At 44.7% G+C, this 140,812-nt stretch overlaps 5 protein-coding genes and 1 long non-coding RNA gene across 7 annotated transcripts; 4 read left to right on the top strand and 2 right to left on the bottom strand.

Annotated features, from left to right (window-relative positions):
- The first annotated feature begins 37,612 nt into the window (after window positions 1-37,612).
- Window positions 37,613-43,763, top strand: LOC142900675 (fetuin-B). Its single transcript, XM_076045086.1, has 7 exons — window positions 37,613-37,981; window positions 38,960-39,070; window positions 39,493-39,580; window positions 40,749-40,915; window positions 41,225-41,332; window positions 41,849-41,935; window positions 42,683-43,763. The coding sequence occupies exons 1-7, from the start codon at window positions 37,745-37,747 to the stop codon at window positions 43,172-43,174; spliced, it is 1,290 nt and encodes a 429-aa protein (XP_075901201.1). The 5' UTR covers window positions 37,613-37,744; the 3' UTR covers window positions 43,175-43,763.
- Window positions 43,764-45,445: 1,682 nt separating this feature from the next.
- On the top strand, window positions 45,446-65,511 carry LOC142900672 (G-protein-signaling modulator 2-like). The gene is made up of 15 exons (XM_076045084.1): window positions 45,446-45,712; window positions 55,501-55,722; window positions 56,511-56,646; window positions 57,339-57,478; window positions 58,810-58,933; window positions 59,187-59,302; window positions 59,802-59,957; window positions 61,341-61,449; window positions 62,020-62,185; window positions 62,571-62,662; window positions 63,059-63,232; window positions 63,606-63,768; window positions 64,166-64,351; window positions 64,430-64,545; window positions 64,694-65,511. The coding sequence occupies exons 2-15, from the start codon at window positions 55,502-55,504 to the stop codon at window positions 64,859-64,861; spliced, it is 2,067 nt and encodes a 688-aa protein (XP_075901199.1). The 5' UTR covers window positions 45,446-45,712; window position 55,501; the 3' UTR covers window positions 64,862-65,511.
- A 94-nt stretch (window positions 65,512-65,605) lies between these two features.
- On the bottom strand, window positions 65,606-71,460 carry mcoln3b (mucolipin TRP cation channel 3b). Its single transcript, XM_076045085.1, has 14 exons — window positions 71,317-71,460; window positions 70,154-70,371; window positions 69,887-70,054; window positions 69,436-69,589; window positions 69,059-69,134; window positions 68,884-68,980; window positions 68,523-68,622; window positions 68,325-68,437; window positions 67,945-68,094; window positions 67,743-67,844; window positions 67,284-67,406; window positions 66,941-67,147; window positions 66,443-66,579; window positions 65,606-66,340 (listed from the first exon to the last, which is right to left on the bottom strand). Exons 1-14 carry the CDS (start codon window positions 71,396-71,398, stop codon window positions 66,301-66,303), a joined length of 1,767 nt encoding a protein of 588 aa, XP_075901200.1. The 5' UTR covers window positions 71,399-71,460; the 3' UTR covers window positions 65,606-66,300.
- Window positions 71,461-71,548: 88 nt separating this feature from the next.
- Window positions 71,549-87,016, top strand: dnai3 (dynein axonemal intermediate chain 3). The gene is made up of 23 exons (XM_076045083.1): window positions 71,549-71,870; window positions 72,567-72,610; window positions 72,712-72,747; window positions 75,123-75,307; window positions 75,621-75,725; window positions 76,449-76,577; window positions 76,665-76,864; window positions 77,109-77,225; window positions 77,323-77,519; window positions 77,710-77,825; window positions 78,007-78,096; window positions 78,197-78,271; window positions 79,407-79,523; window positions 80,315-80,388; window positions 81,136-81,271; window positions 81,703-81,790; window positions 83,430-83,554; window positions 83,984-84,044; window positions 84,698-84,828; window positions 84,919-85,126; window positions 85,325-85,416; window positions 85,542-85,655; window positions 86,541-87,016. Exons 2-23 carry the CDS (start codon window positions 72,574-72,576, stop codon window positions 86,652-86,654), a joined length of 2,547 nt encoding a protein of 848 aa, XP_075901198.1. The 5' UTR covers window positions 71,549-71,870; window positions 72,567-72,573; the 3' UTR covers window positions 86,655-87,016.
- Window positions 87,017-96,506: 9,490 nt separating this feature from the next.
- Window positions 96,507-97,209, top strand: LOC142900679 (uncharacterized). Its single transcript, XR_012928919.1, has 2 exons — window positions 96,507-96,905; window positions 96,950-97,209. It is a non-coding gene; the product is annotated as an uncharacterized LOC142900679 (long non-coding RNA).
- A 1,080-nt stretch (window positions 97,210-98,289) lies between these two features.
- On the bottom strand, window positions 98,290-140,548 carry syde2 (synapse defective 1, Rho GTPase, homolog 2 (C. elegans)). Of its 2 annotated transcripts, none has more exons than XM_076045091.1 (8): window positions 138,382-140,548; window positions 131,122-131,408; window positions 130,227-130,638; window positions 118,546-119,684; window positions 113,099-113,225; window positions 103,833-104,014; window positions 103,445-103,676; window positions 98,290-98,912 (listed from the first exon to the last, which is right to left on the bottom strand). In XM_076045091.1, exons 1-8 carry the CDS (start codon window positions 140,342-140,344, stop codon window positions 98,290-98,292), a joined length of 4,965 nt encoding a protein of 1,654 aa, XP_075901206.1. In that variant the 5' UTR covers window positions 140,345-140,548. The 2 variants fall into 2 exon arrangements, with proteins under 2 accessions (XP_075901206.1, XP_075901207.1); XM_076045092.1 differs by having other exon boundaries at window positions 140,218-140,546.
- Window positions 140,549-140,812: the final 264 nt, after the last annotated feature.

Here is a 140,812-nt window from a genome sequence, read left to right as displayed (position 1 = left end):
CAAGCCTTTAAGGAATGGAATCAATAAAACAATAACATCAAATGATGGTGATTTTAATCTAATCCTAGTTTTACAGTTCAGTTGCTGTTGTCTGTCGGTCACAACTAAAGGAAAAGTGAGGACATCCAATGGACAAAACCTTCATTTTTCAGTGCATGTTCATATTCAGCAGCAGTTTTACCATTTTTACTGAAGCAGACACATCTATCGCCTGGCCTCTGTACTTGGACTGCGTTGTTGCTGTTTAGCCCCAAACCGTTGTTTTCCCTCTTTGGTGCACGGCCGTTCTCGTCGCTTTACTTCTGATTGTGCTGCTTTAAGGTTGGAAGAGCTGCATACAATTATATTTTGAAGGGCACTGGCTCCTCATGAATATGCCGTTTCAAGGAGTTCATGACATAACCCCCCCCCATCCCCGCACCTCCCGCTCACAATGGGGACACCTGGGGCAAGGAGCCAGGCCCGCACTTGAAAAGCGAGGCGGGAACACCGCCTGGCCGAGTCGCCATCTGCGAGGGTTCAGAAGCAGGATCAGGCACACAGGCAGCCATTGTGGCTCTTGGCATCAGAACACTGGCCGCACTTGAGCAGTTCCTCGGGGCAACAGCAGGTGGAGGTGAAGTGTGAGAGGCAGCACTGATGACCTCATTGATGCGGCAGATTTAAACTGTTGTTAAACTGGGGCCGGTGCAGCCTTAAGATCCAATTCATGCAAAGTAGCTATTCTGAGCTCAATGCAGACGCAGTGCAACATGACATAGCCAATATGATTTACTGACCGACTGGAACGTTGTACAACGGTGGACAACGGTGGACATGAAGCGGCACTCTGTGGTGTTTGACCAAACAAACTCTTACCAACGCTTTGCTGGGGAAAAACCTCCAGTGGCAACCAGTTCTAATGAAACTAACAGCACAGAAGCAGCTATGCCAGCCTTATTAGCTGCAACCAGGAAGTTGCTGCTTCTTCATGGTCTTTTTCTGTGGACGGTGTAGAATTCTGCAGTTGCCTTCATACGTCACAACCTGGGGTTTGGCTGTTATTTTTGGGCCCCATAACTAATAATCCCTTTCATCACCTTAACATAGGCCTGTTGAGCCACACTTCAGAGCATTTAAAATCAATAGGCTTGCGTTCACACTTTAGAGTCGGGAACTAAGATCATGGATATTGTCAGGACTTACAAATGAAAGGCAATTTTAAGACATGAGTCAACAAAGTTTTAATAAGTCAGCCAAAGGTTTGCTGTGTGAGCTTAAACTAGATGTCCAATACTGTAAACTGCGTGCTGTTGCTGTTTCATGTGAGACACCAATGAGATGAAAACAAAACAAACTTTTCATTTGCTTTTGTTTTTGAGAAATGCAACAGCAAGACAACTGAGCATGTTGGTGCAGCTGCTGCGACAACGCGTCACTTTTCTTGTATTATAAATTTCAGATGAATCTGCAACTAAATCTTGACCAACTCCGTCAGCCAATCCTTTCGTACAATCCCTTCATTTTTTTTCCGTCGTCCTGGTAGTCTACCGCTTATCGGGGTCCAGGTTGTTGTTGGCACCCCAGGGCATTCCCAGAGCAGCCAGGAGACATCGGCCTTCCAGCGTGTCCTGGGTCTGGCCCAGGGACCTCCTGCCGCCTGGACATGGCTGGAACATCTCCCCAGGAAGGCGGCCAGGAGGCATCCTGACCAAATCCAAGTTCTTTGCGGATGACCAAACTTCACTCTGTCCCTGGGGGAAACAATTTTTTTCCACATGAAATATTTAATACTTGACGGAAGCAGCTTTGTATATGGTGTGTGTGTGTGTGTGTGTGTGTGTGTGTGTGTGTGTGTGTGTGTGTGTGTGTGTGTGTGTGTGTGTGTGTGTGTGTGTGTGTGTGTGTGTGTGTGTGTGTGTGTGTGTGTGCGTTTTGCATGTGTAATAATGTCAACCGAACTAACTTCATGAGGCTTTTTCTTTTTGACTTCATGCAACGTCCTCAAGATACAAATAATTCAAAGCAACAATAAGCATCTTTGAAGAGAAGCAGAAGAAGCAGGACACCTAAGGTGGTGGAGGAAATTCCTGGAAGGGCAGAAGCAGCATCCTATGAGGTGTGTGTGTGTGTGTGTGTGTGTGTGTGTGTGTGTGTGTGTGTGTGTGTGTGTGTGTGTACAGTCGTTAAGAGGAAACACCTTGTTCATAAAAATTTGAGTTGAAGGGCATTCCTGACATTCCTGAGTGGGGGACAGAGTTGCTTTGCTTCGGAATAGTTTTGGGTAAAACGCAGTTGGGAAATGCCGGCGAGAAGCAAAGAAGCCTTTCTATTAATGATGACGGGTGGAAACTTGGCAGGTTTATCTCGGCTGCCCTCACCGTCGGCCTCTGCAGGAGCTTCTCCATATGAGAGTTTCCAAGATCATTTTTGCCTCGACTTCCCTGATGTGAGCTTTTTTTTTTTTTTGCCACGTTTGCAATTTTTCGGGGGGAGCAATTTCATACTCACTGAAAACGCACCGTCCATGACGCAAGTTTAATCACCTCTCATGGCAACATAATGAAAGAGCTCAGGGTGCCTTGTGAAGCGCATGACAATTACTCAGCATGCTGATGCCACTCCCTTATTTGCACTTGTGTTGACATTCATCTTTACGCTGGAAAGTAGCTTTGTTCATGACGGTTTGTGAAAAACACCCAAACTCAAAGTGCTGGCGTGCAGCCGCTGCACTTTCAGACTTTCTTTTCTCTTCTTCTCCTCGCAGTGTCTTCCTTCATCCAGCCTCTCCCCATCTCTTGCCTTCCTCCTTCCCACCGTATCCTGTTTCCCATTGTTCCTTTCTGCCCCGGAGCCTGTGAAGTTTAAATTTAGCCCGCGATTCTTCTGGAGGGATGAGTTCTTGTGTTGCATTTTGAGGATGCCCTCAGTGTTTGCAGGAAGTAGTTCATTCTAATCTTATTTTTATGGTGTGAGCTTTCTGCTCGACTGAAAACAGGCGCAGAAGTTCCCGGCAAGTTCAAACCTCATCGACAATAAATATCGGGCCGCTTTACTTTCTGCCTTGCATAAGCTGCAAGGCCCTTCCCTCATTTATTTTATTTGCCTTGGTGTACCCTTAATCCTTATTTTATACTCCAAGTAATTATTAAGTCCTAGATCCAATTTACATTTGAGCACCGCATTGGTACAGACTTCACAATTAGATATTTGATGCCTCTTGATGAATCTTGTGCTTCTTTCAGCGAATTACGAAATGGAATCTGCAGGATAAAATGGGGGGGAGGCGGGGGGGAACAAAGCCAAAAGAGCCAAGATTTCTGTCAGGAAAATTGGCATCTAAAGATTTTGTATGGGAAATTTGTCAGGGGGTCTGAATACTCTCAGTCGTCCACACTGTGTAGTGCTGTGGAGGTTATGTGCTCACAGAAGAATAGCGCGGACACACACAAACACTCACAGACACACACACACACTATTTGACTGGCATTTTTTACCCTTTGGAAAGAGCTCTGCCAGCTGGTTCTCTCTGCACTTGGTCATTATGCTGAGCCTGGCTGACCACCTCAAGGCTGTGAATTGATATTTAAACCTGCAATTCAGATTTTTGTTGTTGTTTTCCTCTTCTGGCAATGAGATTGATGACACAAACACTTTTAACAGATTTATCACTTCTGGGCTCCATCACACGTCGTAGCCTGTGGCCCCTACTTAAGTCCACCCTATCAGTATAATGCCTTGCCTCTTCTCCCCTGGAAAACCAAGCCAGTGTGGGAAAAGTCACCTTGGACAGATGTTTGAAACCCCTGGTGAGATATATAAGAGTTTTATTTGGTGGCGAGGAACTCTGTTCGGCATTGTGTGAAGGCATTTGGCAGCAGAAAAATAATTTCAACTCTGGCTGAGCTGCAGAAATGCGACTTGTGCTCACTTATTTGACTGATGGGCTTCAAATCAGAAAATCAGTTTCATTACAAAAAGTAGAAATGGTGTACAACATGAAAACGGTAGCCTAATTTCCCAGGAAACACATTTTCTTTGCAGAATAGTTGGGTGACGTTTCCAGTGCTGTGTTTATTGTGATTATTTCATTCAAGTCTACATCCGCCACATCCACACTATAAAAGAATAAGAAATAAGCAGCAGAAAAACGGCTTCGAGCTCTTGAGTTCGGGGCTCAGGGTTTTTGGACAGAATAACAATTCAGTCCCAATGTATTTTATTCACCAGGCTACTTCTTGTCACTGTGATACAAGGCCTATGGCTGACCTCTGGACTGTAGAATTAGCCATTCTTAGGTAACACTTGGAAACTCAATAATGTTAATAACTCATTCAGTAACCACTTTCAGCAGTCAAATAAATACAAATGCATAAAATCTATATGATTAATAGTTTACAAATCATTGATCCTACATTATTACACACCAGTAATTCATAAAAGCATTCCCTCACAGTGTTTGTTACTTGGTTTGTAAGCACATCTATTTGTTTGCATATTGTGTATTCACACTTTAGAAGTGATGGATCAGCCTGGCATAACCCTAATCTATCATTTATGTCGTACGAATACACAATCAATGAACACATAAAAGACGTGCTTACAAATCATGTAACCAAAGGCATTTACAACTGCCGTAAAGCGTTGCCATTTCTTTCGACAGCACTGACGGCTTATTTTCAGGCCTTTCAAATAATATTTCAGCGGTTTATGACCAGTAAACAGCCCGGACCACCTGAACACCTTCACCTGAGTGTTCAGAAAGAGATTCAACCAGCCAGTGGACGTGCACTGTGAGAGATGAAATCATCCATCCCCTTGCAGATAAGAAGAAGAGTACAACAACAACAACAACCACAACAACAACGACCACAACAACAACCACAGCTTCATGATGCACAATCACAGGACAATCACACGTGTGTCGCCATCCTGCTGCAGTGCTGTGTGATCATGCTTGTGTCATGTGTTTATTTTCCATACGAAGGGGAAAATAAACGATGCAGCATGGAGGGAGGCTGCTCAGTTTTGTATCGCCATAGCAACCGGGGACTGTGGAGAAATCTGCAACTCGCTCTTTTAATCTTTTTAAATGATCTTCGAAAAGATGGGCTGGCTCACTGACTCGTGTGTGTGTGTGTGTGTGTGTGTGTGTGTGTGTGTGTGTGTGTGTGTGTGTGTGTGTGTGTGTGTGTGTGTGTGTGTGTGTGTGTGTGTGTGTGTGTGAAATTAATCTGAGAATGAGTCTCTACAGTAATTGTGTTCTTGTAGACTCGCTCTCTCTCTCTTTCACACACACACACACACACACACACACTTAATTCCTCTCTCTTCTGTCAGTGTACAGATTTTCTCTCAGCGCTGGCCTTGTCTCGCCGCTGCGCTTCAGAATAGCAATAAGGCGGCCTCATTTGGCTCCTGTCTCCTTGTGTACCAAAGAAACTCTTCTGCTTTTCAAGTCAAACCTTCGTCCCTGAAAAATTCCAGGCTTCCTAAACAGGATAATGATTTTTTTTCATCTATTTTTTACCGTTTAGCAACAAAATACTTTTTTTGCAACTCACCCGGTAAAGCAAAGGAGGAAAAACATTGTCAGCGTACCGAACAAAGTTAAACTTTCAAATTATTTGTTGCTTTTTCGTTATTTATGCCGTAACTCAGTTATTCCCTTTAAAACAAGGCTCCTTGCTTGTTGTCTATTGCGCTGCTGATGGGTGCACTCGCCTACAGAGCTCCACACACTGCATGGAACAAAAACGTAATGCAAACGTTTTGACTTCTTAAAGGAGATATGCAAAGAATGTATCTCAATAAACTTCATCCATCCATCCATTGGCGGTCTAGAGTCCATCCCTGCTGTCGTGGGCCGACAAGTCACTTGTTTTTTGCAGGACCTCATGGAGAAAAACAACCTACCGTACAGTTGCCAGTTAGTCTAAGGTGCATGTCTGGAGCAAGTGTCTGGAAAGACCCCACGCAGACACAGAATGGCCCCAGTAATTCAGACAACCACCAGCCACTGCAGCATTGTGTCGCTGTTGATTAACTTCAGCAAACCATGTCTTTCCACATGTGGCTCAGAACCACTGAAAGCAATGTGAATGTTAGTGCTTCCTCTGGAACTGCTGCTGAAATAGGCGAGTGTAATATTTTTTCCCAATTGGCAACTTCATCATTTCAGAGTTGATCAAATCGTTCAGCCGGCAAGGAAATGATTGGAAAACATAACTTGCTATTTGCTGTATTTTACTGTGAAACATCGACACGACGTGTTGGCTTCGAAACAATTCATATTTCAAATCATGAAGATTTTGTTCCTGGACTTGGCATATTTTTCTGGTACTTCTGTACTTGACTTGAGCATTTCTTTTTCTGAAAACTTTTTACTTTTGCTTGTCTGGACTTTCTACTTGCATTGCATTGGAAAAACGCGCTATCGTCGCGTGAACTAGTCCTTGTCACTTGCCGTGTTCGCCGCATGTTCTTGTTCATGCTCATCTTTGTTTCCTCCTGCCTGCAGAACTGTCCCTGTTCGTCAGATAGTGTCTCAGTGACCAGCCAATATCCAGAATGATAACAAGTATGCCGAAATTGAGGACTCAGTTATGAAAAAACAACGGGAAAAAAAACGATAAGACCAAAAAAAGCAAGGGAGACTTTCTCTCGCTAGCAGTGTTTTCATACATTTATGTGATGGTCCCTCATCATCTCGTAATGGGCTGGTTTATTGTTGTGTACAGTGCAACTCCAACTACTAGCAGGGACATTTTCTTGTGTATTGCTCCTTTCAGGTTTGACCATTTTGCTACATCGGGAATAAGTCAATGTCTCCAGTTTTATAAGAGCTCTAAAAGATGAAATATGACCAAATCATGGTTTAGGAAAGTTCATAAAAAAGAAAACATGCATAATGCAACCGGCTGTTTTGCATATATTTTTTTTCTGTGCTCCTCCGTTGCAGGTCCGTTGCATCATTTTGGAGTTGGGTTTTGGTGCTGAGCTCACTATGACTCATAAACAGCCTGGCGCACGGAGCATTAATTTGAGCTATAATCTGCCTTAATCACTGATTGATTAGCTGCCCAACACCTCATCAGACACGTCTGTATTGTGCCTGAGTCATCTCACAACACATTTTGTCCCAATTCCATTTTGAGGTTGTTTTTTTTTTTGGCCCCCAAAATCATTTCAGCATCTGCTCTCTCTTGTCGTCTGATGTTTTTTGTCACCTTCCTCGTTAAAGCGAGTCTTTTTATGCCCTCTTTGTGCGATGACTGCGAGCGGGGCCGGAGCCGTGCAGCCACAGCGCGCTCCCTGGAAGTATTAATATTTCACATGGTGGGGAGTAAGAGCAGATGCCTGCTCTCTCTCCCAATAGGATTGTAGTCTCCTCATTTAACCCCAGGCAATGAATCTCCATACTAACCAGCCCAGCAGACGAGGACCTGGCTGCAGACGCATCACTTGCGGAGAGGCTCCCCTGTCGTAAATCGTCAAAATTTGGCGATGGCGCTTAAAAGTTTCTCTCGGAAAGTTGCGAGCCGTCGCTTTATCAGTTTCTAACAATGCGGGCTACCTGAGACAGATAAACAGGTACGACATGAAGCGCTGGATATAAAAATGATGAACATCCGCGGATGAAGGCAGACAAGTGTAAAGAGTGCACACAGAACAGCAGCGAATATTTACAAGCTGAAATACAGCAGCAGGGGAAACAGGGCAATAGAAGCTGAGTTGCATTGAGAATAAGCATAAAGTGCAATTTAAATGATGGTAATCATGACATTATTTTAATTGTGACACTCAAAATGGGAAATATTCCTCTTCCGTTTTTCTATCTATCTATTTATCTATACTAAAAAGCAACTATTTGTACTCTGCTTGTTCTGTAAAATAAAGTGGTCTCGCTGCTTCCCTTTCTTTTCTTATCGCACAAACTCATTCGCCTTGGATTTGATTCTGGGCAGCTGTTAGAATTAAGAGGGATTTTCACACTGTGGACGAGCAAAATACACGCATTTCATTTCAACACTTACCCATATTCCTACGCTCAGCCGCCTATGAAACTTTATACGGTAAATCAAGACCACCGTGGTTCCTGGGCTTTATAAAAAAGAAAATCCGTGCCAGACTGGTCACAGTCTCCCTGGTCCTCCTCCAGGTGTTGACACCAGTCTGAGAGCTGCTAAATGGAGCTATTTCTCAGCCAGACTCAACACCCCAACATCCCGGCCAAATCTGGCGCCCATTTATGGGACAGTGCTGGCAAACACACGCCGTTCTGAGGCCAAGCAAAACAGATGAGTGCACCACAATTCAGCTGCGAGTCTAAATCTGGCCACCTCGAGTACCTCCCATAAATGACTCAGAACATGTCGGGGAAGATTGGCAGCTTTTATCGCACTTTTTTTTTTTTTTTTTTTTCTGTCACGGGGTCAAATTGGACCAGAGATGTTGCTTTATGACATAAACCAGTAAAAGATTAATGTTCTCTCAGCGCAAACAACGCTAATGACTCAGAGATTCACCAAGGCAGATGGCAGAAGAAGTGAAAGACAGATGGAAAACCACTTTCTTGCTGTTTATGCCTCTCCAGTAAGAGAGGAGTAGGAAGAGGAGGAGGGGGAAAAAAATTGTCAGAAGAAGCAACATCTTAACGGCGGGGAAGTGTCGCTTCCCGTTCAAAGCGTTCGCAGTTTATTGCTCTTTCGGCAATTTAGGGGGAATTAATGTGGGGGAACATTAGCAGGGGAGGCATCAGTAGCGCGAGGCTTCGCTCGTAAATCAGCAGATCATAGTGCCATGTGTTTACAGCAATTATACATTTTGATTTTATGTTTGCAGAATGACACGTGTGACCGTGCTTTTCCAACACCCAGACTGAGAGACATCTGAAGCAGTTGCTACCTTAAATGTCTCTGTTGTGTCATATTTTTTCTCTCTCTCTCTCATGGTGAATTAAGTCATAATGAGTTCTGCTTTAAAGCCGTGATGGTCTCCTAACTCATCCTCAAGAGGTTGGGGGGTCGGGGGAGGGGCGGGCATGCACTTTGAAGCACATCACATTTAATATAGACACCCGTTCTCCATTCTGCCTTCTCAGCATACTATAATAGAGACCCCAGGGAAACTTTGGCCTTAAGGGTAGAATGGGGTCAGAGCACATATATATCTATATATATTTATATATATAGATATCTGGCACATCAGCCTTATGGTTATTTCTCTTTGTTTTAGACTATTTCTGAAATTTATTTCACTCCCATATGTCTGTGTTTTGTTTTTGTTTTGTAAAATAAGGCCACAGTGCCGAATCCTGACGACTCCACTGAGTGTCAGACGCGCAATGTTGATTCAAATCGATTTGCTGTGCCACATTCTGGTCTGAGTACCAATTCTGAGCGTGCCAGGTTTAGGATTATGCATGCATTGAGTGTCACAGTTTTGAAGTGAAAAGGTCAATAGCAAGATTTAGTATTTCCCCATCTACTCTGGAAAGCGGTCACACAGGTTTCAGCTAAGTTCACAGGTTCAGCGCCATGAATAACCTAAGAAGCCACGTCAGCTGAAGGCCGACGCTTTTTGTGGAGCAACAGCTTCCGCCACCGCTAGTGTGGACATCTGATTTATCTGCATCAAGAAATACTAACGAGTTAATTACATTAATCACAAGCATTCATTATTACAGCACTAGTTTTCATAAATGTCTCTTTTCGAAAGCTCTGCAGCATCAGACTCATACACTCATAATCTAGTAGGCAAAACACTGAGGCTTTCAAGAGGTAAGTGGCTGTAAATTAGTCGACATAACGCAGGTTTTAATGAACAAGGTTTTGTTTGTTTTGTCTCCCAAATTGCACATTTTTTGATACCAACATCTTCTGTGGCTAATTTATTTACTACTGGAAAGTGCCTCACACAACAACTCTATTGATTGAAAATGTTTGGCATATGGATGGGTCGGATCTACCCAGCAGTGTGCACTGAGAGACTTTCACCCCCCTGGGAGTGTGTTTGATGCTCACTTTACCATATTAAGAGTTCTTCCTGCGCTCCGGCCCCAGTTGCAAGTGCAGCAGATGAAAAGGCATATTAGTGACTCATCGGTTAACGTGAACATCAGTCAAGTGTTATACAGCAAGTTCTCTGCAGTTGTCTTCACTTGTTTAAGTATAAATGAGTGAGATTAGAACATGATGGCAACAGTGAAACGTCGGAAAGCTCAGAAATTATTTCCCTGCTTATTAACAACATGTATAATGGAACTAATGAACGTTTATTCTATTCTACGTTTTAGATATTTTTAAATATCACCAATGTTTTAATATTAAGTCATAAGTAAGACAATGATAAATATATGTAAGTATGCATGTATGCATGTACGTATGTGTATGCTATTGTTGCCTTTGTGTTATTAACACACTACCTTAGATATTTGAATATATGCATCGTGAAGTGCTTTTAGGAACCTAATCAAATTTGGGTGCGATTTTTGTTTGTTTTCTTGTATATGATAGTTTTCCATAACAAAACCAAGAAACATGGGAAATATCCATCAAGTGAAGATAGAAGATAGAAATACAGATTTTCAGCTTTCAGCTACAAAACAAAAAAGTCACATTAAAGTGGCTAAAGTTTTCTAAACTCGCAAGTCAACAATTGTCAATTTAAAAACAAGGCCATGTTGTTTTATTATATCTATGGGGAAAACGCTCACCTTCACATACGTATAGTTACACTGCTACAATCAGCCAGCCGTGTCAGCCCATCGTTAATCACAATCTTTCACATTTTCCATTTTTTCATCACTCGCATGGGACTTTATGAGCCAATGATTAACTCGTCTGAGCTTTAGAAACTTAATGTGATTCAACAGGACTTCTTGTTTGTTGGTTTTTCTTTATTTATTTCCTTGATTATGCTGAATCAACACACACCCACAGAGCAATAATGGGCTCCATCCACTCAGTTATGTTACTTAGATTAATACGGCGCGGCGGTGAACACGCGCATTAACCTCCGAAGAAATAATCAGCTGTCAGCCGATATATGGCAGGAATGTATGTGTATTTGTGGAGGATTTATGGCCGTCATTTAGGCCGAGGTTCCCAGTCGCAGGAGCCGGGGAGGGAACACACGGCTGATGAAAAATCGACCGTCAATCTGTCGCGCCCTGGGTGGAATCTCAAACCTCGGAAATTTGACAGTAGGAATGAAATATTGTGCGAGATGTGAAATATTCGGCTGGTGTGATATTCCGCTCTGTCTGTCCTCATTATCCCCCTCTCTGCGCCTGCCTCTCTCCTTCCCTTTTGTCTCACTTCCACACCTTGCCTGCCCTCTCCTCCCTCTGCCCTGGCAGTGTCTCCCCCACCATCTCCTCCGTCTCCCTCAGTGCTGCTGGGAGTAACTCAGCAGCAATTTAGTTCGCTTCCACACAAAAGAGCAAGAGGGCCGAGTCAGAAATTGGCGTTAATAAAAGATCAAAAACGCGTTATCCGCCCGTAAACCGCGCTTCCTGTTGTCGCTCTTCGACGATTCAAGCGGAGAAACTCTGCGCGTGTCATAATTAGAAAAGGTGTGAGAAACTCGGCGCCGTCGTCAGTCTCCGGGAAGTGCTTTTAAAAGACGCTGTGGATCAATGAATGAAAAAATGAAAAGTGCGCCAGCCTTTCATAAACGTTAAGTAGGCCGAGCGCAGCGGGGAGCCTCATTCATTTGATTTGAATTAGGAGGAAATGAAAGTGAAAGTATCATTCAGTTGACGTGTTTGAAGTGATCCATCAATCAAATTGCCAACTCCCTGAAACATTGCTTTATTCGAAAGCGTCGTCCACAAGTAGCGGTCTGAGATGATGAGCGTAGCTTAAAGTTTGTTTTTTAACATTAGCATGAAAGTGCTTTTGTTCAAAAGGTAAAAATGTTGAAGAATCTCCCCCTTTGATGTGTTTTTCTGGCCAGAGGCAGTGGTTGAATTTATTACGTTGGTTGAGACTAAGAGACAAACAGATTTTTGTTTAACATAAGTCAAAAGCTAAAAGAATACATAAATAAATAGATAAATAAATAAATAAATAAATAACATGTTTTCATGGAGAAATTCCCCCGGTGCTGTCAGTTTGGCAGTTGCAGCTTGCAGCAGGTGCTTCTTGGTTTCCAGGGAACCATTTGCTAGTGGACTCATATTGACAATTGCCAAGACAGATGAGTAAGATTTGAGTTTTGTAACCTTGGTGATCCCACTTGGAGGAAAAGGTCAGAGAGCACCCGGAAAGTAAAAGTGTTACCTCAGCATCACCTTCCAGTTTCGCTTCATTGTTTTTAAGGCGATGCTCCAGAGGTTTTGCTCCCTTAATGCTGAGAAAACAGTGTACAAAGTTTTAGTAGTGGGCAGCTGCCTGAGATTGTACTGGCAGGTGGATGTGCTGGAACTAAATAGGATCTGGCTCTGCTTCTGAGAATGTGGCTCCAAATGATGTGGCCGAGGCAAGACGGCAACATTCAGGAATGCAATATTTTTGGAAGGGGTTTGATCAGCTGGATGAAGCCGCGATAGATCCTCCGTGTTTGGTCGGAACACTCGGCTATTTGCTGGATCTCTCTCACGCCGCTCGCCCAATTGGGGAAATCAACACCAAGATGTCAGGAAAACATATGAGTTTGTCAGCTGGTGAGACCACGATCTGCACGGCTGAGCTATAACAGCTATAACATCTGTATAGCTGTTTAATTTGATCTGCTTTCTTGCTGTTTGTCAGAAATATCAACATACAAAAACATCATAATGATATTCAAATCTTTAGTCCAAGTGCTGTTAAAGATGGTTTATGGGCTGTTTTCATAACTCAATTGTAAAATTAGATTGTTGTGTTTCCTGATGTTGACACTGTGTTTGTATATCTGTGTGAAGTTGAACTGACTCACACTTTGCATTTATCTTCAATAGACACTTGTCCTACTCTTGACACACAACAGAGCTACAGAAGGAGAAAATGTTGTCACTATAAAGCAACATTTTCAAGTCAAAAGAAGTTAAAAAGTAAAGTGCAATGTGCAAGACTATAAAGTTGTACGAAAGCAGTTGCAGAATTGTTGAAGGACAAAACTGTCGGTGGGAAAAAACTACGATTCGCAAGAGGAGGCTATGATGTCGATATTGCGCAGCATGTGGACATGACTGGCAAATTGCTCTAAAGTAATAGTATTGTCAGATGTAATAAATTGCACAGTGTGTAATAGTATCACGCAATGACTATTGAAGTAATTTGCACAGTGGTGTGCATGTCGGGCCGTATTATGGGGAAATCGATATTGGTGTCATTACTGAGCTCAAATTTAAATTCAGTAATAGGTTAAATAAAGCAATTTTTTTTATAAGTCTGCTCTGTTCCAACTTTTTTGTCACACTTTATTCTAAAACACGATCATGTATTGTCTATGCGATTAAAGTCCTGTGTCAAACAGTTAACAGGTGAATTTGGCAAGGCAGTGCTGTGCTGTGTCACTGCAATCTCACTTGTTTTTAGAAATTCCTGTTAGAGAGAAAATCCAAAACGAATATTAAGAGTTGGCCCCATAAAAACAAAACTTGGAAGGGAAAAAAGTATCTCTCCACCCCCCCCCCCCCCCCCCCACACACACACACCCCCACCCTCACTATCAGTCGCTAAGCTATTACACACTATTGTTCTATAAAAGGCTTTGGAGGCTCTGCTTTGCATCGAACAAAACTCTTGAAAAGCAAGTGAAAAATATCTTGATTACCATCGTGTTCCATTTAACAGCTTTAAATGAAAAAATGAACTTCAGTGATGATTACAATATTACGCAGTACCCAGCCTGACCTTTTGGGCGGCTGTTGCTGTAACTGATATGCCTTTGTTCTCATTGAATGATGTGAGCTTTTAAAGATGTATCTGCCAAATTAAGAATTGAAACTTTAGTAACATGCTAATTGGTTTTTAATTATCTTCATTCGGCAAAATACATATGTACTATGGACATTAAAATGAAAAAGAACAGAATTTTAAACATGCGAATGAAAAACATGTTTAATTGCGATGGAACTATGGAAATTCAAGGCTTATAGTGGTGGTGCAGAAAGCAGGGCGCTCTCCATGGTGCTGATCAGACTCTACCATCAGTGGTGCTGGTGGCCACTCGCTCTTGGTCCCGCTCCTTTCCAGCACCATTTAATACCTGGAAGCTCTTCTGCTGATGAAATTGATCATGTCATCTCATTCCACCTGCCGGCGAATCCCTTCGCGCTCTCCAGCACCTCACGCTGGCCGACCTGATACACAGCCCTGCCGCACGTGCAGTTAATTCCAATGGCTGCTCCTGGGCGAAGTGAAAGATTGTATTGGTACCAAGCGACTCAAAGCGTTTCCCTCGACGGCGTGGCGCCCGACGAGCCTTGGCCTTTTTCTTGCCCAATTTTTAGCAGGAAATGAGATTTCCTGCGTTGTTTTTCAGCCAACCAGAAAGCGTCTGGGAACTCTTTTTTTTTTTTTTTTTTTTTTCGTTTTTGGGAACCGTTTCGTGAAGCACCCACCCACCCACACACAGCGCGAACAAACACAAACCACCCTCCCTTCCTGCGTCACACACTCATCCCTGCGCGCACACACACACACACACACACACACTCGGAAAATAACACAGACGGAATAATAAAAAATACCTCAGCACTCACGCTGGGATGAGTGCTTGAAAGTGGAAAATAATGACATCTATTGGGAGTCAAACATCCCTTTGTGCAGTGTACACATAGACACAGGAATGCACAAGCACACAGAAGTTGATAAATTCAGTAATTCCCTGGTGCATGTTATGCATATTAGAGAGAATCAGCTCTCGGAGCTTATTCAATACAGCTCCATTCAGTGTGTGTGTGTGTGTGTGTGTGTGTGTGTGTGTGTGTGTGTGTGTGTGTGTGTGTGTGTGTGTGTGTGTCATAAAATTGTTGCTGCTGTGGAAATTAATGGAATGCGTGCGTGTCACCTGTGGTACCTGATGTGCTGCCATGGCAGACTCATTCCTTGGTTCCGGGATGCACCGTCGGCTGTGAGGTGCCAGTTTTTCCGAGCTATGCGCCGCGAATATCAATGAAATTAACCCTGAGTGCTATTGCGGCCAACTTGCACGCACTGGTATCTAGTTTGATGATTATTATAGAGGACCAGCAGGTGTTGGTGGAGCTGTTTTTTCCCTTAACTGATGGACTTTTGCTCTATCACCAAGTCTTGCCTTGCTGCCTCCTCCAGAGCCCAGGTGCAAAATAATCCCCGACTGCCGTGTAAAGATAAGGGTCCCCTTCGTCTGAGGATAATCTTCTGATACTCTGTTTTGCAGCAACGGGGCGGGCAGCACAGGTAGCATGTGGTAAGTCATTTAAAGGTCCCATTACCCGGCATGTAGACAGTCTTAGTGGGATTTACCAAATTATCGTACCTGAAAGAGGCAGGAGTTAGCAGCAACAGTGCAGCAGGGGAGAAGTTCTTTTCTCAACTGAGCCGCTGAGAGATTGGAAGGCAGGAGCAGATTGGAGTGCTGAACTGGAGTGCGTGTGTGTGTGTGTGTGTGTGTGTGTGTGTGTGTGTGTGTGTGTGTGTGTGTGTGTGTGTGTGTGTGTGTGTGTGTGTGTGTGTGTGTGTGTGTGTGCATATTTTTGCACCAGGTGGTCAACCACAAGAGGAACCGACTGAGATTTTAGGCTTGCGGAAAAGAGGAGTCTCAGTGATCTGGATACAACTGGCTCCAATGTTTGTTTTGACTTTATAATTTTGTACCTTTGCAAGGCAGATGTTCTCAGACAGACGTGATCATCAGTGAGGGTTTATTCATTCACTTCGGAGCAAATGTAAAAAACGTTGTATCCATATAAACCTCCAATTTCGCAAGCCTTTGGTGAAGGACTGTGTAATCCTTTATTTTGCCCTAAGTATATATACATCCTCTTGGCTGACACTGTTTATACTGGACATAAATGTGGAACGTGTGTCTTGTAAAGCAGATGCTACGCTACACTAATGTTATCCAAATATGCAGTGTTACATGGGGCAAGCAGGTATAAACTCCACTGCCACCACTTTACAAGCAGTCCTGCTCCTTAGGTGAAAATGAGGAAAACAAAATTGTTAATTTAGTCAATTCAGTTAATAAAAAATATACACATATGCTTTCTTTTAACTTTAGGTTTTGTACCAATAGATGTCTTTACATGTGACGCACTGGGCCATTAATGAGGGTTTTTATTTCATCTTCTCGTAATGTGCGATCAGAATTAATATGGTTTCTATAATTACAGGTTTTATGTTTTGGTACATGCAAATGAGCAGGAGACTGACACACTCTATTTAGCATCAGCCATCTCCAGACTGAGTTAACAGCCCTCTTGATGTGGGGAGACGCCACGGACCGGTTCCAATTCTTCGTTGCAACCCTTGACCCTTTGGACAAGAGGGTGTGGTTGCAATCTACTCCCACAGAATGGGACAGCACTTTAAACACACGATGGAGGTCATTTTAAACTATAGTGTAAACGTAAAGGCGACATAAGAAGTCTCAGACTTGCCCTCACATCATTGATATGAACTCGGAAGAGAGAAATTGATGGAGGAGGCTGCATGTGACCTCTCACTTTGCAGAAACTGGTGACAGAGAAGAGAAGACAAAGCTCAACACAATAGTACTGCTAATAGTAATAATAATACAATCATTAAAAACAATGCTAATAGTACATTATCGTGAATGCTGGATGCATTTGCTGCTTAATTTCCACGTTATACATTGCAAAAGTTATTTTTCTGGTTTGAATTATTTTTTCTCATTCCCAATAACGACTTTGGTGGTGAAGAACGATGGTCACTTTGCAAGGATTCTTCCATTATTTTCCCACAATCACATCTTATTGAGGCTGTTCCTTTTTTGGAGCAGGACGTGAAATAATTTTAAGAATAATGTGGCAATGGAATCCTGCATGATTCAAGCTTTTTATTTATTCATTTATTTATTTATTTTGGAAGTCATCAATGATAACAATAAGATAGGCTTCGCTAGTCTGAGAATGAATCTTAAAAGAAATAGTAAACCTTGAATAAAAGTACCTGAGTCGAAGAGGACGATGTGTTCTTTTTGGCCAAACCAAGAGGTGGAGGCATCTGACTGTATTTTCTTTTTTTTAATTAAGTATTGGTGGAAAGTCCAAATTTCAGTGTTGCCGTCAAGACAGCATAACCTGCACAGTTTACCATTTAAATCATTGTCTTCATGTCGCCCACGAATTTGTGAAAAACAGTGGGACAAAGATACTAGAGGGGCTTTATTATATAACAATATAATAATAACAACATTTCTAGACTGTTTTGAACACCTGACAGTGTCGTATGTGATTACATTTGTATTGGTGTCACAGGTTATGCTGCTGCATATTCAAAGTAGACAGACAGGTGCTTTTACGTGATCACTTCTTTGAAGAGATGAATCACATTGTTCCATTTACACGAACACTGAATAAAGCAATTGGATTCATTTTTGGGTTCCCATAATTGTCCTCTGTGACGTAGCCTGTTTGTGAAATGACTGCATGATCCCACACACAGTATTTAAGATAGATTTTGGGGGAGCATGTTGTCATTATATTATATGATTAATATAATCATAATATATGATTGTTACAATACCTGGGCAAAGTACCTTTTACATGGACTGTGATCGGATGAAAAACAAGGTTGTACCATCTCCTCCAATCCCATCGAAATTTCAGTTGGATCGGGGCAAATTGATTGGAATGTTTCCATGACGTGACTTTATTCAGCTCAACATTTATTCCGACTACCACTTCTGAGCAGCCAATTAAGTTGATCAAATTAATAGGTTACCCAGAAGATCCAGACATACACTAATCACTTCCATCACAGAATTCCACTGCTGTTGCTTGCACCTCCTTTGATTCAATTCACTTTTCCTCACCCACTTTAGCCAAGCAAATGTTATCGAGAGACCTCACGCCGCAGATGATTTGCAATCTGGGCGTAAAAGTAAAGTGCTCTTTCATTTTGAAGACGGTATTTTACACCAAAATCAAAGGAAGTAACCGTCTGTTAACTACAAAGACAGTGTGTTCAATCAAAATCACAGGAATTGCCTTGGCTGCAGACAATAATAATGCCGACTGCGGAAAATGAGCAGATATATCAGACGGCAATTCTGGGGGAGCAGACAGGAAAAGAGTACGATTTTCAATCAGCTGAGAGTCGTCCTTTCACATTGACCTCAAAGATTGATGCAACCCTTACCCGCTTTCAAATCAAAGAGGGAGACATGTGGGAGTCTTTGAATGGTCGCAATCAGCCTCTCATCCAAGTCGCACCCGCCATTGTTCATGAAACGAAATTGCAGCACAGAGAAGTGTGAGAACTTGAGTGAGTGTTAACAGTCGGCTGATTTTGAGTAGTTCCCTTGTGGCCAACTGTTTGGCTCTTGACAAGTTTATTTATCATCAGCGTAATGGCCAAGATTGGTTACTCAGCTTTTAAGAAACTTAATCGTGCTGGAGCGGTTGTCAGATCCGATCGGCTGTGGTCCACCGTGATGTTTGAGAGCTTTGATCAAGGCCTGATCTTGCACATCTCCATCAATGTGAGCGCTTTCTTTTTAGCTGGTTCGTCGCTGTGAATTTTGTGCTCACATTCCTCTGATGTTTGTGGGTATATCCGACTGTTTGGTCCATCATCTACGGCCTCTTTTTTTTCCTCCCTGTGTCAGTCGGGATTGCACAGCCTTGGAGACGCGTACCTTCCAGCATTGCTGCTGTGCAGCTTCAAAGCAGAAGTTTCAGGGGAATGTTTGAATGTTTAGACTTGCTGGGAAAGACAACAGCCCTCTTTTCTGCGTGCCTCTGTTTGGCTGGAAGCTCTCACTGACATTTTCTAATCTGATCTGGAGTTTCATCATTTCACAGAGAAAATTCTCCCCAGTCGAGGCCTGCCACATATTTCCAACCTGCTCATGGTGTGCCACCGCTGGGCTGCCGGGAGATGTTAGGATTCCAATTTGTAGCCAAAATGCACGTATATGAGGTTGACCTCTGCAAAAGCTCAGAATGTCAATAGAGCTGTTTACTACTAATTCACAAAGTGCGTGTGAGTGAGTAGGAAAGGGATGAAATTTGAATTCTGGTGGAGTTACGGCTTCACGTTCCAAGTTTCACACGTCTGCCAAAAAATTAATTAGAAAAGCCTAATGCCCTCGCGTAATGCTAATTTATTAAATGTGCAAAAAGGGGGGGAAAAAAATACTTTGAGTTTACACTCGTTTCCTAATCTGTGAGACCAGACTTCTGCAGCCATGGACATCTGCTAAAATGGTCGCTTGTCCTCCCCTTTCTGTGAACCGTATCAAAAAAATCTCAGTAAGGAAAGTTCTTGACATACTTATATTTTCAGAATGAATCCATATCAATTGACATCATTTACTGTAGGTGTCTATTGCATTGATTTGATTTGTATTGTCATTTCAATTCCCACCACAAATTCATTTGGGTTTTTTTTTCTAAACATGAGAAGCTGTAGCCACAGAGATGCACCCAAGACTGAACAAATGACACAAACATTGTCCGTTTCTGCCATCTTTATTGACGGCTTACTTCTCTTCCTCACTTTTAATCAGCTAGTTAGCCAGTTTGTATCCTTCCATTTCGGCCCTTTGAACTGTATGCCATGTTTGGGTTCATTTCTATTGTAGCCGGGTTCACTTAGCGCACTGAGTCAGCACACAGGAGTGGAACTGAATGTTAAAATGACTGGACGCTAAATGCCAGCTCAGTAATGAGAAACTGTCTGAGGCCGTTGAAGGAAGCCCGGACCAAATGTTCAGATTTGATTAAGACACCCAAAGCCTGAGCAACACAAACAGAAAACAGGGTTCGCAATAAAAAGGTCTAGTTTTCAGAAGGTGAGGAGGGAAAAATAAACAAATACGTTGTTCATTTACCCGGTGACAGACCTGCCTTTTACAAAGAGCGGCGTCATGCTTAACAAGCTGGAATTCAAGTCGGTCTTGGTGAGCAGTCCTCAGAAAATGTCCTCTGCCTTATCATGCACAGAACAACAAAAATGATCCCCAGCCAAGAAAAAAGTTTGGAGCTTTTTTATTATTGTCATTATTATTTCTTTCTTCCCCCAGAACAATGACAGCAATTAGAGAGACGTGTCATTGAAGCAATGAATTGGTTTCACATCACGGAGCCACAACATAGATGGCATTGGAAAAAATAATGAAAGAACTTTGGTGAACTCTGTCCCCAAGCCAGACCTCAAAAACTGCTCTGGAAAATTCTTCCTGATCAGTATCTGAATGAGCTCATTGCTTTAATATTTTATAACTGGCCCACCGGTGCAACAAACAGTCAAGGTTGTGCACTGCCATGATTAATGAAATGCTCCCCTGTTCAGGATTTTTAATATTGTGGCTGCCCCATAAGTCTAACAAAATCTGGTTTAGTGATGCAGTTCGTTCTTTATCACTTATGAAGCTGGTGACAATGTACTGACACCTTCACCGTGCAGAGCAGCTGGACGAGTGAAATTCGAGTTTGGAAAGGTTTCACATCCAAAATGCCAAGTTCCATTAGAGGGCACTTTGAGTCGGTGTATGGATTCTAAATTTCAATTCCAATTTCCTTCAACTGTTGGAACCAACGCAAGTAGAAATCTATTTCGATCCAATGGCAACATTCATTTTTTTTTCAATTGACTTCGCTCCTAGTTTAACGAACAGGCCTTGCAAAACAAGTGTTTCTCTCACTCAGTCTGATGCTGTGGCTGTTTTGCTCCACCTCCAAATACAGGCCGCCGTCCTGAGATGCCCTCACAGAGTCTCTGTACTGCGCCGGGCATTACCTTACCTCTCCAACTTACATCTCTCTCAGCCAAACAAACTTTTTCCTCAGCTGATTGAAACAAACTTGCCTGCATCAGTGGAATTGGAACTTGTAAATGATTCAGCATCAATGCGGAGGTTCTTCAGAAACTGCGTTTTTATTTGTTCTTGCAGTCAGCGCAGATGAGAGTCTCATTGAGACTCTTCAATAAATTCTAGAAAGTCTCAGTAGAGAGAAAACAAAAACTTTGGGCAGTATTTCTTTTTGCTTCCTCATGAAGAGTTGCAACAATAACGAAAGATTCAATTTGGTTTTTCATGAGATGATTTTGCAAGTGTTTGCTAATCTAACTAATGTTTTCTTTTTATCTGATTTATAACTGAAAGATTAACAATTTACTATGTTGAAAATGGTTGGCTGCACCCTCATTTCTATCACAGCAATGGCACACTGACTGGAATATAATGAACAAATTCCAGGGAGAAAACCGGGATTTGTGAAAACCTATGAGACTAATCAGATTTCATGCTGCCAGTTTAGCCAGGTAGCGCCAGCTCTTTTAATTACTGCAGAGGTGAGATCAACGTCCGCCGGTGAAATTGAATTTGTAATTAAACTCAAAAGCAAAACGTCAGTCAGGATTTGTGTATTTTCCAAATAGAAAAGCCTTCAGCGTCATTCTTTGATCTCTTCTTAATGTGACAACCACTAATGCAGCATTTATGCTGATGTCTTTAGCGATAGCGATGCTTGCAGTGATTTCCTGCATGTCTTGTTCGTCTCCTTCTATAGGGCAGCCAATAATAAAATCTTAGTCATCTGGTCGTGATGTAGTTGCTGTGGAAGATTCATTCAGATAATCTATTTTGTAAAACACTGAATCCAATCACAGTGGATTTTTAGATCTGTTGAATGAAGAGGTCAATATAATTCCAGCATGATACCCAGTTAGTTCCGCAGCCTTAAACGGGGCGTTCGGGATTTTTGTGTTGTGTCAAGTGCTGTGTGAAAACTACATTGCTGGTTTTGTGTTTCTTTTTTTAACCTTGTTGTACATAGTTCAGGCAAGGTAACGGTTCAGCCAAGTTGTCTAACTTTTCATCCTAAGCAATAAAAAAACTTTCAATATTCTTTTTTCAGAGGGAGGGGAGGAACTTCAGGGCCATCCAGTCTTTGCTCATGAGGAGCAAAGACTGGAGCAGCAAACTCCCATGCCAGGCGGTGGTGAACCCGCTTTCTGTTTTTTTCAAAGCCGGGGAAGATACTTTGATTTGGCAGACAACACTGCGGCTGTAATGATGTTCTCAGCGGAGAACCCCCTCTGGAGTGATTGCGAGGCCATGTTTGTTGGTGCTGCTCAGATGCAGCAATTTCAGCGGAGAACGGAGTGGACTCCCGCCGTCGCTGTTCAGCATTCAAATTATCTTCCCGTCAATTACTCACAAAGTTTGCACACACGCGCACGCGCGCACAAAAAAAAATGACTCAGGAAGTTTTTAATTTCTTCCAGAATAACCCTGATCTGTTATTTCACAGAAATTGCATGTGACCACGAGGCGGAGAGTCACCAGAGGCGAGAGGAACTCCCCCCTGCTGTTTCGCAAAGAATTATATTTTACTTTTCACTTCATGGGGTTATTCATTTCAAGTCAGCGCAAGTACGACACGTGCGCGCACACACACATGCACGGCATCTCACAATCTCCACACACACTGATAATTGTAGAAAAACCTCATTAAGATCAAAGTCTGTTTTTCCTTAATTACTGTGTCGCTGTAGCCCAATTCTACCCCTGCACATCCACACACACACACGTACACACACCCACACGCGTTCACAGTCCATGCACAAAGCAGAAAACTAATTAGACTGTGGTTATTTTTAAACAAGGGTTGCCGTTCTCGTGCGTTCACCCAGGAGCAGGGCTGTAGCACTGCGACACAAGCTCATTTCCATCAAGCCTGTCAAATAACCTGGAGGTGGGTTAGTACGCTGTGATCAAAAGGAAATGATTTGATTCATTAGCATTTTTAGGCGAGGTCAGCAATGTCACGGCCTGATTGTTTGTTGAGCTTGATGCGGGGAAAAAGAGGGTTGGAATTAATTCAGTCATTGTGAGAGGTTCAGCGATGTCAGCACTACTTTGTTTGACAAATGGAACACGCAATTAAAATTGTAAAAAGTGGACTAATATTGTCCTCTATGTCCATGCCATGCGCCATATTTTATTCAAGCAGTTAAAAACAACAGAAAAACACTCAACGAGAGAAGTTGGTCTCATGGGAGCTGCATGACATCCAACGTAAATTTAGATATAACGATTAAACGGTCCAAGAGACCATTTCAACACCTTCAGACTGCAGAGAAGCGGCTGCACAGGTGTGAAGAAGATAAAACAGAGAAGATCATGAACTAATTAAAGACAGGTGGGCAGGGAGGGCAGGTGAGGAGGCGGAGCCGACCGAGTGTGACCTGAGGTGGGCTCAAAATTAAAGACCAATCAGACGGAGATGAGACGAGATGCTGCTAATTCCAGTTAAAGGCAGCTTCCTGTGAGATGTGTGTTTAACTTTGGGAATCCGGCTTGAATCCGGAATGTGACTTAGCGATGAAGTCACACCTTTTGAGAGTCACATTTAAGCATTTTGATCTTGAACTCAGTCTCTTACTCACCTTGCAGATTAGGTTTTGTCCAAGTCCTCCAAGTGAAAACCTTTCTTGCTGTTTATGCAGCTCGATCCTGCATCATGCACGGGTAAATTGTTGTGGGGGTAACACACACACACACACACGAACATCCTGGAGAGAGAAAAACTTGTTCTTTACAGCTCATTGCTGCAGCTTTTTTTTTTTTTTATCTGCCAGCAACACCACGCGTCCCTGTGTAGAAAAAGTGATACCGAGCCTGTCTGACAGGCACATATTCTTTGACTCACCCGCTGCGGCTTCGGCTCAGCTGTGACGTTGCTCCCTATCACTTCTGCATGCGTGCACGTGGGCGTCTGCGGTGCGGTTCCCAGCGTTTTTGGTGTGAAACACAAACGTGGCGTGCCGTACGGAGGGGAACTCGGCTCAGATCAGGTCTTTGGCGCCCGAGTGAAACGGCCTGGATTCGACACTCGTCCCACATGACACGCCGCTGACAACCACGTGGGTTTAAACCTGTTTCTCTTTGTTCATTAAAGGCTCGGCAAGCCGAGTCGTGTGAATCTGACTGCGGCGCATCAAGAGAAAAAATGGTCCCCGAACACCGAAATGACAGTGTGTAGCTTCTCTGTGCTTGTCAACAAAGGTCTGCGCCTTTATGTCTCTATCTCCCTTACACTAACTTTGTGAATGTGTTTGTGTGTGTGTGACTCTGTGTTTGTGTGTGAGGGGGCTCTCTGTGTGTGTGTGTGTGTGTGTGTGTGTGTGTGTTTGTGTGTGTGTGTGTGTGTGTGTGTGTGTGTGACTCTGTTTGTGTGTGAGGGGGCTCTGTGTGTGTGTGTGTGTGTGCGGAATGTAGATGGCACACCTGCCACTTCAAAGAGGCAGCCAGATGTGAAAGCAGAGGGACTGGTGGCGCAGGGACCCACGGTGGGAGGGACCCTCGTGGTTCATTGGCAATGCTCACACATAATAATTATACATGCGGAAACATAATGGCTGAAGCCCATTAGGATGCTGTAAATCACACAGCCTCCCCACGTCCTCACCTGTGGTCACACTTTAATGGCCCGGAAGCATTTGTTTTGACTGGTGTCTTCCTTTTTTATTTATTTTTTTTAAGTGCAGCTGTGTGTGAGCTCTAAAAACCTGTCAAACACATGCTTGATTAAAGCCATAATCTTGTTTTGCCACTGAGTATTTTGCTGTATTATGGTTGTGTCTACATTGCAATCCCACTGGCAGACTCGGGATCTTCAAGTGAGGTAAAATATGGTTTTGCACATCTGCTAATCCTCGTGAATAGACTCGTCACGTTTTGGTTTATCAGCAGACATAGTTTGAATATTTAGTGCCCTTAATATATGACCAGATCAAACATTTCATTGCACGCTTTATCTACAAAGGTTGGATGAAGCCATTCATCTTTGTGCAGCTCTGTGATGCTTTCTCCAAACTTTTGAAATCCATTTTTTTTTCCATTAATAAAAACTTGGACGAGAGACGCATATCAGATAAAAAAAAATATATGTATACATGTACCCTGAAATGATAAGACTTTGTGCATAAACATGTCAGAGGAGGGATTCATCTTGACTTTCCAAAATGCGTCTTGGCGAGGCACAGAATTCTGATTCTGTCACACTCGCTGATAATGGTGCTGATTGGAAGGTGAAAGATGTGAAGGAAAACAGATAAATGCTTCTGATCAGGTTTATGTTCCAGAGCTGACATTTGAGTTCATCTGAACCAACTGAACTTTGATTTTCATTTGCCACCATTTATTGTTTGTCTGTCAGCAGGATGATAAAAAAAAAAAAAAAAAAAAACATTTTTGTGCCTTCATCCACTGGGCACAGTTGTATAGGCCAGCAATCTAAAGTAAGGCTTGTGCTTGTTATAATAGTGCTAACTTTATTTATGAAACAGTTGCAGTTACAATGGCCCTTATATGCATGTAAAATATACTGGGGCTAAAAGCAATGTTTGTTTTCACAAATGAACATTTATCTGTTTGACAAGGCCGAGTAAAATACCTTCCGCGACCCTTAAAAAGTGGTCTTGAGAACAAGACCAATCTCAACTCAATTATTGTAACTGGATCAACCAATCGGCAGTCAGATTTTCTTTTTTTTCAATGACAAAACATCAATCCACCGCAGCAGCATGTAGCCTGAACCTGCTGCACCTCTGACGACTCCCTCTGACAGGCGCCGCGTCCCAAAGCAGTCGGAATTTACCGCATTTTACTCTTACTGGCGTTCCGGAATCACTCTTCGTGTAATATACGACAACCATCCCCTTCGTTGTCATTTGAATTCAAAACAGAAGTGAAACGACTGCAGTCTATAAGTTTTAAATGTCAGTTCTCTGCTCGCTTGGCTGCAAACTAATCAGCATTGGCCGCAGCGCTGATGGAATAACAAACAGACGAGCGGTGCTTGCAGAAACATCGTTTTCCCCATGAAAAACTCAAACTGCTGGCATTATGATATATGTCACTGTTGTCATCATCTAAGCAGAAGGTCTTCAAGCAATTCTGTGGAGTTCCTCATTATAACTTTTTTTTTTTTTAAATGGTCCAAATCATTTTTGCGATTCAATGACTTGTGACGGGAACAATTGGTGCCTTTCCGAAATGTCTTTTAATGCTCATCAAAAAGAATTTGGCATCAGAAGTTTTATGGAAAAAAAAAAAGCATCATCTGAACCAACCTGTATTTCGCTCCAGGTGATTTTATTCTGTTTACAATCAGAGCCACTGCACTAAATGCATTGCAGAGGCGGGCTTGCAGAATTGACTCTGGGAACACTGCGAACATTGAGCTCACATGACTCGTGCTGTTTGAGTCTTCCCAGATGTTTCCGTAACGAGCGGGGGAACAGGGCTGTCAGCGGTGACAGGTCTGCCTGGACAGACGAGGAGACTGAAGACTTCTGAATCCTCATTCAGCAACTGTAACGGTGACAGTTTTTACTGAAACTTTCCTCTCTTTCTTCCTCTGCTTGTCTTTGTTTACTTCTGATAGACACATAGTAGCACCTGATGACGCCACTACACTGTGTGTCTAATCGCCCTTTTGTTTATTATATCTATCAAGCAAATGTTTTAAAAAGTTTTCTTAAACATTGCTTGACGCTTAATGGGAACACACAAAATAACACCACTGCTGTTCACACTTTTAGCAAAGGAGGGCAACTTTCCAGTCTAAACTGAAGAAATAGGACTGCAAGTTATACACAATACAAGTTGAATGGAAGACGATGGTTATTATTATATTTTCAGGTGATGAAGATAATTGTTTGTGTTCCGAGAAACATAGAAACCACACAAGTTCTGAACCATGTGATGGTATGTTTGATAATGTTTGAAATCCTCCCATGACATGGAACAATCATTCGAACAATAAGTCCGCCATTAACAGGCTTTATTTCGATGTATTCACTGTGTTGTTGTTTATTTGTTTGTTTTTACCAGAGACTTAACACACCGTCCTCATGTTGCTCCCCTGTCTTGCATGCCGTAGCTGTATATGGTGCTGGAAATCAACATACGAATGGGCAATAAAAATGCAACGTCTGTGTGAAAAATGACCATAATGTGTTGTAACAACAGTCGATGATGTTTGTCGCAGTACAAGAATCATAATTAATGGAGAGGTATTTGCATTTTGATTGCCGTAGCCATGCTTCACCCCACACCCAAACATGAACATGCGAAACAGAGATAGGAGGGCGAAGTGATGGAGGCTCAGAAATGAAATGTGGACGTAGCCCGGGCAGACTGTGTGAATTTTATTCACCGCTTGTGATGATTTGTTTCCTCTCTCGGCGTTACACACGTATACTGCTCCTTGCTCCAGGGGACCTTCTTGTCCAGACCATGCGCAGAGTTAATTGGGATTACAGAGACGGCGTTGGCCAGTTGGAACATCACCACCCGCTCCCTCCCCCGCCCCCTTTCCAACTCCTCCTTCGGACCAATACCCCCCCGACCAGCCTGGATGCCTGTGCAGCAGTCCTGTATTCCTTTTAATACCACAAACCACTTTCCATTTCAGGGCTGATAAAGCAGCAGAACCGTTCCTCTCTGGAGTCACTGAAGTGTGTGTGTGTGTGTGTGTGTGTCTGTGTGGCTGCTTGTGTGTGTGTGTGTATGTGTGTGTGTGTGTTATCTATTATTGCTTATCGTCCTCCATAGTGAGCCCATCTCTCTCTTCCGTCTTGTTTCCTTTCCAGCAGCATTTAAAGGTTGAAACATGTATGAATCAAACTGAGGCGTCGACAGTCATCATGTTTCCTGCTTGCTGCCGATGTGAAACCCTGGCTCGGGACAACCACCACTCCAGCCGTGTGGCGGCAGCTGCGTCTTTAAAAGGATTTCATGTCTTTGCATTTGCAGCCAGCCACTGAAAGGTAAAAATGTTTCTATATTTGAAGTGTGTGTGTGTGTGTGTGCGTGCGCACGTGCAATTTCACGGTGGTGGCAGTTCATTTGAAGAAAGTGACAAGGTTTGATATTCTGCTGTACATGTCCAGCACAAACATTTGGGGACAGGATTTTGAAACTGGACCCAAAGAGGATGAAAGAACGACACACACAGACTTGCACAGACACACACAAACTCGCACGCTTAGCTTTGCATATTCAACTGCGGGCACACGCAGAGACGCGCACGCACGCACGCACGCTGACACACTTTTCCCGGTCTCAGTCATTCTTTGGCTGACATTTCCCGGGGTTGCTCTTCTCTGCGTGAGCTTTTCACACCTCCTCTCTCCCCGACCGCGTGCAGCACTGATCTGATGGGCCGAGAGAGAGAGAGGGAGAGAGAGGGAGGGAGAGGGAGCGCAATCAGGCAGATAGTTGGTCAGAGGCGGCAGGCGCACAGAGTGGCACCGGCAGACAAAGAAGGAAGCGGACTGTCAGGGAGTTTGGTGCCAGGTCCTGAATTTTTATTTCAACCCCAGCAGGCGTCTTCATTTAAACATCAAACCAGGCGCAGCTCCAGTCGGAGAGAGGTTCCCGCGAAGGGGCCGCATGGTGCAACAGTGACACGCCAGTCGGTGCCTTTTTCAAAATCTTCAGAACCACACCAGATTCTCTAATATCTCCATCAATTTTTTTCCTAAAAATCATATAATTTTATTTTGGGAGCACTTCAATCCACTTCATTTTTGCAGTCTCTGTATATATATATTTTTTTTTAAAAAACTTTACATCTGAAATAAGCTGTAACATACTGGTGGAATGATGCCACAATATATACAGTATATATGTACATAGCACAAATCTGGACATTCCATTCATTCCAAGCAGAAGGGGAATGGGTTCAAGAGGAATGTGAGCATGAAAGCCTATTGAGGAGAATACCAAAGCTATATGAATCACAGCCCCAATGTTGACCTTTGATTAGTTATTAAAAAAGAATATGCAGCACTATTCTTGGATGAACCTATGATAAATTGGCCGCGCCACTTTTTGACTAGCACAAAAAGAAAAGTGAGAAAATTCCTCCTTGAAAGTGGAGAAAATATGATATGACCCTTAAATGGACCTTTCCAGAGGAGAATATAACAGTTCTGTATATGGTGTCAACCCAATGGAGAAAATATGCCTTTCTGATATATATACTCCCCTTTTACAGCACAGTCAAACTCTGCTCACAGCTCTCATTCCTCTCTACTGAACGCAGGGCAGGCTGATTTTTGCAGCGGGAGTAAAATACAGAATAAACAGCATCTGGACTGGGCAGGAGGTGTTTATTTACTGGGATTTTATGCTGCTTAAAAGAGAAGCTGTACGGGCTGAAGTCATGTAGACGGGTGTGTAAGACCGAGTGTGTATAAAATGTGTCATATTCCTCAACATGAGTGACAAAAATGACGTTGTTATTAAAATTCCAAACATCACTGTACGTTGCACTGCAACAGACTCGCTCAGCAACAAGCGGCTGTGTGTCACGCAAAGAAATAAATGAGGGTTTTACAGTTTGATAGACGTCAAAGGTACAGTGCGTACATTTCTGCCATCTAGTGGTCAGATTTTAGATTGCAGCACTAATTTGCTGACCCTACCTCTCCCAAGCTTGCCAGTGAACTACAGTGGCCTGCACACACAAGCCTGGATACCTCGTCCAATGTCCTTCTATTCGTCAACCAAAATCATGTATACACATATCAGAAATATCAAAAATCATAAAGCAGGTCAAATTTTACACATTGAACCTTTAAAAGTGGGGAAAGTGGTTCTCAAACACGAGGCTGAAGCTGAGGTGGATGGCGGTGAGATTAAAAGATTAGGCGGCAGAACGTGAACGCGAGATATAATTGAAATGGCGCGCAGCCAAAGACACGCAAACCACCGTGGTATATAAAACATAAAACAGAGAAATACAATGTGGTCTTTGTAGCCGAGTGGCTCGTTTGCAGGAGCGGCGCAGGTACAATTCACGCGGCTCGGGCCTGGAGCGGAGAGGAACATCGGAGTTGAAAAATGGCCGGCAGGATGAGAGGATGTAAAATGTGTGAAATCTTGTTAAAACAAAACCTGCCTCAGCCTCAGACGCCGAACCAGACGTACAAATAAAGAGAGAAGAAAAGGTGCAAAGTCTGGAAATACAGAAGTAAAAAATAGGAATTAAAAAGGGTAGCCGTCACAGGCGAAAGCAGGAGGCGGGCGCTCTCCCAACACATGCGTGTGCAAACACATTTTTCACAAACGTGGCCGTGCAACTACACACACACACACACACACACACACACACACACACACACACACAGGCACGCACGCACAGACAGAGAAACAGAGACTGAGACATCCAGAGCATCCTCAGTGTGCCAGGCTCTTCCTCCAGGGTGAGTTAGTGGTGCTTTTAAGTGCCGACTTCAAAGGGGCCCCGTATGAGCGCATAAATAGGCTTTAGGGCCGCAAAAGTTTTCACTTGTCACGAGTTTGATACGCAGCCAGTTAGACGAGGTCAGTCGTTGACTCAGTGACTCTTCTGTCACCCCTTCGTTCCAGTATAAACAAAAAAAACAAAACACACTTGCCCAAACAGAGGAGCACAGATCCAAAAAAAAAAGAGGAAAATCCACTGCTTTCAAAATTTGAAAGTAAACACAACAGCCCATCTGTCTTTTCAGCATGCTCAACATATCAGAGAATAGGAGAGATTTATCACAGCTTGTGATTGATGTGCATTGTTCAAAAGTTTGGGGTCACTGACTCATTTCTGCATTGAACTCCATAATAACAGCTAGTTTAAAAAAAATAAATAATGATCTTGAATGCTCTGTGATCATTATGAGTGCACGAAAATCAGTCAGGATGCGCTTAGCAAGTATGGGAAGATTTTAGTGTTTAACACAAACCATTTCCAATGTCTTATTAAAAGTGATTGAGAGAATTCCAAGTGTGGAAAATTCTGTGTGAACACACTAAAAGCCGGTCTAAAATATAAACCATGATGCTTGGTGTCCGCTTTTATGGTTTAGCGCACACAACTGAGGGTGATTAGAATACAGAGCTTTGTTTTAGAAATGTTAACATTTTTTCACAGTTTTAAAGCATTCAACTTCTGCGCAAGGCAACAACTGTCAATACCATCCCATAATGTCTTCAGCACATCCTGACCGATTTCCCTGCATCAGTGATGATCTTTAGGCATTCAGTGATTATTCCATGAAGCTGCTTGTCGTGGTGTTCAATGCAGAAATGAGTCACTGACCTCAAACCTTTGAACAGTTGTGTATTTTCCAAAATGCACCGATATTACTTCCTCAATGTAATTTCTTTTCCATTCTGCTCTCCTGGTAGCGGGGAGCAGGTGATCGGTTGTGGAGCGTCTCGGAGATGGACGAGCAGGTAAATTGAGGGAGTGGGCAAATGCGTCATGGAGGCCACAGTTTGAGGAAGCACACGCGACACTTCAATCACATTCAGTGATTGAGCCGGCAGTCTCTCACACTGTGCGTCTTCATCTCCGGCTCTGGGTTTCTGTATTGCACCGTTTCCACGTCCCTCTGCTAAATCACCGCACCGGCGTCCACAGTGTGGTCACATGATTCCGAGGGCATCATCTGCGGTCCTCATAATAATAATAATAAATAAATGTTGTGTTCTAATAATTCTGATCGTCTAATAATGCTTTTGTGGAAGACAGTTGCTCAAAAATAACTCATGGTCTTGTGAATTTGAGCGCAGGTTGACGCCTGCTGCTCCTGCAATTTCCTGTGCACATTTGTACACCTGTGCTTCCTTTATCACGCTTTCAGTATTTGGTCATTACTTGTTGCACGTTTGTGTTTGTGTTTGTCGGGCGGGGGGGGTACATTCAAGCCAAAGCCTGTTTTAATCAGGAGAGACTAATACGAAGGAGAAAGGAAAACAACAATTAGGCAATTAGTGGAAGTGATCAGCCAATTAGTAGACTCCAGTCTGCAGAAGATTTCCTCCGGGCCCTTTTGCCGCTGGTGGCGCTGATTGGGGAAGGAGTGCGTCTGTCGATTTGCATTATCGAAGGTAACTCCTGACCACGAGGTTGTGGCGTGAGATAACTCGGTGCCTGCGAATGAAGTCATGAAGTCAAGTCGGCAACTCACCGCATGCAGGCACGACGCCGTGGTAAAGATAACTTGACAACTAGTTGGAGGATTTCACTGACTTTGAATGTGAGATAGTTGTCGGTGCCAGACGGGCTGGTCTGAGTATTTCACAAGCTGCTGGTCTATTGGGATTTTCACAACATCACAGCCATCTCCAGGCTTTCCGGGGAATGGTCCCTGAATGAGAAAATATCCAGACAGCTGCAGTTGTGTGGAGAAAAATGCCTTGTTGATGTCAGGGGTCAGTGGAACGGACAGTCTGGTTGGAGACTATAAAAAGGCGATGGCAACTCGAATTGTTGACAGCATAAGCATGTTGTGGAGCAGTAGCATCTCCGAACACACAGCGCTGCCAACCTTTGAAACTTTGAAAGGGACGAGGTTCAGCCTCACAAAAGGCATCATCAGCCGTCACGGAGCATATAGATACATCTCCCACAGTGAACGCTTGAAGGCATCTGAATGACATGACCTCCGTTAAATGTTTGGAAGTAGCAGTCATGAATTCAGGGCCGGGTCTCCAAGATTTAAACAATATTTCTATTGCCAAATACTATATAAAACTAATATAAAACTGTGTATTTGCCAATAAATGCAATAATTTTGAGTTCTTGGTTAAGTCTTGTTTTTTTTTCTCCTGTGGCTGCAGTGAGTTGCGCTCCGGTCGGGGGAATTAGGAAATCCGAGGCTGAGTCCTTTAACTAAACAAAATGACTGTGACCACTGATGTGAACAATTCCAATCACCCGCGATAGCTTTGTTAACAGGCACTGATCGTTCGACCACTTAACTGTGACATTAAAGGCCTTTGCATTCGTTTGGCAACAAAGGTGTGTAATAAGTCTTGCAGCCAAGTCCCTTCTTTCGAAAAAAAGACAGAAAAAAACTATTTGAGTGAGGCAATTATCAATTTCCCTGCTTCCTCCTGTTCTAAATGCGTGCCCCACTGATGCAGACTGTGACCAATGAGATAAAAATAAAAATAAAAGCAGAACCCAGCAGCATATTTTAGAAAAAAAACAACAACAAAAAAACGCTGAGCAGTGAGTGAGAGTCAAATAGCAAAGATAATGGGTGAAAGTGTGCGAAATAGAGATAAAGTGGATGACATGCCATGGATGGAAAAAAAAGAAAGTTGGCTGGTGTCATTTCTGCCTGAACATTCATGTATGTCTGTAAGGGAGGAGCAGAGCAACGATTTAAGGCTTCATGCAAATACCCTGACTGAGTCATGTGCGTCCCAGATGGTTCTAAAGAGGAAGAGGAGACACGTCATTGGCCCTCCATTTTTTTTTTTTTTTTCCTTAAAATGCAGCATGGAGCGAAGGAACCGACTCCTCTCCTCTTCTCTCCTCCTCTCTCTTCTCCCACTGGCAGCCGATGTGACGCAGGAGCAGATTTCTGCCAGTTTTTTCCCCGAGAAATGTGTTCTTGGCAAGGTGGAGCCGTCTGTGAGGCAGCATTTCGACCATGTCACAGCAAAATTCTCCTCTGAAAAAAAACAAAAAAAAACAACGCTAATGAACTCCCCTGAAACGCCACTTGAAAAAAAAAAAAAAAAAAAAAAAAAAAAAAAAAACTTCCCAACGCAAGTGGCTCCAGTGAAACGGTTTCAAAGCGGCGCTCACAGCGCGTCCGACCAAAACGTTTTTTCCTTTCACCCACTCCTCTTCCTCCTCTTCCTCCTCCCTTCTTTCCTTCGCCTCACCCGTCGCCGTACAAAGTGCACAGCAGGAGCCCCGGTGGCAGCAGCCAGATCGTATCTGGGCCGGGGCATCGTCTCTGCTGCGGCGGGCGCGAGAGCAGATTAACTCTGACGCTCACATCAAAGGAGGGTTTGTCTAAACTTGGGGTCTGGCTGGTTGCGCTGGTGCACAGCGAGTCCTTGGAGTCGGCCTCGCTCGTTCTTATCTCTCCCCCACAGACTTTTTCTGCCTTTTTCTGCCGCCGACGGTGACACTGACGCGCGCGGCACAACGTCGGCCCGCGCACAGTCGAGTGTGCAACACACTGGAAGCACTTAGGCGTGTGTGCAGGGGGAAAACACTAAGTCACTGACACACACAAAATATTGAAGCGCATCCCCTCCCCCGCCCCCATCTCTCCTGATATTAGCAGTTTGTTCGACTGAGTGAGTCTCTCTACTCTGTGCCATTACAGGGAGCTGAACCTGGTTGAGTGAATATTTGAAATGGGTTAAATGATTATCCCCGGGCAGCTGCTCACCAAAGGAAGCCACTCGGAGTTGACATAAAATATCTGAGCCGCTCCAAATGTAGCTCTTTTACCACCGGAGTGGGAACTTATGTAAAAAAGTACAAACTGTACTGCTCCTCCAGGGACTTTTGTGGCTGCTCGAGCGCATTCGGGGATGAACGTGTTGGTCGTGTTGCAGTGTAGCCGGAAAACACTGAGATTTCTAGTCTGAAGTTGAGCACGGAGATCTGACCAAGTTTCGCCGTTTTCAGTCGTCGTCAGCAGCAGCAGTAGCAGCAGCAGCAGCATTACACGATCAATGAGCTTCCTCTTTAGTGTTGGCTGGAGAAGAAATGAAGGGCATAAAGTGACTGCGAGCCTCGCTGATGCTACTTTAGACTAGCATTGATGTTGCAGTAGCAGCTGCCTGGCATTTTGACGTTATAAGATAAGGACGTCACTGAATGCTTTTCTTGGTTGAAAAGATGTTTTGACTTTATTCCCTTCATTGGCTTTAGAAAGAGATTTTCAAAACTCAGCTCACCGTGGCGCAATATGCGCATCCGTTGTTGTGTTCTCACAAATAAGTAGCCGTGAACTGTAGCTTCCTGGTAAATACGTCAAACTGCCTCTACCGCCTGTGTCCCTAAGCATTCTCTTCGTGCTCTTTCCCAAGTGAATATGTAAAATCATATATGGATGAATAAACTCCTATGCACACCCAAGTACTCAAAGTGAAGTTTCCTAAGGCTTCAGGCCAAAAAAGGCTTCAGTTAAAACATCATTTCTCACAATCAAAGTGCCTGAAACCAAACTTACCTTAAGTTCAAAAGACAATATTCACAACCTTTTAAAAGCTGAGTGCTTCACTGTAGCTGCCAGGCTTGGAAGGCTGGAATTGTTGTGATCTATTATCTTGACACCATGAATAAGTGTTGGAACTGGCATGATTTTTAATACATCTGAAAACAGGCATCAAACAATAGTAAGACATCAGTATATTTGATGTGTGATTGGCCACTGGCCACTTTATTAGGTACCATGTTCAACTGCTTGTAAAGACAAGTAGGTCATCAGCCAATCACATGACAGCAACTTGAGCATGTAGAAGAGGTGAGGATGACTTGCTGAAGCTCTTACTGGCAATCAGAATGGGGAAGAAAAGGAGTTTAACTGACTTGAACACGATGAATATGGTTTTCGTTGGCAGACGGGCCGGTCTGACTATTCCCCAATCTACTGATCTACTGGGATTTTCTCACACAACCATCTGTGGGGTTTACAGACAGAGAATGGTCCCCAAAAGAGAAAATAGCCAGTGAGCAGCAGTTGTGTGGAGAAAGATGTCTTGTTGACTTCAGGGGTCAGAGGTCAGAATAATTGGAGACATGGTTGGAGACATAGAGAAGCAACAGTAGCTCAAAAGACCACTAGTGACAACCAAGGTCTGGAGACCACATGCACTCACCAGTTACTTCAAGGTGCACCTGATTAAGTGGCCGCTGAGGTTTTATCTGCAGGTATTTCAAGATATTTACCCGTCAGCCCGACAGGTCTGGCTTGACAAGATGAATAATAATTTCTTTCAAATATTCATTGACAAGATTCTTTTTTGAAATGGCTTCAGTGTTTTGCTTTCACACTGAAAGTCTGTGTGAGATCATGCCTGCCTGTTTCACTTTATTCTCAGCTGCCGACTTTCATCAGTCTTGCAAGAGAACAATGGAATCATTTTGAATGCCTAAAAGGAACCCCACCCACCCTGTCTCAGCGACAGTGAAGCTCTGCTACATTAATGCTTTTATAATAAATAAAATAATAATAATAAAAAAAAGCATTAAAAAAAAGCGGGGAAAAAATATGATGTAAATATATGTTGTGTATGCCATATCCATAGGATTTATTTTCCGTTTCATGTTTAATTGGATAACCAGTGGATTGTTTTCAGGCAAGAAATGTTGGAGCATATGGAGGGGATCAAATAATTCCCGTTGCCAGTTAATGAACAAGAAAAACTTGGTTAGATGAACATCGTGTTGTTTTGTGTCGTACAATTAATACAAATATCCCTGTTATGTGCCCGTAAATGTAAGCCCAAGAGACCGGATAGCAGAGAATCATTAACCCAGTTCTCCCAGAAGACCACGCATTAGAGGACATCAGTATAACAGTGCCCCCCTCTGGTGGTATACCGTAACTACAGCCTAACTGTATGGAATTAGGCTGTAGTGGATGAAGTGAGGTTCATCAGTTTGAGAGCGTGTGTGAGTGCAGTCAGTCCAGTAGTTTAGGAACGAGGAATTATTATGTAGTTTTTAACACATTGCATGTTTTCACAAAGAGGAGTTTATTATTTGCTACTGTGTAGGATTTTTTTTTTTGAAAAATCCTACAGGTGCCACTGCAGCTAAAAACAGCAGTTCTATGGAGTATCTTTTGCTCGGTGAGTTCAGGAAATACATTATCCACAATTCTAAGTTGCAGTAAGGGAATGTAGAAAGTGGAAAAATCACCTCTGGTCTAACACGTCCACATTTCAATTTAAAAGTTTTGGAAATCATTGATGTGTCTACCAAGCCTGAAACCAACTTAGACTTTAAAAGATCTATGATGATATGACCAGGCCATCTGGGAGCTTTCCAAAAATGATGTAAGAGCTAGACGACTGTTGGCACAAAATATTCTACCATTCCAAAATGGCAAAGGACTCTAAATATACATTCTGCACTGAGCTGTGGAGACTGTCTACCAGGTTCCTCACAGACAGAGCTAATGTTGAAAATAAGTTGATGATGCACCACTAATGTTTCTGTGCTTTGTCCAGACAAAATAGTCTTAACATTGTATCCTATTCTAACAGCTTTACAATGCAGCTGGCTCACGGATTCAAAATCTCCAAGTCCTCTCCGAGCTACGAGCCTCTTATTGAAACCATTTTAAACTATGAAGAAGAAATGCTGGAAGTTAATGCAGTTTTAATTACTATATATCCATTATTGGTCCACTTGTGTGACAGACAGAAGGCTTGACCAACTCTTAGTTTTTTTTTTTACCTGATGAATTCCAGCTCATTTTGTCACTGTTTGAGGTTAAGCAGAGTTCTTAGTGAAATCACTCTGCCACAGAGGATAAAAAAGCATTTCACAAATAAAATGAATTCCAGCATTGTCAACGCTCTGCGACCGTCTGACCCATTCATTCACAAATTGAGAGATTGTGGGGCACAAAGTAAACTTTGCCCTCGACACCATTTCACCATCTGTTTTGATTCCAAAAGTCACTGCGAGGACTGACTGTCAACACAGGAGAACAAACTTCACTTTGAACGCACTCTGTCCTGAAGCTGTTGGCTGGGATCTCTTCCCCTCTCTCTCTCTCTCTCTCTCTCTCTCTCCCTCTGTCGGTTTGTCTGTCTGTTCGTCTGTGCAGCCATGAGCCACTCTGCCTGCTGCATATTTTTGCTGCTAGCCGGCCTTCTTTTGTCTTGCGCTGATTTGGCGAGCGCCGACGGTTTTTCCTTGACGCCCATCGAACTCTCTCCCATACCCTGCAATGACAAAACGGTGGGGAAGCTCTCCCGTCTGGCCATCACCTACATCAACGAGGACCGGGCCGACGGATACAAGTTTGCCCTGAACCGTGTTGCAAATGTCCACCTGCACGCTCAGGTCAGTAGCGCCAGCCACGGGTTCCCAACACGGACAGGCCGCCTGGGGTTCTTGTAATCCCGTCGCAGCGGGTGTTTGTTGGATGTTTAACAGGGGAAGCGCTGTGCAAAGCTCGTTCTCTCCCTCTGCTGTCGTGCTGAAATATCAAAACAGCTCTGCGGTAAAAAAGGAGGTCCGATGGATAAGATGGATTTAGCCAGCAGCGACCAATTTTCATCCCAGTGGGATCCCGTTTAAAATTGGTGGTTTTTGTTTTGTGCTGTTACTTGTAATAACATGCGCACAGCTATCTCATCAAAAGCCCTCCGCTGTCATCGTCACGATGTGATGACTGGCTCTGAGCAAATTCTAATTAGATTAAAACTCTGGTCCACCCTGGTACCCCGACAAGCCCTCGAGGACCGTCCGTGTGGAGGCCGCACATCAGCATGAACAATGGCAGCAATCACATTAGCATGTAAAGACCGACGACTGAAGACTATCAATATTTGTTGCAGGCGCTTCCTTGTGACGGACCGACTAGTGGCTGCATGTTACTTGTAATGAATGTAACATTAAAAGGGCTGTGAAGTGCAAAGCCATTTGCTTTCACGCCCCACGGCCTTCGGGGCCGAAGTGGCTGTTAATAAAGTGCAGGTCGTGTAGCTCGGGGACTATCGGGGGGCATTACAGGCCTTTTGGACTGCATGCTGTCAGCTGCTGGAGGCTGGCGAACGCAGCTGCGGGATGGATTGAGTCTTAAGAGGCTCGGCTTAACTTCCCCGACAGGAACAAGGTTGCAGCTACAACTCCTTAATGTGTTTGTTTTCGGCGCTACCACACAAATCAATATTTCCCAAGGTGTTTTGGGGGGATTGTGCAGCGTACGGGAGATGGTGCACAAAAATGGTCTTGATTAGACCCTACAGGATGGTTTGTGTCTCTGTGTTTTCGCTGGTGTGGTTATTTGGGCCTCATGTTTGCTGTTGTGCTCGTCAGGGCCCTGCGGGTAATGTGTACTACCTGGACCTGGATGTCCTGGAGACCAAGTGTCACATCGGCAGCCCAAAACCATGGAAACGCTGTGACATCAGGCCATTCATGGAAACGGTAGGACTCACGTGCGCATCCACAAAAACATGTTTGTTCATTGCGCTTGCGGGGACTCGCGGTGTTGCACATGGCCACCAGAGTCACGTTCCGTTTGAAAGAGATCCTTCATTTATTTCTCTCGTTGGTGGGCGACATTATGATCATCTTGCTTTTTGCATTTCGAGAGTTTATCAACACTTTATCAAGAGGCAATTCCACTTTTACGTTATAATTTTCAACTTTAACCCTTATACCTGTGTAAAACTTGGTGCAGTTTAAAAATGCCAAAGTTTTAGAAGTAAATGAAACCTCCAATTTCCTCCTCAACCTCAGATCTTGAGATTGGGGTTGCAGATGTAAATATGCAGAAAGAGAGACTTCTGAAAAAAGCATTTCTGAATGCAGTTATGTATTGTGTTTTCTTCTTTGTCTCTTTGCAGCAAATCTCTGGCAACTGTAACACCACCATTCTCCTCACACCAGAGAAATACTCCTACCTGTACAGCTATGATTGCACTCTGGTTCCAGGTAAGACAAGCAATGGATTTTTGTTTTTTTTTTGCCACAATGTTCTATATTCTTCTGGTCCACATTAAGATTAAAACATAGACATGGATTGAAAGCTCATGACTGTGAAGGTTGACAGAGACCAGTGATCTCACTGCCATGTTCAGGAAACCAGTTTGACATGATCTGATCTTTGTAGCATGGCGTGTTGTCTTGCTTGAAGCAGCCATGAGTTAATAGGTCCACTGTGGTCATAGAGACGTGGATGTGGTCAGCAACAACACTCAGAGAGAGTAGCGGTGCTTAAACGCCACTCATTCGGCAGTAACAAGCCCAAAAGGGATCTACAAAAATACCAGTCTGACAAAATCGCACCTGTGGCAGCCTGAACACGTTGATACAAGGCAGACTGGATCCATGCTTTCACCTAATTCTGACCCCATCGTCAGGCCAAGCAACGGTTCCAATCTTCTGTCCAATTTTGGCGAGCACGTTGGAATTGAGGCTTTAATGTATCAGTGAAAGCCTCAATTCATGGCACCAGTCTGAGGTCCTGCTCCAGCCTCAGGGTTAGATGTGTTTTCTGATGTTTTCTCTGATGTGTCCATTCTGAGATTGTCTTGCTGCCAACAATACCTCCCAGACCTATAATAGCCACTTGCAAAAACTAGCATACGTTACGATGGCTAAATGTCTTTTTGTTTGTTTTTGGATGAAAATGTCTGGTTTCCAAGCTATTGAATTACAATCTGATTTTTCAGATACGGAAGAGACATCATTCCTTTCATATTTTCAATTTCAGAGATTTTACTCTTTTCATTAGATTTTTCTCTTTTATTTTCTTTTTGCAAACAAGAAATTTATTTTTAAAGAGATTATTCTGGGCATAATCCTCCACCTCTGAGAAGTCTATCTGAATTAGTGTCTTTGGTTATAGATAGTATTGATAGTATATACAGTAACTATCCACACAGAGGAGGCATATATTTCATTAATCTAAAAATGATCATGTGTCTTTGACGATTATATTTATCTTTGAGTATTATTGAAGTATCTCATTGCCAGTCCTGGTTTGAAATATGGTCAACCTGGCAGAGAGAGAGAGATCAGGGAGAAAGCGGTTATTCAAAACAAAGTGTTTCTGCACAAGCGAGATTGTGCATTTTTTTCCGTCTGCCTGGTCCTGCAGATCCTCCGGAGAAGCTCCAGCTGATCTGCCCCACCTGCCCCCTCCTGCTGCCTGTGGACAGCCAGCATGCCTTGAAGGCTGCCGCCATCACATTGGCCCACTTCAAGAGACAGTCCACGCTGAGCGCAGGTCTCGGAGTGAAGAGGATCATGAGAGCTGCAGCGCAGGCATGGCTGAAAAGACATTTCTTAACGTCAATTAAAATATGAGAGAAAACACCCTGAGGCAGCGCAATTTAATTCATTAAAAAAGGCGAGTGCACCTTCTGGGAAGTTTCTAAAATTAATTTCATTTCCTCACCTGACTCTCTGGACATACTTTTTTTCTGAGTAAAAACGGGCGACCAGGGACAAATGTTGTGTAGGTGTAAAAAAACAAAAACAAAAAAACAACAGCATCAAAGCTGTAACCTCCATTTTACCTTTGCTTCAGAAATGTGACGCTTTTATTATCATGTTGTTATTTTGTTTTTCGAGGTGCACCCAGTGAAAGCAAGCTTTGTGGAGTACACCATCCAAGAGTGTCCAGAGGGGGCGGTAGAACGGGGCAGCTGCCAGCGGCGGACGCTCGACTCAGACACTGAGGTAGCTGGAATACTCTGCACTGGATTTTGAATGAGCGTTAGACACTAAATGCACATTTGAAATAATTTGTTGACGAAAAGAAAGAAAAAATCCCTTCCAGTCCAATTCTGGTATGTCTAAAATAAGTGCTTTCCGAGATAGAGATGGGACAAATTGGAGCAAACATGCTGCAGGACTGGAGAATTGATTCCTGTGCTGACACTCTGACATGTTCATGACTCAAAGTAATGTTTGATAAAATAAAATAAACATCCATCACCGTTTTGTTTACTGTGCCTGGGACTTTTATTGGAAGTCCCCCATGAGGACATGACAGATTAATTTTTAGTTTTACCGCCACTGAAAGGCCGCAGTAATTGATTCTTCCATTAAAGGGCACTGACAGCTCCTCTCCGCTTTCAGTCATCATTTTATGACTAACTATGTGCATCTTTTGAGCCTTCCCACTCACTCCGTCACCTTGTCCTCTTGTTGCGACCTGAATGAGCAGAGCTCCTCCTTTTCTTCATCTTTCAGACCGCGGGCTTCTGCACAGGATCTCTGCGTGGAGACATGAACCTCAATCCCGAAGTGCAGGTGTCCTGCGAAATGTATAAAACACAGGTATATATATATATATATATATATATATAAAAAAAAAGTTTATTCCTCGTCCAGTTGAAAATGTATTTTCGTTTAAAGCAACCTTCACGAAATACATTTCCTTTATTCTATGTGGGATAATAGCCCACACATAAATTTACAGAGAGACGAAAAACATGCATTTGCCTGAAAGGACTTAAACCTTGAAGGGGTTAAAATATAGAAGTAAGTTCGGAGTGGGAAAAACTCAAACTCAGACAGAGAAATGTAATATGAAATGTCAGTCCTCCTCTACCCCATGGGACTGCACCAGGCAAAGTAATAACCCGCAGTCTGGTCGAGACGTGATGAATGTTTGATGCTGTATTTTGTTTCAAATATTGCTAAAGCAGCCTTGAAAATGCTAATTTAACTTCCTGAATCAATGCCACCGGCCGTGTAATTACACTGTCATGTCTTGTCTGCCATGTCTGTTTCAAACTGTGTGTGTGTGTGTGTGTGTGTGTGTGTGTGTGTGTGTGTGTGTGTGTGTGTGTGTGTGTGTGTGTGTGTGTGTGTGTGTGTGTGTGTGTGTGCGTGTGTGTGTGTGTGTGTGTGTGTGTGTTAAATTTGCATGTTCCTGTGCTATAATTATGCTGTCTTGTTAGCTCTTTAAAGAGTTGCGGTTGCGCAGCGCAACAGTGCATGATTGACTGCTGTAGGTTTGTGCAGCTGTTTTGGGGGAAAATTAAAAGTGCTTCGGTCCAATATTTGTCCCTCCATCTGCAGAACGTGGACGTCCTCAGACCGGTGGAGCCTCAGGTTCACGACCTCTTTCCAGGCCCCGTCGTCCCAACCTTCTCCACTCTGATCGCTGACACGGAAACCGACCCGCAGACTGCTCACTCTGACCCCACACCGACCCCCGATGTTCAACCACCCCCGTCTGACCCCGCGCCCAGTGACCGCGCGCCTTCTGACCCCCCTGTTGTGGTTAGTGCCCCTAACCTAATCAGTCCCTCGTCTTCCAGTGAGTCTGCTGAAGGGCTGCTAAGTCAGCAGCGGCGCCCCGATCCTTTTGATTCGTCCTCTGAAGAGGTTGGACTTCCCGTCGCGCTGCGGCCACCGTTTAACTTCCGATACCAGAAGCCTGACCGCAAGAAACGGCAAGCCCTGGTCAGGCCATCAGCCACTCACAACCCCGTTTTTCTGTCGGAATTCCCCGGTGGAGTTTCTCCTTTCCGCTCATGTCCCGGGCCGTCTCGGTACACTACGGTGTAACTGCTGCTGTTCAGGTATGACAGAGGAGCTGCTATTATGCTGCTTGTACAGAAGCAAGTGTGGCTACAAAAATTCATGAATTAGAGTTGACTTCAGAGTCAACTGTTTAGAGAACTTATATAGACAGGAAAAATACTATTACAATACAAAGAGTAATTGTTTTATTGGTGTAAAAATATTATTTTGATTGAAGCGCTGAAGATTTAAAAGAGCTATTTTCTAAACCTGGCGTATTACCGTATTGAAATCATCATATAATACCAAGATAAAATTTTGATATTTGTTATACGATTTTTGGATGAGTCGAGTTTGTTGCTTGATGCACTGCAGGCTAGCGAGCAGGAAGCCAGGCTGTTGTGGAAACTGGCACATCTAGCAGAATTTTTTTTGTCCACCCATCCTTCCTTTTCCTGTCACCACTTCTCCTGCAGTCAGGGACTCGGGGCTGCTGGAGCCTATTCAAGTTGTCTTGGGGGCAAAGTCAGGGAGATACACTGAATACATTGTAAGTTTATGACAGGTTCACCTTGCACACTCAAACCTTTAGACGGTGGGGGAAACTATAGTATTTGGAGAAAATCCACAGAGACCAGTGACTGGGGGGGGGGGGGGGGGGGGAACTGACATTCTATTGTTGGGCCTGCAGGGGCCGCCAAAGTTGGTTTCAAAAAAAGCTAAATTTTGTTTTTAAGTGACTTGAAATGGAAAATTCTGTGCAGTTAGTTAAACTATCACTGCCCCTCCTGTACGCAAATCTGATTGATAACCTACAACTACAGCTCATGTCATAAATGCCTTTGTAAAATAAGACTGTGTTAATAAATCTGATGGTGACTCTCTTTGAAGTTTTTCTCTTTAAAACTGAACCACTGCATAAACAGTCATTTAGATGAAACACAGAAGCAGAGCTGACATGGTGATGTGGTCACTGAAGAATTTAGACTCTTCACCGCAGGACAAACCGTTAAATTAGCACAGCAGCTTTGCGTGAGCAGATCAACAAAAAAGACATTCAAATCTTGAACATAACTGGGAATAAATTCTAGTCTAAACTAGATTTTTTTTTTTTTTTTTTTTTTTTTTGCTCTTACTCAGTGAGTGAAGAAAATCCTTCATGGATGAGATGGTCTTGTTCTTGCATTGTTATACAACAAATGTGGGACATATTGTGCTGACACATGGCTACATGCTCTACTAAGAAGTTAAGGAGTTCGGACCAGATTCCATTTCCTTTACTTTGTGAAGCTATCCTTGATTATAATTTATTTATTTATTTTAACATACTGTAGATGTATGTGATAGCCATATCAATGTTTGGTTCTCCCATTTTTGACCAACTGGTTTATAAAATGAGATTCAAAGTTTATTCACATCACATATTAAAATGAAAAAAGTTAATATAAAATATATATTTATAACCTTGGAAACATTGATTTAAATGTCACAAATTCTACATTGATTGTGCAAACAGTCCTTCAGAGTTTACTAAAAATGAAAATATTATGTCAACAAATCCTTGATTTACCACTACAACTGCTGTGATGTTGAATAATTCTGACATCAAGTGAGTCTAGCCTCTTGTGTCTATCCCAGGCAAGCAAACTACGGCCTAGGGGGCCATTTGCAGTCCGTTAAGATTTTTAATCCTGCCCACCAAACTTGAGGAAATGGTATTATTAGTAAGTAAATCATAAAATAGCTGTATTTCATTCCATGTGTTTTAAGAGTAATTTCCATAAAGAACTAAATACCGTGGGTCTTCAAAGACACATATTGTGGTGTAAAACGTTAGTTCATTATCAATAGACACTAAATAACATGTTTTCCACATATCCCATGATATTTTTGGTTTGTACTATGAGGTGGGTCCTCAAAGAACACTCCATTCATCTGCTCCTGCTCCGGCCCCAGTCACAAAGTTTGCCCACCTCTGGCCTAAGCCCATCCCGTCAGCATGGCTCACAGTAGAGTCATTCATGAACTACTTGAGTACATCAAACTCAAAAACACTTTCTCACTCTGTGCGGTAGGGGGCGGTAATATATCCACGAATCGGCGCAACTGTGCGACAAAGTACTAAACTTTGCAACAGTACGAGCGCAACGTTTGGGAATGAGACCTGGGAAAATTGCGGTTTTCAGTCCTAAAACTCCACACACGTGCCCATTCCCAGATATTACCTGCACCGATTCATTATCCACAGCCTAAATACACAAAGAGCTCGCTTTCCACAAGTCGGCGGTCAGTATTTCCGATGTCACGTGAAGGCGTCGAGCGTGGACTCCTAATTGGAGGCAGATTTTCAGCGCGAGGAGTGGCTTCTCCAACAACTTCTCCTTCCCGGGTCTGCTGCGACTGCCTGCAACTCTGATGGAACAGTCGCAACCCTCGTAAACAAGAGTGTGTTTAAAAAAAAAAAAGAAGAAGAAAAGAAAAAGGAAGTACATTTGGAATATTCCAGCCGGGAAGAGGAGGGAAGAACTATTTCTCTTCCATTGACGCCATGCCCGTGGTGTGTTTACGATCGTCATTGTGAAGGTAGGTGAACGTATCTTTCTGGTGACAGCGCTGCCCGTTGAGCTCCGGGCTCTTTCTAGTAAAAGGCGACCCCCCTTCCGTTTTTGCTCGGCCGCTAAGCGTGTTGCCGCCAACGTGAAAGCTTTCTCAGAGTTCTCCTCGTCGTTCCCTGTCTTCCGTCAACACAAGTGGAGCCGTCTGCATGTCTCGACGCTGTCGTTTCACCCAGACGGCGGACGTGTGGCGGCATGTTCGCCCCCAAACTGACTCATTTGCAGCGTCTGAGTTTCCCCCCCCCCCCCCAGACCATCACAAAAACGTTGTGATGGTCGGCGAGGCTAAAAATAAAAAGGAACACCGTGAACTTTCGGAAAAAGTCCACCGCTCCCCTACAAAAAACAACAGCAACAAAACAAGACGGAAACCCTGACATTGCAGTCTATAGCTCCAAAAAAAATACCTGTTTGTTTGTTTGTGTGCCGCCTTTGCCGACGCCTTTGTTAAAGTGCGTGACAAAGTTTGGAAAAGTGAATGATTTTTTTTTTTTTTTTGGGGGGGGGGGGGGGGGGCATCTGCTTGTGAGGTCTTCAACAAGCAAGCACTTTGGACGGAGTCCCATCGCTGCTTCTCGTCGTTCTTCAACTGAAGACGCGGCGATGACTTCAGAGAGCATCACTTAATTGGAGAGGGTTTGCTTGGGCGTTTGCATATTGGAATGGTTATGGTTTAGGCCGCCACATTAGGGTCTAAAAAAAAACAACACGACTTTAAAGCCAAGGCGTTTGCTACACGCAGCGTTCTTTTTTTCATCATTTGAAAGTTAAAAACAAAATAAAACGTGTTTTTTTTTTTCTCTCTCTCTCTCCCCATAATCATGCTGGCAGGATTGCATTCCAAAAGACAGAAAAAAAACAAGCTGACTTTCATGTTTTTTAGATTTTGAAGGGGAACTGGGACACAGTTTGATTGTGTCATGATTTCCCTGCAGAGCCTCTGTGTGAGGACTTTTCATTAGGAAATCATTTCTCTGACTTGATTTTCAAAGTGCCTCTGTGAATGTTGTTCTATCGAGTGAAAACTGTAGCCCAAACATAACCGTTCGGAAATTTGGTTTGGCATTTCTCAAATCAAATGTTTAATGACGGCAGTTTGTATTTGATGTTTTTACCTGATTACCCGTTACCTGCTGACTGAACAGATTCAGTCTTCAGTGAGGTTTATTTAGCCCACTGTGCATTCAGTAGACAGCCAGCCAGAGGTGAGGTACTCAAGCCATGTTTGATTAGTTTTTCCATAATTAAACAAAACTGAAAAAACTGAAATAATTACAATGCATTGATTTGATCTTCTTCATTAGTTTCCAAAAAAAAAAAAAGCACTGGTTAGAATCCATTCTATGGCTGGGCTAATAAATCATCTGACTGATCAATGAAAACCACCAGTGTGCTAACTGTTAACTGCGCTTCTGAATATTAAAACAAAGTGTGTTTGAGGAAACACTAAATACTGTTCTGAAATTCACAACAAGTATAATATCCATATCTATGTGATGAAGCTTCATGAGTTTGTTTCTAATGAAGCTTGACAAAATACAACAGGCTAACTGTTGCGTTTTATCAAATGCCAAAAAACGCCTCCGCCAACAAAGTGCTTGTGGTGTCTTACATAAGGGCATCAGCTGTTCTTTATAAGCATCAATCCGTTATTTAAAAAAAAAAAAAGAAAAAGAATCGCAGTAGACTGCCAATCCATGTTGCAGACACCACTGGAACACCAAAAACACCTCTCATCTGATAGTCGAAGTGCTGGATTTTTGGAAAAGAGTTGGCAGAGAGCAAAATGAAGAATGCGCACACTCGGATCTGCACAAAATCTTTCATTATTTGAGATTTTGGTCATAGACCATGATTCGGAACCAACCAAACAAAGTGGGATACAAAACAATGCTGACAAAAATAATCTGAAACATGCTGACATGTTAAAAAAAAGTGAAGTTACCATTATACTGATGATAAAAAGAAAAAAAAGAACCGCAACGACTTTGGACATGATGTGATCATTATTGACAGTTTTGGTCCCTGCATCATAAGCCACAGCAAATTTTAGAATTTTTCGCCCAGTATAGTCTTGAGGCTCAGAAGGGAAAAGAAAAGTCAGTTTTTTGGGGGGGTTCTTTTGGACAAAAAACACTCGAGCCAGAAAATGAAGTAATACAATCATCTTGTTTAAGCCAACAGGGAGGAAACTGTTCCTGGGCAGCTCAGTGCAGCTGCATTCGAGGGTCTAAACAAAGAGTGTTCATCAGTCACCATGAATGGAGCTGCTCAGTAAACAGTGAACAAAACATTGCCTGCTCTGTTAAATTTCAGATTTTTGTGTTGACACAATAGCCAACGTTGGCAAAAGGGCTACTGTAGTGTTAATGGACCGACTACCTTGGCTCGAAGAAATAGACGGACGTTGGGCATTTCTTGGCTCAGTGTGTTTAGTTCATGAATTAGTCAGGCTCCTAAGCTAAGTCATCTTCCAATTTCTTTTCTTTTTTTTTTTTTTTTTCTTTTTTTTACCCCAACAAAACAATCAGTTGCGTTTTGCTTCAAGCGTCACTGTAAAGATTTGCAAACAAAATGATAAGTACGCAGTTTGGACTTCTCATTCAGGAAGATCACTCATCCATTTTGTATTATCCTGATAACTAGATAGATCTAAAGAAAAACTGCATGTATGTGACTGTGAACATTTTCTGGTTTTAGCTTTTTGCCAAAACTGTTGCATCGTCCCAGATGATTAGAAATATACAAAAACAAGGCAGCTGTGAATACAGCTGGGCACCTGGGAATAGCATCTGTGTCCTTTGTGACTTCACAACAGGCTGATTTCTCAGAAGCACTAGTTTTAACCACTTCACGAAAAGTGGAACAGGCAGAGGAACTGAAAGGATGGACAATCTCACACTGCTGGCCAGTTCACTGGCGGGCACGAGTCACGTATTATTGTTGTAAAACATCGATAAAGTGAGTTTTGCAGAAATTTGGACGCTCAAACAAATAATTCTTACACCAAAGGTCAAAGCAAGTTTTCTTTTATGTTTTTTTTAAAGTAGCTAATAGCACATCATACAACCTTTAGATTGCTTTTCAACCTGAACAAATCCAAGTTCAAAGTTATTTTAGAATTTCATTACTTTGAAAGCTGAAATAAAAGTTTTTCCTTTTTTTCCAATCAATTTTTAAATGATTTTTTTCTCCGGGTAAGTGGCTGATTAATGTTTTCAAACGTTTTCTTCTTCTTTAATCGTGTTGTTAGAGTTGCGTATTTCACCTTAGCAAGGCATGAGAGAAAACAAATTCTTAAAAGTTCTCAGCATTCGCGTCATTCTGCCTAAAATAAACCTTCTAATAAACTGAAGCTAATCGAGTGAACAGTTGACAGCTCCTGTCACTGAGCGTTTCCTCGTGGCCCCCAGCTCCTGTTTCATGATAAGAGATAGTGTGACAAGTGAATTCTTACACTGTTCTGCGACAGCGGCCACGCACAGAAATAGATGGCGCTCCTTCCACACGTCACGTTATTGTTGAGACCAGTATTTCCCTGCAGTTTGGTCTATTATTGGGACTCGTGATGTGATTTCGGCCCTCTGTATTTATTTACCTTGTTACACCACTGAGACGCTGACTGTCATGGATGGCAGCATTTTGGTTGCAACATGTACGGGACAGAGAACTACTTCATCTCATCCGCCGCAGGTAGGCTGAACAGCATGTGAGGCTGTTTGGTAGTTTGTTTGTTTTTTAATTCCTGAATTTTTGCAAAATGATCCACCTTAGAAGGGAATTTGGGGACAACGGCGTCGTAAAAACATTTCAGTACTCTACTAAGAAATGTGAATGTCGAGGTTTAAATCAGGATTTCCATCTCATGAATAGTTTTGGATTAGCCTTCAAAGAATGAGTTTGACAGTTCAGCAACAAAAGTTGATTAATTCAGTTCTGTTTATTGGGGTGGGTGGGAGGGATGAACTCTTTACTTTTTATCTTGTTGCATGTCTCGGCATTTTATTTTTGTTTTATCTTGTGAAGCACTTTGGGTTGCATTGTCGTTTGCATGAAAAGTGCTATATATTCTTTTATTCTTTCTCGTGTTTCTTTCAGGGATGTCAGTTGATATTGTGGTAGTTTGACCAGTTTCGTGGCAAAATATCGCTCAATATCCAGTTAATATTTTAAGCGATAATTATTATTTCCATGTAATACAATCTGTTAATTGTTTTGCAATCATTAAATCACCGTGTGCACATTGATGTGGGGATTAATAGACACAGGCTATCAGCTTGAGTAACGTGATGCCTCATTGGCCAGCTGTTAAAAGATCCGGGGAGGACCACAGGAGGGCCCTGCGACCAGCAAAGTAAATATTTCATGACCGAACCAAAATGACTTGAAGAATGTGCCGCAGATTGCAGGCTATGGTGTCAAGCTGTTAAATTGCATCACCTCATTGTAATGCTGATCGTCTCATGCGAGCTCAGTCTTGTCTGTATGCCACAGGCTCAGTTTGCCCTCAATGAATTCCTCCCTCTGTGTTCACCAACAAACTGGCCTGCAGGTTCTTCCAACTGTCAGCTTATCTGATACTCGCTGCTGGTCTTCACCACTGCTGTGACTTGTGAAGATGGGAGATAACAGATTGAGAGATTGAGGAAAGTGGCGCTTTCTCTGGAGCAACTGCCGTGACACTGTTTGGAACTTTTCCCACAGCTGTATTATTTAGTTAACATACTCATGGAAATTTGCTATGTGAGGTCAATACCCTTGAGGAATAACTTAAATCATTACACAATAATATAATGGACTTGATTTTGTGGGCCCCACGGGTACGAATAAAGTTTTGTTGAATTGAATCTCTCATATTGAAAATGTGCCCCATTTTTGACTCTGAGGAACAGCTCTTGTTTTGCAGCGGGTGACACTTTACCGAGGTCACTTACGAGCCATTATGCGATGCATTGTTAAATGCCTTCCAAATACCAGTCGGTAGTTGAGGAAAAGCAGCCTCTTTGCCCAGAAAAGGCTTTGGTGGAGCGTCCTACTCTTTGGTGACGATGGACATTGTTTACAAGTCTACAGTTGCTTCAGTTTGCTGAAGCAGTGTTGTGGGAGCCGCCTCCTACTGAAAGGCCACTGATTGGGTCATTGATACCAAGAACAGCTGAAATCGATGGATGAGTTACAGCTTAGACTTGAAATCTCAGCAGGTTTCATTGGAAGCGTACGGCTAAGGCTAATTGCTAAAGATAACTCTGAACATGGATTGTTTTCCAGTATTAGCCATCCTCACCATTTACCAAACGGTTTGCTTATTTTTCATGACTTCAGGCCTGGTTGATCAGTCCAGCGTCATGGGCTGGCCTCATCTCACGTGGCTCATTCATGTCTTCGCCATGAACTCCAATGATGAGCCAAAACATTGTTTCTTCCCCTAGAGGGCACATTGTTCCAGACGTCTTAGTTAATTAAGACAAGTGGATTGCTGTGGATCAGCTACAGCTGAGTTCCCATAAGCTTTGGCCATTAGAGCGAGTGTGATGTATGCATTTTCTCCTGCCCTCTTCACCACTAATTCGTCAGAGTTTATCGTTTATCTGTATTTGTATCAGTCACCCTTAGAAGTTAATGAGAATTATTTTAAAACATCTTCAAATAATGCATCCAGTCCGCACACATTGGAACACAAACCTCAAGCATTTCTAGTCAATTGAAGGATTCCTACCCGTCCAGAAGGTGTGCCCCCGAGTGATTATTTCATGGACTGTTAAGCAGATAGCCTTGGGGTTCACTGGAGGCCATTAAGTGGCGATAATTACCACTGAGGCCTGTCCTAATTGAAAGTGACACACACCATCAGGTGGCTTAGAGAGGCACGTTACGTTTGGTTAAGTGGTGGAGGAATACTACAGTCCACGCATGGCGTCCTGGCTGAGATCTCTCTCTTTGTTCGTCTCTGCCTGGCAACGATCAGCTGTTGAACTGTATTCGCTTTAACCAGCTAACTGGAGGACTCCCTCTAAGAGTGACCTCGACGCAAAGGTCTACGTGCACACTGGGAGGATTAAGCAGATCTTTTTTTTTTTTCTTTTGCCGTTACCTGCCGTTAGCCGAGCGCTTTCAGAAGGAGCAGGGGACACTCTCTTTCTTCCCTGTTGCATGAAATTGGGGCATTTCTTGCGTGCGTTATGTGTATGCACGTGAAGGAAGGGAAGGTCAAGGGTGCTGTGCCAAAAGAGCTGCGTTTGCTCCGGAAAGCGATCGTGCTGACTGAAATGTCCGTCGTGTCAAACTGTCTCGACTGCATCAGAATGGGAAGAGACAGCAGGTATGTGAGCCTATAGCTACTTCACCCGGACTCTCCGAGATGATGTCAAGTGTAGGAATGAACTAGTATAAGATCTGTAAGTGCATGGTAAGCTTGCACAGTTTCCCTCCTGTCACAGTCCTAGAATGTATGGTTCTGAACCGTTTGAGTCTTTTCCCTTTGGCTTTTATTTATGTGTAACATAAAATACTACCAGTATTAATGAGACCAGAGTGTAGAGTTTTAGAATATATTAATAAATAAGATTAACCTTTTTCACCCACCTCTTGAATGATGTAACCAGCCATGGAGTTGTCCTAGTAGTCACCATCATTGAGGCGTGGAAACAATAATTATTGCTCAGCTGTTTTGATGTCAGATGTCAGACATGCTTGAGTAAACACTGCATTTTGAAAGACAATTTGTGATTCAAGCCTATGGGTTTACTGTCCGTACCATCGAGGCGCATTTAAATACCCGGAAGTGTGCATGAGTAAGCTCTGTAGCTTTGAAGGCAGTAAGCAAGCGCAGCATTCCTGGAGGGGGAGATCCGAGTTGTAACCCTGACCCATCACCGCTCTGGTTGTTGCCTCGGAGGACCAGCCGAGCAAACATGCTGATCATGCAGAGACCATCCAGGGTCTAAGGGGATCAGATGGCTCATCTTGTACCACCTAACAGAAGCTGAATTTCTGTATACTCCAGTAATAACACATCATTTTGATATTAGAAAGTCTATTTCTTTGTTAAATGCATTGCATTGAGATTGTCACAACCCTGGAGACAGTAAAACCTGTTGACTTGTGCATGACTGGATTTGCTTTACGGTCTTGCGATGTCATCCTGTTGATCCACTCCTGCTCGGTTTGTTTTATCTCTTATTCCTGTCGGTTCAGCGTTCCTTTAGAAAACTGGTCTCCTCTGACAGAAAGGGTGTGGAGGTTATAAACTTGAATCCCTGACCACAGACACATCTGAGTTTACTTAGAGTGTGTGGTTAATTTCGAGCCGCACACTTTCATTCCAGCGATTTTGCGAGTTTTTTTTTTGGGCCTCACGACAGACAGGAAATGCTCTCTCCTACTTTGGATTTTGCTGCGCTTTTCTTTGGATTAGCCTGAACTTCTGTGTCTTACACTGCATGTGTCTCGGCTCTGATTGTGTTAGTGAGCGCGTGTGTCTGTTCATTCGTCCCACTAGGTGTTTATATTTTTGTTAAAGATGGCGTTTCACAGCCTAGAACACAGAAGAGTTAATTGTTTGAAATCTGCAAAAATAATTGACTTGCTGTTGGAAAGCTCTTTGACTTCAATATAGTCATGACAAGTACAGTGATGGCTGGCAATCAGTTTTCAGTTCACAGTGCTTCTTATTAAAGGCGTCCTATTAGAAATACTGACTACTGACATTAGAAATACAAACCAACACCAAGTCCGAAAAAAAATTCCAACTTTCGAATCTGTCTTACTGCTTTGAAACCAGCAGTTTTGTGTTTCTTTCCACGTCACAAGCTGACCTGATTGTCGCAGTAACACCTCTGCTGACTGTTTAGATGTGGGCAAGGCGTCACTTCTGAGAGCTTGTGGGCATCTTCCCTGCTAGCTAGCGCTAGCTGGGAGAGACTGCCCAATCACAAGGGAGTAGGCTGTTCCAAGGCGGAGCCACAGATGTGCCGTTTAGGAGAAGGAAGGAGAATTGAGCCAAACAGCCTCTTCACGCTTGTTTTGTAAGGCCAGTAAGCTCAAACCAGTAAGTTTTTTTTTTTTGATCAAGCAACTTTGCTTAGCGTTGGAAGTAGGCCACCGAAATGAACTAATTAAATCTGGAAATGGCCATAACAGGGACCATTATTTTTCAGTTTTTGAAAATATTTTTAAAATCCCACTGGGAGGAGGCCCCTGGGGAAGACCTAGGACACACTGGAGGGACGAGGTCTCTCGGCTGGCCTGGGAACGTCTTGGGGTCCCGCCGGATGAGCTGGAGGAGGTGACTGGGGCCCGGGAAGCCAGGACATCACGTCCAAGCAGATGGCACCAATGACCAATAAAAAAAACAAAAACAAAACATGCATCCATCCATTTTCTATACCCCCTTCCTCCTGCACTTATAAGGTTTAAAACTGCAAAAACTAGTATGTCCAAGAAGTCCCTTAGTTCCCCTATGTTTATTGTTTATTATAACCTGTATTATAATAAAGTATCTGTCGTCATTAATATACTGAATGCGGAAGCAACAACTTAGCCCTGTCTTGTGTGTATTAGCTGTCAGCAAGCGGGGATATTAGGATGATATTTACTGTGTTCCCATTGAGTCGCGTATGACATGCATGCATGTTGTTTTCCATCCAGGTGGTTTGTTTTTTTCCAGTGTGCACACCTGCACGCTCTTCCAGCAGGTGTGACTCAGTCCTCTCTGCCCAGCAGAGCATATATCACGTTGCCCTGTGTCATGGCGTTCTGTACAAGTATCAACAAAGGGCACATTCCCATCCACATACCTTTTCTTTGTACTGTCATCTCTGCTGATGCAGTGACAAATACAGCAGCATCAGGCTGACAGTTCAGAGCGCATTATGATGATGACAATGATGATGACGATGAGTATCCAACGGTCTGTACTTTGAGGGCAGCGGCAGTGCCTTGGTCGGTCAAAACAGGATGTGATTATGAATACGCACTTGTGTCCTTTCACGCGAGACTTCTCTCGATGCTTAATTAAATTGATTGTGCTGTAGGATGCAACATTTTTCAACCCTTTGAGGTGCTTGCTAGACTTACCACAGACAAATTATGTTTCTGACTGGCCTTTTACAGTTGTGATGGTTAATTATCTGCACACTAAGGGCTTGCAGAAATAGCCAGCTGCTCGCAGTGAACACTGAGTTAAGTGTGATGCAGGCCAGCTGGAATAAATCATAGATATTTGATTTGATTGCTTGAGAATGTGAATGTTTTGAAAACAATTTAGTGTTGGAGCCCAAAAAAAAAGAAAATAAATCTCACTCTTTGAAATTATAATTTTTCTACTTGCTTGATTTCCGCTGTAGCTATTTAAACAGTGTCCAGCTCGAAGCCACAACTTTTTGTTGGCCATAACTTTTCTGAACTTTTCCTCTTTCAACACACTGCACTGAGCCAACAGGCTCACTGCCTATGATCACCATGTTCTTCTCTGGAATGTGGTCTCAGATAACAGTGTATTTCTATTAGTGTCCGTGCACAGGTAAAGAGTGCCGTATCTGATTTTTTTTTTAAAAGTCTTTTGAAATAGATGTTTCTTGCTTTTCCTATTTCTTTTTAATATGGGGACCTTTGTCATTTGTTCGTTTGTTTGTTTGTCTCGGCTTCATTCCGATTAGAAAAACTTTAGGCGAACTTGCAACCATTCCCATGGACAGGTCAGTGAAGTAGTTGAGAGCATGAATTCCCTCTCCTCACCTGGATCGTGTTGCTCTGCAGGATGGAGACGTCGTGTCTGGACCTCGCCCTGGAGGGCGAGCGCCTGTGCAAGGCGGGAGACTATCGGGCCGGCGTGTCCTTCTTTGAGGCGGCCATCCAGGTTGGAACGGAGGACCTCCAGATCCTGAGCGCCATCTACAGCCAGCTGGGAAACGCCTACTTTCACCTACAGGAGTACAACAAAGCTTTGGAGTACCACCGGCATGACCTGACGCTAACCAGGTAAACCTGCTCTCACCGGGGAATATTAATTAGTGCTGAAGCTGCAGTTTTTCCATCTGTGCTGCCAGCCGCTGGAATTCAAGATAATTCGGTTAGTGTTCCGCACCGTGATGGGTGAAAGTCTTGATGATGATAAATGCATGTGAATATTGAACAAGACAAGTGACGTGAATTTGAAAAAATACTAGTACAATAACCAAATAAATGCAAAGTCATTTTCCCTTCACTTGCAGGTCATCCAGAAATGAAAAGTTTCACTTTTTTGTGTAATGCTGTAATCAAGTGCAGAAGAAACAAAGAGTGTGCAAACTTTTATGGTTAATTCAAATTGAATTCAACATTTTCTGGAGAAGTGTAATGAACTGGATTGTGTTGCCCTCTCAATTTCATCCACATTACACCCAAATTACAAAGTTTCTTGTTTCATTTTATTTTTTTCATTTTATAGAATTATAATATTGAATAACCAATTTTTTCTACCTGCACTCCTCTCGCTCTTAATTTGATCCCTTTCATTCTCTTTACTTTTTTCAAAATTGTATTTGCTGTCTGTTATGCTGCAAATTATGATAACCTGCAACTTTATGACGTTAACAAATGCTCAAACTCTTAATCTCATTATCCTCGGCCTGCAAAGTGTAAATGTGGTGGGCACGACTCCACTGTTGTTGCCTGCAGCTGTCAATTACTTTCTTGCTCCTCGTGTTTTGGCACCAGTGCACTTCAGTAGTCTGCTTATATTGCGCTCTAATTGTTATTTTCTTTCTTTTCTTCTTCTGAAACCACAGGACAATCGCCGACGAGGTGGGAGAGGCAAAAGCCAGCGGCAACCTCGGGAACACGTTGAAGCTGTTGGGGCGCTACGATGAAGCTGTGGTGTGCTGCCAGAGACATTTGGATATAACCAGAGCCATTTATGACAAGGTAGGTGGTGCATTCCTCACATTTTAGGCCCACGACTGGAAAGCCACCGCCATCAAGTTGAAACTCCCTGTGACTGATTTTGCACAATTTTTGTGAATAATCATTTTAAGGTCCAGTGTGTAATATTTGGCTTGATTCATGATTTTTATTTTGGTAAAAGCCTAATAAACTGTCCATAAATGCAGGAATAAAAGTGTATAATCGCAGTACAATGAGGTCTTGCTCTCAGGCCGCTCCCATCTTGCGACACCACATTTTTAAGGAAGACTGGAATGTCCAATAACTAGGGTGACTGCTCACAGCTTCAAATAAACCAACGTGGGAGAAGGTATCCAAGTTTGGGTGCACAGGCCACCGTAGCTCACAGACACTCGTGCAGCGAGAGAGAGTGAAAGATGCTGCAATCTAAAATGTAACCACTTGATATTACTGCCAAGCTCTCCAAATATTACACACTTCACCTTTAAAGGCCCAGTTAATCAGAATCACATAATTGGGTTCATATTCATTGCTGAAGCGACCGGCCTGGTGACCGCTGCAGGACGTTGGTATGCGCCAAGGCTGCAGAACAAAACCCAGCTTTCCGGAATGGCTGGCCAGCGCGCACGCAAGCGAGCTGGTGTCTGGTGTATTTTAAGTATGTAATTACAGCGCCGGTCACTCTCCTTTCCATCTGTGAAAATCTGCTGTAGGTTGGGCAGGCTCGGGCGCTGTATAATTTTGGGAATGTTTACCACGCCAAAGGCAAGAGCATCTGCTGGAGCGGCGCGGAGCCAGGGGAGTTCTCGGAGGAGGCCCGGACGGCCCTGAGGAAAGCCGCGCAGTACTACGAGTAGGAGTTGATTCCACTGTGTTCTGTCAAACAATGGCCGCCTGTGATTTTTGCTGAGATGAGAGCCTTTCCTCAGCCCAGCGAGGAATGTAATTGTTGGAGTCGCAGCGAGTGAAAGAAAAACACAAAAACCTCATCAATTAGAAAGTAATGGACAGATGGAGGTTGACAACCCTGATTGCATTATGCTTATTACATGGTGCCACATTGTGCAAAATAGGCATCTTTCGAAAGCAAATGTATTTTTTCTCTGTGTAATTTCACAATTAGAAGCAAATTGTCAACGAAAGTGCGTTTTTTTTTTTATTATTATTTTACGGAATCGTGTCTCGGTTGCAAATTGATACTTCATCACCGTTAAATATAAACACTTTGGCCGCCTTCGGCTGCATGAGAGCAGCACCCGCGAGGTGCGTATTCAATTTGCTTCCGAGTACGAATTGTTTAATTCCGCGTCAGAAAGAATCTCTGCCGTCTCTCTGACAGTGACGGAGCATTTGCGGGGCTTTCGCAGAAGCCGGCGGACATTCACAGGAACCATTCACGCTAGGACCATTTCTTTGCTGCGGTGTTCCTTTTATCATGTTCAATCTTATTGACCATCTCAAAAAAAAAAAAGCTATTGCATTACATTGCGTTATCCCCGGAATGAGATATTTGAAGGTTAATGCACGTTGGCCTTTTGTGAATATCTAAGCCGTCATTGAATTGAGAGTTGAGGAGTTCCTCAAACCAAATTATGCTCTCAGGTGTTACGCTGCACACTCTCTCATGTCTCAACTCCCGGACAGTGGCTTAAAACTATAAAAATCTACATTAAAAAATCTGTTTTGTTCATCCTTAACATAAAGAAGCTGTGTTCTCTGTGAACGAACGGAATCGCTTTGAGTTTCTTCACTTCTTAATATTGGCCTGAACTCGGAGCATCAGGAGGTGTTTACAAAATGTTAAGGAGTGTTTTCTTTGCGTGAGACCTTCCCATAATATGAAACAGCCACTGTCCGCTTTTGCCTCTCATATACTCGTGACAGTTTTGGAGCAAATATTATAATATTGATTATAACAACACTTCACTGTATTCATCACCAGGAAACCAGAGGAAATGACTGTTTATGTCTTGAGGGCTCGTTGGGAAAATGTTGCGAAATGGAAATTTTCTGACGTCAAAGCAATTTCTTGGTGTCAGTGTGACTACTACATCCTCTGTGTGTGTGTGTGTGTGTGTGTGTGTGTGTGTGTGTGTGTGTGTGTGTGTGTGTGTGTGTGTGTGTGTGTGTGTGTGTGTGTGTGTGTGTGTGTGTGTGTGTGTGTGTGTTTCTTTATGAATGAAGAGCAAACCTGGCCATGGTGAAGGAGCTGAGCGATAAGGCAGCCCAGGGTCGCACCTACGGCAACCTGGGCAACACTTACTATCTCCTTGCTGAATTTGAAAATGCCGTGGCTGCACATGAAAAGGTAGGGAGTGGCAACCACACTGCCCACTGACGGCTTCAAATCTTTGCCTCGCGTGCCTCTGTCTCTCGTTTATCTCGTAAACCTTCAAATTAACGTCGGTATTTTCCCGAATGCTCGAGCTTTCGTCGTTGGGCCATTTGAATAATTTTTGATATCGTGGCAGAGCGTGCGCTGACAAGCTGGACGGGTTTTCAGCGCATCCTCAGCTGAAGTGCAGTAATTACTCTACTCTGCAATTTGTCTCGTTTGGCAGCGGCTCCTCATCGCCAAAGAGTTTGGAGATAAGTCGGCGGAGAGACGAGCTCACTGTAACCTTGGCAATGCTCACATATTCCTCAGCCAGTTTGAGGTGGCGGCCGGCCATTACAAGTGAGTGATCAAATGAAGTCTGTCTCAGGTCATAGTGCTTGCTGGCATTAATCTATTCCACATCATTAGTTCCATATTCAGGTTCTTTTTTTTATTATTATTATTACTGCTGCTTTCTAACTTTAATTTGTGTCTAAGAATTGTCAGAGAAGTCTCCAGAAATGAGCACACTCCTAATACACACTCAGTTCTAAGGAGAAGAAAAAAGAAATACCCCTTGTGTAATTTAAATTGTCCATATACTGTAGATTCTAAACAACAGTAGAAAGCAGTTGTTATGAAAGAGATAAACTAAATGTCCTTCTTGTTTTTTGTCACTGTTGCATTAAAACAATTATCTTCAAATCTACAATAACGTTGCTTTCACTCGCAAGATTTTACTCCTGCAAGGTTTTTCCAGAGGCCTGAGATAAAGGGAGCGAGACAACCAGCCGCCCGTGCGCTCCCACCCAAGACATTCTTTGAGCTTCCCTCCTACTCTTTGCCTTTTCGCCCTCAGGAGAACTCTGCAGCTGGCCAGGCTCCTGAAGGACAAGGCTGTGGAAGCGCAGGCCTGCTACAGCCTGGGAAACACCTACACACTGCTGCAGGACTATGAGAGGGCCATTGACTACCACCTCAAACATCTGGTCATCGCTCAGGATCTTAACGACAGGTACCGGCCACTGGGAGAGTTTTCCTTTGACTGCACTGAAGATCCGTTCACTGTGAAGTTGTTTGAAAGTTTTGCAGCTCCACTGTGCACTGCCTGGAACTGCGAAAACATTGTAAAAAAAAAAAAAAAGGGATGGGTGGGTTTGTCACAGAGTCACAACTCCTGCCGCATCTTTATTGCAAGGTGTTGCTGAAATGGACAGGGTGTCCCAATCCCATTTTTTTTAGGGACACCCTGTATTTGTGGGATTTTTGCAGCGTTACATCGTCTAACACAAAAGCCGTCGGTCAGTTTTAAAGAGCTTGAATCTCGACCCCGCAGCAAACAGTGCCTGGCTCTGAACCTTGCCATTTGTCCGGTCACACTCTCTGCTCCAGGATGCTGAGGGACAAAAATGTTTTTTCCAGATCCTGGACTGCTGCTGCTGTCCACAGTAGCCTGGTTTTTCGAGGGGGGGGGGCTGAGCTCTGGTCAGCCGGAACGGAAGTTTCCGACTGACCCGGCTCTGAAAATCAGAGCCCCTACTGCTCCGTGGGCAGGGATCAGGGCCAAACCCTCCGATTAAACATTAAAAGCCAGCTCACAACCTACCAACTCTGATTTACAACAGCCAAATATTGCTCTCGGGAACAGCTGGCAAAGAATTTAAGCCTGCTGTCCCAGCAAGTCTTGTCATTTTGCTGGAGGGCAAGTTAAAACACAGGAAAGCGCAATGCTATGCAGATGACTGTGCTTTTGTTTTTAGTTTGTTTTGTTTCAAAATTAACCATAATAATAATAATAAAAAAAAATAAAAAAAATACTGTATTGACTTCTGATGGGTCATTCCACAAAGATTGTAGACTTCAATTGTGTTTTGAAAACTTTGAAACAGGTCGCGATGCCGCCCACTGGCTATTGAAGAGAATGCAAAGTTCAGATACTTGTCTTGGACTCTCAGCCACCGTCCATAATGGACCGATTTAAAGTTTCAAACAAGCTCCACGGTAATGAGATGTAGATTCTGTATGAAGGCCTTCACCTTCATTGGAACGGACCTCCTTGGTTTACACTGTGCGTGTGTCACAGAGTTCACTGTTTTTTTGCAATCTTAAAATTTAAGCTGTTTCAAATCAACGAACAATAATGGGAATTATTGCTGTTATGAGAGATTATGTGCATGGATTTCTTTTGTTTAGTTTTTTTTTCCGCGCACAAGCATGGTGGATTTCATTGCTGTTACAAATTGGAAATTGTCTGCATCCATTGCAAATGAGGTTAATCTCGTCCTAAGATCTGGTTTTTAAGATTACGCTGCATGATACGAGACAAATGCCCATCCTTCTTTTTACGTAATAGCTGCCGGAGTTGCTCAGCCTGTTTTCTCTGTGCGTCCTTCCGCAGAGTCGGCGAGGGGAGGGCCTACTGGAGTCTAGGAAATGCCCACACAGCCCTGGGGAATCACCAGCGGGCCATGTACTTCGCTGAGAAACATCTGGAAATTGCCAAAGAGGTGCCTGTTTGTGCTTCAGCCACAAATCAGTGGCTAGTATCGGTCTACCACCCCCTCTGCTGGTCTCAAATTAAATTACATCGCAAATCTTTATTAATTTTTTTTCTTCTCGCCGTTTGAATGCGTATTTAAACATTTCCCCAACGTAGAGAAGAGAGATGCACTACCAGTCAAAAGTTTGGACACACTATTTAATGCAATGTTGTTTCTTTATCTTTAGTAGTTTCTACTAGTTGATTGCTGCTGAAGACATCAAATATATGAGCAAGATACGTGTAATTGTGCAGCAAAGAAAAACACTTAAATTATGCTTTTAATGAAAGGCGGCTATTTTGACAAATTTAAATATGAAACATGTTGCCGAGTTATTTTTCACTTTTATTGCTTCCTACATAATTCCATGTTCTACGAAGTGTTGATGCCTTCAGTGAGAAGCTGCAATGTCAATAGTCATGAGAATGAAAGAAAAGACACTCAATTCATAGGGTGTGTCTAAACGTTTGACTGGTAGTGCAGTTCCACCTGTTTTCTCTCATATATCTCATACATGCTCATCATTTGCTGCTGCAGACGGGAGACAAGAGCGGCGAGGTCACGGCCCGGATGAACCTGTCCGACCTCAGGCTTGTCGTCAACCTCAAGTCCAACTCTGGCATCCACCCGAACATTTTCCGCAACACCAACACAAACAGCTCAGTCCTGGCAGCAAGCTTCCGCGGCTCCCCCATCCTCTCAGGTACGTCTGTAGACCACAGATAAGCCAAAGTTATTTTCACAACAATTCCAAGGACGCACTATTATTTCTTGGTTCTTTTGCAAAAGTTTCACGTCTGCACCTCAAAGCAGACATTTTCCAGAAAGTTTGTTTTTTGGGGGGAGAACCTTTGCAAACAAAGTAGGATTTAAATGACGTGAAATTCAAAATGGGCAAATATATTAAACCAATTTCCTTGAAATGAGTAGCATGCCATGATAACAGTTCAACTTGGGTTCATCTTTAAAGAAACACTAAAAGGGCACTTAATTGGGTAACATTGGCCCTGTTGATTAGAAGCTGAAACTGAGTCTTTTTTCATTGTTCGAGATTGAAGATTTATATGGGTTTTTTTTTTTCACTCCAGGGTCCAAATTTCCAAGAAGAGGCTGTGCGGAAAAGCCAGAAGCGACTCAGCCGCCAGACAGAAGTCAAAGGGGAGATTCATCAGCGCACTCTGTATGTACTTGTGCTTGTAAAGACATGAAACTTAGTTTGGCAAAGTCTTGAGTGATCTTTGGAGGTGGATGTAATAATTGTGGCCCTGTTGCAGCCTCCCATGTTGCGTCGCTGCTGCCGAGTTTCAGGAGATTATCCTCCATTACTCACTGCTCAAATTAATTGCGTCTAGACAGGCAGATGCAATCTCTGATGTCTCCTTGTCTGATGTTGGTTTCATTTTAGTAGTGATGGATGAATCAAATCATGGGACCGAAACCTGAACAGTAGCTTCCCCAGTTTGTGACATTGTCATGCAGTGTGCGACTCGCAGCCTCTTCGTTTGCCTCCTTGAAGTTGTAAACGGCACTGAGCGATTGCAGCGAAAGTGACTCAATAATCACCTTCAATGTTCAGGACTGGGAGGAGGAAGCATTCCCCGGCTCCTCAAAGAACAACACCATCAAAGCCTCCACCAAGTTGTTCCTGTTCCAGCGGCTGAAGAGCAAGAAGCCCAAGAACAAGCTGTCCCCCAAGAACTCCCGCTCTGAGGACTCGGCCCCTGAGCCTGATTCACCAGTCTCCCCCAAGGTAAAACATCTGGGGCAGCGCCTCAGACTTAGGAAGGAAACCCAGAGTGGTTTGCTTTCAGGGATACGTGTGGAATATGTGGAGAAGAAACAGCGACATCAAATGGTGACACTTTAGATTGCAGCGTCTTTCACTCTCCCCTCCACCGGAGTTTGCCAGTGAGCTACAGTGGCCTGCGCACCCAAACCTGGATGCCTCGTCCACCCTCTTCTTCGTTGGTTTATTTGAGGATGCGAGCGTTGAGATGTCAGGCAGCTGGATTGTCCACACCAGGCTTCCTTAGAAATATGGTGGTGCAAGACGGCAGCTAACTGATTGCCTCTAAACTGCCTCTTTCCATTCATTCATCTTTCTACTTGTTTCAACGCCGTAGCTCGGGTCACATGACACTATCGGAGAGGACGGCTTCTTCGACCTGCTGTCCCGCTTCCAGGGCAACAGGCTGGACGACCAAAGGTGCTCCCTCCTGGATAGTCCGAGCCACCTCCCCACCCAGCCCTCTCCCTCCTCCACCCCACCTGTAGCTGAAAGGAAATGTGAGTGTTGACCCCTTGTGCTCCCCCTCTTGTGTTCTCACCATGTGCGACACCAAAGACGTCATTTAGTTACATGGTGTGACGACGGAGAAGCCACACATTGACCTTGATCGGGTTGTGTGAACAATGAGCAAATTATTACTTGATTCCCCGGAGTGTCTGTTGCTCGGGTCCTGGTTTGCTATCACATGTAAATTATACTCATTATAGGAATTTGCTCTTTCAAAAATACTGAAAAGTTCCTCATTCTCAATTTAGAGCGATTAAGAGTAAAGGTTCAATGTTCACGTCACCCTCCCATGAGCCCGTCTCGTGACGACCTCACAATTCTCAAAGTTTTATTGAATGGAAATAAATGTCTGTGTCCGTCAAATGCAATGACGGGCTTTCGTTCCAGCTATTTTGGAATGCGAAGCACCATTGCAGGATCCTGGTCATTTCCTGGAGCTGCTGGCCAGCTCCCAGGCCCGTCGTCTGGACGACCAACGAGTCAGCATGAGCCATTTTCCTGGCTTACGTCTCAGCACCTCCAGCCCGCCTTGTACACCGCCCACCTCCAGCACAGAGCAAGCCCGCCCGCAAGGTAATGATTCAGTCTGTTTTTTGGAGGGTAAAATCCCGGAACTGGCGGTGAAACTTAAGACTGTTTGCTTCCTTCCAGTCCCATCCCCTGGAACAGATACACCTCAAACACCCTCCCTCTACAGTCGTCTCGAGGCAAACGCTGAGCATCCTGAGGGCGATGAGGTCTTCTTTGACATGCTTGTAAAATGCCAGGTAGGATGGCGAAGTCAAATATGAGTTTTGCTATTCACTTTGCTCTCGAAAATCACTCAGTGACTGCTACCGTCATGGGAAACAACTGGCATAACGAAGTTGAAGCCACAACGGTTTCACATGCGTGTTTTTTCACTCCTTTTCCCAGGGCTCCAGGCTGGACGATCAGAGGTGTGCTGCTCCACCTTCCGTCAACTCGGGACCAACCGTTCCGGACGAGGACTTTTTCGGCCTCATCGTCCGTTCCCAGTCCAACAGGATGGAGGAGCAGCGCGTCCCTCCTCCGCCTGTCGCCACACAATCCAAGCCGGACTGATCCGTTCGAGACCTTTCATCTTGCCGCAGGATAACGGATGAAGTAACTTAGTTTTTGTCATTTTTAATGAAGTTTTTAAAACAAAACAAAAACTTTTTTTTTTTTTTTTTTAAATTAGCAAATTATTCCTGATTCCTGCTTTCTGGATTTACCTGACAATGTTCCTTTGAGACTGCCAAGAATGCGAGTGACACTATAAGGAATCATGGCCTCATCTATACATATATATATATATATATATATATGTATATATATATGTATATGTATTTAAAAAAAAAAAGAAAAAAAAGGGTTAACATTTAAAGGCTTGTCTTAGGAAGTCGCAGCCTTTTTTTTTCGGTGCCCCCACCTGCCTGTTCAGGTCAGAGATCCGGAACGTCCGTTTGTCCTGAGTAAACCACACAAACAATTGGGTGTGTGTGTGTGTGTGTGTCCCGACCAACGGCTGTGCTCTCCGAGGACGCCCGGCAAACGGAAGAGACTTCTTTAAGATGTTAAAAGAATGTCACACCACCCTGAGAGACCTTTTTTTCTGCCACACGCGTGCGTCTTTTGAGTTTCCAGAGTCTCTCAGAGACTTGCTGAGGAACTAAACTCCAAAGTTTGTGCTGACAAATTCTCTGCGGGGAAAATAAAGTCTGTATCTTGAACTGCTGTTTCCAAGTGATAAGTCAAGTCATTCTGAGAATGTGCTTTAGGCTTGAAGCCTTTGCACTGATTTTAACGTTCAAACTTCAAAGATAATGACGGTAGGTGAAAGCTTTAAAATTTGTATGCCCTCCTGACAACGGAGAAGTAAAATTCTACACATTGACCATCCTTCACAATTTCTTTTTCTGTACACATTTCATGCCCATACACACGGCCAGTCGAAAGTTTGGACGCACCTGTTTCTGCTCGGTCTTTCCTACTTTCTATACTGTAGATACATACTGAAGACATCAAACATATGGCCGAGGTATGTGGATTCATGTGGCAAAAGAAAAAAATGTTAACTACCCAGGTATGTTATGTAATATATATTTTATATGAAGGGTGGCTATACTAGATCACCTGAAATATAAAACTTGTTTGAGTTATTTCACACTTTAATAAATAAATAAATATGTGTTCATTCATAGTTTTGATGCCTTCAGTGACAATCTACAATGTACCGGTGAACAGTCATGAAAATGAAAGAAAAACCATGAAATCAGAAGTATGTGTCCAAACCTTTGACTGGTAGTGTACATAAATACCATAACATTGTTCCAGTGTAATAATGTAGCATTCCACTAATTCGTGTACATTAGGTCTTTTCACCATTACAAATCATCATAAAAGAAATAAAATCAAGACATTGAAAATTCCCACTGAAAATAATGCCATAAAGTGCAGGGTGATTATAGAATTACAATTCCAACAGTGCAGTTTGTCAGGTTCTACACAGTGAAGATCCACTACGCCTCTGAAGTCAGCCGCTCGGAGCCCCTCCACATCCTGGAAGGAAGTAAGTGTTCGATTTAACTCTGTACAACGTTGTCTTGTTTAAACACACACTGCAGTTGCCAGTTAGTTATCAGCACTGTGTATTGGACCAACCTTTTGATGTCGATGCAGTAGTCGATGCAGCAGGAATTGGTCCCGTCGAGCCTGAACACACCGGAGCTCGGCAGGTCTTTGCACTCGGACAGAAACTGCTGCAGCTCTGAAGTCGGGACTCCGCTCTGCTGCTGTTGCTAAATGAGTCATAGAAAAGGATGTTGGTTTACTGCATCAACCAACAGTCCCACAGCAGTAAACATGCATTTCCCATGAAGTGCACTTGAATACAATTTAGTCCAATTTTGTTGTAAAAAGAGAATTGCATCCTTTCAGGGGAAGTGGAAAATGTTATGAGTGAGGTTTCGTCGTAGAAGGTACTGCTCAGTTTAATTGTCACAATTACAGCAGTTTGGTTAGAAATGTACAAGTCACTCAAGTATGGGTTTGGGTAGCATTTACATGTTGCATTTTGCTTTATTTTTAGCCACCTGAATGAAGTGGAGCCACACACTGATGACGGGACTGCACAAAGTTAAAACGAGGTCGATGAGTCACCTTGATGGTGTCGTAGGTGTCGGTGATGATTGTGATGAAAAGGCTGAGGACCATGTAGATGAAGAGCGACACGAAGGTGTAGAGGTAAACCCTGCTGAAGACCCACACCATGCTGTTCTTGTTCTTCATGTCCTTGAAGGTGGGAAACATGTCGTCTCCGTTGATCAGGGAGAACAGACACTCCGACACCGTGTTCAAGGTGCGGAACTGCGTCAAAGAGAAGAAGGGATATTTCTCTTCTCAGCCAAAGGCTCAGTGGCACAGTTCACCCCACAAAACAATCTGAGAATGTATTCCAAGAAAGGTTAGATTTGTAGAAAAACATGTCCAAGGCGTTGCAAACCTTCTCGTGATATGGTCCTAGCACGATCCAGCCGCAGAAGCAGTAGCTTATGTAAATGATTCCAGCGCAGCAGATGAAACGGATAACATTTGGGAACGCTGCCCGAAGAGTCAGGATGAGAATCTGGTGATGGACGTAAATATCGTGGTGTTGAAAAGTCAGCCAAAAAACTTTGGCTTTGAGAAAATTGTAGGCATGCATTACCGCTGTTGTACCAGTGCAGGACTTTTCACATTTCAAATGATATTGCAGTCACAAGAAGCAATAAAGCAGTAAAGCATGCTGCGCGCTTTACTGCTTCCCACTTGTTTTTCTGTTACACTTTTGAGGTCAGGTTAACAAACTAAATCACTGCTTTCTGTCCTTGAAAATTTCTTGTACAGAATATGTAGTGCAAAAAAGGTGTCAGAGCAACTAACTGCAACCATAGGTCACGTGCTGCCAAAGATCTGCTCTCACATTGTATTTCCTGAAGTAGCCCATATAGCGGATGACCCCGATCCACACAAACATGGTGCCGGTCCCAAGGAAGATGCTGCAGATGTCATAACTTGTGAGCATCTTTAAGAAAAAAAAAAAGTTTTTTAAGTGAGACGGACAGCTGGAACTGTGTTCTATTATATTTAACATGCACTGATTTGTGTTTCAGGTTCTCTGTTACCTTAGTTTGGATCTCAATTTTGAGAATGGAGCCGATGATGGACAACATGTCGCTAATAATGATGAGGAGGTACCAGCCATTCACAAACTCAAACTTGTCTGACCACGGCACCTGTTTGTTGCAGTAGTTGTGGCAGACGTGTGTGTACTCCTGTTCACAACACGTGGGAGTTAAAGTAACTGGAGTAGCATGATGAATAGCACAGAAGCTCATGCACATGGCAGATATTGTATCTATTTGTGTGCGTGTGTACACACATACGTATAAAAGACCTGTCTATGGTCTGTTTAAGCAAAAGACACAGGGTGCAGGCAGGGAAGGTGAAGAATACAGAAAAAGCAACAATGAGAAATGGTCCATGTGCAGCTCGGTCTACTCACAAACTGCAGTCGGATTCCAGTAATCACTGAGCGCGTGCAGAGGGACAGTGAGATGATGCACGTTATAATGATGATGCAGTCAAACGTGACAGACAGGTATATGTTTTTCGCAGCTGAAAGAGAAGAGGAGTTCAAATCATTTCCACAGCCTGCAGACTCGACATCTGGCTTTGTGGCTGTTCAGCTTCGAGGACTCACTTGCACCCGTTACTTTCCAGTCTTTGCACTCGTTGATGTCGACGTCATCGTCCAGGTCAATCTTTATCCTGCCGCTGTGGGCATGGTTGCTGAAGGAGATCTTTGAACCAGACAGTTTGAGTTAGGAGAGAAAAGGTTTGCGTCTTAGCAGCAGGATATTCACCCAGCAACCTATGAAGGCGACGTCTTACTGTGTGAAATGTGAAGGTTTTGCATCCATATTCTATATTACTGAATGGGGATCGACTATATTAGATGAATGATTGTTTAATATCAGTTCCGATCACGTTACTGCATGATCAAACGAGCCCGACGGGTTCCATTTTTTTTAGCTGAGCTTCGGAGACGAGTCGCCACGTACTATTATTGTGAAGTCATAACAGTCAGGCAGCTCTCGATGTCTCACTGTTTCCAGATTGATGGCCTTGAGAGTAAACGTGATGGTGATGGAGACCATCCTGGGAGACAGCAAACATGCAATTTTAGATCACTTTTCCATGGAGGCAGAAATGAAATGAAGAAACCAGGGTGCAAACCTTTTAAATTGAAAATCAAACATTGCGAATGCATCTTTCACCGATGGCTTGGACAAGGGATAGATTTTGATGCAGGCTGTTGAGAATAAAAGCAACAAGAGGAAATGTTAATATTTCAATATAATGTTAAAGAATGGGCACGTGATGATTTATGAGGTGCTCTAAACAATGTTCTAAACAATGCCTCCTATAACAAGAAGTCAAAACTTAAAATATCCCCTGAAAATGTAAAAAAAAAAATGAAAAAAATTATAAGAGCATATTAGCAGAACAATTTTAAGGTCAACCAAAATAAGAAATTACATATTGATTGATTAGTATGCAAAAATGTAGTGATTTCTTTGTTTTGTGTATTTTGATGAATAACTTAAACCTACCAGTTTCCACCTGGGCATCGATCTCAAAACTCTCGTTGCCAGGGTAGATGGTTCCATTTCTGTAGAACGTCTGACACAGCAGCAGAGGTGTGTACGAGGTGCCGTTTTTCTCGTACTCGTGATTTCCCAGCGTGATGTTGTAAAGCTGTGAGTACTGGAAAACACACACACGTCAAATGTCGGGATTGTTGACATTTAGAAGCAGCACTTTATCGTCCACATATACAGCATGCCCAAAGTCCAAACTTGTGACTGTGTTTGAGTTATCAGAGCAGCTTTAAATGGATTTTTTTTGTGTGTCATAAATATCCAACAATAATTTCCTGTGACTGAAAGCAAAAGGAAAAAATGTAAAGAGAAAAAAAAAATCAAAACCATGTTGCTTCTTATCAAAACACCACAAGTTGTAGAAGAAACCAAAAACAAGAAGATTATTTTCAAACTCAGTCACCTGTTCAATGACGTAATGGACATGGTCGTAGAGGTCGTCTTGTGTGTAAACGGCATATCTGCTCATTTCTCCGTCAACATAATCTTTTAAGAAAAGGTGCTTGAAAGACATCAGATTTTCCTCCTTAAATTTGACCACCATCTGGTTGCTCAGACCGAAAGACACCAACTGTTATGTGTGGAGGGGATGATAGTGTCAACAGATGGGTACAAAAAAAAAAAGCAGTCAATACATACTACTACAATTACATCAAAAAAATGAGTTTACCTGGACAGTGATGATGGCAATTTTGATGAGCTGTAGAACGAGTTTCCATGGTTTTCGACCCCGAGCACAATACTTCTCACAAGGGTTCATGAAGAAATATTTGATCCTCCTCCTGAGAGTCTCCACATTTTCAAGATTTTCTAGACATTCGTGCTCCGAAGCTTCCGATGAAGGTGTTGTTCCGGACATGTCGTACAAGTCACCGTGCTCCTCCATTTCTGGGGTTTATTGGAAGGCAGTCATTTTTTAATTGGTAAAAAATGTAGATCAGAACTCTCCTACATACAAATATGACACCAACTTAAAAATAAAAAAGCACCTGACCGACACAGAAACGATTGAAATTATGTGATCAGGCTGCAACAACTGAATATTACAGCTGTAATATAATTGCAGGAAGGCAAAATGGCAGTTTAAGAAAGAGATAACGCCATTAAGTAAACTTTACAAATCGTCTTCCTTTTATCAATCACGGCAGCAAGAAGCGAAAAAGCACACGAACTCTAATCACTGATCTTTATTGCAGTGGCCCTGTCCTGCTTTTATAACACTAAGAACAGGTGTATACACCTGTTAAACTTTGAACTGCTGCCAAGAAATGCGAAAGGTTTTTCCTTCCTGGTTACCCTAATACTTTTTCAAAAAATAAAATGCTTTCACAGAAGACCTGATGGCGATCGTACTGATGAATTAGCAAATCACGGAGTTCAAACCCCCCTTAAGATCTCTCAAAGAAAGTATTATTAAATATAGATTACCTGAGCACCGATGAATAACGAAAAGCGACTCACGTGACTGATCGACTCGGTAAGAGTGAAATCTAAATTCTCTATTGATGTGTACAAGATTTCATTTAAAATAATAATCAACGGAATTAACAACAACAATAACAACAACAACAACAACAACAACAACAACAAAAGAAGAAGTCCTAAACATGCTTCTTACCAATGTCCCGCCGCGCGCACAGGTTTTCCGGCTTTTCTGTGTTCTTTTTGACCTTCGATTTCTAATATGGATAAGTCACTATCCGGGGCATTGTTTCGTCATTTGGTTAAAACTGCGTAAGTACGCTGCATTTCTTCCAAGACAAGAAGGCTTCTTGACGCACGGACAAGTTTGTCCAACTGACAGGTGAAATGACAGAAGCCATGTGACGTTACCCCTGTCCAGCGATTTCATTGGCTCTCGGTTCTGTCGATCATAAGTTCCGGTCTGTGGCGTCTGTAAAAGGTTCCCAGTCATCCTCAGGTCATCTGAAAGTAGAAGGGTTAAGTTAGGGCAACTGGACTTATTCTTCACTTTGAAGAAGCCTTTCGGATGAGAGATCACAAGAACAAGTCCAGTTGCCCTAACTTAACCCTTGCACTATAACTTCCGGTCATTCCTGTCACCCCTGGCAACCTAACAGATGGGTGCCGATTGCGGGAGCTAAACGCCCGGTTGAGCTGATGCTGATTGTTTTTACTTTTCCTAACACGTATCATTATTATTTTTTTGTTCATTTAGACCTTAATCGTAGAATTCCGACCTATTCCAGGAAACTAGATTAAAGTGAAAAGTACGGCCGCAGCTGAAGGCGCCAGTTTCGGTGACGTTTACGTATTTTTTTGTTTCCACGCAGATGTTTGCAGAACGTGATACTTTGGATACCCAGATGCCGTTAAGTCTTTAGAAAACAAGGGGAAGTTCTTCCAGAGTTAGCAACCCGCACAAGGTAAACTTGCTGAAACTCAACTTGTGCCTGTTTGTTTTTTATACATCCACGAACCGTCGTTGTGTGAAAATAATTTACAGAAAACCGCAACAACAACAACAACAGTCCCACATTACGTCACTGCCACGTAGCTAGCACGTATGCTGAATAAATGTTTAGAACTGGTACGTCAGTCTTTGATAACCTAATTTTTTAATTCAGACAGCAAATTGGAGGGCAAGTAATGCATTGCAGGTGCACATCATCATCCCATGGAGGTTTAACTCACTGAACCTGTATGTATTGGCAGTTATCTGTCAGCATGGGAAAAAACTAAGACTATTAGATTTCACCAAAACAATACACAATAAACAACAAATTCTCAAGCAGGAGCTATTAAAAAAATAATAATAATTAGTTGAATCGCAATCCATTATCTTTTCATGACAGTCATGAAAAGATAGAAGTGTTGTATTTCATTTCCGCCATGGTGGGACACTTCTCTTATTCTCCACTAGATGTCACTACTTGCATTGGCAATACCGTTTTCATTCGTCATAGTTTTCAAAACGTGTGCACTGTACTCGAAATTTTGATACATCTTTAAATGGCGGTCCAGCTGAAAATTGAAAGGATCTTGTCGTTGTTGTTTTGTTTGTTTTTTTCATTGAAATGTAAACATGAATGAGTTTTTGAGTTCATCTCTCTCTTTGACAGTGCAAGGATGGCCCCTAAGAAAAAATCTGGAGGCAAGAAGAAAGGTGAGCGGCTGAGTGCTGTGTTTTGGAAATGTCTGTGAAGGCTCGTGCGTTTCCCTTTACTTATAACTAAACTAACCTGTTTCCGTGGTCTCCCCATGCAGGCAAAAAAGACGCAGCGGACGCCGAGGACAAGCCAGGTGACATTATATCCACAGCCACACTTAACTATAAAGTTTAGGTCAGGGTGTAAATATATTTAATTGCTGTCCTATTTACGTGAAGGTCAGCACTGACTCCGTGTCTGCTTTGACGACTCACAATTTTGCCAAACCCGGGAACAGGCATTTTGTCTGTCTTTACCCCAAATGGAATCGAAGTGAACAACTAGTTTGTGTTGAATCACAGAAGTGAAATAATATGTATGGAATACACTCTGTCTTTTATATGAGACGTCTGAAATTCATTCTCCTTCTGAGATGCAGTTGCACAGCCTTTGACCGTAAGACCGCTGGAGGGGCCGTTTCCTGTTCTGAAGTTCACTGTCCGCCCTCAAACATGCTACAAATAATGATTCTTTTTAACAACACAAGTCATTCAGTGTATTTGTTGTGTGTCAAAAAAAAAGTCACATGTATTGTTATGTAAGAGTAGTGAGTAAATGCAGTGTTTTTTAAAACAATTTGTGGTGGGTGTCTAAGCCTTAGGCTGAACCAAAACCCTCATAGTCACCTTCGATTATGATGTCCTCATTGTTTGGACAGACGTCACTTCCCCCACCTTTAACCTTATGACAGTGTATGTTTGGCAACCATAATCAAATAATAAGAAATTATATTGTACCCCTGGACTATTACTCAGAGAAATGGGAGCTAAACCTTGTCATGTGACGTTGGACAGAAAATTTAATACAATTGTCAAACAAACTGTTCCAGATATTGTGTACATTGGTCACAGGGAAATGTCTTCATCCAGTCACACCTACTACCTTGTGGCAGTAGACTCAACAACAAACTGTGTCATGTTTTGTTCCTTCGTTCAATTTCCCTTTACTCTTTCTGTGGTTGCCAATTAATTAATTTTTCATTCAAAAGTTTAACTAACATTAAAAATGTCCCCAGAAGGCCTTAATAATGGTGCGGCATAAATATCTGCACAGTGTGCAGTCTTGAGCAGATTATACAAGAGGAATCAGAGGACGGCCAACAAAATAAAAAATAACTCACCCACATCGTCTACCAATGTGGCTTGTAGGCGGTTGCATTCTGTAGGGTTATGCGACATTGCACATCACGCCGTCTTTGTCTCCCAGGCGAACGTTTCCCACGAGCGCAAATGCCAAGAGTCCACGCGTAACTCTTTGAAACGAGGGAGCGCGGTTGCCACTACAATGATCTGGCGTGAGGCCCGAGTGGTGTGAGCCGAGGCAAAAAAAAAGGGACGACACACCCAGCTGGGAAGTGGTCGCTTAAGCTGTACTTTAGCGTTCCCCGCGTTCCGTCGGCAGCCCTGTGGAGAGGCTTTGAAGAGAGTGACCGCAAGCAGGATGAGAACTGTCATTATGCCATGCCCTGTTTACAGAAGCGTGCGCGGGGCTGAGCAGGGCTTTGGCGGGGAGAGGAGGAGCCGTGCCTGGATTGTTTATTAAGAGGGAACTTTGTAGTGGTAGACGGCGCACCTCTGTCCTCCTTGTACAGCACCGGGCCCCGGCGTGGCGATGATGCATGCCCCTGAGCTGTTTATGTCTGCGGCGCCCTCCTTCAGTTTTTCACGTCCGGCCTCCTCAATGCATTTGGATCCTGGTGCCTGAAGCCATTCATAAAGGCCGCCTTTCATCCTGCGATATTGCAGGGTTTGACCACCTCGCAAGGGAGGGGACGCGTGAAGCCTCAGATGCATTGTTGCCTCGCCGGTCCAAGGAAATGTTAAAAAAAAAGAAAATCTGTGTCAGTCCGTAGGCGGTGGGGAATCCAAAGCCCTCTCCATTGTGGGCTGATATCACGTGGCAAGTGAGCTTAAGCTCTTGGTTGTTGTATTTCTGTTTACGTATGCGTATATGTGTCACATCTTTGTCCCTTGTGTTGGTGTAGAAATGCAAAAATACCAAAAATATTTCCTTATGGTTTCAGACCAATAACGGCCCTTTAACTCGATTTTGTCACCTGACGCTGAAAGGAAAATATTGCGCAGCAAATTATGCATGCGTTTTCCACACATTTCACACTCGGTAGATGGCAGCGAGTTCTTGTGTTGTGGACAGAATACATCAAGTCAATATTGGAATTACACAGATACAGCACCATCTCTTTGGTTCTGGTTAAAAACCAGTCACCTTGTAATGGAAATTCTTTATGATTCAGGAGTGACTTCAGAAACATAAAATGGGAATAAAATCAGCCGTCACCTTCTTTCACAATGTTCCGACCAAGGCCACCCATCTGACGAGTGATCCTGTTACTCTGAACGCATTCAATATTCACGTTGTGCTCTCACATATTGAGTCCAGCTTTAGTATAGAATTTCCAATCTCTGCCTTATTCCTCATCTATATTGACTGCGACCTCTCCCCGCCCAGATCACCCCTATGACATCATGCCGCTGGTCCTGACATCGGCCACGCAGGAGATCTTTGGTTGCATCGTCGACATAGATGTCACGGCAGAGAAGCCCTACAAGCTGCTGGACAGGGAGAGCATCACGTACGACTTACGGACCAGAGCAGCAGTGTCTGATTTCAGCCCTGCGAAGCAGTATGTACTGGTGAGGCTAATATATTGAGATAAAAAAGATAAAAACTTCACATATGGCTGATTGGAAAAATCCGAACAGTCATACAGAATGCAAGCTTTTCCTTCACGTAACATTGCAACGTGTTCATAGTGCTCTTTCTTAACTTTCTAACAAACACAACTTCCAATTCCTCATCTGGAATCCACCTTTCATATTGCAAAACCGTAGCAGCGCCAGTGTTCCCTGTGGTTGCCAGGGTCAATTCAAAAACCCACAATTTTCTCCTGTCAACAACACAGAGTTGTATTTGTCATGATTTCCACATTGTTCCTCCCTCCAACAGAGCTACCCAGAGGAGGAGATGCTGCTGGTGTTTGACCGGGCCTTCACCTATGGTCAGTGCTTCTACCTGGTTCTCACACCAGAAGGCAAGAAGAGAATCCTCAGTGTAAGCTGACACTTGTTCTGCTCATTCTTTCAATAAATCTGCCTGTCAGTTTCGTGTTATGACTAAAGTTCTGTACAGCTCTGGCTCGGAATACTTTCAGATTCTTTCTGTTCAAAGGAAAAACACCCTTGTTCATCGACAATTACATGTGATCATGATGAATGCAAAGTACAGATTGTTAGTAATACAGCGTTTTGGAGTCGTCAATAAATGCAAAGGAAGGTCACTTAGTTTTGGTTGCATTTCCAGCTATTAGCCCTGATCCAATTTCTTCATGGAGTAACTCAACATTGCATTGATCGCATCTGAAAATTAGCTCAGTTTAAGTGTCTCTGTGGGCAAATTTTTGAGATCGAGTTTCGTCTGCAGCGAGAAAGATAAACCGGTCCATTGTGTCCTTGGTGCTGAGGCCGACGGAGCTGCTAAAACTGGACACCGACGAAGAGCTGGGCGGAACAGCAGCTCAAACAAACTACAGCCAGTTAGAGTGAAACATTTTCAAATTAGGTCAACAATAAAAATGATTGAGGTTAATGATGCTGATGATGAGTCACTGTGCTTCAGAATAGATCTGACCAGCGGATAAAAGCAAAGTCAGTGACAAGAAATCAGAGGTGGCATGTGTACGGTGTCTGTGAGAGGATGTTCATAGAACCAGTTCGGGTTAAATAAACAGAAGATGTGTGCTTTACAAGTTTCTGCTCTGATTCTAATTTTCTGCAGCCCCCAAAGTCAGAAGCTGATGAGGAGCTGGTGCACGAAGTTGTTAAAACTCCAGAAGTAAAACACTGGGAGTCTTTTGGCAGCTGCCTGGAAATAGAAGCAGAATCTGTAAAAGTGACGAGAGAAAAGGTACTTGCACAGTCAAATACAAAATCTTTTTTTTCACGTCATACCTGTGTCCCCTCATGCAACCATTGCATTTTCAATCATCTTCAGCTGAGGTTCAAGTTCTCGAGAGTGCGCAGGAAGTTTGAGGCCCCGGTCTGTTTCTCCGACCGCGCCTTAGCAGACATCAAGAAAGGCCACATCACATGCGCTTCCTACCAAGACAGAAGGTTCAGCATCAAGCACATTCAATGCGACCGAGGGATCCAGGCGGTTGCCAGCGTGCAGACGGGCAGCACTCAGACACTCAGGTAGGCCTGCAGATTTAGCACCAGGAACAGAATTTAGTCCACAGGAAGACAAGGGTGTTCATTTTCTGCTAAGACCTGCGAGCTCGCTAAAATGTCTGTTTTCATGCACTCAAACTATACCTCTAGATCCCATATCCTAAGCATAAAGTGAGGCTTTTTTTTTTCCAGATGATGCCTCTCTGCACTCTTGCATGGTGCAGATTATATGGTCCTGTAAAAATGGTCAGTTTGGTCTGTTTTACAGAACATCTCTGAGCAATACCTTCACCCAGTATGCACCAAGGGAGTTTAACACCAAAGAGAAAGAAAGCCTCCTGCAGCTGCAGAGTGTGAGGAAGTTCTGCCACGCGATGACGCCCAGGTAAAAAACGGTCGCCAGAAGCACATTTTCAAGCAAACCTTGAAAATTAAAAAAAAAAAAAGAGAGAAGAAAATAACATTTTAATTAACTTCTGCAGGGTGATCCAGGCCCTTCAGCAGAGAGAGATCATGAACGTGTTTGATGACGACTGGAGACTTCTGGGAATCCAGGTGGAAGGAGGCGACTGGACTGGTAAAGTCTCTGAGGGCTTGATGCTCTACCAGGCCTTCACAGACCAGCAGTACTCCAAGGACAAGAGGGTCAGCTGCGTCAACTGGCATCCCACCATCTTCGGTAGGAAACGCTCACACGCGTCTAGTGTCACGCGTATAGTCTAATTGAAAAAACCTTGAAAACTGCACCCCCCCACCCCCCCCATAATCCTGAGCTTTAGGATATTTCTTGGTGGCCTCTCAATAACATCAAGTAACCTATCATTTACAATAACATTGCTACTTTCTTTTTTTTTTCTCCTGTTCTCAAGGTGTGATCGCTGTGGCTTTGGCGCAAAAAAAAGATACCGGGGTAAAGGAAGCCACACCGTTCAACAAACCCTCCATCATTCTCTTCTTCAGCTTCTCTGACCCCTGTAATCCTCAGGCAAGTCGAGGTGCATGAGGGACCGACTTGGCAAAAAATAGAATGTGTTTTTTGTCAAGGCGCTTGATTATACTCAAGAAATATTAGAAATACTGCATTACATTTTTCATGCAAGCCTGTGTTTTGCCTTAGGAAGATCTTTGAAATCTAGTGTTTCTGTGTTTGGATGCTTTGTGAGCAGTTGGTGCTGGAGTGCCCTGACGACATTTTAGTCTTCGAGTTCTGCCCATCAGACCCAAACATTATTGTGGGAGGCTGCATAAACGGACAGGTGAATGAAACTTTAAATGAGCAAATTAAATGTTAACCTGTGATCATATTCATTCATTTTCAAAAACAAGTGAGTGATCTTTGGTTTTCCGCCACAACAGCTCGTCTTGTGGGACATCTCTGCCCAAGTGCCACATTTACAGTCTAGTGGTAAAAAGGTCTCTGCCAACAAATTTGTAAGTACTCTTAATCCTGGCTTTGATGTGAAAAGTGTCAGTCATAAACTGGTGCCCTCTTTGTTGTTGTTAGTTTTATTAGTTAATTATTTATTAGTTAAATAATTATATAAAAACATAACCGCTAATGGTGTGTTGGTAGAGTTGTGGTTTTCGGTCGTATTGTGTTGGGGTTTATTCAGTCAGCATTGCTGCAACATGAACAGATCCAATCATATTGTCACCCAGTCTGTTGGAAAGAGTCAGTTAAGCTGAAACACAAAGCCAAAACTGTTGCTTTTCCTCGGCAGCTACACAGCAATGGTGGATGAGTCAATGAATGAGTGAATCGAGACGAGTCACGACTCACCTGTCGCTGCAAAGTATTTCCATTTCCATTCCATTTTTTTTTATGAGATCATATATTTGCATTACATTACCATAAGACGGAAACCAATGCATATTTTTTGCACTCTGTACAACGACAAGGTTCTTGTGAGTGTGTAATGAGGTGTGACAAAAAAAAGCAGGCCTTCTATTTAAAGCAATAACACTGTGTGGGAACAGCCAAACACTAAATATGAGAGCTGCAGGCTGACTGACCCCCACTGTTGCCAAACAGACACATATGCTCCCATCATCCAGCGGTCATTCGCTTTGTGTGCTTGTTTTTTTTTTTTTTTTATGACCACTATAGTGGAACAGCTGTCTCTATCCCCGTCCTCAACACTTCCCTTTTTATACATCCCTCCCTCCCTCCCTCTCTCCTCCTCTCCCGCCCTCCGTACTCTCCGCCCCTGTTTGTTCTTCACCTCTGAGTCAACAGCGTCAGCTCGCCTACTGCAGCTGTTACACAAGGCCCCTCCATCCTGCACCGTCACGGCTCCCAATAAAACACAGCACACAGGCTAATCAGACCACCTCCACCTCCATCACCCTGTTTGCGCTGTAAACACTGAATTTGTATCTGCTGAAAGCCTTCCGTGTTCAGCGCTGTAAAGGACACCAGAGGGCTCGCTGCGAGGCTCGTTGGATACCACACTCATAAAAAAAAAAATCTTCCCGCTCAGATTAGCTCACCCAACATAAACCAGTGTTAAGTATGTTACTAGGCTGCGCTCTAGGCTGAGTCTCCCGTGTCTTGACTTCCTCCCAGGACCTGGCCGAGAGCACAGAGAAGACCCCCGTCGTGCACTACTGTGCCATGTCTGCCTTGGAGAGCAGACACAAAGCACCAATTACCGACATCCGGTGGCTCCCGTCCACTTTTGAGGTACACGGAGGCGGAGGGGCCGCGCGGCGGGAGGGGCTCCACGGCTGCGGGTGCAACGCCGAGTAGTTTGGGGGCGAGCTTAGTCGATCTACTGCATGGCGTGTTTAGGCTGGGAAAGCAAAGGGTTAGGAGAACTTTACAAGGTTATTAGATTTTGATTAAAAAGCACTCATTGCCGATAGGGAGAGAGCTCTGATACCTCTAACAGCAGTTCAGGCACAGTGACACATTGGTTTTGTTTTTTTTATTGTCTTTTATTGTTTGTTAACCTCTTGAAGGTTAAGACATGGACCAGGAGTTTGTTGGGAGCGATGAAGTGATCAGATATCCTGCTTTGCATGAGATTGCTCATTTTCTTTTAATCATAAATCCTGAAAATTGATCATTTTAAAGGTCCAGTGTGTAGCAGTTGCATATGAATACATGAATAGAAGTGTATACTCGCAGTGCATTCAAAGCAATTTGGTTTTTGTACTGCTCTGTCAACTACACGGTGAACTGAAAAATGATTACGAATTCCCTATGTAATGGTTTCTGACGTCGCGTCTCTTAAATCTTCCTCCTCAGACAAGAAACTAATTTGTTTGTGGTTTTTCTTGATGTATTCAACGGCGCTGCAACAAATCAACCGCAGTCAGCCGTCTGGATCATTAGAATAAGGCAATCATCCAAGTGCCCGAGGGGCCACTTCGAGGAGCCATACATCTCCCAGGAGCTTTTGTTTACATGCAGCGGCAGAGTGCAGCACTTAATCCTGACTGGCAATGTGTGGCTTCTCTCTGTTGCACCAGGTGACTAAGACGGGCACGCCCATCAAGAACAGGTACAACCTCAGCATTCAGATCATCACCTGCTCCCCTGACTGGTAGGTGTAACGTCTGAGTGATGATGTGCTGTCAGACTGCCGCGCATATGAAGGAGAAATATACACCCTTGAGAATTTCACTTGGATCCCAGTGTCACTTGTTAGTGGGTTGGGACTGTAGATATTACCATAAGGGTTAATATATCCTGACTATATGTGCATAAAATCTTCGTTCCAGGTTTTCAGTTTTTTTTTTGTTATTGCAAGGTGAACACATTCCTTATTCACCCAGATGTGTTCCTCAACATTGTTGCATTAACAAAAAAGTGCTCATTAATCGACTGACGTTGACAAATGAGCAGCTGCAGTCTCAGGCTTTTATTGCATTGAATTTTACAAGTGTAAACAGTATTTAGTTGATGATAGGAGCACTTAACATGATGCTGATTCCCTTCTTTATGAATTGATGACACACTGTCTGGCCAACCTAGATATTTCATCACAGATTGAAGAGTTTAGTGGTTTGCGACCCACTGTTTTGCACAAAACCCTTCAAGTTAATTCATCTAATTTATTAAATATGAACAGTTACAACATTATAGTTTGTGATAGAACAAGCGATCACGATTTCTGCTGACTGGAGGCATAGATGGTGTCATTATGAATGAATGTTGTCTTTGGAGATTAGTTTCAAGTGCAGACAACTTGTCTGTTTTCAAACATTCGTCATATGGGTGCGATGCAGGTTTGCTCCTTTTGCAGCAGCTCATGGCATAAGTTTTCCTTGTTCTGGATCTCTCACCAAAGCACCCTGATGTTCTGGGATTTGCGAGCTCAAAAGCAGCCGAGCCAGTCGTCAGAGCAGCCGAAAGTGGACCAGAAGAAATCAAGTGTCCCCGACACGTTCAAACACCTGGACCGCACGTGGAAACCTCTGTTCAGGGTGAGTGTCAGGATTCACTCTCTGTCAAAACTGATTTTTCTCGTAAAATGTCAGTGAATAGTAAGGTGTGTATTTCTTTAGTGCAGTGCACAAACCGTGTTGTTGTCACATTTCCCACTGCTGTTTTGCACTTTTTTTTTTCTTTGTCTTTGCCTTCTGGTACTTCTGTGACTTGCACGTAAAACAGTTGAGAGTACATTTGATCACACATTAGCCAATTGCACACCAAACGTTCCCATTCATGCTCAATCATTCATCACCGAAATACACTGCAGCAGTGAGCCGTAGCTTTGCTTCAAGTCATTTGTTTGTGTGTCCACCGTCGTCCACGCCTGATGTTTGGACTGGTCGCAGTGCACAAATGGTTCACTGCATTTCCCCCTGATGCTTCTTTAAAATACTCAGAGCTGTTTGGTTTTTCTGTGTGTCAGGTTACCTTGCCCAAGATCGAATCCAGTGGAGAGTATGCCCCTTTGAAGTTCAACCTGGAACAGTACACCCTGAATAGTAATCACACAGGTGAGACCACATGTGAGATTTTTTTGCCCCGAGGCTGCCTTGGTTTCTGTCTGTCTGTCTGTCTTGTCTGTCTGTCTGTCACACCGTTTCCATCCTTAAGTCAATCACACAAATGAGTGACACCAAACCCCATTATGTGTATGCTTGGACAATATTACGTTTTATTGTTTGATTCGATGAAAACGTGCTTGCGCCTCATCCAGGAAAAGGTAATTACAGTTTTCTGCGTCGACCTTGATTATTATTTGTCGGGAGGCAAAACAAAAATTAGCGGTTAAGCATTAAATATTGCACTAACCAGCCCGTGACTGATCGTTTTCAAATGTGGGTCTGCCACGGACGGCTGAGCACAGTGATCAGCGGGGACGGGGATCATTCCCCCCCCACCCACCCCGTCTCCTCTGGTTTCATAGCGCTTCATTAAGTGATACTCCCAAAACAAGGAGCTCATAGTAGCGCAACTTCAGCCTCGCTAACTGTCAGCTCTTTGCAATATGCTGCCCAAGCTCCTATAAGGAAAAGGGGGATGACCGTGTGTGTCCTGGCCAGTTGAGAAGAGACCCGTCTTTGTGCAGCGAAAAGGTCCAGCGCTCCAGTGCAAAGCGGTTACATAATTAATTAATATGGTCACTAGCCCAAGCATTTAATATACAGCTTCGTAGGCCACAAATACGGCCGGCCGTTATTGATGTGATAACGGTCAGCGTTTGATTTATGTGTGGCTTTTTTTAATCAAGGACATTGAGTCTTAAATCTTCCTCAATTCTTTTCACTCCCACTGCTAATCAATGTTTTTCTCAGCAGATCCTGTTTTTGTTTTTTTTTTTTTTTTTCTCCAATAGGCAGTTAGAGGGTTTTTAGTTTGATTTCACTCTGCAGTCCTGCAAGTCAATGCAAAAATCCTTCCAGTTCATATTAATATTCACTTTCTATTATCAAATTTTGGATTCTTCCTTGCTCCTTTTGCAACCGAGGACAGGTTGAAATTGACAGGAAATCTGTGATTTAGAATAAAAAAAAAACAACAACAACAACAACAGCACATTGTCCCCTTCACCCACATGCAAACTTTGTCTTAAGTGGATGAAGGAGATTTGAGATTTGGTAATCTGAGCCGATGTCCAGGAGCTAATCTAAGTGAGTGAGCGAGGCTGGGACTTGATGATGCTGAGGGGGGGGTGAGAGGGACGTCCTCGTCTGACAGACAGTCGGCCTTTTGTGATGGAAAAGTCCTGCCTGTCCCGACCGTCCCACCCTTCTCCCTTACTGGACCCCATTATCAACACAATCATCCCTCCCACCCAGCCCCCTCCTCTCCCCCACACCCCTCATATCCCCTCTTATTCCATCTCATTCTCCTCTCCCCACCTCCACTCCCCTCTCTTTTGTCCTTCTGTCATCTTGTTCATGGTCAGATTACAGAGCTGACTGCACCACTGCTGCTCTTCAATCTTGTGTTTCCTCACTTAGAGGTGCAAGCCTCTTTTTTAAGTTGATTTTTGTTGTTGTTGTTGTTGTTGTTTAATTGTGCTAAAAGCATGTGTGAGTCTCGCCCTTTGTTTTCGGTTTTCTTTTTTTCCAAATTGTGTGAGTTTTTATTGAATTATCTCCCCAACACTTCCTCTGCTTCCCCTGACAGAGGAGGAGAGTGAGCACGAGGAAGGCTTTGAAGCCACCAGAGACTATAGCCAGATGAAAATGTTCACTGGTAAATCACCTACACCTCTGGAGGACGTCAACACCAAGGTCTACATTGGTACAGAGGTAAATACGCCCAAGAAAGTCAAGTGAGCCATTTGTGTTAACACGCAATTGAACATTTTAGACATAAAGTGGCCAGGGAATTTATATTTTTATCTTTCCCACATAATGACAGATGGTGATAGCATTTACATATGCATATATATATATACATATGCATATATGTATGTGTATGTATATATATATATGTGTGTATATATATGTGTATATATGTTTATGTATATATATGTGTATATATATATATATATACATATATATATATATGTGTGTATACATATATATATATATATACGTGTATATATATGTGTATATGTATGTATGTATGTATATACATATATATATATATATATATATGTATTTAGATATATGTACAGTGAGTCTTCAGGATAGATACTTGAGGGGTTATTCAGTTTCTGCTTGTTTTCTTGCTAGGATGGGGAGGTTCTCTACACCGACTGGAGGCTGCAAAAAGACGAATCGGGACGAATGCAAGGTGAGCGTCGTGACTCGCCCTCGGTCGAGTAATTTGCCAGCCGTCGGGACGCAGCTGTGTCCCGCAGAGTTCAGCCCTAAAAGCCCCCCCCCCCGCATCCATCTTGCCACCCTCACGATCAATCCCAGCGCTCGCGTTGAGCGGGATTCAGTTTCATAATCAATCAGCTCGCCGCTCTGCGTGATGGATCCACCAGCTGCATTCTGCCATTAAAAGTCTGACGAAGATGAAAAACGGGGGACGGCTGCAAAGGTAACACTGCGGTCAAAGAGATTAGCGTGGATGCTGCAGGGGGGGGGGGAGGGGGGGGTCAGTTCAATCGCAGCTGCATGGACTGTCACATGAAAAACAGAAGAAAAACAAGGCCGAAGGGTTTTCCTGGAGGTCAGATCAGATCTTTATGTCTCCCAGCACATCAATATGGAGAGTTGAGCTAATGCTACCGGGTCCAGCTGCAAAGGCTTGTCACTGAACATAAATCCAATGCACCATTTGTTAACATGTTAACTCCGCAAGCTTTTTAAGGATATTTTTTGAAGGTTAACAATACAAATCTTCTCAATCCCACTAATAAAGAGTCATTTATATGAAGCAGGAACTCAGCAGGTTGTCTTTTGCCGTGCTGCTTGATTGACCCGTCTCATCTCTCGCAGCTTCCAAGCCCCTCTGGTGTTTCAGTGTCCATCACTGGTTGGTCAACACGGTGCAGCGCTCGCCCTTCTTGAAAAACACCATGTTGACAACCGGGGACTCCAACTTTGCCATCTGGAGGGAGAACGTCTTGGTAACAACTCCCACCCGGTCTTCTACTAAACTCTGAAGCTGCTGACCACCGAGCTGAAAATGTCACTTATTGAATGCACTCACATACCAGGAAGGTCCCATCATACTGTCACCAAACTCTGAGCAAATGTGCACGGCGGCATGCTGGTCCCCGTCCCGACCGGCCGTCTTCTACATTGGAAAAGAGGACGGCAGAATCGAGGTGTGGAACCTGCTGGAAAAGACCAGCGAGCCTGCGTTTGTCCAGGAGCACATCACCAACGCCAAGATTACCTGCATCGAACCCTGGGTCGCCTTCCGTGAGTTGTCTTCCATCTCCATGCTCAAATGCAAGTCGAGGTCGAGCTTGGATCCAGACAAGGGCTGCAAGTTGTATCGATTTGTCAGCGACTAAACCGACACACCCAAATCTAGATGGAATCAAAAAAAAAATCCTCCAAAATATGTTTCTTTCTTATGTGAACTGCACATTAACTACAGTTTCTATTTCTGCACAGCCAAGCAGCACTTCTTGGCTGTGACAGACGAACAAGGAACACTGCGCGTATTGGAGATCCCAAAGAATCTCAGAGTTGCCTCGAGGGGTGAGGTGAGTTTCGTTCAATTCAGTCTCGCGCAGCACTGCCTGAAACGAGATCGATACCTGTGTTTGTCTGTCAGAATCTCTAGCGAATCAGTCAGACCTGCCGACTTCCCTTTTTTTTCTGCTTGCAGAGCATTTACATGGAAAGATACTTTAGGCTGGAGGAGAATGTGCTGAAAGATTTCCTCTTGAAGCAAGACCTGTGGGAAAAAGAGAAGCCGGAAGCTCCGTCCCCAGAGGCAACGGTGAGACGCTTCGGAAATATCCGACTAGCGATTTGCTGACACTGACTAGATGGGGGGGGGGGAAGCACAGTGAATATAGGCAACAACAACAAAAAAAATCCTAACGATGTCTTACGCATTCTTATAATGTATTCAGTGATTTGCAGAAACTACACATCTGCTTTATGAAGAGCTTATCAACTACATTTCAAATTCAGTTTGAATTTGTTCTTACCTATAGATCTCACTGACGGGTTTAATTCGAACGTGGTTAGCGATTGGATCCAAGAGTCATTGGTGTTGACCAGACTTTGAGTTTGGATTGAAAGACGCTTGCAGATTTCACACAGAGGGCTAAAGTGCTAAATTAGCGCTGTGGATTTCAGTTGTAAGAGGTTTTAATAGTTGTGGCTGTTTTTTTCTGGGACAACCTTTTAACTTCTTGGGCCATTTGATCCAGTTAATCACAATAAAACCACCCGGCAGTAGACTGCGTAAACCCGGTGGAGGGACACGGCTCCTCCCTGCTGTCTCGCTTTCAGTCTGGCTTATTCTCCTGTTTCAGCCCTCATGTGTTATTTATTCATATCACTATTTGATGGCAGGCACCAGGGAGAGGAGGCTTATTGATTTTTTTTGTCTGCTATCTATAGAAGCTAAATGTTGTACTGGCTAAGTGCCTTAATTTTAGACTATACCAAGTTTTCATTGCTGTTTTTTCCTCTGATAATATTGATAGGCTATCCTGTTGTGCCATTAGTGATACAAGTGTGTAGTATTGGCTTCAAAAATCTCCAATACTAGGGGGGGAAAAAAACAAAAAAACAAAGATTGCTGTGTGGAAGTTTTTTTTTTCTTCTTTAATGTGTAATCACATTGATTATTCTCTTATTATTTTGAGCACAGGAGCCGGCCAAGAAAGGGTCACCAGTGGAGAGCGATGAGGCGGGCCTGAAGGAGTACACTGAGCACCAGTCCTTGGAGAAAGGCATCCTGAAAGAAACCGGCTTGTTTCTCTGATGTGTCAGAGACTCAGAACTGCACAATCACATTCCTTTATTTTGTCATTTAATACAGCCTAGATGTACCTCAAACATCACAACCATAACGCGCGCGTGTGTGTGTGTGTGTGTGTGTGTGTGTGCGTAATTACAGTATACGTCTGTGATAGTTTCCTGTTAGCTGTGTTTTTTAAATCTGAATAATTAATCTGAGATCTAATTTTTTTTTAATGATCATGTTTTAATGTAGGTCAGTGATAATCCACTGGTAAAATGGTATTCTGTTTTGACCTGGCCAGTTTTGCACAAATAATAGAGGGGGGAATTGTCAGCGTTCTCAGTTTTATATTTAAAACTGCTATTAAACTGTTTTGATTTGAAGGATGTTTGCAAATGCGGAGGTCTCTTTAGTTTGTCGCCTTGTCATTTTCCGTGTCCACGCGGTGGATAGCTTGTGCTTGCCTGGGCAACCTCCCCACGACTCTGTCGTCATATTCATCATTTTGACACTTCGTCACCGCATCGTGCAGTCGGAGTCTGACTCAGACAGGAAGGTATGTGTGACTCAGATAGGTGTGTTCTCTTATTTTGATTAATTAATAACCAGAATGTCGTGCGGGAATTACCAAACCCATTTCCGCGCAGGTCGTCTGTGTGCGGAGTTTGCACGTTCTCATTGTGTATGCATTGGTTTAGTCGATGATTGGATGCTTTGTTTTGTTTTGACATTCAGATTTGCTTTGAAGGCAAATCAGCACAGAAATATGAGAGCAAATCCACGTTGCACCAATTTAGCTAAAAACAAACAAGCAAGAAAGCCAAGATGACCAAATATTTTGACATGAATTCATATAAGCAAGTCCATGATTGAGATCTAAATTATAGACCATGCTTTCATGTTATTTGATGTTTAAAAAAAAACACAGTAAATTATTTTATAGGTTTCTCTTCAAAGATTCAGCCTAAAAATCTTAATCCTGCTGTGGTTTGAATTAAAGTATTTTTTACTTTCTGCTGCAAAATTGGCCATTCCATCTTTTCCAAAAAAAGACTCAACACAAACTTGAACTGCATCTCTCAGAGCACCTATCAAGAATGCCGCTTGCGTCGCCGGGTGTTGGAACGACGACCTCCTCGGCTCTCTGGACATCCATTAGTTTCGCTCCTTCACGGAGACAAAATGAGGACGCCCTCAGAGCCCTGGGTCCACCTCAGGGTCAAGAGCAGCTCCGCAGACCTATAGTCACAGCTGACAGCCAGTATCCTGCCAGAAAACGGGGGGGGGGGGGGGGGGGTGTGAGGACAGAAGGAGGCTGTGGAGGAGGGGGTCAGGCAACCAAGAGCACTGAGTCCAAGAAGATGCCTCAGAAAAGAGGGACCAAGAAAGGACTGAGAGAGTCCATAAACAGGTTGTGTTCCTGACGGAGGGGACAAGAGGAGGAGCTAAAGATGCTTCAATAACGATAAAGAAGCAGCTGATTCCCCTTGGCCAACGTGTTGCGGGGGTCCGTGTCAGTCTGGCCATGACTCATTCACGTGGACGGTCCTGTCACGGCGAGGTGAAGGGGCAGAGGGGGGGTGAAGAATGGGGCTGAGGCAGGGCGCCCATATGGCCCCCGAGGCACCAACGAGGCCCGAGTGACAAAAGGTAGGGGCCTCCGCTCTGCCTGCACAAACCTCTCAGGGAATTCTGTTTTGCAGAGCCCCCCCCCCCCCCCTGTCCTCTGCGGAGCCTCTCACTTTCTCCCAGCTCAGGAATGTGCCTCCTGCACACCCGCATGCACGCACGGGGAGTGCCGTCCCCTACCCTGGTTAGTTATTATAGTAATGGCTGATGCAGAAGAGCCATTGCGCAACTTGCTGGGCTTACTTGTGTGTAAACACTGGTGCCCCAGCACCCTCCACTGCTGTTAGGTTTGTGTTCTGGACCCAGTGACCCCCTTTCCCACTTCTGCACGGTAGGTTGTCTTGTGTCCCAAGTTGAGTTTTCTTGGCTGAAGTCCCAAGAAGATTTTCCCAAACATCAAAAGAACTCCCTCTCAAAACGCCGATGCCGATTTTCCTGCAGACCTGTTTTTGTCACCTCTCCTTCAACATTTTCAAGCCAAGTGTTAGGGAAACAATGCCAGCAGGTGCTGCACAAGGAGGGGCCGTGACTCTGGCCCGGCGAATTAAGCCATTCCCTCGGCATTGTTCAACTGGCCCTCTTAGCTTCCCCTGCTGGGGTGGGTGTTTCGGCAGGATGCTGCGTCCCTAAATCTCCCGACATGGGGCAAACTGAGCTTTTTGGACCGTAACATCCAAGTTTGCCCCCTCCTCTACCAACGAGGAGGTACATTTCCCCTGAACAAGTATTGGGACTTACCCCAAATCAGCTGAATGGCTGGGGGGAAAAATGCACAGAGACGTTGTATCTCCTTTAAATAAATTGCTAGCTGTTGGAAGTAGTGCTACGTTAGGCTTATTTTTTAAATATTTACTTTTTTCTAAGAATCCTCTCAGCTTTGTTTGCAACAATTGGGATGCGGACCGATGCGCCCAGTGGCTCGATTTCCTGGAGTTGTTTCCCAGAGTTATTCAACAAATCTGTTCTGGATAATCAGTATTGATAATGGGATCAGAATAATCACAAAATTTTGAGGAATTTCTTATCCCTGGCAACAGGATATTTGGCCTTCGGTCCGTTGCCCTGTGCAAAATCGGCAAAAATCAGACCCTTGGCTATTGAGTTGACCCTTGACCTCTGAGAAGATCAGATGACCAGGGCATCACTGTGGAATGCTCCCTCTTGACTTCTATTAGTTTCCTGATTTCAAAGCTCTTCTATGTCTTTTTTTTTTTTTTTAACCTTTCCCTCCCGTGTGTGTTCGATATTATATAGTCTGCTCAATGTCCAGTTTCTTGTTCGTGGTAGAAACAGGATACACATAAGCTGGCAAAGTCGGTCTTTATTTGAACTTCAAAGGGAATGTTAATTAAAATGTCAGCTTTTCTGGCATCTTGGCATCACTTTTCCTTGCGCTGTAATCAGACACCCTGCCTTATCTTAGGCAAGGGTATCTAGATTGAGGCTAAACTAACAACTGTGGTGGGTTTTTAATCAGGGGCACATTCAGGCCTTGTCCACACACACACACACGCGGGTATTTTTTGTAAACAACAGTTTCTCCGTTGTGGTTTTGACATGTGCCCGAATGCAGACAGTTCACATTACTGATTAATGTAATTACCAGGTAGAGAGTAGCTCGATAAAAAAATAAAGTAACTAATGGCTTGAAGGGGGATTTGTCAAATTTACATAGACCACAGATCCACCCTTCAGGCTCACCTTGGATTACTCAGACTAAACTGACTACACCGTGTGATATCACATCACGCTATGCAGATGATGTCTTAGAATTTTTACTTCACTGATAAAAGATGGGAGATATGTAGTACAAAGAGAGCGAAAGAAAATCATCCATCCAGCCACTTCCTATATAAACTCATTCTATGTGATGGCCGAGTTACTCTCTGAACAAGTCACCAGAGCCACACTCACAATCACACGTGCAGCGATTTCAGAACCGCTAAATAGCCTCTAGGCGTATCTTTGGAATGTGAAAGTAAGAGAGAGGGAGAGACAGAACAAAACAAAACAAACTCTGTGAGCCCTGGGATCAGCTGCCATGGCCAAGAGAGGTTTCACATGTAGCATCTTTCCACAAACCCTGATGAAGAGCTTGTATCTTCAGGGGAGGTTGTACCTGTTTGGTCCATTCAGAAAAGGAACCATGAAACTGAATCATAATTAGTTGTCTTGCAGACAGGGCTGACATTTCAGCGTATTTCCACTCGCGCTGAAATATGCGGACCAGCAGCAACTTTATACATCCTCTAAAAAAATAGCAGTTTAAAGCAAAAGGTTCCACCATCGACAGATAGGGAGCGCTATGCTGACAGCAGGCCCCGGCGATAACGCTCGCAGTGTCACTGGGCCTCCTCCGCCGAGGAACAAAGTTATCACATCAGCACAATGCTACAGGAGGATGAAGCGCTACACAAAGGACGCGCCACCTGCAAGTCTATCAAAACCACCGAGGCCCAAATCTCCTGGTTGAGCCCCCCCGAACAGCTGCTGTCAAGGCCTCCTTTCAGTCTCACCTTTCACATTTTTCCCTCCTTATCAAGCGGAGCGGGACCCTCATCCTGCCCTCGACGCTGAAAGGAGATTGCTCTTGTCTGGAGGAGCGGCTGCTGGGGTTGGAGGGGCGGCGCGGGGGAGAGGTGATGAGCAGCTTACCTCCGTAGGAGGGATTAGCCTTATTAAAATGAAATAGTCTAGTCCTGAGTGACAGAGCAATGGAGGCGGGGAAGACGGAGGAGATGCAGCCCCCTCGGGATCTGAGGCCGCCGCCGCCGCCGCTCGCCTCTGTTCTCCTCGCCTCCATTCTTCACTTTCACCTCTCCCCCTCTCTTTACATCTTCCTCCCCCCCCACCGCCGCCACCGCCTCTCCCCTGCTCTCCCCGTCATCGCCGCAGACCGAGAACAGGCCGGTCCATCAACGGCGCGTCAAGAGATCCTTGCCCGGAGGCCTTCAGATGAGTTGCCAAGTACAGGGTCCGGATCATAAGGGGAACAAAAGGAGCCCTCCCCACCGCCGAAGAAAAAAAAAAAAGAAAAGCACATCATGAAAGGGCCCGGACATCAGCAAAATGTGTTTAATAGCCCTCCCTACTGACGGGTGCTGCACGTACGGAATGTAGGGTCAGTGCGTAAAGGTTCCCAGCAGCAATTACCCAGGCTTAGCTCACCCGTGGTTGAAATGGAGGGGTTGGACGTGCGTGTGATGGAGAACATTAACCAACCTGCACCTCTCAGAAGGCGTCCAATGAGAGAGACACACACACACAAGGATCGCCGAGCCCGGCCCGCACAATGATTTGCACATTGCAGTAATCCCTAAAATACACCAGTCGGACTCCAAATAGAGCACCAGCCTGCCGGTAGTGAACATTGTCATACTCTCGGTCATGCTCGCAACCATGCATGAGTCTTTTGACATTTTGATTTCAACCTCGAGAAACCTGTTTAGTTAAGCCTGTACTGCTCGAACTTGGAGAGTTTTGACCAATCAAGCCTTGTTTATTGTTGCAAGTGTGGCGAGGGTAGGGGTAAACTAAACAGAACTAATGGTAAAATAAATTAACAAAAGAAAAATAGGGACCGACAACGCCACCCTGGGAATTTCACCCAGGGATTAACTAAACTAAAAGGACACCCAGGTTCGCTACCCGGTAACAGAGGCAAGACGTGGTTCTCAGATATTTGAAAAACAACAACTTTTATTAAATACAAAACAGTGAATAAAATCTTTTCTTTTTAGTAAAAAAAAAAAACAAAAGCTGGAGCTGGTCGAATGGTCATGAACCAGTGTGAGGGGTGAACATGAAAATAACAAACCAAAAAAAACAAAGTCTAAAGTTAAATACTCATGCACAAAACAAAAAGGAAACCACTCCCAAGACACGACACACCAAACGTGGAGGGTCTCCACCACCACCACACTGGTCCTGCCACCACCAGTCTCCAACAACTAGAGAGAAAAACAACAATTAATACAATAAAAACGAACAATAGTAACTTGACAATTGCTCACACGCTCACTCTTTTACCCACACACGCACACAACCACACGCACATACTACACTGGGCGGGGCGGCGGCGGCCAAGCAGTAGCAGCGGCGGCGAGGCGGCGGCGAAGCAGCAGCGGCGGCAAGGCGAGGGCGAAGCAGCAGCAACGGCAAGGCGGCGGCGGCGAAGCAGCAGCAACGAGGCGGCGGCGGCGAAGCAGCACAAGGCTCGACGGAGCAGTAGACAAAAACAGTTGCCAAGACGGTGAACAGAGCAGCAGCAACAGCCAGTCCTCTGTAAAGGGAGTGACTGTTATGGTTTAAAACACAAACAAAACAAAGTAGCATTAAAACTAGTGCACATACCTCAGTAAGGTTCTACAGGTACACGCAGAAGGAGGCAGGAGGGAGACAATCTCCAACACTGGCGTTTACCTGCGACCACCACCAGGGTTAGCCATGAGCCGGCACCAGCCCCGACACTGAGAGGGAGAGTACTTACCGCCGGGAGCTGCAGAAGTTTACACAGCCCGGGCAGCATGCACAGGGCACAATTTCAACGTCACCACTAAAACCCCAACCGGAAATGACGTCCGATTGACAGGAGGCGCAGAACGAAGAGCTGCCAAAGATGGGCGTTTTTGTATGGTTTGGCTCGTCACTGCCACCAATGGCAGGATGAACCCAATCACCACACTGATTGGGTTCATCCTGCTACACAAGGAAACTTTATTAAATCTCAGAAAGGCCATAACAGGGGCCCTGAACACTGAAGAGCAGCAACAAAAAAAGACGTGTCTAATAAGTTTAAAATAATAAATCATTTTGCTAAAATTGGAACTCGGAGACTTGTTTTGCTGCATGCAAGGCAGGCTTACGACAAAGAATTTCCAATGACCTTCATGAAAAACGATATGTGGAAAACGTACTAATTGCTTCCAGCTGTATGTTTCATTCGTGCTGAATGGTAGTATTGACGGAAACTTGTCAAAGATCTTTTCAGAATTTCACCTATTTTTTTGATTTTTTAAAGCCATTGTTTAAATGTTTCTTTGTAGTAATTAGTTGCTAAAAGTTCTCTCGTCAAAAAAAAAATTCACAATGTTTTCCTCCTCTCATGTTTCCAATTGTCCTTTTGGTATCACTCCAAAAGTTGCTGTTCTCCACAAAGGAGAGAGTGAAACACAAAAATGTTTTTTTTTTTTTTGTGGTTGGCTGCTTGACTAGCAGCCGTGACTTGGACTCAAAGGTCAACAGGGATTAAGAAAACAGAGGGGAGATGAAGGAGGGGAGTTGGTCTCTGGTTTCACATGCAGGTGGCTGTCAAGGATGTTTACCCACCGAGTCCCGTATCGCCTCTCTCCCAAATTAGAACTGAACCAAAGTTCAGCTCAGTCAGACAGTCTGATATCAAGTAGCGACCGTGACTGTCCAAACAGTCGCCATCGTATTATGTCTGCCCCGGCCGTCATATTGGTTTTCACTCTTAGCTTTTACTGGCGCTGAGCTGACTCCTCCTCCACAAGTCAAGTGGGGACTTCTTCGATGGCGCTGGGCACGTTCCAAAGATTTGTCTAGTTGTAACCGGGAATACAGATGTACAGATGCACTGATAGCGATACCAGTATCCGGTATCGGTACCGATACCCGGGCTGATTACTTTACTGGTACTCGTAAAATACCACGACACCGATACCAGTTGTATTTGTATGTGTATGACAATTTTGTTAAATTTGTGTTTGTACTGCAGTGAAACAGTCGCCCCATGTTCCAGAAAGATATACTGAGGAATATTGTTCAAATAACTGAATGTCTGTGGAAAAATAAAGAATCAAAGTAATTCTTTAATGTAATGTGACGTAATGGCCTTAGTTAGTACTCACTAGCAGTATCGGTGAGTACTAAAATGCACGTACATGTACTCTCCTCACTCTGTAATAAAGTGGTATTGGTGCATCCCTACCTGCAAGTGTTACACATTTCAAAACGTCAGTCCCAAAAAAGAACCAGAGACCGAATCTGAACAAGAGGAAAATATAAATCTTCGGGAAATATTTCACTGTACTGCGGCAAAATGAGTCGGGCGATAGCAGGAGTTAGTTGGCTGTGCGTGCCAGCGTGTATTATTTTCCCTCCACACTTCAGTATAGGGACTTAAATGCGCCGCACCCCTGAAGCTGTCTTATAATTGTCCCAGCAAGCCATTAAAACATTACTCCACTATACAGAGCTGACATCAAATGAAGCTGAAATTCATTTAGTGTGGAAAGGCTGCAGGCTTTTCTTGGCTTCTCACGTCAGCTGCCAGGGGTGCGTGCCGCTTGCACCGGAGGTACGTGGGATCGTTTTCGCCGGCGCCGGCTCCGACTTCAGACTCCTCTTTTGTGAACGACGTACTTCACTGGTGTCTTCCCGCTGTGCACTCTGTGCCACTGTGTTCGCATCTGCTGCTGCTGCTGCTGCTGCTGCTGCTGCTGCTGCTGTTTTTCTGCAGCAAATACTGAAGATGCAGCTGCGTTCTGGGAATGTCCCTGAAGCTGAAAGTCGTCTCAGGGAGATTCCCACAACCCGGCGAGGGCAATTCCCTGACTTCTCTCTGTTCCAGCAGCATAGTGATAAAACTGCAGAAGAAAATTTGCCCAGTTGCCTTAAGCCAATATATTTATGTTCTGCACAAGTGTGATATAAGGCCTAAAGCTAAAACTTTATTAACTGCACACGCCCATATTTTCATACTTTTTTTTGTCTTTGTTTAGTCATGTGTTGAATGGAATCAGTGACTTGCTTGTACTTTAGGCTGGATATTCTAAAAGGAAAAGAACAACCCAAACCGAAACTGAAGTTCCACAACGCAACTTCATGCATAAATACCTTCAGTAGGAAGCTGAGCGATCCACTTTTGACTGTAAAATAATATACTTTATTATGACCATATATTTCTCAGGATCAATACAAAGCACTTTTCTGTCGCGTCACGTCTTTTCCATGTGACTTTTTCTCTCCAAAGAACAAAAGAGACGGAAAGATATTTCTTATTGATGTAAAATTTGATGACAATCCCCAAACAACAACAACCAGAAAAAAAAAAAAAAAAAAAATCTGTCTTACAGATGTTCAGGGCAGACGGGGGAGAAATGACCTTATAACTTAGAAGGGGGGAACAAAGAGAAAGTTCCTCGTAGAAAAAAAAAAACTCACTTGGATTTCTGAGAAGCATTCTTCACGTCATTATTAAAAACTCTACATGACGCTCCATGTTTGATGAGGCCCGGGTGTATTTGGGTGCAGGCCAGGTAGACAAGATGGCTGAGAGAAAGCCCACTGACTGGAATCCAATTCCACCAGACCCACCCAGGCTTGACAACAGCAGCGCGAGCGTCACCGTAGAGCAGCACGGCGACAAACATTTCACGTTCCAGGGAGGAAGGACGCATGCATCATTTCACTCACAAGCCGCATCTAAAATGTCTTGATAGGGTTTTTTTACGCAATGTGTGCATTTACTTTTTTTTATCACTTCCCTAAAATCGTCAAAATCCCCTAAAACACTAATTTGATAATATGTGTTCAGATGGTTTGTTTTTCTTCTAGTATTGTACCGAGAAGCTATTTTAAGAGCAACAAAAACATCAAAGTCTGAGGTGTTTCTTTCCGACGCGACACTAATGCAGTCACTGGAGGTACGAGGGTGACAAACAGATGGACAAACGACATAGCAAAATAAGTATTTTTCCAAACATAAATATCGAATACAAGGGCAGAAGCAAGAGAGCCTTGTTTATGTCAGTAAAGCTTTCGACCATGCAACGTTCAGTATCGTTAGAAAAAACAAAAATACAACAAATCTCAAAATCTTCAACGCAGCTCAGTCCACCAAAGACACGAAACAATGTCCAACATATACACAATACATTGAAAAATAACAATATCACCTTTTTTTTTCTTCTGCATGAGCACATTATTGTGACGTATATTTTACAGCTAAAGGTTGTCTCATTAGTCCAGCACATTAAGATGTGTACAGGTAGCTTTTAAAAGGAGGAAAACATAAAAAAAAAAAAATAAAGCGAATATCGCTACAAGTAAACACTACGAGGTCATCGGAAATAATTAAATACGCCATTGAGATAGAAGCTGTCAAAATAATATACTCCAAATACATTTATATAATTATGTACATATACATATAGGTTAAATACTGATGGTTATGAATCCCTGGATTGCTAAAGATGTGTGGATTTAGGCAGCGAGCTAAAGTTGTACATTGAGGCTGACGGGCTTCAGTTGCCGCTGTGTGGATTGTGCTTTGTAATTCAGCTGTTCAATGTTTGTTTAGCAACAAGTTTATAACCACAAAGGTGACAGGTTAACGGAATTATTCAATAGCTCGATTCCATTTGCGAGAGAGGACATGGCTGTCGACCTATTCATGCAGCAGCTAGTAGCGTAGCATTATGACTTTCCATGTGTCTCAATTCATTTACTTATCTCCGTGAAACACAATGTGTCACGCACTGCAGACAACAAGCGCGAGTGCGGTTCACTATTTGGCAAAATGTTTTGCGTCTTGTCATAAACGCTAAAACTGGTGGACTTGAATTCATGGCAGTGAATTCAAGCTAACCATCAGCTGCTTAGCTAGCTTCAGCATTTGAAGTTGTAAATTAGTCCATACTGCTAATTCAGGCCAAAAATCCAAGTTTTTTTTTCCTTATCCAACATTGACTATTTGGACTGTCTCCTTATTTTTTTTCAAAGTGTATTTGTTAGCCTCATCAATTGAAAATGAAAATGAAATGAAGTGCCCAAATGTCAAAGTATGTCAAAGAATTCCATTTCCAGTCATTTTGCTACGCTAAACTGACTGCGTTTTAACTTTGTCAATGCGAAGTGTGCAGACATCGAAGGTATGTGAATACTTGCCAACGGCTGTCACAATATATATATATATATATATATATATACCACACAATGCAAAAAAGTCAATACATTTCAAGCATATTATTTTGTTTATAAATATTTGAAGAGGTTTCTGTGGCAGCTGCTTTCCCACTCAGTCAAGTCCAGTCAGTTTATAGTATGGTGACGGTCCATCACACCGCTGCCTGCCTCATAAGTGCATTACTGTTACAACAATTAGTGTTTCATACCTCAATAGAAAAAAAAAAAGCTTTCTGCTGCCTTATAAAGGAAACACACCCTTAAACAAAAAGTTGACGTGTCCCTCTTATGGCCTTAAAACTCGGAGTCTTAGTCTGTCACAACCATGCGTCCTTATTTTCATTCAACTGATTTTTGTTTTGTATCCACTTTTATTTTGTTGGGAGCGCCCGAATACAAGTTTCTCATTTTAAAGTTCTGCTTGGCAGGCCTGCTGGGTTTTGGCGCCGTGATGAAAAACACATTTGCGAGACTCTTGTATGATTCGTATCAAATTCTCTGGAAATAAAATTCCTCCTCACTGGAAAAAAACATTGAGCCTTTCTGGCATCGCGCCAAATCGCTCGTCGGGCTCAAACAAAAAAAAAGAAAAAGAAACGGTCAAGAACATAAGAGGGGGGGGCGTTGTCCTTTTTGTTCCAGGGTGGAGTTCTGTCCTTGACGTACCACCTTCACACAATTAAGGCACCTTTGAAACCCCTAAAGGGTCGATGGGTTCTTCTAATAAGAAGAGAAGCGACACAGAACTGGACTGAGACCAAAATCGAAACGAAAAAAGGAGCACGCAAAAGGTAACAACGCGGGTTTATCCAAGTTACAACATCGACGGGGGAGTAAGGGGGGAGGGCGGGGGGGGGGATTGCGGAATGTCTCTCGGTCAGGTGTGAACGCTGCGAGTGCAGGTTGTCCAGGTTGGGTTTTTTTTTTAATTATTCATTTTTAACAGCAGCACCACAAACGCCGTGGCTCAATCCTGAAGCACCTCTTGTCGTTGAAGGAACAACCTTCCCCAAACCTCGCCAGTCTGTGCGTGTGTGTGTGTGTGTGTGTGTGTGTGTGCGTGTGTGTGTGTGTGTGCGTGTGTGTGTGTGTGGAGGTGTCAGTAGCCCACGTTGAGCTTGTTCTTGTTCAGCTCCCTCTCCAGGTTCCCTATGAGGGCGTCGATGCTCTCCTGCAGGTCCCTCAGGTTGACCCTGCTGCTCAGCACGGGGCTGATGTCCTGGATCTTCACGTACGCCTGGTAGCTCCGCTCCTTGGGCAGCCGAGGGGGCAGAATGTGTTCGCACGCCCTCTCCTTCTCCTCCCTGTCCCCCTCACATTCCTCCTCCTCCTCCTCCTCCTCCTCTACTTCCTCCACCCCCTCCTCCTCCTCTGTCACCACATCCTCCTCCTCCTCCTCCTCCTCCTCCTCCCCCTCCTGCTCCTTCTCCTCCTCCTCCGCCTCCTCTGAGGGCACGTCGTCGTAGTCGGCCTCCTCTTTGCTGGGGAGCGGCGGGGCCTCCGGGGGGAAGTAGCTGTCGCCGCACTGGCTCCAGTCGCCGGCGTAGCGGTTGCTGGGGCTGTCAAGGCGGCCCGGCCGAGGCCGCAGGACGCCCGCCGCCTCCTCGTCCGTCAGGTTCAGCACCTGGGGGCGCTCTTTCCTGCGCCGCAGGGGCGGGGCCGATGGCGCCTCGGTGGAGGGCGGGGCCGGAGAGGCCGACTGGCTGCCGTTGGGGTCCACGACTGCAGGGGCACAGAGAGAGAGGAAAGGTCACCGGGGGTCATCAGAAAATTGGAGTGAAGGCAAGAAGAGGAGACAAAAATGCAAATAACGAAGAGCAAATACAAGTAAGAAAAAAAAATGTTCTAAAAATTTTGAAGCTGTTTGGAAGCCGTGGGTACATTTGTCATTTAAAAGAGTATCCGTGTTCTTTGTGACATCACAAAGGGGTGCTATTCCAGAACTTTGTGTTTTCAATGAGCTGAGCCTTTAATTTCTCACCGACCGACCGACCGGAAAATGCATGCTTTTCATATTCCGTCATAAAGTCACACAGCCAAGTTTAAATTGACACAAGCGGTTACAACCAGATGAGTCGGTGACACTACGCTACATTTCATTGCAACATACAGACTTTGCCTCGAAATCACAAACATGCGAGCGCTGCGCTCAGACTCAAACAACATGCTCAAAGTCACACCACTGCACTCTGATGCCACTGCAGCCCGGCTGCTCTCCGAGGGCTCCACTGAGCTCCCGTTTCCAGAGTGACTAGACTCCCCCCTCTCAACCCCCACCCACTGCTCGGTAGAAGTTAAAAGGGGACCATTCGGCTGCTCTGTCCAGGAAAGGAAACGGTGACGAGCACAACCGGCAACAGTGCAGTTACCTGTCTGACTTTCTTTATGGGCACATAAAACTGCGGACAGTGCGAGCGCTCTCACTCGCTGGATTAGGAGGGAATGAAAAACACAGGGGGAAAAAAAAGACATTTAGAGTTTGTTTGTGCTGGGACACGAGTACAGTACAAGTAGTTAGTTAAAAAAAAAAAAAAAAGAGTTTTCAGAGTTTTATTCTATCATCATGGTCATGAAAGTAAACTTGTTAAATTTTTGTCCATCCTTCCATTTTCCTATCGCCACTTCTTCTCCAGTCAATGTCGCAGGGTCCTAAAGTCCAGTGGGTTTTCAAGTCAGGACCCACATTTTTTTTCCTGATCACAAAGTCTTCACCCAAATTTATTCCACAAAACAAAAATCGCTAGCCCACTTTCTATCATGTCTAGTAAATAAATGATCAAAATAATTGAACTGAATTGCGTGTCCTCAAAAAACTCCAACATTTTTTTCTATGAACATGTATATTTTAAAATATCTCTTGAAAGAAAAAAGGGAAACCGCGACCCAATCGAAACAGCTCCACCGGTTGAGAGACGCTGCTGAAGTCCACGCCAGCTGTTCTACACAGTCGCCTGTTATTATCACAGAGCTTAGAGACAAGCGACGGTTACCACTCACATCCACACCACCTTCTCATCCAGCTCCACGTCCACATCCTCGGACTGTGAGAGGAAGGCGGAGAGAAACCCACGCAGACACAGGCCCAGCGTGCAGACACCACACAGAAAGCCCCGGGGGAATCGAACCCGCAAACCCTCCTGGCGCGAGGTGAGGTTGCCCGCGCTGAAATGTTACCCTGCGCGTTTCGCTTCCGTCTCACTCATCAGAAGCGGCTGCGTACTTGTCAGCGTCTCCCGAGGCCAAATGAAGCAATCATCACGGAGGAAAAACAAACAGGCATTATCCTGGGCTCTCCAGAGAAGACGTGCCATTTCATCTCAGACATGACTCATGCGTGACGCGATTAAAACAATTGGCTCGCAAAGGCGGGAGAGAATGAGTGCAGGAAAACGAAAATTAGCGGGTTTTTTTTTTTTTTTTTTGCGTATATTCGCAATTTTGGGGGAAGATGTTGGTTTTGCAGTTTTTGCCCTGCAAGTCCTGACTGAGGGAGAAATCCTCTCTCCTGACCATCTGCAACACCTCCTGCAGACACCACCTGTGCCGCTCACTGCAGCCCCTGGATGGGTTATAAGAACCACTCAAGGTACTGCAGTCACGAGCACCAGAAAACATTTTTCCAATAGACCACAATAGAAAAAGAAACGCCTGCAAAACAGCTGACAGGACGACTGCGACGTCTGCGAGAAACGCAGTTCATAATAAATCTTTCTATTATGGAGATTGAAGTCAAAAACTTTTGTTTCAAAAAAAAAAAAAAATTCCAGAAAAATCACCAGAGAAGAGTTTATTCCCAACGTGACGTCATGTATGTGGCGCTGTGTATCGGCTTGTTCTGATTGGCTGATGCCTCCTGATCTCCGTCCCGAACCCGCCAACCCCCCATCACTGATCCTGTAATGGCTGCTAGCTGCTGGGCTGCTGTCTGAGGGGCCCGTGGGCTGAGGTTAAGCCTGGAATGTTCTTTAATTACAGTCCAGGAATCCTCCGGGCCAAGTGACACTGCAAGGTGTAAACACAGACTTGAACCTGGAATCCCCAAAAGCTTTTTGTCGAGGCTTATGGCAAGTCGTCAGCGCCCTTAGCTGGGTGACGTCGGCTGCAGGCGGTACCCCCCCACCCCACCCCCACGCTGTCATAGCACTTGACCTCCGCGACCTCCCCGCATTGTCTCAACTCCTCCAAAAATACCCTCTCCCGTTGGATTTGCCCCGTGTTGTGAAAACTCCACTTCACTTGTAAGAGCTGCAATTATGGGATTTTTTTTTTTTGGAGCGCGCCGGCGACTCCCCCCCCCCCCGCTCGGGTTCCCGTTTCCTGCTCGGCCGGCGCTCAGGACGGGCGCAGGGGCCGCTTGGCTCCGCAGACGGTTTACACAATCTGGGTTCGCCGTGGGAGTCGGAGGAGGAAGTGGTTAAATTTCGGAGTGATCGCCGACCGGAGCGGTGGACGGTGTTATTTTAATTCGCGGGTCAAACGGCTGATCTGGCTTTACGCTGCGTGTTCCAGGAAGTGCCCGGAGAAGTTTGTCCGGTTACGTGTTTTCCTTTTTCAGCAATAACTATTTTCCAAGCGACTTTCTTTCACTCCCAAAAACTGTAAACCCGCTGAGCTGCGGCCTGATGACTGTGCATGTTTCCCAACTTCAAAACAGGCCGTCCAAAAGGCATTTCAGAGAGGCAAGCTGCCAACGGCCACACTCATTTTTCGCCCAAAACAATAACACTGGATTTTTCCACACAGTTTTATCCACTTGACCCGTGTTTGACCCTCAACATGCTTTTGTAATGATTTAATTGGAGCTCCCTTATTGTGCAGAAATCAGATCAGAGCACATTTTCCGTCCCAGACAGTAACGCAGCTATGCTATGCTATTTATAAGTTCCTAATAATTTTCTTTTTATTATTAATGATATTGTCCCACAAAATACACAATTTTAGTTTCCAAAAGTATATGTAAAATCTTTGTTAAAGAAAACAAAGCATCCCGCCTTCTGAGAAAGTCTGGCTGAAGGCACTGAAATAATCCAACCGTCAATATAATGTAAATATCTTGTTTCACATCTTGCTCTTTGTGACATCACAAAGGGCTGATTTCCAGAAGTACGTATTTCAGCGCACTCTTGTGTCCGTAGAATGAAGCCAGCAAAGGGAGGACTTTTTCCTCATTATTGTATCGTTAAAAAAATGGCGTAAAAAGAGAATTTTTCACAACTCTGACTTTGAACTTGCAACTTGCACTTTCATTGCGCTAGAGCGGGTTAGTACATCAGCCATACACTGAGTAGAAGCGATTCAAAGACTTTTTTTTTTTTTTTTAAGTGAAGGGTTTGAAGATTTAAAATGAGTTTGAGCGACTGTTCAAAGTCCCCCCCCCCCCTACCCCCCGAACCTGCTGCTCTCTTTCATGACTCGATCCTGAGTAATCCAGGGGTCTCCTCACATCTCGCACTGATCAGGCAGACGCAGCTGCGCAGACAGATGCCCCGCCCCAAAGCCAAAGGAGAGGGGAGGGGGATCAGCGTCTGGCCTCGGCCCGGCGGGGAGCACGAACCAATCAGAGCGGCGCTCGCTAACCGAAGGCTTCAAAGCAACGCAGTCCAAAAACAGCACGGCCTCGACCGCAGCCCTGGCGCTGACCTGCTGCAGGCGGAGTCGCTCGTGGTGTTTGGGCTGCAAACTAACGGGAGTTCAGAGCAGCGAGAGGAGCCAGAGAGACAGTCGCTGCGTTTCCAAGGCCTTACAATCGCACAAAACCTAAATATCGCTATGAAAAACTGGTCATGAAAGCAGCTGAACTTACAAAAACCTTCTGGGCAATAACATATTTTTCAAATTCGATACGATAATTGATATTTTTTTTGGGTTGATATTGTGATATCAATATCAATATCAATGCGCTTTTTGGTTTGTAATTTTTTTTCAATAAATAAAAAGTTAAAAATCACAAGACGTGATGTGGCATAAATCACACCTGTGCACTTCTGTTCTGATCAACTGGTGAAAGTACACAGCACTTGCACAGCAGTCGAAAGTAAGTCGCCGCAGCTGTGGTCAATAATCAATATGTATATATATCAATATTCATTGAAAATTATCGATATAAATTTTACTCTGATTAGCGATCTATATATCCATAAAAATATCGATATGCACATCACTACCGGGCGGGACCTACAGGGTCACGTGACCAGTTCACTTCAAGTAGCTGCTCCAAAACGCAAAGAGAGGAGAGAGAGTGAGAAAACACTTACTGGGCCACAGCTGCAGCAGGTAGTGCAGCACCTCGATGTGCTTCTTGAAGTGCAGCGCGCTGGCCAGCTCCTCCGAGTCGATGAAGACCCTGTTGCTGTGGCACGAGGCGTCCTGCCGCTGGCTCAGCAGCACGGGGCCAAAACACACGGCCAGGTTCTGGCACGTCATCTTGTTCACTTCCTGGTGGGACGCCACCAGCTTGAGGTGGTCCAGGAGCCTCCGCAGCGTCGTCTGAGAGGACCAAAGGAAAAGAGAGGCTCGTGATTATCGAGTGGCGGTGCCGCCGGAAGGCGATCTGCTCCCTTGGTGGAGCGTTGAAGAACCGATTAGGTCTTCAGAGCTCAGGGCATCACAGTGATGGCCAACATGTCCGCCCCCCGTCCTCACCTTCTCCACCTCCGGCAGGCTGTCCAGCAGGCTGACCGTGTGCTCCGAGTCGGCCTGCTCGTTCTCGCAGCCCGAGGCTCCCATCCGCAGCGGCCTGGTGGCCATGGACTCCAGCACGGCCTCGTACAGGTGCTTGGTGATGAGCGGGTAGGGCAGCTCTCGCAGGTAGTCCTTCAGCACCCCTGGTGAGCAAACAAGGAATTGCATAAAAAAAAATGAATAAACCGAAAGCGTGAATAAATGTTTAGCAGTGTTAGTTTTGTTTCCATCATTGGAATCGGTTGATACCGCTTTGAAATCTAAAAATCACGTTACACAAATTGAATTTTGTTTTGATGCCACAATTTGCCCAATTATTGACACACTTACAAACTGTATCAAAAAAAAAAAAAAAAAAAAAAAAATCAATTTTGAATCGAATCGTGACCCCGAAGGATCAAATCCAAACGTGAGACACCCAAAGATTCGCGTAAACAGCCGGGTGGAGTTTTGACACACTCGAGTCGACGGCTCTGCTTCACCTCAGCGCCCACAGGCTGAGCCGTTGACAAATCACCGGCAGGCGCCGCGTCTCCGTGCGGCCGTGTCAGACTTAATGAGGGCTTGTGCAGCAACTTATCGCGGTGCACATTTAAATTTTCCGAGATCCATCGCTTCCACGGTGCGACCCCCGCGGTTCCCGCGAGGCATTCTCAATTATGTGTGAGGGAGGGAGGGAAGTGCTGTTCACACCTGTGGCTTCAGCATCGCCCACTTCAGACGAAGAGTTCCGGGAAAAAACAAAAAAACAAAACGCAAAAACCTGCCTGTCTGCTCTCAGCCCTTCAAATACTGCTGAAGTGCACTTTCATCAAAGGTGAGAGAGGGGGTGGGGGGTGGGGGGGGGTGTAGTTCTGGTCTGAGAAATGCAGTTGGCGCTGTGACAGCTCTTTGCGGTGAACCTGGTTTTGCCTCGGCGTGATGCTGCTTTCCAGAGGCAGCCTGAAGGCTGTGCACTCAGCGGGAGCTGCTCGGGCTCCAGACAGACAGGCAGGCAGGCAGACAGACAGACAGGCAGGCAGGCAGACAGACAGACAGGCAGACAGACAGACAGACAGATGCACTTCATCATCGGCTGCGAGAAGCTTTTAGCGTGCAATAATAAGAACTTGGCGATGGAATGTTCATGTTAACAGAATCATTTGAGACGATTCCATTAAAGTTCCTAAGCTCACTTGATGTGGGTTTGGTCTTTTTCCAGTCCTAATCGGAAACATATTTCCAGAATTGTTGATTAATTATTCATAGATTGATTTGAGTGTTTTTGTAACTACTGATTTTTGTACTGTTTTTAAGTGATGTCTGTCTGTCTGTCTTGTCTGTCTGTCTGTCTGTCTGTCTGTCCGTCCACAGCAAAAACATTCAGCTTGCGTCTGATCCACTGCCGTTCTTGACAGCATATCAAATCAAATTGTCCGATGTGAATGAATCACCTGTGCTGTTTATCCAACCCGGCTAGCGTCACCCTCCCGCTGACACTGACAGACAGTCGACTCACTATTCCCATTTGTTCTGCTCGACGGCCCCAACAGTCCAACTGCGGTGACACTCGCGCGGTTTTGCCACTTCCTACTTCACTGCCCGTCTGGGCGGTTAAAACAGAAACTTGTGCCTCGACTGCTTCCCTGAGAAGCAGCAGCCACCGGACGGAGGCAAGTGCCGAGGAAATGCAAGCGGTCTTGGACTTTGGGTGATAAAACATTTCACGGCTGTGCAAATGACATTTCAAAGGAAAATGAAAATACATCACTGTAATGTTTCAGATCCATCAGAGGTCCGTTTGGCTGAATGTGAGCTCGAAAGAAATTCCAAAACTGCACTCCTGATGTCCACCATCACCCATCACGTCTGCACACTAAAAATAGCTCCCTAGCGTTTAATGTATGTCACAACATGCAATTTTTTTCGCCTCTGAGTGAAGGGGCGGAACTGAGGAGTTATTTCTGGCATGTGGGCTGATTCTATATATTTTTTCCACTAACAGACACCTTTCAAAAAGCTGGCGTTCTTTCCTTTTTTGGCACATGCGCTTGTCTGCACCCGACGTTTTGTCTTTCATGCGTAGTGAGAGGAAGGCCGAACGAGCCAAAGTGGGACGAACACAAGTTTGTCTGCACAGCAAGGAATCAAATCATCGGGAAATTGGAGACGCGGTTTAATTTGCACTTGTCTTGATCAAAACAGAACAATTTTGACTTGGCGGCATCCTGCCGTTCAAAAAGTCGTCTCTCCTATGCTTAACCAGCGATCTCGTGCAAGAAGCCAGAATACGAAATTTCACCATCGTTGCAGCTTCAGAGTGCTTATTCGCTTCCCCCCCCCCCCCGACTCTTCCTGGAAGGGCTCGGCCTCCGTGCCGGAGATCACGACGCCTGCACTAACACGTTGCAAATGTCATGCGTGTCTGCTGCCATTCCAGCCGCATTTCCCAAGTCTGGATTGAAAACTAAGCCTGTTTGCCTTGTGTGCTTCCTTTCAGTTTGGACTCGGCACGAGCAGTTACGATGCTTTTCCTTGCAGATTTGGAAAGGGAATCTTGTGTTTACATTTGTAATTACAAGATTCTGTTTCGGTCGTTTGCTTGTTCGTAGTTGAACCAGTGTCGCGAAGCGGCGAAGGATGGGAATCGGTTTCTTGAACCAATAATATCGGATTTGGCTGCAATTTGTGGCGTTACACTCCCTCTAATCGGTTGCCTTTGTTCATCACAACGCATGGTAATATGATGGCAGACTGCATCCACGGTGCTTCTTTATCTGTTGTTGTTGTTTTGAGAGCAATTTCTTCTTCCTCCTTTCTGAATCTATGCAGTTCATCTGGATCGACGACTGTAACAGGGAACAGCGGAGCATCTCCAAGCAGTGAAGTCCAGGTCCAGGTCCAGTTGAGGTAAATACATGCAGAGAAGCCAATTCCTTCCAGTTGTTCTCTTAAGGGGGCGACACGTTGAAATGAGTCGCACGTTTAGTGCAGCGTTGGTTTTTTTTACCATTGACTGGAAGCATTCGGTTTAAAAAAGGAGGCCAACGAGGAAGTGCCAAAAACCTGCATTCTATTGTTGGGCCAGCAGGGGCAGAAATGTTTGCAAAAATGCTAAAAAATGACTGAATGTCAATCCAGAAAAGAGCACTGATTTCATACCTTCACAGACTCCTTCAAGTGTTTTTGTGTGTGTTAACGCAAATTGAAGAAACCTGGCTTACGAATTTGAACATGTTCAAAGCCAACATATTTAGTGCTAATGAATAAAAAATAAATAAATAAATAAAAACACTTAACCTTCGGCATATTGCATTCTTGTCAATGGTTTGCCATTGGATGAAGACAGATTACGTGGATTGGTCCGCCAGTGGTGGACCAGTGCCAGAAAACTCATAAGATGTCTAAAAGTAAACTGGCTTCTCAACATTGACCTTAACCCCCTTTCTAAGAATTCCCAAAGTCGCGACACAATCCCTCCTTGAGTGAGAGACTCTGCTGAGGCTGCTGTGAATTAAAGCGACTTAATTCCATCTCTGGATTATCTCCCGTGTATCTGCGCAGGTTTCTTTCTTTGTCCTTCTATTTACGGCCAGACTGCGACACTGTTCACCGTAAATCCACTTATATCCCTCCTGGCGCAGAGAGGAGAACATGAAGCACAACTTAACATGCTCACTTTCTGATCCGGCAAATTCCTGCTCTGCTCTTTTAAAGGGAGCTTGAGGCTCAGTGCTTCTCAGACTGCTCCTTGCTGGCACGGCATGCCCGTCACTCATTCCTCTTGAAGGGAAAAAGTGCCTCGATGAATGGCTGGGGAGATTTTGATGATCAATATCTCATTTTTAAATCTATTAATTGACTTTGATGATACACTTTGCAAAGGCTTCCAGCACAACAAACCCTCCCCCCCCCCCCAAATGGATGACGCGGCGCAATTTGCGCAATTACATCCTCTCACCAGAGGGGCTGCCATTTCCCAAACAAACACACTTAGTCCCGCTTTGACGACATGAAGCCAACAGCGTGGTTCTCCGCAGTCACAAACAAGGTGTCGGGGCCCATTGTGACATCACAAAGGGCTGCGTTTCAAAATGCGCTTCAGAGGAGAAGATGACGAGACGAATCACATTCTTCCAAGTGAATTTTGCATCATGTGTAAGCTTTAATGCTGTCGGAAATGAATTTGTGGCCTTAGAAAACGATTCACACTGGCGTCTTGTGGTAATGCAGCACCATTGCTGATATCAAAGTGCAGATAACGTCCCCCCCCCCCCCCCCCCCCCCGGTGCCCCGCCAACCGTGTTTGCTTTTCATTTTTACTCACATTCCTCCGTAATCGCCAGATAGAGAGAAAACATTCACTCCTTGAACGCGTCTCCCGGCCTGCGATGCAGAGAAGCGATAAGAGAGACGCGTTCCGTGGGAATATCCTCCGGCTTCCTGTCGTCAGACTTTATTGAGACTTCATCACGACCTTGTCGCGTTTGGTTATTATGATCTCAGCGGTGGCGGAGGTGACCCCCACCCCCTCCTAATGTTTCCCCCCCCACCCCCGCCGTCGCCACCACCGCCGCTCGACTCTGATTGTGTGTGCAAACAAGCCGTGGGGAGGCACCACTTCGCTCCGCTCGGCCGCGTCAGACTCTCTGACCTTCTCTGCAACACCAGCACGGCTGCCCCACTGTTCTCCCTTCCCCGCACCGCACCGCACCGCACCACCGCCGAGTCGATTTCACAACAAAACCAGCCGCTTGCAGCCCCGGACGTGCAGGCGCGCACGTGTTTTCTTCTAATGGAATACGAGCGAGCCGGGGTAAATCATCAACCTGCTGTGAGTCAGTGCCCGTGTTGACTCTGGAGCCTTTTGTGCCCCAGTTGTGCTCCGGATCCACGCGCACAGACGCACGTGCTCAGCGAGGAGACTTGCTGGAAAAGTGCGCACGAGGTCGGCCAACAGGTGTGTTTCATCCCCTGGCTCGGCAACCTGATTTGCACCAAATCTGATCTGAGCTCTGTGATTTTTTTTTTTTTTTTTTTTTTTTTAGGTCAATTTTGTGGCTGAGAGGCTGAATAACAGCAAACTGAACTAAAACAAACACCCTCAACATGCACTTATAATAACAAAAATTATATTAATACATTTAATGGTCACACTTAAGTACACACTAGTAAGCATTAATTAATCATCCATAAATTCTGAATGCGCCATTTGTGAATCATGTTTCTGACATGAGTACTCATTGGTATGTAGTTTATCAACACGGTTATAAATGTTTTTCTCTTCATTATTGAGCTCATCAAAAGCATGCTGACTGGTTAGTGATTGTATTAGTACTGTAGATGTTTTATAAAAACTTATTTTCCAAATGCAAGAAGGCAACAGTTAAAAAGCTACACGCAGGAAAGAGGAAGTGATAAAAAAAATTAAGTCAAATAAAAACTAAAATAAAACGAAACAACACAGTTAGACCGAGTAGCATCATTTAAACAGATGGGCTTTGAGTGTGGATTTCAATATATTCAGAGAGTCTACGTCACAGATGTCTGTTGACGCTGTGGGGAGACGTTGGCCGACTCCGATCAGAGCGAACGCCGTGGCGTTTTTTTCCTTCCCCGTCCGCGTCCACTAATACGCCACCAAACACTACAAGGCACACAATGCACTGGGGCACGGCTCTACCTTTGACCTGTTGTTCAAACAAAGCGGCCGGGTCACTCCTCCTGTCAGTGGCGCAGTCAACGCCTCGCCCCCCACCCCCCCCGGAGAACAAATGTGGGTTTGTTCTCCGCCCGGCCGCCCCTCCCACCCCACCCCACCCCACCCCCCCGCGGTCCCGCACACCCCCGCAGCACCAGGAGAGGGAGGGCTGGGTGAGAGGAGGAAATGCGCTTGTGCTGCTTGCTTTGCCTTGACCAGTAGTGCTGCTATATCGATGGTTTTTTTGTCACTTTTTCCGCAGCTCCCCCTTCCAAAAAAAAAGAAAAAAAAAAAGAACCAAAAGCCACTTCGGAAACGGTGGCTTTTCTCGTACCTCATCAGAGATATTTCCGCATGCGTTTTTTTTTTCCCCCTCTCCTTCCCAGAGCTGCACTTTGAAAAATGTTCTGACACCCACACAGGCCCGCAGCTCTTTGTCAAGCGGTTGCCTGCTTCCCCAGGGCCGGCCCAGGGCTCAGCTAATCCCCCATGCGTGAGCCAAATACCATCTGTGTTTGTTCGGCAACAAAGGGGGCACTTGTTAATGACTTTCCATGTCTTCACTAGAGTACTGCTGAAGGTTGGGGTGGAGGTGGGGGGCAGGAGTGGAGTCACGGAAAGGGAGTGAGCGGGAAGGTGTGTGTGTGTGTGTGTGGGGAGGGGGGCGGGGGGTAGTTAAAGAGTGCACGCTCGGGATCAATAGCTGTGGCCGGCCAAAACGAGCATCGCTGCAGAAAATAACTGCTCGGGTTGACGGCTTCATTTATTACTGCAGGCTGTTTTTCTCCTTCAGACCCCAAAAACATTTCCACACTGGACCCCTGCCCGTACCCGCCGCTTGTTTTGTTTGCCGTCAAGTATAATAGTTGCAATATTTTTCTTTTTGATGACTTGTAAAAAAAAAATATTCCGTCTCCTCCTCCGTCCGAACGTAACGCGCCATTTTCACTTGAAGTGAACTGGTCACATGACCCCGTCTGTCACATCCCCCCAAAAAAAGTGTTTCCATGACACTTTTGTGATCTACCTCTATATGGATACGTCTGAAAAACCACCTCATGAGAGTGTCAAAACCTTTCAGCCATATTTGAGAGGTTTTCTCAAAGTTCAGGTGTTTCCATGAGCAGCTTTTTATTGCGATATTTAGGTTCTGCACAATTGCAGGGGTAATGGAATCGCAGCTAGTGATGACCCCCCCACCCCATCCACCCCCCCCTGCCCCTCGCTCCCCAGGGCTCAACTTGCAGCCCCGAGTCGGAAGATTGCAATTTGAAACAACGTTGCGCTGCTGCACGCTGTGCGTGTTTTGCAAGCTCGGGATTGAACTCTGATCCCTGGATAATCCCTTTCACTACCTCCCTCTTTTTTTTTTTCCTTTTTCTTTTTTTTTTTAAATTAGCCGTGTGACACACCAGCCCTCGTGGCTCATCCGACTCATTAGCCTCCACGATCACTCCAGAATAGGTTAATTAAATTTTTTTTTTTTTTAAGGTCACATAACTCTTGGGAATCACGGCGAACTTTTCTTCTTTAACATGGAAATCCGGGAAGGAGAAAGAAACGCGAATCACCTGGAAGACGTTGTCAGAGCAGCATTTTTCAAACCCTGTCATCACATCCCAGATGGGGCTTTTTTTTTTTTTTTTAGTTTTTGCAGCGCACTGAACCCCCTCATCTGCCGACCCACCCTCCCCCCCACACCCTCTGACCCTTCACCCTCTCTTCCCCGGACCCATCTGCAACAGCGGATTCGGGCGTCGGGCAAAAACCAACAATCCTCGCTCGGTGCCGACCCCCTTTTTTGCGAAGCCGCTCAACTGTTAACTGTGTTCTTTGCCCTGCCATGCAAATGTGGCGGGATCAAAGCAGGCGTGATGGGACGACGCCTATGCGGGGGCCTCTTCCCAAAACCAACAGTGGCTCCCTACAATGGCCAGGGGTTTCCGTGGTCTTCCTCTTTTTTTTGTGGGAGACGCCAAAAAATCATGACCGAGTCAATTTTCTGCCACTTGGCCGCCCCCTCGGCCTCCCGGCTTCTCTCTGTCGCCACGCTGCGACTCGCTACTCCAGCCCTTCCACACGTTGGATTCAGTCATCGATTGGTTTGGGTTTTCGTTCTCTTTTTTTGGTACTTTTCAATGCCAAACCATCATCATAGAGCTGGCAATGTTCTACGTATTTATTTACCTAGTTATTTATACTCTCTTCTTTCTTTGGGTTTGCTTTGTCTTGGTGTTTGCAGAAGTTCGCAGAACTTTCTGTTTTCATCAGGTCTTTGTACAGTCTGGGTTTTTTTTTTGGGTTGCTTATTTGCTGTGGTTTTTCTTAGAGGGGTGAATGATTAATTTATAACATCACAGTATGCGTTGGCTATGTTGTTTTGGCAGCATCTGAAAAGGCAGGCAAATATAAGGTTCACAGCTTCCGCCTACTGTTTCTCCATCAAACATTGTGCGATCCCATGTGTATCTGAAAGTACATGCGCACATATGATCGAGTGAACTTCACTGAACTAAAAAAAGAAATTTAAAGTATCAGATCGCCGACGCCTCGGTGGCCAGCCATCAAATTTGGGAGCTTTGTGCAACCAAGATTAAAATTGAACAACACAAAAAGTACAAAAAAAAAATCCTCTCTATAAACAAAGTGCAATAGATTGGATTAAAACACACAAAAGTCCTCCAGACGGGACTGAAATGACTGGAGGCAAGTCTCAACCACAAACCTGGAGGAGAAAGAATGACCTGAATGTTAGGCATGGCCCTCCCTGGGGCACCACTGGTCTTTTACTGTTAGCTGACTGCTGGAATGCTTCCCACCACAAACAGCAGCAGGTCCCACACATGTGCCGCTGACCCACCAGTGCGGGCACGTTCTACGGAGGGGGGATCGATAAATCCAGACTGCACATGAGCAACGTCCTGCTTGTGTCTTTTTGTTTTGACGTTGGCGAGCCAATAAGAGCTGCGTTCGCAAGCCTCTGTCCAGACCTGCAGCTCATCAGCCTTTTGTCTTGATTTTAATTGCTCTATCTCGTACAGCCATCCGCAGTTTTGATGTTGCCTCATGAAGTCGAGCGACATAAATGACTGATGGGAATTTTTGTACTGGAGTACTTTGACTGTACTTTTACTATAGGCTTGAGTCTCAGAACAGGCCTGAGGCAGAAAAAAATAAGACTGATTAAGGTTGGTTCAAGTTTTTGAAATCTAGGTCAATATAATTTAAAGTTCAGATACTTTGAAAATGATGTTATTTTCACTTTTCTTCAAATTAGTTTGGAGATTTTTTTTTTTTTGAAGTTGCACGTTCCCACTCATAGTCATCACTTCTGTCTTCTCAGATCTCTTGTTCTTGTCCTTCTTTCCCGAGGAACCTAATCGGAGCGATTGCTTTACACTCTCTGAGTGTGGTGCCGGCGAGAGGGCGTTTTATGGTCAACCTGAGAGTGCAGAGTGACGCCGGCGCTCGGCAGAAACTCCATCTCAAGCAAAACAGTAATGAACCAACAGCCGTATCGCGTTCCGGCGGCGGGCGATCGGCTTACCTGTGATGACGTTGACGTCGGGGTACGTGTTCTCGCACAGCTCCACGCCGTAGCTGTCCCTCTCAAACGCCTCACGCAGCTCCTTCTTCACGGCCGCCGAGCCACACAGGCGATAGAGGCCCACCACCTGGAGGACCACACACACACACACACACACACACGCACAGGTGGGCAGGTCAGGTAAACAGAATGTTTGAGTTGTGACACTTCACTCAAAGAGGTCACTTCTTCAACAGAAAACCCAACAGTCTGCTTTGGTAAAACCAAAGTCTGCTTTACAATCTGACAAGAGATTGAATTTTACACTGATATCATGATTATTTCACAGTACAGTGGAGGGTCTTTGTGATTTTCAAATGCTGAAGACGTCACAATGTCACTGGATGTACAGTAAATTGGCGATCCACTCTAATTGACTCTTATTTGGCTGACTTGCCTTTTTTAAGAGACAGATTCCATTTCTGTGGCTCCTCTGGACAGTTTTTCTTTTCTTTCTTTTTTTTTTAGATTGTGTTATCGCTTTAGTTGCTTCTTTCACTTCATGAGCAAAGATAAATGTGAAGATGGAGATGGAGTGAAGTGTTGGGGGTTGCGTTCAGAGTGATTCCCTCTTCAGCTTCTTCGCAGTGGGACTTCCCCCTGTCTACTTTGTGAAGCGACATGCTTAACTTCATGGACATCTTTGGTTGAGCAGCAGCACCACGTCAAAATTGTCGTATAATATAAATACAACGCTAACATGGACACGTGGTCGCTGACCATCTGCGTTTTATTACATTTAGCAGGTCGTCCTTTCATTGCCTTACTTATCTTCAGATGAGATAACCCCCCCCCCCCCCCCCCCCAAAAAAAAAGCTTCCATGACTCTGCACTACTGCATGCAAGTTTAAGCAGTGCACTTTGGTCAACATTCACTTCTCTAACTGGGTTGGATCCAGGAGCGGAGCGCGGCGCTCAGTCCACCTTCAAACTACATCAGTTGCGGCAGTTCTGTGCTTTCATTCAAAAGATGGCACCACTGAAACCCCTTTCGAAGGAACGCACGCATCTCGGTGAAGCCCAAATAAGGAAAACGTGCGCCGCACTTCGCCACACGACAGCCACAGGAGTGATAAAAATGTCACATCCTAACGAGCGGCTGTTTGAACGCTGAGGTCTGGAAACTCTGAAACGCCGTTAAACACGTCTCCACCCGGACGCCTGAGGAACGACTTCCTCGAGACGCTGACGACGGCGGCGGGTTGTTGAAACTTGGCACTGCGGACCCCTTGTTATGTTAGGATTAGGGCTCCGGCTGTAGACATACCATAATTTCTCCTACATGTGTCTGTCTGGTATGTGGCATTGCAGACCAACGGGTGCGGTTGCCCCAGTAACATGTTAAGTCGGTGGGCTGTGAATGGCGGGGTCGGACCCGGTTCCACACACACACACACACACACACACACACACACACACACACACACACACACACACACACACACACACACACACACACACACACTCGGGGTGCGTGTTCTATCAGAGCAGCTCTTCTGGAGTGCAGCAGTGTTTTCTAAACCTCACACGAGATGGAGAGAGGAGAACAGCTTAGGTCGGGATTTGGCTTTGTGTGGGAGTAAACACAAGTCACTGGGCACAATGAACAACAAGTCCATTCAGAAAAGGAGGGGAGGGGTGGGGTGGGGGGGGTCTGTGTTTTTTTTGGGTGGGGTGGAGGGCAGGAACAGCTGTTAGCAGAGAGAGGACTCGCCCCTCTCGCCCGGCAACGCGGCTGCTGGCAGACCTGGATGTGTAGAATGAAGCAGACACAGTGACGGCTAAAACCAACAGGAATGTGGATTCCCAGTGACTGTAGCACCAGTGATGGGATCAGCAGGGTTTTCTTTTTTCTCCAGCTCGGGATTAGCTTAAAGAGTTTATAGAAACATCAAAGAAGATGAAAGCAGAGGAGGAAAAGTGCATCTGAGCGCATTAATAATCTGGAGCGGTCTCTTTGCAAAGGTGTTTGCCTTCATGGCGGAGACGACTCGTCTCTCTGACCGAACAGAAGAAGCTCCTTTTCCTGTTGATGGCGCGATTCAAAGTGTCCAAATTCCGTCTGTTCGTCACAAGAAAGACACACACATCTAGAAACCATCTAAGAATCAGTGGTTTTCAAAACGCAAGAACCAACTTCAATCTGAATTTGGACAAAGGGAGGACAAGGAAGTGAGTTCCTGAATCCTGTTACCACAGTTGGTCTCACTGTATGTTTACGCCGCCAATGCAAAGTCACCAGCCAACAATGTAAATATCTGCAAAGCTTTTTGAAACACAAACACTGTGAATTGGAGCCGTTTTGACCATTTGAAGCTGACTGTCAGAATATTGAGGGGGGGGGGAAAGTAGACAAGCATCTCATAGCCCTCCTGCAGCTTGTTGAGTCTTTAACTGCAAGACGACCACAGAGTTAATCATTGACTGTTTACTGCTGTCTTCAAGCGGCGCAGTGCAGTCATGGCCTGGAGTGCGTCGTCTCCCATCTGGCATGTAAAAAGGCTTTAACATGGAGCTCATCATTTCTTTCTTTTAAAGAAGCCCTGTGGTGTTTTCAAGCACAACGCCAGCACAAACACCTTTACCCAACAACGATCAAAACAAATCTCTGCGTTATGCTGGAGATTTAGCGGATGGCTAGAAAACTGACAGTGTTGCAAGGAAGTTGAATACTTCAGATATCAGCTCTTAGGGCAGCTGTGAGTTGCAAAGAAGACAGTAAGCTACCACTAGGCAGTGCTGCCCTGTATCAACTAGCTCTGCTCATAAAGTAAAAAAAAAAAAAATGCGATTGGTCCATAGTGAAGTGGAAGACAAAAATTTTGAGGCCAATGGCCAATAAGTACGGAAACCCCTGAGCATTAACAAAGATACATTAAGTGTTTGGCTTCAGAAAAGCCATATGTGACCTTCAATAAAAGACCCCCCTCTCAAACCCCCCCATCTGAATACATTATTGGCAAACAGCCGGAATATGAAAGTACATTCTCTGTTGTGAAGAAGCTGTAAGGTCTGCATCTGTATAGTCTTTCATAACATGCCACAACATCTGTGTGCATCCCATGCCATCAAGGATGCTAAAAAAATTAATAAAAAAAATAAAAAAATAAAAAAAAGGTTTTCTGGGACGGATGCTTTTAAAGATTGTGCACTCGCACATAACTCCAGTCTCTGTCACAGACATTGTCTGGAGCCTTTTCAAAACACCCACAATCATCCAGCATCTTAAAAGCTTGGAGGAGCCCCGAGGACACTCATTTCTAAGAGTCTCCAGAAAAAGGGGAGGAGGTGGAGGAGAGTCTCCATCAAGCATCCAGATAATCATTTGTAAAGGCACACCGCTGCACGTCTGGCCTTGTGTGCTTTAAGTGCTTTCACCCGCAAATACCTCTGGGATCTGGTGTCAACCTCATCCCCAACCCTTGTCTGCCTGCAACCTGGGGGAGACCTCACACTTGATCTCAGGCCGATAGACGCTGCAGAGTCTCGGGGTGGTTGCTTGAAGTGTTGTGACAAAACGGCACTAAACACATGGGAAGACGCTCAACCGCACGGGGGCTCATAAATCGTCGGCGGATATGTGTTTTCAATGGCCCAATCCAATGACCCAACAGTGGGCTCACTGTATAATGCCAAACTTCAAAGAACAATCACTAAAAATGTAGACATAAAAAAAACAAGCCAATAAATGCACTGATTTCAAATCAAAGCCTACAACAACATCCTAAAGAGTGACTTTATTCATTATCTGTCTATGTCTGAGATTAATTCACTGATTAACTGAGAGCAAGGGTGACTCCCACAAGAAGGAAACCAGACAAATCTGACAGTTCAGTCTCACACTGCATTGCAGCACATTTCAATTTTTGTCCACTTCATATGTGTCAACGTCAACTACCGACCGAATATCAGGGTCCATCCCGACAACACAAATCAATTATCCTCTTCATTGAAAGTGGTCCAATAATTGACAGACGAAGAAACACTGCAACTACTACACTGCACTTCGGGAGGCGATAACCAGGGACATTATCCACCAAAAATAAAACCTTCTTTACTTTCTCAGTCTGACATCAGCAAGGAAAACAAGTCCCCCTTTTCTCTCTTTGGAAAGCAAACAAGCCTCTCTGTGACACCCTTGTTAAAAGCCTGATGTGGTGCACAAGTGGCTGGAGGCAGGTCTGATTTGACAGACGGCCTACTTGGAGAGGCCCAGTGTTTGCCAGTTGGCCCCAGGCACCCGCTGCCCGTGGCATGCCCCCCTACAGTGATCAGTCAGGAGCAGTGGCCAGACACTTTTACTGCCGCTGCTTCCACTCTAATTAGGAGAAACCTCTTTTTTTTTCTCTCTCTCTCTGTCTCTGTCTCTGAGCTTCACAAAGCACATGAAGATGTAGTGACAGGGAGAGCTAGTGGGACCGGGGGGGGGGGGGGGGGCATGGAGGGCAGCGGGAAAGGATGGGGTTGCAGGGGCCGATCACATGATCCCAGAAAACACTCCACTCCAACATCGCGTCACCGTGGCCGTCGGCGTGTTGACTCTGAGCTTTCTCCTCTCTGAATAGACGAGCCGGTCGCCCCGGGACAGCGCGGTGACATCAGGGAGAGTGGTGCGTCTCTTTCTCTTCATTCTGCTCAGTCCTGTGTGAGAGCAGGCCGCGGGGCAGGCAGGCACTCATCATCCTTCTCATGAGCCAAATGGATGGCGGGATGGCGGGATTATTTTATTCCTTCGCTCGCAACGCAAATATAGAATTACGTAATGCGTTCGATTCACCCCGCAGGCCGGCTTTCAAATGCGTTTCCATCTGTTTTCAATTGGCCGAATAAGATCGGAGTGGTCTTTCACCCACGAGCCGCGTGTGTTTACACGCCCCCAATGTGTTTATGCATCGCCAATATCTATAAAGATTATTCAGTCCAAAAGCATTACATATAAAATGATGTAAATTTTATCTGTCTACATTTTGGGCACCTGGTTCAATAAATTACTTTAAGATCAAGAAAGAACTGAATTTAATTATAAATTGTTTGAATACATTCATTCATTTTAATAGGCACTGTTACCGTTTGCAATGTACTGTCAAAAAGAAAGTCATTCAAGAAAGAGCCATGTTGTCAGTGGGGTTTCCCACCGTGTCACTGCAGCTGAAGTCGGGGACGTCGAGCCATGCGTGTGCTGTATTTCAATGAGGTAGAGTGTCTGAACTGAGGCTGGGCGGTTGTGGGTTCAATCCCCGGCCAGGACAGACCAAGGACTATAAAAAAGGCTCCCCATTGCCTTCCTGCTTGGCACGAAGTACCATACTTGGGGTTGGACCTGGGCATTATTGTTAGTATTACTCAAAAGACTTGAGTTGATGTTTCTCGGCCAGACCGCCGGTCTCTCCTACGGTAACGACACTCACCTGGCAGCCTCTCTTCTCGATCTCGTTGATGCATTTGCTGATGAGCAGCGGCACCAGGTGTCCCGTGCTCTCCCTCTCCACCACCCGCCACGCCTCCACTCCGAACACCTGGGGCTCCCGGTCTCCGTCCAGCCTGCCGTCCAGCGAGTTCTGCCACTGCTCCATCAGGCTCAGCTTGACGTAGATCAACCCCCGCGGCTCCAGCTTCACCGCCAGCTGGTGGCAGCGCGTCACCCGGAAGAGCGCCGGCAGCACCACCGTGCCGTGGCAGCAGACGCGGTTGCGCTTCGGCGTGGGCTCCCAGCTGAACACCACCAGCTTCAGGTGCTGGGCGTTCTCCAGCTCGATGTTGAAGGTGTGGTCCATGTCCAGGAAGGTGGTCCGACACGTGAGGAGCGCCGTGCGGGCTTTGTTGACCGAGTCCACTTGGATGGCGCAGTAAACGTCCCGCGAGTCAATCCGCGGAGGCTTGAGGTCCTCGGCCCCGTAGAAGTGCAGGCTCATCAGCCCGGAGATGTACTGGCTGCACTTGGGCTGCTCCGTGAAGCTGTAGTGACGGAAAGCGTCGATGTCCAGCTCGGCGCCGTTGACTTTGGAGCTCGCCACGCCGCCGTCCGCCTCCTTGCCCTTCCCGCCCTTCCCCTCCGCGGAGCCGTGCTTCCCGGACTTGGCCACCAGCTCGGGCGAGTCCCCGTCGCTGAGGTAGCCGCCTTTGCTGGCCGACTTCGAGCTGCCGTTTGCCTTCTTCTTGCTGAAGCTGTGCTGCGTGGACACACTGCTGTCCAGGTGGTAGCGCGAGATCACGTTGCGGCTCGCCTGGCCCGTCCCTGACGCAGCAAGTCCGTTGGGGCCGGATGACTGGGCGACCGCCTCTGGACCACTTCCGTTGTTTCTGGGAGAGTGGGCCCGAGGTTCTAAATGAGTGCCTCCGTTGTGGTTGGTGTTGCTGCTGCTCGGGGTTCCCTTGACGCTGAGTTTTCGGCTGAGCTCCGGAAGTTTCTTCATCTTCATTGAGATCTTCCTCACCGTGCGCGGGGACTTGATCTTGTCCGGGAAGGACCAGTTGATGGAGCTGCTCTTCTTGGCTGGGTTCGGGCTGGAGGGAGGGGAGCTGATGGCATTGGGAAGGTCGGGGACGTCTAGGAGAGAGAAAAGAAACAACTGATTAAACGGGGGCTGTTCAGTTCAACAAAGGTTAATTTACGTTCCAGCAACTGTTTCGAAGGCAATTTATGAGTTGCTCCACGAAGCCAGTGGAATACCGCAAGTCGAATTCCGTAAAGTCACTGTAATCACTGGTTTGGCGAGACAACTGCCTCACTTTCACGCTCGTGCCCAGTGAAGACAGAGAGAAAAAGAGAAGACAGTAACCAAAGGCAACGTCTGCATGAGCCATAATTTATGGCCTCTCTGAAAGGTGTTACACCTTTACGGCGCATAATCGAGTGATTACAATTGCATGGAACCCAGTAATTCCCTGACAGAGATAAATTCAGCAGTCAACTCAAACACTGTAGCACAATACAAGTTCAGTCTGTAAATATAATTTAGACAATTTTGAAAATGAACAGTTGTGAGGAAAAAATTGCCGCAACGTCGTCTATCTTGTGTTTCTTTTCGTTGAGGTTCATGTCATCATGCAGCACTAAAATAAAAATTTCAAATGGAACGTTAAGTGTTAACTGCAAGAAAATGTCTCCCTGGAGACGCCAAAACTGCCAAAGAAACAAAGCTACACTTCCATTTGTCAAAGCCAAAAACTGTTCATTTGGATTTGACTTTTTGTGATCCCTCAGGGTTCAGAGCTTTACACTGGACTTGCTACCATTGTTCAGCCTTCACAACTGTATTTGCTTAGCCCACAAAAAAAGCGTCTATAAATGCAGCGATCAGTGTTGTACTACTTGCCGCTTTTATGATTTTTGTTTTCTCTTCACAATCTATCAAATGGCAACGTAGAGCACAAAACTTCTGTGTCATAAAGGTTCAGGGTCTTTTATGGTCCCGAGAAAAACAGTATTGCATAACACGTATCATTCGACAGGTACACAGTGGACCTGTCCAAAGGAGCCACGAATGGGCTACGCAATCACAGTAACGGGTACATTATGTTCAGTTAAAACAAACAACAATCACACACTTCGCACTTTAATTCCTTTCCATCTTGCAGGTCTCTGGGCCTCAGTTTCTTGGACCTCCATCAAGGAAGGAGCTGAATCTTTTCAGCAAAATACCACAAGAGAGGGGACAACTTGCTGCATGGGTCCAAGAGAGATTAAGGTCAGTCCACAAGACTCAGCATGTCAAATGGACTTTCTGCAGGCCCTCTCAATAGGGCTAAGCAGTAAAACGGGACGCTTTTTCTGGATGCGAATGAACAGCTTTATTGATTTGGATGTCTCACTTCAAATTGGAAAAAAAGAGGCTTTCATCAGCTAATTACTTTCCACGACAAAAGAGCGATTCTGTAAGGGAGAGAAAAACAAAGAGAGACAAGTAGATGTGAGAGAAGAGAGGGAGCTTGACCCTGCCAACATCACCAGCTCTATTTTCAGAGAGGACCTGCTGTGCTATTCTGGGTCGAGGGCCCGCGAGTGAAAAGAGCGAGGCAGAGGAGGCGCAACAGGATGGAGAGAAGGGTAAGACGGGGGGCAGGAGCAGGGCAGGGTGTAGCCGGCAGATGGGGGGACAAAGGCGCCCCTTGTCCAGGCTCTCAGAGGTCTGGATGGCCCACTGGAAGGCTGGCAAGCTGGCTGGTGAATGTACAAATGAACGCGGCTGTTCTCCCACATTCCTCACCAGAACCGTGTTTAGCCTCCTCTTCCTGCTGGACGAGTAGCACTCGCCGTCAAGGCTTCCTGCCAGTAACAGACACACAAGGCGCTCTTGAGAAGGGACAGCTTGTGGGTGGAGGGCGCCTGGACGTAAACTCGCCAACTCAGAAAAACATCTGGGGAGGGGTCGACACAAACACAGCCCCGACGAGGTTTTGGTGCATGACACGTTTTACTCCCTGTTTACTCCTGTTGCCGCCCGAAATCCTACAAAGACTCCAGTTAAGGTACGAAACTGTTCCACACTTTGCTCTCGACTGAATACACACCTGATACACAAATAGGAAAATGTAAATCATGTAAATGCGTGAACTTCACCGGCCCCAACCCGAACCCTAACCCAGCACCAGATGGAACATTTCCCAAATCTTTTGAATTTCTCTCACGTATCCATCTGGTAAAAAGCCGAATGAAAGCATTTGTAAAGGGAGGACAAGAGCATACAAAAAAATGTATGTCTATCACAAGCACGCCGACCAATCCGCTCCACCAATCCACTGCAATGTTGCAGAACTTTAGCCATAGTCAGCACCAAGCGAAGAAAAGCCTTCTCTGACATTTTGATCTTCTTTTAACAGAAATTAAAATGGCATCTAGTAACAATGAAACTGCTGCAGTATCCAGTAGGCTTCCACGCAAGCTTCTGTTGCGGCAGCCATTGTTTACATCTTCCCCTGAATCTTCTTCAGCGGTTTTCCAGAGCAGCTTCTCGCCCACACACATCCCGTTTCTTTATTCATAAAGGAAGCATGACTGGCTGGAGAAACCAATGAAATTTTAAGAGCGAATGAAAACAATGCCTTTCGGAGTTGGGTTGGATGGATGAGAGCTGCAATCTCAATCTACATTCCAATGTTGCTTAAGGCCAAACAAGATATGGAGATTGTGCCATTAAGAGTTACTGACTACAGAACACTTTCTGAACCCCTTTAAAGTAATAGAAGCAAATAAACAAAAAAAGCTACTACTTTAAAGCTACTGAACACACAACAGTAAATCACATTTAATGCATTTAATGCAGAGTTGTCTCAAACCCGAAAACATTTCCACATTTAGGCGTATTACAAACCAACAAATCATGACCCCAAACTGACAAAAACACCTTGAAGACGTCTGCTTCTGCTTGGCGCCAAGCCAAGGCGGTACAGCCCAAGAATCACACCTTGGTTTTTTTTTTGTTGGTTTTTTTAACACCACACTTGACGCTTGTTAAGCCACCATATTTACTGTGCTTACACCCATCGGTGCTCCCACAGAGGTGCCAGTCTTAAATCTGGGTGTAGTCAGGCGCCCTTTTAGCACGTTGCTATCTTAGGATGGGAGAAAATATGAGAGAAAAAAATGTGCGCCACTGACCAATAAAAATCTAGTGTCCAGTTGATGGTGCCATCTTTGCTTTCTCTGGAAAAACACAGGACAACCCTTTTCTCATTTAGACAGAGGCAAACACACACACACACACACACACACACACACACACACACACACACACACACACACACACACACACACACACACACACTGTGCTTTCTTCCCAGTTCCAAGGCTGCAGACAGTACAAACATTTCATAATGCAACAACCTTTACATGTTATCATTACTTTCCCTTTGACGCTACATTGACTTTTACGACTCTGACTTTGATCCTTCAAAAGCGCAAACGTTCAATTTGGCAAAAACTGAATTTTCATGTTTAGGATACACAATGCATCAGTCTGACAATACATAATGCAGAAAGGCTACGGGATTTAAAACATTTGGATTTTGCAATGCAACAATAAATTTACACAGTTTGCTAAAACTTAGCACAGTTTCATGCTGTAGCTCAAGAGGTGAGGCAAACAGCAACATGCAGTCAATGTCTGCATGCAACACTCTCTTTATTGCTGTGCATGTTTTACATTTTGTTGTGGCTTTGCCTCAGCCGTGTTGCTGCAACTTCGAGCCTGTGTTGTGTAAATGTGCCGTGCACACTGTCAAATCCACACGAGTATCTGTGCGACGGTGTGCACCTGCCGGACACTTTGTCAGCAACACCTTGTGCTATTGTCAATAACTCTGATGTAACTGGCGGTTATTTGAGTTTGTTTCGCTTTCTCCAACCAGTCTGCCCATTCTGACCTCTGACCCCTGACATAAAAAAAGGCATTTGCCTCGACGCATTACGACGATGCTTAAAACCTCAACAGGTTCTCTTCACCACGGCTTCGTGCCTGAACGCACCGAGTTGCTCGCGTTTGATTGGCCGATAAGCTACTTGCGTACCTAAAATAGCCCCTTGCAACATTTCTTTCCCTTCTGCCACATAATTCCACAGCTCGGACAGGACGACCACCCGCCTCACCCCCCCACCCCCGTGTAGTCCCTTCGTGTAATTGCTGCCACACACGCAGCCACGTCCTCCGCGGCCTTTGGGCATCGCGACCACGAGCGGGGCAGGTAACCCGACACCCCCGACAGCGGCTGAGGTTCAGGGGCGATGGCTCGACACCCAACCCTCCAGGGCCGTGTCCCTGGGGTCAGAGGGCAAAAGGTCTGCATATCTCTGGCAGACACCTGAGCTGTGTAACTGTGTCCACCCCTCCCCGTCCCCACCCCCTCCGACCCTTTATCACGCACATGCACTTACCGTATTACTGCGGCACAAAGAGGGAGTCCATGTAAATATGTGCGCTCACACACACACGCACACACACACACACACACACACACACACACACACACACACACACACACACACACAAACACACACACACACACACACACACGTAGACGCGCGCACGGCCTCGGTGACCCTGACACCCTCCTCAGGCACCCGGCCACTGACACCTCTGAACAAAGCTCGGGAATTTATGACGGGTGGGGGATTGGGGGGGTGGTTTCGAAGTTCTGGCAACACACAGGTGCAGGGGGGAGGAGGCTGTGAGCGAGGGGCCACTTCATCAATAACAAATATGTCCCGTGCACACTTACAGCGTCTTCTATCGCCAAACGAGGTGCAAAACGAGCTCAAAGGTCCAGTGCGTAAAGAAGGCCTGGTATTTAAGGAAGCCGGCTTGACACAGCCTTTGCTCTGTGTATATCCTCAACTGTTCCTAATTGTTCTAAGGGGAGGAAAAGTTAAAGCAAATTCCTTTTTTTTTATTTTATTTATTTTTTTTTTAATTATTGTTTTATTTTGAATATGCAATTTTGACAATGCTTCTTAACTGCTATTAAACAATGCCATCAAGTGACCTACTTGCAAAGGAGTGAGAAGAAGCATAGGACTGCAAGTACACGCTTTTATCAATGTATTTATGGCCAGTATGTGAAGCTTTCACCAATACAAAAATCATAAATCAATCAAGCCAAATTTGACACACTGGACCTTTTAAATATAGTCGTTAAATTCAATGACTAATAAATACAAAGTCTCTCATATCAAATAAAGTGTGCACGTGCTTGTGCGCGTGTGTGCGAGAGAGACACAGACCAGGAGAGAGCCAGACGCTGGGCAAACTCTGATAAGCCTTGAAGCAGGACAATTATCTCCTGTCCCCGATTACCCCTGTAAGACCACTCGCTTTGACTCCGGTGCCTGTTTATCCCTCCAAGCATGTCGGCCAAACGCCGACGTTGAACACGAAAAAGGGAAAACAAAAAACAAAACAAAAAGAAGGAACAACGGGGTGCGCTGACAAACAAGAGTGGAGTGCAAACAAACCAGCCAATGGCGCGCCCGTCACCGCCGCTCCTTCGCCGGGTGACCACCGCCGGGCTCTGCGCCGCTTCCTCCCTTTTCAGCCCCTAAATCATTCAGCGCTGGAAGGCCTTTCAGGGGCCACGGGAGCCCGGCCGTTTCATCACAATGGCCACAAAACCCCTGCTAATATATCCAAGCATGCGGGCCCTTCTCACTAGCACAACATGGCCCCCTGCCAAAGCGGCCCTCGTGGAGCCTCGCTCGCCCACCACCGCACCGCATTCCTGCTCTGCAGTAACTCAGCCGACGGACGGAGCGGCGGCTAATTCCGGAGAGGCCTGCCGGCACGGCCAGTGTCCAAACAACAGCCCCATGAGGAGAGCAGAGCGGTTCGTTATTATACCTGGAAACTGAGGGGGGGGGGGGGGGGGGGAGGGGGGAGTGTTAGCTCGTGAAATTAAGTTCCAAGGAAGTCTGGGGTGCCTTCAAACCTTCCAAGGTTTGTTCTGAAATGGTTTAGTTCTTTCCAATCTTCTGATTCCAGCTGCTCCTTTCAGGTTTTGTCCTCATTTCTGGTCACTCCCAATCCTAAATGAAGCTCAGCATTTGAATCTCTGCAACCCCCAACTCTGCCTCCACCTGCTCTTTCTTGATTTCAATGCACAAATGTTGTTTGCATTTTGTATCGACAGAAAAAGTCGTGGTTTAACTTGAAGCAAGGAGAAAAGCTGTCTGGTTGAAGGTAGCTAAATTAGTCAACTGAAGAAAATGCCAGCAGGCAGCCAGAAAGAGTCTGTTGGTGCCTCTGCGCCAAAGGTGGACACACTTTGGTCCATAAATCAGTTCCCTTTCAACTACCATACCTGTATAATAGGATACAGATAGTCTCCATAAATATCCTCTTGAAGGTAACCCTTGCCTATCTGTGCATGTCAATATATTACCTGTTAAAGACTGGAAAATCCAAGGTGCACAAAGATATTGTGCTAACTTTGTGATTTTTTTTTTTTTTAGAATCCTCATTGTTAAATGTAACTGTTTAAAGAATTCTACCAAAGGAGTCTCGAGTCCAACTTCATCAAAAACATGCAACAAGGGTGAAAAGAAGTGTCCACCAAGTTTTGGTTGGGCCAGTTAATGTGCATGCTACTGCCAATTCCAAATCCCTCACATCTTATTTGCAATTGGAATTCTGTTTAAAATACAGGTTCGAACTGAACTCCTGCAGACTGAACACTCTTTGAATTCAAACTGCCAGCAGAGACAAAACAAGTATAGAACCGAGGAACTGATAATGTCAGTCATTGTTTGCAGTCGTGGAACTTAGCTGTTCAATTTACATTTTCAATGATAAGGAGAAGTGCAGGATAAGGGTCTAAAAAAAAATAATATAATATATATATACATATATATATATATATATATATATACATATATATATATATATATATATATATATATATATATACATATATATATATATATATATATATATACATATATATATATATATATATATATATACATATATATATATATATATATATACATATATATATATATATATATATACATATATATATATATATATATATATATATACATATATATATATATATATATATACATATATATATATATATATATATATACATATATATATATATATATACATATATATATATATATATATATATACATATATATATATATGTATACATATATATAAATATATATATATATATATGTATATATATACATATAGTTTTTTGTTGCATTTGGAAGTACAGAAGTGGTTCCTACACCCCAACTCAAAGGGTAGGTCTGTTCTCTGCAGCTGCCGTTCGGATGAAATGAAGAACAGACTAGGAAAACTTTGCGAGCTGAGCGTCACATCTCGCGCCAAGCTAAAGACTCTCGCTTCAATGTTGAACTGCAGCCTTTACTTGTTGACTTCCTCCCAACCCAACTCCGCAAAACAGTGAGCCAGGATTAGACGCAGGTTTCGCCTCACAGGCCTGAACTCTCATGTAACTTTATCAGCTGGGGGCAAATCTCAAACGCAGTGGCCGGCCCCAGAAATAGCCCTGATCCCATTCTGAGTGCCGGCCAAGTCAGAATCCCCAAAATAGGTGCTAAAAGGAACAAGAGATTGGGAACACACCACGCTCCCCTTCCCTAAAGTCCATCAATCATTATTCTCCATACAAAAAGTGCATTCAGATGGACAAAAAGTCAGTCAATAGCAGCACGAGAGGAGTCTGGAGTGCATCCGGTGCTGAGGGGAAAGGAACCAGCCAGCCGGACAGAGCAAAACTAAAGCTGCAAAGAGTCATCTACATCTGCACGGCTTCATTAATTCACCATGCGCTCTTATTGGTGCTCAATCAAAGAGGCCTGTCACACTCTGGGAGTGTCAGGGGCCTTTGACAGTGTTCGTGGAATAGAGAACGCCACCCACTTCAACATGGTGGTTGCACTTCTCGTAGTAAAACACAATTATTTTCAGGGAGGTGCTGTTATATTTACAAAAAGTGTTGGTCCAACCTTCAATTTGGCATTCTAAACAAACACACACACACACACACACACACACACACACACACACACACACACACACACACACACACACACACACACACACACACACACACACACACACACACAATTACGCAGCAAAGTCAGTAGTAGATGCAACTATTGTTTTCTCCTATTTTTCAAAACATACATGATGATTAACCATAAAACTCAACTGCCTTGTCATATTCCTTATCGTTGTATACCTTCTTATTATATTTTATTTTTTGCTTATGGCAAAAAAGGGGAAATGGCATATTTTTGCAATGAACTTCAATTTTCTTGCAGCTTGGAACAAATGGAGACCCACATGAGAAAACATGAGGCCATGTTTTACTGTCCCTGTACAGCACAAGGAAAATAAAGACTTCAAACGATTGCAAACAGCTACTTCAACCGCTTTAAAAGTGGTGAGAGCTGTAAAAGGCAGGAACGGTATAATCAAAAACATAAATATATGTATATACATATTCTATCTATCTATCTATGTATCTATCTATCTATCTATGCTATAAATTATATGTATAGTATACTAACTATATACTACAAGATGTGGTCAGTATACTCACAACAATGTATATGTATTTAAAAATTAAAAAAAAAACTGTTGTGAAATGCAATCAATGACAAAGGGGAAGAAAATATGCAGAAAAGTGCTGACTCATGTCCACCTTGAATCCAGGCCTCTTCACTGCTTCTGGTTGAACAGCCTTCCAAACATCCCTTCTAATTTAAAACCACGTTGCCCGCTGGATTCGCGTCGCACACGCAAGTCGACATCGAGTAATGAATGTTTTCTCTTTGTTGACACACGGCGGTGCTTGTCGCTCCTTAATGCTTCGGAGTGGTGTGTCGCCAAGCCCACATGAATCAATCTGTGGCCGAGTCAACAGGCAGTGTGTGGAGGGGAGGAGTTGGGTGGTTGTGCAAGGCGTGGGGACAAAGAAAACTAATAAAATGTTTTTTAAAAAAAAGTAACGGTACTTTTTTTTGTCCTTCGGACAGCAGCTCAGTAGTAGCATCGGGGGAACCGAAAGGCCTGCTGCTAAGTACTATTTTTGAACACAATCTTGTTACTGCGTGAAAATGAGGCTTTGCTCTTTGATTGCCAATGCACTGATGGGAAACTGAGTACTTTGGAAAGAGGCCAACTAGCCGACATTGTTCCCCCCATTAAAAACTGCCGTATAAGCACCTTCAGCCTCCAGTAGGGCTTCATTCCTGCTTAGCAGCTTAAAAAAAAAAAGGGGGGGGGGGTCCAGTGACATCAGGGAATTTCGCGCAACGGCTGCAAAATAGGTCGGACATCTGAAAGAGGTGCAGGCAGGAAAAAAAGCCTAAATTTAATTGGCTCAGTGTGCCACGATTAGTGCCTTTCCTGGACCGGTACGGCGAGGCTCATTTAGGACCGGTTTAATCCTAATCCTTCTGGGAGAGACTCTGAGGACAGAGAGTTTTGGCTGAGCCACTCGTGATGCCAGAGACACGGCCAGGGGTTCGATGCAAGATCAGGAAGTCGGATCAAGAACTCGGTCGGCGGCCGAGTGAACCAGTGTCCTTCAAGAGGACAGACGCAACACCTCGGTGCGATTAGATCCTCCACTCCGCTAAACCAACACAGAACTCCATCTCCTTGAATGAAACTGTTGTGTTTTTCAGTTTTTTTGGTTATTGTCTCCCAAAATCTAATACCTGCTGCAAACATCTCCGAGCTTGTTATTAAGTTTCTCTCTGCGTACCCAAACAACTCCCCCCCCCCCGCCCCCCGACGACTTGAAAACGGCTGTTGCGTGCCACAGAGAAGCGGCGTCAGAAGTTGTAATTATAGTCTCAGCCCGAGACGTGTTGATTGGCTGGAGCTCCCGTGCTCCCACATTAGGGAGAACAAAAAGTCGGAAGTCAGCGGGAGTGAGAGACAGAGAGAGAGGGAGAGAAAATAGGCCCAGCTTATTAAGAGTCAGGCAGCCGTGCGCTGGCTGTCATCACTTTGCCATCGCTTGCAGACCACAGTAAATACAGACGCGCATGGGGAGCGCACTGGTTATTTGTTAGGCTGTCGTTCATCATCATTTTGACGTGCACTGACTTGATGAATGCAGTTTTAATGAGAGGAAATTTATTCAGCTGAGGTCTGACTGACGGAAATGACAAAGCGCTCCACTCCAATGCGTGTGAGCCACGATTCACTTGAGAATTTTTTCCTCTGAGGAACCACAGTTGACTACAGTCAAGTTTACCTAAAAGGGTGAACTGTTCTATTCCAGTACCATTAAACATCTACTTTTGCTCCTATTACGCAAAGACCAAACATCATAAAATACAACTTTGGCTTCACTGACTTTTAAGATAAAGTTTTATAGGCAACAAAGTTTAATGCTTAAATGTCTTGTAGTCATTAGTGGTTGGTTTACAGGCCTAATGTGAAACACTGACAGAAATCTAGTGGCATTAAAAGGAAGATATGATACAAATGACTTGTGCACTGTCACTAAATCATTTTAGAGAACTGTTTGAAATGAAGTAATCAAAGACAAGTGAAAAGGATAAAAAAAAATAAATAAATAAACTGAGTTTGTTCTGCCTTACCTGTGGCTCTGATGGTGGAGGACCCTCCTTCGTCCAAAGTTCTGCTCGCTAGCATCCGCCTGTGCAGATGCAGCACCTCTGACAGAAGAACAGCGTTCCCCTGACCTCCATCTCCTGAATTTCCACAAGGGCCGTCCCCAGGTACCTCTAGCCCCGTGTTGGCGCAGCCCCCCGTGTTGGCGCAGCCCCCCGCGTTACGGCTACCTCCGTGACCTGCCTCCCAGCCCCTGCTGGGCCTCCTCTGGGGCTCAGCTCCAGGGGCAGCCTGCAGTCTAATGGAGGGGAGGCGAGAGATCTCCTGCTCCTCATCCTCAGGGATGGGGTTGTACCAGATCTCGCCTTCATCGTCTGCGTCGTTTTCTTCAGTGGGGTCCATGTTCCGAAGCTGTGCAGACATCTGGCTGACGTTAGCCTGAGTCAAGACAAGGGCATTCACTCAGGAAAAGACGGAAGTCAGCCTGGTGCCTTGACTTAAGCTTGAAGAATCCCCAAATGTAGAAGAACTACATCTCAATTACTTCCTTCAAATGGTGGTAAGACCAACGTGCCGTCTGTATGTTCAGATAGACCATTAGCATCCACATAGCAGGCACAGCTAACGGTATTAGCGGCTCTAACAATCTTAGACGTGTTGCGTTTTTTGTTTCGTCTATTTAAAATGATCACTTGCATTGATTGACTAAGTATTGTCAAACCCTTTCTTTTTCAACTACAACAACAACTTGCGTTTTTCCCTGCTGTATAGGTGGCTTCAGTGCCAGCTTTGCTCAACTAGCTGCTTCATTATTGCCTCGTTCACAACACTGTTAATCGTAGAGTTGATAGTTTTAGCAAGTACAGCAGTTTTTTCCACAAGACAACCACTCTAGAGTTTTTTTTAACCAGTCTTGCTGACCTGAGGCAGGTGCATGCGTGCGGGCCGTGACGGAACTCCCGCTTGGAGTCTTATTGCGTCGGGAGAAGGACTGGGAGACGGTGGCGGCTGAGGGGCGCCCTCCTCCTCGGCGCCAGGTGTTGCTTGCAGCTCATCCTTTGTACACTGGGTCCTCCCCAGGGTGCTCTGCTGCAACCAGTTGCGCTTCTTGGAGACCGTGATGGTTGTGGGAGGCGGTCGCCATGTCGGAGGCTCGATGGTCTGGCCCACCTCCCAGCCATTGGCAGTTTGGACATTCTCAATGATAGCTGACGGAGTGATGGGGGAGACAATGAAGGTAAGAGGTGCGTCGAATATTTTAAGTTTCTACTGGAACCAAAAGAAGCATTTATCAATATGTTGATGATCTGTATTTTTGGGCAGGAAGTCAAAGACCCCTGGCTTCACTGCTTCGCGAAGAAAACATCTGTATCAAGAAACCACAAGTAGGAAAGCGGTGCACTAAGGTTTCATATTCTCATGCGTCTCATTTTATCCTCATGTCTTCCCTTTGAAGTCTTTCAACTGATATGTTGTTTTCAAACTTGTGTGTGAACCCTTGTGAAGTTGTTTTCGTGGCCAAAAACTCTCAATAAAACCACTGCCGTCCTTTGGAAAAGTCCCCACACTTTTTTCCTCAGTGAAGCAATATGACGGTTCAGATTTTTTGCACAGCCCATGGAGATGGAAGGGTTTAGCGTGCATATCTTGCACATTGGTAACTCAGGAAGAAGAGTGAGAAACCATCAGCACTACAGCTGTTAAAATAGAGGAGAGAGAGAGGGAGAGAGAGAGAGAGTGTGTGTGTGTGTGTGAAAGGAGGGTACAATAAGTGCAGCTGGTGGCAATGTGTGTTTTGGAAAAGGGGCAAATATAGTGTTGTGGTTCTTTGATGGGCCAAAGTCAAGTAAAAAAAAAGAACAGAAAAAAGAGCCAAGGCAAGTGTGCCACTGAAGTTATGTTTTTTCTTTCTCTGGAATGATATGAAAATTACTTTTTTTTAAAAAACAAACAAACAAAAAATAAGTCATTTAACAAAGCATCTGACAAGCTTTTATTATTTAGTTATTATTTAATGAAGAAGCCAAAGCAGCTGGTGAGAAAAAAACAAAATCAAAGTGACGACGTTGTGTGTGCGTGTGTGTGTGTGTGTGTGTGTGTGTGTGAGTGTGTGTTACTGGGGGAACCATGGTCCTGCTGCAACATGTACAGCATGCTGGTGTAAAAAAAAAAAAAGAAATGTTTTGATGCTTGGCAGCTCCCAGACAAGCCCCTCCACATAGTATAATGACAACTTGTCCTTCCCTCAAGGAAATGCATTTTTACACATGCCAGGGTAACATCCACCAAATTATATACCCAGGGGATATTTTCTCTCAACCAAAATCCCAATCCAACACGGGGGAATCCGGTACAGTATGTGCCTGTGTAACCCTGTTGCCGTAGCCGTGTGTGACTGGATCAAAACACACCAACCTCAAAATGATTGACTGTCGTATTATTAATCTGTCAAGGACAGGAAATCAAGACATATTTCTAAAAAAACAAAAGAAAAAAAAATCAAATTACATAATATCTTCTGAGTAGATGTTTGTGTTTTTTGTGTTGCTTTTATTGACAATCTTAAGCAAATAACTTCATCCCGGATTGACTTTTCTCAGGAATTCTTTTTCTTTCTTTTTTTTCATTTTTTAATAAAAGTATCAGATGACTGTAAATAAAAGTCAACCAAATGTGCCTTTGCGGCCAACTTTTAGTCCGTTTAACTGTTTCTCAACAACTGCGGTCACCTTTTCCCCCCTCTTGAGAACTATGACAAGCACAATCCATCCATGTTCCAGCTGATTATATAAGGCGCCACCGAGTATCTAAAACAGCTTTCGGTGGCAGGAACAGAGGCCATTTCAGAGGCATTCCTAATCTGCCCTCCCTGCGCCCCATCCCACTCCCCCCCCCAAAAAAAACCCTTAAGCATCTTGAACTACAATAACACCAGCCATCTGAACCCCTTCTGCCATTCATTTCATTTTAATTTAGATGGACCACCATGCTGCCTGGATACGGCGGGGCAAATCTTGGGAGTATTTCCTACTTTGGGATGAATTTTTAGCTAAGGAGGGTTTCCTGTCAGAAGCATGTGTGTGACCTGAGAGCAGTGTGTTTGCTTTAGCCTGGATTAGGGCTGGTGCTGTGTTTGAGGGCCCCAGTGGCTCAATAGCTTCAGCCAAGTCAGAGTTGCTGAGTGAACCTGTACTTTATTCCAGTGGGACCATGAAAGGACATTATCTATAGTGTGGCAAATTACAATAACACTATCGGACTATTTGATCACTTTATAGCGTCAGCTACCTTAAAAAGTACCGATGCAGATGTTTCTTGGAACATGAGATGCAGGGGAAAAAAAGACTATTAGACTGTAAACGAGCAGAACTCTGGTAACAATGAGGAGAGGTGAGAGGGCTGTGCGTGAAGTTGTTGTCAGCATGCCATCTACTTTAAAGGGGTCTTACATAGCTGGAAGAGGGAGCGTGTTCTGACACGAGCAACATTCCAGACCACGATTCCAGATTTACAGGCCCGCCGTCTCCCTCCACTGTCGTACTCCGACATGAGCAAGGAACACAAACCTAGCACAGGACACAGCCTGGGCTCGTCCAGGGACATTTCAACTATTTAGTCCATGGAATAGTTTTTCCATGAGAAACCCAACCGTTCCTAAAACACTCCTGCTCCTTCACCACATCAGCATTCCATCATTTTTCCCTTTGAGGGCCAAGGAAAAGCTGCTTTTAATACTACTGTTTTTTAATGCTGCAGAGCATTCAGCTTGATAAAAAACACACGTCGAAATGTTTGACTGTGCTGCTCTGAAACTAACCTTTCGATCAGGATATGTGAGCAGCGAGGAGAACAGTGTACGGAATGGTACTCAGTGGAGTAATAAAAAATAAGGACATAAGGAGGTTCCATTGGAACTCAGAAGTCTGCATTTCCAGGTTTTCAGTCAGCTTGTTTTACCAGAAGCAGCCTTCAAGCTAGGAATTGCAGCTCAGAAACTCTGAGGATCCTTACTTACCCCTGGATACAATCTAAGATGGCCCACATTAATTGGAACTGGTTGCGGAACAACGTTAACAACAGTGGAGATATCTTCTAAAATCTTCTCTCAGCCAACAACACAAACAACAAAAGCTAGGCTAGGGCTGATATCAAGCACTATTACTATTGTCAGTAATGATGAACTATTCCTATCAAAATCCAAAGCAAAACAGACCCACCCTGATCATAGTTGTGTCTAACAGATAGAAACTCGTATCATCTTTACCGAACTATCAGATGATTAGTACCAAGAGGACAAGGTTGAAAGCAGTGTGCAAAAACTGAAGTGACCAAACAAGAAGGAGAGGCAGATTGGGTTTCTTCCAGTTTTGAAAAAAACTGGGGGGAAAAAGATGGAAAACAGAAAGAACAAATTTCCCGGTTTGGCTAGTGTGGTTTGTGCCACATGAGCCTGACAGTAAATCTGATTCTTATTGTCCAAAACTTTTTAAACGGCTGATTCCTCCTCACTCCGTTCTGACCGTTCATCCACTTTCCCATAGACCTTTCTTTCTGAATTCCTTTTTACGTGGTGAAGGCTGTTCTATTGACAAGTGCAAAACACACCACCAGCTAGTTTCTTCTCCTCCACAGACAGCACTTTGTTTTGAGTACAGATCTTCACCCCCTCCGACCGCCCCCCCACCCACCAAACCTTCGGGAGGAATCTCTTGCTAAGTGCCATACATTCTCCTTGATGCTCATTCATATGTAAATAAGGATTCTCTGTGTAGATTTTTTTTTTTTTCTCTATACACCAACGCTTGGCTCGGGTCGCCCAGGGTTGCATCACATGTCAATACTCGCGTCCTGTTGAGGCATCTTGGCAGCGCAGCCTGCTCGCGGTAATGCCGAATCCTCCTCAATACATTGGCTTGAAACCCAAATTCTTTTCAATGTTGCAACCCCTTTCAGAGCTCCTTCTGTCTTGTCTGACAGTCTGTCTATTTAAAACAGTGGCAGGACCACTGCGGCGGGATTTACTCTCTCCGTGTAACATAATTAGCACTTAAAGTAAGTAAAGTGAATCCCAAAAGCACGCAATTGTTTGTATGGAAGGATCAGATAATAATATCCAAAAAAGTCTTTGCAGATGCTTTCATGTGATTCATGAAACCGGGGGTGGGGGGATACAAACCCCAGTGCCTCAAGTTTCCCTTGCATCACCCGATATGTCCTTTGCGCTACCATCCTCCATAAATCTGTCTAGGTGCAGACGCGCCAGACAAGACATATGCGTATGGCCTGCATGAGAAAGAAAATCCACTAACAAGTCTTTTGGCACAACGCTTGAAACCAAATGCCATGTCGTTCTGACTTTACAGCACTGACAGGTGGGATTACATGACACCTGCACGCTCGTCAACTCACCATATAATCTTGGGTTAGTGCAGTTGAAATTTTAGGGCAACATAGCACAGCATTTGGCCAGCACAATAACTGGGTCTATTTTGCCACCGTATTTAGATGAGCTGCTTCTCCATGCAAGACATGCAGGACTTCAGGACTACTTCAAGAGTGAAAATGGGCACCCAAATTCCATTAATATTAAATAGTCGTGTCAGATTTTCTCAAAAGTAAATGGTTGTTTTATAGCCTCAGAACTGAAGTTAGGTCACTTCCTCTTCATCTGGTTGTGTAGTCTGTGACTCATTTAGTTTGATGGGCAAAGTTCCATGTTCAGGTCTGGCCATAACATGGAGCTTAGATGTTGGCCGCCCCCGGCAAACCTATCTACTGCCAAGTCACAACAAAACTATAAATCTTCCAAATGCAAATATAAAGATGCTTTGCCTCTTGGCCTGGTTCCTTCATTTACACTTGGATTCAACTTCAGAGTCGGCTGATTCTTCTCGGAATCAGGGGCTTGTTTGCACTTAGCCCTCCAAATTGGCCTCCTATCAAATTTTAAATGGAGGCTAATCAAACTGACAACGTTTTGAAAATATCTTGTGAAATCACTGAGATCAACCATGGATGTCTTCGCGAATAAATGTCTGATGTCCGAGTTTGGATAGCTCAATAACGTATACATTTTAAATTGGACCATAACATTACATGGACTGTAATAATTGGACAAGCAAGTTCAAAGTGTGTCATTGAATAAACAATCTAGCTTTACAATAGAATTGGCACATTTTCTGCAGTCCAGAAAGTGACACACTCAGCTGTGGGTGAAGAGTGACCTGATTACTTGTCTACAATTGTAGAAACAAATTGAAAACATGGTAAATTAAAAACAGTTTGATTATGCAAACATTCCCCATAATAATTTAATTGTGCTCTTGATTTCTAAGCAACACTGAGGAGGCGAGATATGACCATTTAAATAAAATAGCTATTTGCATCAATCATAATGAATCCCAAAACAAAATGCCAAGAAAAGCAAGACACTGGTGCTTTTCAGAGTTTGAGCATTTCTATTTTCTTTTTTTAATGGCTCATTGTGAGGTGCTGAGAGGCCCACAGGGGGAAGATAAGCCCTGCCCTGACCTTAATAAACACTCAATTGCCCTTCATTTTGTTCATGGATGGGGAGGAATTAAGTGTCACAACTCAAACATGTTAAACAACGGCAATGGCATCCTAAAAATTCAATCCAAAGTCTCTTTAAAATGCAAGTTACCATGGAGCTATCCAGAGCAAACGACAGGGGAGGAAGGCAACATGACAGCCCTCAGCACCCCACCCCCTACTAAACACACGCGCACACACACACACACACACACACACACACACACACAGAATAAATGCAGTGGCTGCTCCTGCTTTGGATTCCTCTGGCCACAGCTGTGGAAAAGTTCAGTGGCGACAGGGAAGTGGGGGGGACTGACTAAAACCGAGAAAAATCAAGAACTAGACAGGCAAAAACATGGGGTGACTTGATAAAAAAAAAAGAAGGAAAGACGACAGAACATGACATGGAGCAGCGTTGAGGCAGCTGCAGCTGGAAGTCAAACACGGGGGGGCCTTACCCTGGGCAGCCTTTGGAGACCACGCTCTATTTCTAGCGCAAAGCAGCGAGTTGGCAGTCAACAACAGCCCGCGTACATGGCAGGTCATCTGTTTTCCCCAGAAAACACTGTCAGAACATCACACACGCTCAGAGGCACACACTCAGGCAGGCACCCAGGAAATGAATACGCGTGCAACACATAACTAGGAGTGGTAGCGTAACGAGATGGTGATTTGTAGCCGGTCCATAAAAAGCACACACACACACACACACACACACACAACACGCATCGTTCTTCCAGTCCGATGAATGAGCTGGCTAACTGCCTTGTTTGCACACAGACCAAGGGCTAAAACGTAACTCACGAGCGGCAAACATCTCCAGCGTAGTAACGCTGTGGTTTTGGTCACATTCAAACTATGTGCAAATATAGCACTGGCTAGTGCCTGTGGTGCAAAAGTATCAGTAGAAATAAAAGAGCTGAGAAGGTGTGCAGCTTGTGGCCATCCGTCTCCATTAAAAGAAGACTGCCTTCTGTTGTGTTTGCAGTCACATCAAGATGAATCCAATTTAAAAACCCACATAGCATCTTGCCCAACAAACATGATAACTCATGGCACTCGTTTGTGTCTGTGGTTTCTTGATACAGATATTGTCTTGCTTTTGGCACCGCATCATCAACCAAAGGCAATTTGGGGGGAAAAAATACAATTAATAATAATCTGTTTTGCTTCATTTCTGACAGTCATTTGAAAAACAAACAAACAGAACGAACCCCGCCACCAGCACCACGGAGAAAACCGGCACGGCACACCAAAAGAGGGAGTGAGTTAGTTGTTACTGAACTAATCTGTGAGTGATCCGACCTACGGCGTGATGTGCGATTAATTCGGAGTTAAAAAAAATAAAAATAAAATGCGCCTAAATTAGTGTGAAGGATAGACACCGCCACCGGTTAGAGTCTTAAGAAGGGGAAAGCAAAGAGGTCTGAGGTGTCTCGTCCCTTGGCTTGGCAAGCCGGAGGGGAGCAGCAGGAGTGCAGGGGTTGGACCGCCACCAGACAGTGTTTACTACGGAGTGGAGGAGGATGACAATGATCAAGGCTGTGAGAAGGAGGTGATGAGAGCTCTCTGATTTTTAGAGGTTCCGCGGGATTCGAGGTCGACTCTGTGTCGTGGCCTTCCTACCTGGCTTCAGACGCTGCGGGGACTTGACCGTGGGACACTTGGCTTTGACGCACCTGACACCCCTGCTGTAGGCCTGGACGGGCGCCTTGCACCCGACCGGGGTGGCCGGGGGAGACAAAGGGTCTTGGCACTGGGCCCCAGTGCGAGGTGAGGGCGAACCCTCGATGCGCTGCTTCATTTCTGTGGACAACAAGCGCCCCCTGTGCATCCACTCTTGCATCTTGTTGACAGTCACGCCGTGGCCCTTGCTGACAGAGTCGGACCTCTCCGCCCGGATCTCGGCCAGTTCCTTCTCGTCCTCTTGGCCCTGCGACGGCTGCAGCTCCTCGGCATTGCCATCAGACGAACCTGTGAGACTGTCGACCGAGCTGCTGCTTTCGTCCAGCTCCCCGATACCGTGGCCTTCATCGCCCCCAGCTGCATCATGGAGCTGTCCCGGGGAGTCCTTTGACTCCGCCGCTCTGCTTGGACCCTGCTCCCTTGGGACCTCGACGCTAAGCGAGGTCTCAACTAAACACCCGATGGCTCCGTCGCTGGCAGAGCGCGGCAAGGTGGGTCTTTTCTCGGACGAACGCAGGTCCTCCGTGCTCTTACTTTTCAAACATTTGAAGTCGGACCCATGACTCCCGCTCAGGCAAAGCAAGAGCGAGTCGGTGTCGGACACCTGTTGAGGGCTGCGGTCGCCTCCCGACGACCAGGAGTCGCTGTCCATGTTTCTGCCCGACAACCTGGAGCACAGGCTGTCCCTGGAGCGGCTGCTGCAGGAAGATACTGCTTGTTGTTCACTCATACCGCCGCTGATCTGCTGTAGATCCAGGTTGATATCATTCATGGCATTAATCAGCAGGTAATAAGCCTCTTTCAGCTGGTTCCTCAGCCTGTCTGTTTCCTGGGCCATGTTGCCGTCATCACCTTTCTCCTGGTCAGACAGGGGTACCTGTGCGACCTCCGCCCTGTCGCTTTTTAGCCTTATGGTTTCGTAAAAAGGCAGGATTTCGTTATCGTAATAGTCGTCATCCTCGCTGTCTAAGGTGTATCTGAGCGAATCCCCTGTCGATGCCGTGTGGATATCACATATTTCTAACTGCGTGGGGAAAAACGTAGGGCTCTGCAGCGTGCCGACGGTCCCTTTCGTCTCCCCATCGGATCCGGGCCTGTAGCTCTCCACGTTTCTGATTAAAATGTTTTCCTCCAAGTTCCCGAGAGCACTGTGCGGATCGCTGGAGCTGGCTGGCTCGGTGGCTCGGTTGTCAAAACTCCAGTTGGCGTTGTGTCCCTTCACAGCCATGTGCCGGGAGTGCCCTCTGACCCCGGGCTCTGTCATATCCCTGTCTGAGGTACTAACCGCCCGACTCGATTCTACCTCGCCGGTGTGCGCTCGGAACACGGGATGATTGGAATTGTCCCCGAACCCGATCGAGTCCCCGGCGCTGCGCTGCCGCGGCACCGAGACGAAGTGCTTCCCGGGGACACGCGGTCCGGATGATGCGATTTTTTGGGCGCCTGAGCGGTGCCCCCGGTGGGCCGGCTCGCCCTCCCCGGTCTGCGCGACCCTTTGAAGAGACACCCCCGGGGGGTCCTCATTAACCCGAACCCTGCCCCCGCCGCACCGCTCCTGCGGACGTGTGCCGGCCGACTCCGCCGAGCGACTCTCCCGCAACTCTATCGCGACCTCCCCGCCGCTTCGCACCGCCGCCGGCCCGTCGTCGCAATTCTCGTACGTGCTCATTCTCCCCGCGGTGCAATCCAGACCCGTGCGCGTCGCTGCCGGCCGAGTCTCGCCCGAGTCGCGCTGCTGCTGCTGCTGCTGCTGCATCTGCGAAACTTTTTCGTTACCTTCTCGGCCCTCGTTTGCCGCCGCGGCAGCGGCAGCGGAGCCGTATCCCCCGCCGATCGTCGCTCCTTTCTTGGGTTTCTTCCCTCGGAGTTTCGCTAGTAAAGTCCTCCGCAGAGGATCAGCCATTCCTTTCCTTTGCCCCCCCTCCCTTCCCTCTTCCCGCCCTCCCCGTTAGCTCCTTCTCGGTTTCTTTCAACACGCGGGCTCCAGAGGGAAGGGAGCGACTCCTCGGTCCTCGCTCGCCGCCGTCAAAGCTCGCCGGGCGGACGGGATCCTCTCCATTCTCCGCTGTCACCCTCCGCTCTGTCGCCTCTCGCTGCTGAGCGATCAACACAGCCTACGCTCACTCACCCCCTCCCTCTCTGTCTCTCCCCCCTCCCGTCCTCTCTCTCTCTCTCTCTCTCTCTCTCTCTCTCTCTCTCTCTCCCTCCCACACACACACACACACACACACACACACCTTGCCTTGCTCTGCTCCCACCCCTCCCTCTCCTGTCCTGCCTCACCTTCTCCTCGTGTTTGCTGCTCGGATGTTTGGAATATTTTTCTTGGCTGTGGGTTCACCTTTCATATGAATGTTGTTGTTGTTCCCCC

Source organism: Nelusetta ayraudi, unplaced genomic scaffold, assembly GCF_046127955.1.
Source record: "Nelusetta ayraudi isolate G7.1 ecotype Tasmania unplaced genomic scaffold, CSIRO-AGI_Nayr_v1 ptg000084l, whole genome shotgun sequence".
Lineage (NCBI taxonomy): Eukaryota > Metazoa > Chordata > Actinopteri > Tetraodontiformes > Monacanthidae > Nelusetta > Nelusetta ayraudi.
Note: the sequence above shows the minus strand (reverse complement) of the source record. Positions and strands in the feature narration are given on the sequence as shown.

What these genes read in the sequence shown, in the direction of transcription:
- LOC142900675 (XM_076045086.1), top strand. Translation starts at nt 37,745, where the DNA reads ATGAGCCACTCTGCCTGCTGCATATTTTTGCTGCTAGCCGGCCTTCTT. An exon ending in ATGTCCACCTGCACGCTCAG is followed by an intron (nt 37,982 to 38,959) that starts GTCAGTAGCGCC and finishes TGTGCTCGTCAG; the next exon opens with GGCCCTGCGGGTAATGTGTA. An exon ending in TGATTGCACTCTGGTTCCAG is followed by an intron (nt 39,581 to 40,748) that starts GTAAGACAAGCA and finishes CTGGTCCTGCAG; the next exon opens with ATCCTCCGGAGAAGCTCCAG.
- LOC142900672 (XM_076045084.1), top strand. Translation starts at nt 55,502, where the DNA reads ATGGAGACGTCGTGTCTGGACCTCGCCCTGGAGGGCGAGCGCCTGTGC. An exon ending in CCAGAGCCATTTATGACAAG is followed by an intron (nt 56,647 to 57,338) that starts GTAGGTGGTGCA and finishes AATCTGCTGTAG; the next exon opens with GTTGGGCAGGCTCGGGCGCT. An exon ending in GAGATTCATCAGCGCACTCT is followed by an intron (nt 62,663 to 63,058) that starts GTATGTACTTGT and finishes TTCAATGTTCAG; the next exon opens with GACTGGGAGGAGGAAGCATT.
- mcoln3b (XM_076045085.1), bottom strand. Translation starts at nt 71,398, where the DNA reads ATGACTGGGAACCTTTTACAGACGCCACAGACCGGAACTTATGATCGA. An exon ending in TCCATTACGTCATTGAACAG is followed by an intron (nt 69,590 to 69,886) that starts GTGACTGAGTTT and finishes TGTGTTTTCCAG; the next exon opens with TACTCACAGCTTTACAACAT. An exon ending in TACTGCATCGACATCAAAAG is followed by an intron (nt 66,341 to 66,442) that starts GTTGGTCCAATA and finishes ACTTCCTTCCAG; the next exon opens with GATGTGGAGGGGCTCCGAGC.
- dnai3 (XM_076045083.1), top strand. Translation starts at nt 72,574, where the DNA reads ATGGCCCCTAAGAAAAAATCTGGAGGCAAGAAGAAAG. An exon ending in CTGGCATCCCACCATCTTCG is followed by an intron (nt 77,520 to 77,709) that starts GTAGGAAACGCT and finishes CCTGTTCTCAAG; the next exon opens with GTGTGATCGCTGTGGCTTTG. An exon ending in CGTGGAAACCTCTGTTCAGG is followed by an intron (nt 81,272 to 81,702) that starts GTGAGTGTCAGG and finishes TCTGTGTGTCAG; the next exon opens with GTTACCTTGCCCAAGATCGA.
- syde2 (XM_076045091.1), bottom strand. Translation starts at nt 140,344, where the DNA reads ATGGCTGATCCTCTGCGGAGGACTTTACTAGCGAAACTCCGAGGGAAG. An exon ending in CTCCACCATCAGAGCCACAG is followed by an intron (nt 119,685 to 130,226) that starts GTAAGGCAGAAC and finishes TCTCTCTCCTAG; the next exon opens with ACGTCCCCGACCTTCCCAAT. An exon ending in TCGAGAAGAGAGGCTGCCAG is followed by an intron (nt 113,226 to 118,545) that starts GTGAGTGTCGTT and finishes GTGGTCCTCCAG; the next exon opens with GTGGTGGGCCTCTATCGCCT.